General features: G+C 35.8%; 1 protein-coding gene across 4 annotated transcripts; it reads left to right on the forward strand.

The window, feature by feature from the left end:
- The first annotated feature begins 54,374 nt into the window (after window positions 1-54,374).
- CASD1 (CAS1 domain sialic acid O acetyltransferase 1) lies at window positions 54,375-110,862 on the forward strand. Of its 4 annotated transcripts, XM_087421576.1 has the most exons (19): window positions 54,375-54,963; window positions 62,092-62,188; window positions 62,741-62,861; window positions 72,139-72,183; window positions 73,218-73,280; window positions 77,676-77,720; window positions 78,163-78,286; window positions 79,488-79,702; window positions 81,325-81,747; window positions 82,791-82,880; window positions 88,133-88,252; window positions 89,267-89,423; window positions 90,852-90,931; window positions 92,593-92,673; window positions 93,264-93,365; window positions 95,291-95,431; window positions 96,503-96,580; window positions 100,281-100,373; window positions 102,158-103,630. In XM_087421576.1, exons 1-19 carry the CDS (start codon window positions 54,390-54,392, stop codon window positions 102,422-102,424), a joined length of 2,916 nt encoding a protein of 971 aa, XP_087277702.1. In that variant the 5' UTR covers window positions 54,375-54,389; the 3' UTR covers window positions 102,425-103,630. The 4 variants fall into 4 exon arrangements, with proteins under 4 accessions (XP_087277702.1, XP_087277586.1, XP_004431415.2 ...); XM_087421460.1 differs by lacking the exons at window positions 92,593-92,673; window positions 102,158-103,630 and adding an exon at window positions 109,888-110,862; XM_004431358.3 differs by lacking the exon at window positions 92,593-92,673.
- Window positions 110,863-121,896: the final 11,034 nt, after the last annotated feature.

The raw sequence follows: 121,896 nt of genomic DNA on the forward strand, positions 1-121,896 counted from the left end.
CATTTTACAAGTGAGGAAACTGAGGCTTAGAGATGCTAAATAATTTATCCAAAAGTACATGTTAGGAATTGGGAAGATCTGGTTCTTGAACTAGACAGCTTGACTCTATTTTGCTACGCATTCTCCCTACACAGCTGTGGCGCCATCAGTTCTCAGTCATGCCCAAAGAATCAGAGGTGTCTCATTTAGCTTAGTTCATGGTGGCTGCTTTCTGATCTCCAGGGACTGACACTTCTAGGCTCCCTTTTTCTATGTGACACCAGGTAGACTGGCCGTAATGAAACATTCTGAAGCTTTGTCACATCTGAGTCCACTGCATTCATGAGGATCCAGCCCACGTTGGCAGGTTAGGGCTCTGTGAAAATGAGCAGCACAAACATTAAAATAACCCATAATAGAAGATTTATGAAAGTTGATATTTCGATCCATTTTTAATTTGGGGATAGTAACATAGATAATTCAAAACTGTTTACATCTATTTCACTCAAATAATCAGCTAGACAGAATGCATATTGTGCGCAAGGAGCTGCAATAGATACTGTGGGTATTTACTGCAGGGCTTTGGGAGATGTTTATGGATCTTTAGAAGGAGATATACTGCTTAAGATTTTTCATTGTGACTTAAGTTTTTTATTCTAAGCACACAAGGCTGTAGTGAGAGAGGTGAGTATGCAAAGTACTATATAATGCCAAAAGGAAATACACTAGAAGGAAAAACCCTCTCCTCAAAATTAGTTGAGAATATTTACATTAATTGAAAGTCAATAACTCTAGACCTATTATGATCATATTCACAGCCTCAAGAGGACAGTGCTATGAATAATGATAAAGTAGAAAGAATTCCTTCTACAGTAATAAAATATTTGGTCTTTTCATACTGTTCTGGGGGAAGCAAAACAAAAAATATGTCAACAAACATATGAATAATCCCTATTAGACTAATGAAAAGTGAAAAAAACTACCAAGAAAAAGTGATTTTTATGTCCTTTGTTAAACAACTTAAACATTTATCTAGACAAGTACGCACTATATTTAAGGAGGCAAATTCTGCCTCATAGGGAACCAGCTGGCCATGAAATATAATCTCTTTAGCTGGATGGAGGATAAACAAAGTTTAGTCCTTCATGCAGAACATGCAATGAAGATAGAAAGCACATTGCCCCGGGATTTGTCCGGAGCAGGTGTCAGCAGCCTCTGTGAGACCGCTGCCAAGTCTTTATTTATTCACTCTCTCACGAACTGGAAGAGGGAAGTGTTCTAGTGGTGTCTTTAGGTCACTCACACACACACGCCCCGAAGTGGATGCACTTTGAGGCAGCTAGGCTAAATCTATAAGCAGAAACACTGTGGAAAACGCCTGGTTTGTGTTAGCCACTCCACCGAAAATGAGGAGGTAGGCCCTCCCCGCCAAAGGGCCTCTCTTCCCACAATTCCAATTACTGCTCTTAGGGCTGCTTTAGAGTCCTCAAGAATTTCCTTTTATAATGCACATACTCTGAAGACAAACCACACTTTACATTTAATTTATTACTGCAAAAGCCTTAGTGAAGCGGAAAGACAGATAACACTCAGCATAGTTACGATCTTATGATCCGAGGGAAGAACAATTCAGTTCTGCGAGTTTATCTGGTCCCATGCGTGTGGCTGTGGGGGCAGAGGGAAAGGCGAAGAGTATTGTTGGTTAAAAAAGGAAGTAGCTGCTGATTTTCTTGCTGTTCCATTTTTATCTGTGTTAAGATCTCAGAGGAAGATGTAATAGATCAGCTTTGAGGCTAGAATACTGTACCTCAATCATATTTTACACATATTTATGCTACTGGGTGGGTAGGTAAATAAGAATAATTGAGTTCTGACCAGCGGCAGCACACTGTATCCAGGATTTATGGGAATAACAAACAATACAGTTTGGTTTATCCTTAGTTTTCTAGCAAACAGAATTTTTTTTACTACTGTTTCCCTACTCACCAGAGCTAAGTCAAACAATGTAATTAAAGCTTTCCAGGTAATCATAATAAATAAACTTAGTCTTAGGTGCACTTGGATCAATTAAGGAAACATTTACTTTTTCTATTTTACTCCTATATATTTCTTTCCTTTCTTTTTCTTTTTTTAGTTTAAGCCTAGAAAAATTTTCTTTAGTCTATATATAAGAACAGAATTATTATGTAAGATTGATGACAGAACACTAATTGGAGACCTTTAAAACTTTTTATAGATTGATAAATTCTGTAATCAAATAGAAACTCACAGCCACCTTCAGACTCTCTACAACTGGGAGGTTTTAGCCTGCTCTTTCTGTGTCTTCCATATCCAACCATATCTTTAAGACATTATATTGTTGTTCTTGGCTACCCAATATCCATCTCCTGATTCTTTAAGTTAAATTGCACAGTTTTCCTTAGCAAACTATTTATCCACCCTCCAGCTCTCAATCTGTGCATTCTGAGTGGCACACCATCTAGGTCCCTGGCTGGTCAGAGCAACAGATCCCCCAGAGATTGAGTCAAGGACCACATGACCCAAGATGGTGACATTACAATGGCTCCCAGGATTTGTGTGGAAACTGCCAGAGAAGACACTTTCTCTCTTTTCCTCTGGACTTGAACCTTGGAGAAGTTAGGCCCAGAGCTGGCTTGAGTATGAAGCCAACATAGGGGATAGCAGAATGGAGAGATATGACAAAACTAGGTCCCAATGATATTATTTGAGTCCTGTATTAAACCCCTAGATTTTCTGTTACGTGAGCCAATATATTATTTTTCTTAAGCTATTTGGAGTTAACGTTCTTTTCCCATGCAATCAGAGGAGACCTATCTGATATAGAGACCAATTTGGTTGCCTCTTCTTACCTTATGACTATTATATCCTTTTTGTTTCTATTCTCTAATATGGTATATTAGATATTTAACAAAAATACCATATTCCATTGACTAAAGCATACTTTTTTTCACACTTTGTGTCCAAAGAAACTTTGAGGAGTAAGTTGTCATATAGCTGGCATTGCCTGCCCATAGACAAACTTACCCAAGTGAAGGAAGATTTTTTTTTTTTTTTTTTGCAAGGAAAGATCCACCCTGAGCTAACATCTGGTACCAATCTTCCTCTTCTTTTTCTTTACCCTCCTAAAGCCCCAGTGCATGGTTGTATATCCTAGTTGCAAGTCCTTCTTGATCTTCTATGTGAGCCGCCACCACAACATGGCGACTGACAGACAGGTGGTCTGGTTCCACAACCGGGAAATGAACCCAGCTGCCTAAGCAGTGAGAGCACCGAACTTTAACCACTAGATCATAAGGGCTGGCTCATAAAGGAGGAATCTTATCATCGAGTTGTGATCCTGTTTTTTGCATTGGTGTCACACACTAGACAGTTGCATGTTGACTTGAATTCAGGTTCCAATTTTTCACTTAAAATGCTTTCCAAACAACTGCATTATGAAACAGCACTGAAATGAAACAATATTGTGATGGTAGAACATAAAGATTACGTGGCAGAGGGCCGGCCCCGTGGCTTAGCGGTTAAGTGCGTGCGCTCTGCCGCCGGCAGCCTGGGTTCGGATCCCAGGCGCACACCGACGCACCGCTTCTCCGGCCATGCTGAGGCCGCGTCCCACATACAGCAACTAGAAGGATGTGCAGCTATGACATACAACTATCTACTGGGGCTTTGGGGAAAAAGAAATAAATAAATAAAATTTAAAAAAAAAAAAAAAAGATTACCTGGCAGAAGTCAGGCAATGCAATTAAAGGCAATAGAAATTGCCAGATCTTTTTAATAGATCATCAAATTTTCAAAGCTAGGAGAGATCAGTGCAAACGATACATGCTTATAAAGAACCATAGTCAGGCCCCCAAATAGCTATCTGTCAAATCTTTGGCTAACTTTCAAGAGAAGCTATTTAACTTCCAGAAATACTTAATTCAATTAAAGATGAAAGAAAGTATGAGTTTAATAAAATAGGAAATGCAGACAAAATCTTAGTGCTCTCCCATGTTACAGTATTAGTGTATCAATCCTGAACATGTTAAAGAAGTTAGTCTTCTAGGAAGTATTTTCCATACGGTGCTATATATGACTGCCCATTGGATGAGCATGATTCAGAGGAGCCTTTAGAATCCACATATGAAGAAGAGTTAGATTCAATCTTTATGAAACTTAAGCTAAAATGTCATTGTTTACATAAATTTATTAACATACAGGTACTAAATTTTATTTATAGATTCTGGTTCTAAGATGCAGATTAACATATGCCAATATCTCTTCTTCACACACAAAACCAGAGAATAAGAGAAACAAAGAAGGAAGGAAGAAGGAAGGAAGGAAGGAAGGAAGGAGGGAAGGAAGGAAGGAAGGGAGAGTCTTAATAAGGAAGGAAACTCTTGGTGGGCATGAAACCGTGAAGTGTCATTGAAAGAAAGACTGGCAGTGATAGCAGTGAGCCAAAATCACAGCCATAAGTTTAAGAGGCATCCACTGTGTGGGAAGCCATCATAATTAAAAGTCATTATAGGAAGGAAACCTTTGGGGCCTTTACATCCGGAGCATGTCACAGCTGCTGTGCTAAGAAGTCAAGATAGCCATCCTGAAAGAAAATACTGCCCTTGCAATAGACACATCATGCTGTATCAGGAGAACTACATTATCCCCACTGGGAGTTAATTTGAATACCATATAGGAGACTGCCACAGCTCATCATATATGCAGGAGAATTCTGTCACAGAAGATAAATGTCCAAATAAGATTTACTAATCCCATGGCAACACCATAAAAGATTGTCAACAAACTCAGTCCCTCAATTCAAAAGAAACAGCTTACACTTGAGGAGTTAACAGAAAGGTCTTCAAAGAATATTTAATACTTTAGGAGAGATAAAGCAGGGAATTTAATCAAATACGTAAAAAACAAGAACAAGTGGTTATGAAACAGGAATAAAGAGTAATAAAAATAATCAGTTAAAGGTTTTAAAAATGAAAAATATACTCATTAAAATATACAACTTAATAAATAGACTGAATAACATATTGGATCTACCGCAGAGTAAATTGGGCTGGAATATATCACTGAGGAATTTTTCCAGAACATAAAACAAGAGGTGTAAACTCTGGAGAAAATTTTAAGAGACATAGCAAATAGATTCAGCAGTTCTAATATCTGACTTAAAGAATTTCCATAAGAGGAGAAGAAAGACAAAAAAGAATAGCTATGGTCGGAGAAACAGAGGCAAAAAATTTCTAAGAATGAAGTAACAAGATTCCTTTGTCAAAAGAGTTCACCAAGTGCTACCAAAAAAATAATTAAATGAGAAAAAAAATCCAATTCTAGAAACATCGGAGTAAAATTTCAGACCGTGAAGGATAAGAAGAAAATCCTTCTATTTCTCCTCTTCTTCCTATACCTAATTGGTTTCCTTTCTTCCACTTCTCTTTCTTTGGAGGTGGTAGTATGGCCAAAGGCACAGGAGGCAGTAGTGAGCCTGGAGCTGAAGAGGTGGTTGGGCCGTGAGGCCAGCAGTGGATTCAAGGAGGTGGTAGTGGAGACAGGAGCCAAGTGGGCACGAGGGCAGGGGAAAAAGAGTGATGAGGAGACGATGGTGGAGCTAAAGGCCAAAGATGTGGCTCCTGTGGTCAGGAGATTAGTAACATACAGAGAATTGAGGAAAGAAGTAACCATACTAAGGATAATTGGAGCAGATTTCTTAGTGTTGGAGAAGTGAGTTACAAACATGAAAAGGAGGAAGGCTAGAAAGAGGTCTCAGCTGTTAAATTGGAATTGGAGGTATCAATGTGAACTCGTGTTTGTTTTAAATATTTATATGGTTAGATATATAAATAGGCAGTTATGTATATATCATTATATGGTGTATGTATATTTATATACACATATATGTTTTCTATCTTCTTCTATTGAGAGGGTCTAGAAGCAATGACACTGTAGTAACTAACAATGAACATAAGTGAGTGCCCAGATTTTAGTTTCAAAATTCCATCTTCCTCTAAAAGGAACTTAAGGGGCCGGCCCGGTGGCATAGAGGTTAAGTTCGCATGCTCCACTTTGGCGGCCATCCTGGGCACGGACCAACGCATCACTTGTCAAGCCATGCTGTGGCAGTGTCCCATATAAAGTAGAGGAAGATGGGCATGGATGTTAGCCCAGGGCCAATCATCCTTAGCACAAAGCCCAGGGCCAATCTTCTTTTCTCCTCTTTTTTTGCAAGAGCAAGGAGGAGCTCTTGCTCCTCCTCTGAGCAACTGATGTTAGCTCAGAGCTAATCTTCCTCACCCCAAAAAATAAATACATAAATAGGTAAAAGGACCTTAAGATCTTTGAGGAAATAACTGATTCCAGGATGGGGGAAGGAAAAAGTACAAGATGACCGTGGAATATCTTGGTGTGCCAGAATGTAAGAAGGTATTTAAAGAATAACTGGGCATGTCAAAAGGTGACAGAAGCCAGCTTTGAAGGGGCTCATACTGGCCAAATCTTGAACAATTTAAACATTAAAATAATGACAGAAACTGATTACAACCCAGTGAATAAAATAGAAATCCCTGAGTTGATACATACATACATAAAAGGGGCAATAAAAGAAAGCTCTTTCTTGGTAGAAATCCTGTTAACAAATGTTAAAAGATAGAAATAGAAAATTACCATATGGCAACCATTATAGTGGTAATTGATCTACATGGGCATAGTCAATGGCTGCTAAATCTTCTGAGTTTGATGAAGAACAGGATATTGGTGTAATCTAATATCTTCCTCTAAAATACCTAACAATTATAAAAGGGAAAATGATGACTTTATAATGGAGAAATCTTGTGGAAACCAACACGATCAAGGTCAACATCATCAGTAGTGGGTCAGGTGGACACCACGTACCTCCAGATACCACGTACTGAGAAGAGCACAACATCACTTCTGTGATATTCCTACCCAGTGTGCCAGGGGTAAGTCTGAACATAAAGAAACATCATTTGGATCAAGAAGAGGAACATCCTACAAAACAAATGGCCTATATTCTTTAAAACTCTCAAGATCATAAAAGACAGAGAAAGACTGAGGAACTGCTTCAGACTGAAGAAGACTAAAGTCACATGACTAAATACATCTGGACATGATCCTGGACAAGAATGGGAAAAAAATGCACATACATATACACATTATTGGGATATGTGACAAAATTTGAATGGAGTCTGTGGATTGGATTATAATCTTGCCTCAGTGTCAATTTGAATTAACATTATGAATTAACATAATGACTTAACATTATCTGAATGTGAAAGGAGTATAACTTTGAAAATAGAAACCTATATTCAGCCAAATTTACACCAAAAAGTAAGATAAGACACTTTTATATACATAGAACTCAGTTTAACATCCATCGACCTTCCTTGAAATAATTGCTAATAGCAAAATACCAAAAAAACCCAAAGAGATTAGAAGGAATTAGTGGTATGCAAGAAGCAATAGAGGGCTAGTAAATCATCATGGTTCTATCCGTATAAATAATGATTCTTTTTAAAACTTGACTTAATGAAAAACTGGAACTACAATCCCAGATGATAGAAAAATTAGATTTAGTGAAGTCGTAGTTAGGGACTACAGGTGAGTAGGAAAGAAAAAAAAAAAGGACACAACAACTCTAGATTCTTGTATTTTAGGAGGTAAGGGGGACTTAGAGATACTAATTAACTACATAAAATATAAGTTTAAGTATATGCTAAAAATGTGAAGATAGAGAAAAATGGAAGCACCAAACTATAATTTTTAAGAAGTTAAAAACATGGGTCATAGAAATACAGAAAGAACATGTGTTAAAGATTTATAAACTGTTTATCTGTAAACATTTTTAAAATGTTAGAATAAAATTGATAGGTTAGATACTATTAATAAAAATTATCCAAAACTTGGAAATAAGGCAGCACATCTTTTCAATATCATTAAAGAGCAAAGATCTACCCAAGGATTATTTAAGGCAGGACTCTGCAATCTTTTTCTGTAAAGGACCACAGAGTATACATTCTTGATGTTACAGGCCACCAGGTCTCTGTCACAACTACTCAACCCGGTTGTTGTCACACAGAAGCAGCCATAGACAATACATAAACTAATGGGAATGGTTGAATTTGCCCCATAGTGGGCCAGATTTGTCCTATAGGCTGTAGTTTATCAAGCCTTGATCTAGAGAAATATACTTATTTTGACTCACTGTTTATTATTGATTAAAGGTCCAGATTTAGTGAATTTACGTATTAACTTGCACATTTTTTTTTCCAGTGGAAATGTAAATAATTTTTTTAGAAAACATAACCTCAAAGGTTATGGTTTGTTGCCCTATAGAACATTAACCAGTTTTATATTTAACCCAGAAAGTTTATTCTAACAACATTTAATTAAACACATATAAATACATAGCTCCTTAAATATTCTTTGAACCTATCTTAATATCTTTCTGGTTCCCTCATTAATAAATAAGTTGAATAAAATCTTTGACAAATAACCATTTTTGATGAGAGTCATGATTTTACCTTTTTGAAAAGTATACTTTAGCAATACAAAGTGTCCTATAGGGGGAAAAAAATGGGTAGGGTTATCATTTCTAATGGACAAAAATCTACAAATTAATATGTAACTTCAAAGTATCCAGACTCTAATCAAATAGTAAAGAGCAAAGTTAAACACTGGTACATTTCCCTAGATCATTAAATAATCTATGGGTGGTCCTTAGTATCCCCTAGTATGACATGAAAGAATATACTTTATTCTCATCTGCCTTATTTCCCAGTTTTGGGGATAAATTTAACAGGAAGAAAAAATGGGACAACCCCTTATTTAATGTAACATAAGAGAAAATGAGGGAAAAAAAGAAATAAGAATCATAATAAATTGAAAATTCAAGATAAGAGAGCAGAAATAATTCTAAACATATCAGTAATTACAATAATATGAATGGATTAAATTATCACAATAGATTTAAACTAAGGTTTTATTTAAAAATCCAGTCTTGTAAACATAAGACACACCTTAAACAAAATGACCTGGGGGCAGGTTTTTACAAGTAGGGAAAAACATACCAGGCAAATTCTGATAAAAAAGAAACCTGATAGTCTTAGGTAAAAAAAGAATTTAAGGCAAAAGTCATTAAGAAATGAGGGAATGACTTCATTCACATAAAAGCCATAAAACGTTAATCACCAATCAATATAACATTTATCAGAAAGACAAAAATATTCAGAACTCCAAGAAGAAACTATAACTTCACAATTATAGTAGGTATCTTTAAGATGCCTGTCTCAGATAACAACAGATCAATCAGATTCAAAATAAGTATGGACAATGTCTAAATAACATAACAACATTTGCTAACACATATAAATATATACATGTGTATCTATGTATATACATACACATACATATATAAACATCAGTGTGTGTGTATTTATGTATACATATACATGAATACATATACACACATGCTCAGAGAATAAACATTCTTTTCTAATAGAAATAAGAAATTTAGGGCCGGCCCCGTGGCCTAGCGGTTAAGTGCGCGCGCTCTGCTGCTGGTGGCCCAGGTTCAGATCCCAGGCGCGCACCGACGCACCGCTTCTCCGGCCATGCTGAGGCCGCGTCCCACATACAGCAACTAGAAGGATGTGCAGCTATGACATACAACTGGGCCGGCCCCATGGCTTAGTGGTTAAGTGCTCGCACTCCGATGCTGGCGGCCGGGTTCGGATCCCGGGTATGCACCGACGCACTGCTTCTCTGGCCATGCTGAGGCCGCGTACCACATGCAGCAACTAGAAGGATGTGCAGCTATGACATACAACTATCTACTGGGGCTTTGGGGGAAAAATAAATAAATAAATAAAATTTTAAAAAAAAAGAAATTTATAATAAATAACCATGTGCTGCCCACAAAGGGAGTTTCAACAAAAAAACAATGTTATGCACACCATGTGCACTGCCCACAATGAAATGAAATTAGATATATACAACTAAGACAACAAAAAACAAAGAAAAAAATAAAAACACATGAAATATTAGTAAATAGAACATTTATTTTTTTTGGCTCTCAAAACTATCATTACATAGATAGTACATTTATAATTGGTAGCACTTAAAATTGAGGAATACATATAAGTCCAAATCTCTTATTAGAAATTGCAAAATCCAGAAAGCTCTGAAAATCTAAAGTAATTTTTAAATTCATTTAGCAACAAAATATAATCTGATCTGAAATTACTCAGTAGCAAACAAAAGCTGTTCTGAATTGACACAAGGCCTTTGAAAGACTTTATTTATTCTACAGAGTGTGAATATTCATTTGTTGGTGGCCAAAAAAATTAACATTTTTAAGTAAGCAGTGCTACCCCAGGCCCCTCTGGAAGAAGTTACATGATAAATTCATATATGGTATGAATTTATGTTACCACTCTAAAATCTAAAAATTTCTGAACTCTGAAACACACATGAGACCTCAAGTAGTTTCTACAGGGAGTGTAAACTGGTACAGTATTTTTTCTGCATTCTGAACCTAAGAATAAAGGGCAATGAGGTGAGCTTTTCAGCTCCAATGTCTTTTTTCCACCTCCTAAAGCTTCCCAATCAAGTATTTTTCCGTGGCAAAACTCCAATTTCATGACTACCATAAAATGCAAACTGAAACTATTTAATTTTTTCTTTCTTTTCCTTCATGCAGAGAATGATGGAATGCAAATATTTTCCCTCGCCTACAGGTAGGGTTTGAATATTAAGAAAAAGAGCTAATAATTTGGTTGTGAATGATTCAGCCTCTAAGGGTAATGAGCCATCAAAGTTTATTACGGAAAAAAAAACAACAGAACTAAATTTGAGGGAAGAGAAAATGCCTGTGAGGAAGTCTGAATAGAAAGGAATGGATTTCCCACCACCTTCCCCCATCCCTGGCTAGAAGGAAGTTGGAAAGAGGTGAGTAAATGAAAGGTGGGACCAGAAGGAGCCCCAGAAGCTTTGGAGACCAAGAAGAGAAGAAGAAGAAGCTGGGAAGAAACAAGTGGGTAGACCTAATTAAGAACCACTGCCAAGAGCACTATTCCAGGGCCCAGATAGTGAATGGAAGATGAGTAAGTAGGGGCCTTCACTTGAGTGAGAATGTCACTACTCCAGTTGACTCGTTCTTTAGGAACAAGAAAGGACTTAGTTAGAAACCAGTGCTTCACCATTGATTTTGAGCAGGGATGATGCCTTCTGGGTTATAAGATTTTCCTAAGCCCTATCTGAATAACCCATGGAGGAAATCTCCCTCCTGATTATGATACTTTTGGACCTCTCTAAAGCCAAGATAAAAGAGAGGAAATCCTGGACAATTAGTGTAGTAGTCACAATGGAGAAATCACTCCTTGCATTTCTACTGCGGAGGAAGGGGTAGACAACTGAAAAAGATTTTATTTTATAAGTGGCCTAAGAGACTGTCCTATGTCTGAATGATTTGCGAACATATAATTCATGCTCCCAGTATTCCAACACCTCTTTATTGATGGTTGTTATCAGAAGTGTGGGCAGTTTTAGCTTATGAACCAATCTACAGACTTTGAAATAAAGAATGCCCAATGTATCATATTAAAAATAATTACAGTATATGCAACAGATTTAATGCAAAAACAGATTTTGTATAGGCACTACTAGAACAAACTACAACAACAACAAACCCCTGAGCAATTTCTGTAATCTTCTAGACCTATTTCCTACATTGGGGGGGGTCTATATCTTAAACTTGGCGAAGGAAACAAGCTCTTATCTTTCACACTTGCATGGACCATCATTCCACCCATTCAAATCTGCCTGAATTCATCTCTTCCTAAAGCTTTTCCATAAATGACTGAGCCCAAGGAAGCATTACGTTAGATGATAACTTTCGAAAGAAGATATGTTGCAGTAAAACATAGGGATTTCCTCATATATTTTTCCAAAGAAAGCTGGGGAAACTGCTTCCAGATATTACAGAAAAACATATTTCAGAATAATCCTTTTGCCAAAATCAACTATAAAATGCACGAAACATTTTGACAATATGAGAGGGTCCTGACGGCAGGCAGGACCTGAGAAGCAGCAGTCCTGGAGAGAAGGTAAGCAGCCTGAGGGGGGGCCTCTGCACTGTGTTTTCCCTTAAGGCACCTGCAGATTTGCAGCAGAGAGAAACAGAGGCTAAACAGAAAGACACACCTGGCTGGCAACACTCTCACTGGTCTGAAGAAACAGAATTTGGAGTTGAGGGCAGCCAATGGGGTTAAGACTTGAAGAAGGGAAAACACATAAAAGTCAGCCTGAAATTCTGCATGCAATTTCCCTGCAAAGAGTTTGCTATCACCAAAACTGCGCATACACAATGCAACACTCCTGGAAACCTAGCCAAAAGTAGTGGTATAATAAAGAGATAGGCAAAGATTTGGCAGTATGATACTGAGGATGTGTAGACTATAATTCAGGGCTCACAAAAGTAGAGGTGATGTAGGGAATACCTCATGATTGCACTTGAGACCATAGAAAGGCTATACCCTAGAAATAAGAGCTATGACCTAGGAATGAAGGCAAATTAGAACTAGACCAGCCCTGGGCCGGCCCCGTGGCTTAGCAGTTAAGTGCACGCGCTCCGCTGCTGGCGGCCCGGGTTCGGATCCAGGCGCACACCGACGCACTGCTTCTCTGGCCATGCTGAGGCCGCGTCCCACATACAGCAACTAGAAGGAAGTGCAACTATGACATACAACTATCTACTGGGGCTTTGGGGAAAAAAAATAAAAGGAGGAGGATTGGCAATGGATGTTAGCTCAGAGCTGGTCTTCCTCAGCACAAAAAGAGGAGGATTAGCGTGGATGTTAGCTCAGGGCTGATCTTCCCCACACAAAAAAAAAAAAACAAAAAGAACTAGACCAGTCCCATCACAGCAGAGAATCCACTCTCAGCTAGATCAAGGTAATCTGCCATATCTCTATCTTCCTGTCAAAGTAAAATTAAATTATCTTTGGGGAAAGACATCATCATCTAGGACCTCTATGATTTTTCATTCAGGATGTCCAATATTCCACCAAATATTACTACAGAAAACAAGAAATGGGAACATATAACAAAAAATTAGGAAAAGCTTGAGAATAGAAATAGAAATAAAGATGACCCAGATATTGGAATTACAATTAGAGACTTTAAAATAACAATGTTTAATATATTCATGAAAATAGAGAAAATAATGGAGCATTTGTAAGAAAATAAGAATATACTAAAAAGAATAAAATAGGAATTGTATAACTGAAAAAGACAATAATTGAAATTAATAATCCAATGCATGAGTTTAATAGATAAGACAAAAGTAAAGATCAGTAAACTGGAAGAGAGAAACTAGAAAACATCCACATCGAAAGTCAGAAAGAAAATTCAATGGGGGCAATTCAATGGGAAAAGAACAGTCACTTTAAATGTGGCACTGGGACAACCTTCACACGGACATTCAAAAGAATAAAGTTGAATTTCTAACTCAAAATTAACTCAAAATGGATTGTAGCCCTAAATGTAAAGCTAAAGCCATAAAACTTCTAGAAGAAAACGTAGGTGTAAATCTTCCAGACCTTAGATTTGGTGATAATTTTTTAGATATCTTACCAAAAGTATGAGACAAAAGGAAAAAAAAATAGGTAAATTGGATTTTATCAAATCATAATGTTTGCACTTCAAAGGACATCATCAAGAAAACGAAAAAAACAACTCACAGAATGACAGAAAAATTTAGCATCATATATTTCATAAGGGACGCATCCAGAATCTGTATAAAGAACTCTTAGAAGCTAATGATAAAAAGACAAATAACCCAATTTAAAAATGGGGCAAACAATTTCAATAGATATTTCTCCAAAGGAAATATACAAATGACCAATAAGCACCTGAGGCTCAAAATCATTAATCAAATGCCAATCAAAACTACAATGAGAAACCATCTCCTAGCCATCAATATCGCTAAAACAAAAAAACAGACTCTGTAACAAGTGTTGGTGAGTATGTGGAGAAATTGGAACCCTCACACATTTCTGGTGGGATTATAAAATGTTGCAACCACTTTGGGAAAAAAGTTTGGCAGTTCCTCAAAAAGTTAAACATAGTATTAATATATGACCCAGCAATTCCACTTCTAGGTATACATATCCAAGAGAACTGAAAACATCTGTCCACACCAAAATGTGTACATGAATGATCATAGCAGCATTATTCATAATAGTCAAAAAGTAGAAACTCCAAATGTCCACCAACTGATGAATCAATGTAAAATATGGTATAGCCATACAATAGGATAGCATTTGGCCATAAAAAGGAATGAAGTACTTAATAAATTTTACACATGGATAAATCTTGAAAATACCATGTTAAATGAAAGAAGCCACACAAAGGTCACATTTTATCTGATTCCATTTATATTAAATGTTGAAAATAGGCAGGGCCGGCCCCGTGGCTTAGCAGTTAAGCACGCGCGCCCCGCTGCTGGCGGCCCGGGTTTGGATCCCAGGCACACACCGACGCACCACTTGCCAGGTCAGCTGAGGCCGCGTCCCACATACAGCAACTAGAAGGATGTGCAACTATGACATACAACTATCCACTGGGGCTTTGGGGGAAAAATAAATAAATAAATTAAATTATGAAAATAGGCAAATTTATAGTGACAGAAAGTAGATTATCAGTTGCCAAGGGCTAGAGAGAAAATGAAATATAGACCAACTGATAATGGGTACAGGGTTTCTTTCAGAGGTGATGAAAATATTCTAAAATTAGATAATATTTACAAGTCTGTAAATAGAATAAAATTAGACAGTATTATTTATGATTCTGTAAATATAATAAAAACTACTGAATTGTCATACTTTAAAAGGGTGAATTTTATGGTACATGAATTATATCTCAATAAGGCTGCTGTAAACTTAATTAAACTAAAATTCCAAAATAAAAACAAAACTGAGAGAATTCAATGTAGATATATGCTAAAAGAAATACTAGCAAGTGTTCTTCAGTTAGAAAAGAAATGACCCAGCTAGAAGTTTTGTGATATAGGAATTAAGGAAAAGCACCAAAAGTTCAGAACATAGGTAAATCTAAATTAATATTAGTTGATTTTTTTTCAATTTTATAAATAATTTACAAGTTACTTATTAGAGTTTAAGGAATTTTTCATTTTGTGTAATTATGTGTAATTGTTGTCCTAAATTACAACTACACACTTCTGTTTATGGTACAACTTCTTTTTTTTTTTTTTGATCATTTTATTTATTTTTTTTATTAAGGTAAAATTGGTTTATAACATTGCATAAATTTCAAGTGTACATCATTCTATTTCGATTTCTGTGTAGACTACATCATGTTCACCACCCAAAGACTAATTACCATCCATCAAGGTACACACGTGCCTATTACCCCTTTCACACTCCTCCCTCCTCCATTCCCCTCTAGTAACCACCAATCTAATCTCTATATCTATGTGTTTGTTGTTGTTGTTTTTATCTTCCACTGATGGGTGAAATCATATGGCATTTGACTTTCTGCATCTGACTTATGTCACTTAGCATGATACCCTCAAGGTCCATCCACGTTGTTGCAAATGGCAATATTTCATCTTTTTTATGGCTGAGTAGTATTCCATTGTGTGTTTATATACCACATCTTCTTTATCCATTCATCCATTGATGGGCATTTAGGTTGTTTCCAAGTCTTGGCTATTGTGAATAATGCTGCAATGAACATAGGGGTGCAAATATCTTTTCGACTCAGTGTTTTCATGGTCCTTGGATAAATACCAAGAAGTGGAATAGCTGGATCATATGGTGCTTCTATTCTTAACTTTTTGATGAATCTCCATACTGTTTTCCATAGTGTCTGCCCCAGCTTACATCCCCACCAGCAGTGTTTGAGGGTTCCCTATTCTCCATATCCTCTCCAACACTTGTTATTTCTTATCTTTTTAATAATAGCCATTCTGATAGGTGTGAGGTGCTATCTCATTGTAGTTTTGATTTGCATTTCCCCAATAATTAGTGATGTTGAACATCTTTTCATGTGCCTGTTGGCCATCTGTATACCTTCTTTGGAAAAATGTTCGTTCAGATTGTTTGCTTATTTTTTAATTGGGTTGTTTGTTTTTTTGTTGTTGAGTTGTATAAGTTTTTTATATATTTTGGATATTAACCCCTCATCAGATATAGGATTTGAAAAAAGTATTTTGTGTAGTTTAAAATATATGGAAACTAATAAGTATTACAACAACAGCACAAAATGTAAGAGTTAATGGAGTCAGAATGTTTGTAAGATCCTTGCATTGTCCAGAAAGTAGTAAAAGTACTAATTTAAGGCAAATTCTAACTTAATGTAGACAGTAATAATTCAAGGGTGCATGTTATAATCTCTACAATAACCACAGAAGAATACTTTTAAATGCATTACTACCAAGCTAATAGAAGTAAAAAGACAATAATAAAATATACTTATTAATTCAAATAAAGTTAGGAAAGGAGGAAAAGAAGGAGACAAAGGCAAGAAGAAGTAAATTAAAATCAAGCCAAAAATAGTCAATTTAAACACAAATATAATAGTAATTATATTAACTATAAGTGGACTATATCCTCCAATTAAAGGACAAAATAATTCAAAATGCGTTTTTTAAAAATCTGTATACTGCCTACAAGACACTCACCTTAAATGTAAAGAAACAAAATTTGAAAGAAATATATGGAAAAAGAGGTGATATGCAAACACTAACCAAAAGAGACGTCTTGTAGCTATACTAAGATCAGATAAAGTAAACCTCAAGGAAAAAATAAGAAGAAGAAACAAAGAGAGACATCGAAATATAATTTTTAATAACAGTCAATTCCAAAGTGCACTATGATAATCTATATTTGCATGCACCTAGTAACAGAGTGTCAAAGTATGTAAAGCAATAACTGACAGAGATAAAAGGAGAAATAGATAATCCATAATCATGGTTGGAGATGTTAAGAAAATTTAGTAATGATCAAAGCAAAGATTATAAGGATATAGAAGAATTGAATATCGCAGTTTACCACACTTGATCTAATTGAACTATATAGAAAACTCCATCCAACACAACAGAATTCACATTCTTTTCAGGTGTGTATGAATCAGTTATTAAAATAGAGCATGTGATCTCAAATAAATTTGAAAGGATTGAATCAAACAGAATAAACTATTTGGCCAGTATGTCATTAAGCTAGAAATCAATATATAGAAAGATAGCTAGAAAACCCTCCAACCGTTTATAAATTAAACAATACAATTCTCTTGAGTCAAAGAATAGTAACTCGTGATTTAAAGAAAAACTGATTGAAAATAGAAAATATTTTTAACTGAATGATGATAAAAATATATTAAAACTTGCATGGAAAGGTAAAGGCTTAAACGCATACACTAGAAAAGAAGAAAAGTTAAAAATCAATTACTTATGTTTCTATCTCAAAAGTAGGAAGTAAAAGAAAGAAAATAATAAGGATAAGAACAGAATCAATAAAATATAAACAAACACACAAAGAAAATTTTAAAAGCCAATATTTGAGAAGAAATGATAAAATGGATTAACTCCTAGAAAGGCTGAATAGGAAAAAAATGAAGGAAAACACAAATTGCCATTATGAGAAATTTAAGAAGTGAACATCATTAAAGAGTTTACAGTCATTCAAAATATAATGAGAGGATATTATGAGCAATTTTATGTCACAGAATTTGAGAATCGTGATGAAATGGAAAAATTTGTTGAAAAACACACCTTCCTATAACTTACATAAAAAAATATATAGAAAATTAAAATAGTTCCATACCTGTTAAAGAAATTTAATCTGTAATGAAAAACCTTTCCACAGAGAAAAATCCCAGTCCAGATGGATCCATTGGTGAACTGTTGCAAGCAATAAAAAACAAAAACAAAAACAAAAAAAACACTAACTTTTCCAAGAAAAAGAAAAAGAGGGAACACTTTCACCTTCTTTTATGTAGCCACCATAACTTGATACCAAATCTGTCAAGGATATTGCAAGGAAGGAAAACTGTAAGCCAATATATCTTAGAAAAGTAGGTACAAAGACCCTAAATAAAATATGAATAAATTTAATCCATCAAAATATAAAATAATAAAGACCAAAAAATCAGAAAGTATAACCAAACTTGACCTAATTGACCTATACAGAACACTACTTCCAACACAACAGAATACATATTCTTTTCAAGGACATATGAACTATTTAGCAAAATAGATAATATGATGGTCAACAAACCAAGTGGGATATATTCAAGGTATGTAAAGTTGGTTTAATATACAAAATTCAATCAGTGGGAGATCTTGTGACGTAAACTCCTACCAGATCAATCCACCTAGAGATCAACAACTGTAAATACTGGAGAAGATACAATAACCAGAGGCAGTGGAAAATGAACAAAAAGTAAGCCAATTGTGGAGGTAATTTAAACTTAGAAGAGGGAGAGCACGGGGTGAATGTCCCATTTTTATTACTTGTAGAGTAAGAAGAGGCTGCATTCATGCCACATGTAGGTTAGTTAAAACTCCAATAGAAAACTGCAGAATTTTTAGGCTATGGAACCAGAGGACATTTCAAAGTGACCATAGCTGTTGGTAAGTGCAGGAGAATCCGAGAAAGAAGAAAAGAGAAACAGGAAGCCCTAAATTTTCTGTATAAACTCTGCTCAAATCTCTAGTCAAATTTGACAAAATCCAATATCCATTTATGATGTCAAAAACTAGCAATAGAAAAGAATTTCTTCATGTTCACACCCAAAGACTAATTACTAAGATGTAGTCTGCACAGAAGTCTAAATATAATGACGTACACCTGAAATTTATATAATGTTATAAACCAGTGCTAAAATTTTTTTAAAAATTTTAAAAAAAGAAAGGAATTTCTTCATCACAATAAAGGGTATCTACAAAAAACCCCATACTTAACTTCATACATAATGGTGACAGTCAGAAGTGTTTTCTTCTAAGATCAACAACATTGCAAGGATGTCCACTCTTATTACTCCTATTCAACGTCCAACTAGCTATGATCTCCAATACAATAAGGCACGAAAAAGAAACTATAGGCATACAAGTTGAAAAGTAAGAAGTAAGTCTTTATTGGCAGACAATATAATCCTTTATGTAGAAAAGCCTAAGGAATATATTTTAGAAATTACTAAAACTAATAAGCAAGTTTAGCAAAGTCACAAGATATAAGATTAATATTAAAAATCAGTTTTATTTCTCTATACTAGCAAAACAATCCAAAAATAAAATTAAGAAAATAATTCCAATCACAATAACATTAAAAATTTTAGGATACTCAGGAATAAATTTAATAAAAGAAGTTTGAACAATTTTGAAAACTATAGTTTTGAAAACTATAAAACACTGCTGAAAGAAATTAAAGAAGACTTAAATAAAAGGAAAATATACCATGTTTGTTCATTGGAAAACTCAATATTTTTGAAACAGCAGTGATCCATAAATTGAGCTACAAATTCAAGTTTGAGATATATACTCAAGTTTTAATTATAGATTCAACACAATAACTATAAAAATCCCAGTAGTTTTATTTTGTAAAAATTAACAAGTAGATTCTAAAATTTATACAGAGATTCATCAACCTAGAATAACTAAAACAATTCTGAAAAAGAAGAAAAAAGTTAGGAGTTACACTACCTGATCTCAAAACATACATAAAGCTACAATAATCTGGACAACGTGGTTTTGGCATAAGCGTAAATATATAGATCAATAGAACAGAGTACACAGTCCAGAAATAAATTCACATTATGGCCAATTGATTTTTGACAAAGATATCAAGATAATTTGATGGGAAAAGAATAATCTTTTCAAAAAATAGAAAAAATATCCAAAGCTGAAAATAGACATATCTCACATCATACACAAAAATTAACACAAAATGGATCATAACCCTACATATACGATATAAAACTATAAAAATTTTAGAAGACTATGTAGGAGAAAATGTTTGCGACCTGTGGTTAGGTAAACGTTTTTCAGATGTGATACCAAAGAATGATCAATAAGAAAAAAAACGATAAATTGGACTTGATCAAAATCTCTTAAACTTTGTTTTTCAAAAGACACCATTAAGGAAATGAAAACACAAAGCACAGACTAGGAGAAAATATTTACAAAACATATATCTGATAAAAGAGTCACCAAAACTTATAAATAACAATTAAAACTTTATAATAAGACATATGATTCAGTTTTTTAAATGAATGAAAGATTTCATAGCCCATGAAAAGATGTTCAACATTATTAGTCATCAGGGAAAGGTAGATTAAACTACAATGAGATAACACTACACACCCACTAGGATGGTTGAAATCAGAAAGACTAACAATAGCAAGTATCAATGAAGGTGTGGAGCCACTAAAACCCATATATGCTGCTGGAGGGAAGCGAAAAGATATGAGGACCTTTTAAAATAGTCTGGCAGTTTCTTGAATGGTTAAAATTATAATATGACCCAGAAATTCCACACTTAAGTATCTACTCATAAGTAATAAAATCATATGTCCACACAAAGAATTATATGCAAATGTTCGTAGCAGTAATATTCAAAATAGCCAAAAATTGGAAATAGTTCAAATATCCAGTAACCAGTGAATGGATGAACACGATATGGTATATCTATACAATGAAATACTATTCAGCAATAAAAAGAAACAAACTATTGAGGCCAGCGTGATGGTATAGTGGTTGGGTTCTCACGCTCCACTTTGATGGCCTGGGGTTCGCGGGTTTGGACCCCAGGCACGGACCTTCCCAGTGCTCACCAAGCCATGCTGTGGCAGCATCCCATATACAAAATAGAGGAATATCGGCACAGATGTTAGCTCAGTGACAATCTTCCTCAAGCAAAAAGAGGAAGATTGGCAACAGATGTTAGCTTAGGGCCAATCTTCATCACCAAAAAACAAAAGGAAACAAACAAACTATTGATACCCACAACAACATAGATGAACCTCAAAAATATTATTCTAAGTGAAAAAAGACAGAGACAAATGTTTATATAATATATTATTCCATTTATATGAAATTTCTAGAAAAGGGAAAGCTATAGAGACAAAAAACAGATTAGTGGTTGCCTGGGGCAAGGGGTCAGAATGGGGATTGACTACAAATGGTCAGGAATAAACTTTTGGGAGTGATGGAAATGTTCTAAAACAGGATTGTGATGATGTTGTACATATGCATAAGTTTACTAAAATTTATCAAGCTGTACACTTATGTTGGGTTAATTTATGCTACGTAAAATTATAAATTGTATCTCTCTCTCTCTCTCTATATATATATATGTATTTTTCTTTTTTGTGAGGAACATTAGCCCTGAGCTAACATCTGTTGCAAATCTCTCTCTCCTTTTTTTTTTTAATTTTTTGTTTATTGGAGTAACATTGGTTTATAACATTGTAAAAATTTCAGGTGTACATCATTATACTTCTATTTCTGCATAGATTACATCATGTTCACCACCAAAATACTAATTACAACCCATCGCCACACACATGTACTGAATTATCCCTTTCCCCCTCTTTTTGCTGTGGAAGATTGGCCCTGGGCTAGCATCCGTGCCCGTCCTCCTCTACTTTATATGTGGGATGCCTGCCACAGCATGGCTTAATAAGCAGTTCATATGTCCACACCCGGGATCAGAACCTGCGAACCCCAGGCCGCTGAAGTAGAGCGCACAAACTTAACCACTACGCCAGTGGGCCAGCCCCCTATATTTTTAATCTCTGACTCCCAAGTTGTGCATGTGTCAGAAAAACTCAGATAAAGATGAAAGAACTTAACTATGATTTTAGCTGCCACACAAGAGACAGAATTTAAAGTCTGAATTCTAAGCAAGTTTATTTCCTACTAAAATAAACACAAAACTCAGAACTTTTGGAAGACTATAACAGAATCTACAACATAACACTGACAACGTCCAGGATACAGTCCAAAATTTCTGAACACATTAAAAAAAAAAAAAACAGGAAAATGTTACCCATTCTCAAGAGAAAAAACAACTGATATATATATATATATATATACCAACCCTGGATGATCCAGAAGTTGGAATCAGTAGGTGTCAAAAATTTAGAAATAGCAAAATTAAAACCACCAAACCAAAAAATTGTATTTAGTAAGAGTTTATTGTGCATACAAGAACTGTTCACAAACTGGGAGCTTTCAAATTTAAAATTGATATGCAGCTCAGGGGCATGGTGTTACAGGATGGCTTATAAAGTGAAAATGAGAAAATTGTTTAACTTTTAAAATGATTGGTTATTACAATGGGGTTTCCAGACAGCAGGGGATTGGTTAAAAGTAATTATCAGGTGCCAGCCTGGTGGCATAGTGGTTAAGTTCACACACTCTACTTCAGCGGCCCAGAGTTCACAGTTTAGGATCCTGGGCGCAGACCTACTCACTGCTTATCAAGCCATCCTGTGGCGGCATCCCATATACAAAACAGAGGAAGATGGGCACAGATGTTAGCTCAGGGCTAATCTTCCTCAGCGAAAAGAGGAAGATTGGCAATGGATGTTAGCTCAGGGCCGATCTTCCTCACCAAAAAAAAAAAAAGTAATTAATTTATACCATTTTTAGGATGACGACTTAAGTTCCTTTTATGATTGTCAGAGGCATTTACAAGAAGTGGCCCAAGTTAAGTTTCATTTGTTTTGTAGGATAAGCTAAATTAAGTTTCACTTATATGACTTAAAGGATTTTCTCTGCTCAGGGAATTTTCAAGGCCGGTCTCTACTTTGTATTTAATTTTAGCACAGGCAAGGATTTTAAAGCACTTATTTTAACTATACTCAGTGAAGTAAAGAAAAATATTCTGGTAATGAATGAAACGTTAGGAAATCTCAGTAAAGATATAGAAACTATGCAAAAGAAACTAATGAATTCTAAAACTGATAAATCTCTGCAATATTAAAAAAAAATTCTTGGATAGGCTTAGCAACAAAATAGAGATGACAGAGGAAATAGTGAAATTGATGATACAACAATAGAAATTATACAACTGAAAAACAGAGCAAAAGAAATTAGAAGAAAATGAACAGAATCTCAGAGAACTCTGAGACAACATCAAAAGATCTAACACATGTAATTGGGGTCCCAGAATGAGAGGAAAGAATGTGGCAGAAAAAGTATTTGAAGAAATAACAGCCAAAATTTTCCCAAATTTGGTGAAAGGCATAAACAAAAACTGAAGAAGTTTGGTAACTCCTAAACATGATAAATATGAAGAAGCTATGTGTAGACACCTCAGAGTCTAACTGCTGAAGATCAAAGAAAAAGAGAAAATCTTAAGAGCAGTCAGAAAAAAATAACATACACAGGGGAACAATGGTTCAAATGATCAAAGACTTTTTATCTGAAACTATGGAGGCCAGAATTTCATGAAACAATATCTTCAAGATGTTGAAAGAAAAAGAGTGTCAACCCAGAATTCCATATGCTGCAAATCTATCTTGCAAGAATGAAGGTGAAATAATAATGTTTTCAAATAAAAGAAAACTAAGAAAAATTTTCACCTAGTAGATCTGTCAAAATGCTAAATAAAATTCTTCAGGCTGAAGGGAAATGATATCAGATGAAACCTCAGATCTTCAGGAAGGAATGAAAATACCTGGACATGTCAATATCTGGGATAATATAAAATATTTATTTTCGCACTTAGTCTCTTTAAAATACATTTAGGCATTTAGGTCAAAAATTACAAAATTTTCTTATGGGATTTATAATGTATGTAGATGTAACAAATGTGAAAATTATTGCATAAAGGATTGGTTGGGGAATAATAGACCTATTTGGTTGAAAAGTTTCTACATTTTATGTAAACTAGTACATTCCTTACTCTAAATTGAAGTGAAAAGTTAAGAATATATATTGACCCCCAGAGCAACCACTTTCCCAGGGATTATGTTCTCCTAAAAAGCTTTTATTCATCTTTCGTCCTGAATCATTAACCACAGAGTAATGAATCTAATGAAACTGAATAAATATAATGAAACAATGTTTGTTGAGATATTTTAATTAACTCTTTTTAGCTGGCACTTGCTCACAGCTGAGTTATGATTCTACTCTTGGCACAACGACATATAGTAAAGACATACTAAATGCTGACTATTATTACTGTTCTTGATGTCTTTGGAACACAATAACGTCATGGGTCACAGTTTTTGAATCATCAAAGAGTAATCAATTCACACACAAGGGCACAGGTTTTACGAGTGCCTAGACTTAGGTTTGAGTTTCACTGACTACCTAAGTGACCTCTCAATTTACTTATGTGTAAAGTGAAATGATGATAAAACTCACTTTATTGGGATATTGTGAAAATTAAATGGAAATTCATGTAAATTACTCAGTACAGTATTTGGTGCAAAGAAAGTGCTCAAAAAATATAGGCTATACTTATTAAAGGAAGTCTTTGGGTTGACAATACTTAATACAAACTCTAAACATTTATAATCCATGGATAATCACATATATCAACTCTGTACTAATATCTGATTAACCAGAATATCCACTCCCCAACCTTGGTGAATCACAATGTTATATAATCCCACTGTGCTGTGAAAGCTTCCACATTTTCAAACCATTTGTTTCATGTCCACAAATAAAAAACAAGATAGGCTCTACTATCGTATCAGATGAAATAATAGCAACACAGATCAACAATTCCTTTGTAAAACCCTTGGGACCTGACGTCTGTTAGAATTCAGAATGTCTTGGATTCAAGAATGTTGTAGATATCTTATATAACAACAGAGGGCTCTGGTAGTAGCTCTTAATCAAACACATTAATAATTCTTCAATCATGCCTATGAATATCCACACAAAGTGGAATAAATAAAGTCTATAAATTGCCACAGATCAGTTCGTGTCAGATCTTACCCCTTAATGAGTTTGCTATAATACACGCCATTTTTTTTTCCAGCTTTTAAATTTTAGAATTGCAAATAAGGGATTGTGGACCTGTGATAGCAAACACTTAAATTGCATTTATCATGCACCAGGCATGTTTCAAATGCTTTACATATCAACATATTTGATCCACAATAAGCCTAGCAAGTAGACCCTATGATTAGCCTCATTTTACAAATGAGGAAACTGAGGCACAAAGCGGTTAAATAATTTACCCAAAGTTACACACCTAATAAGATGTAGGTCAAGATTCTGTTCCAGAGCTTATTCCTTAACTCCCTTGCTATGCTGGCCCTCTGAAATTTAATTCAAGTCCTAATTATCTGTAAAGCAACACATTTAAAGGTCATCCTAAGTAACAGTTTCTAAATTCAGCTGAATATCAGTCAGTTTCTGGCCAAAGGGACCTTTAGGACTGTACAAAAACTCCCCTGCTCTGTCTAATTTCTTGCACTGTGAACAGAAATAGAAAACCTTACTCAAATTACCAATATGTACAATATCCACCAATATGTACCAATAACCACATTTTTTTTCTCTGCCATGCTGGCAGTGAAAGAAATAGCTGGGAGTGAGAAATTGGTGGGGGAGGCAAGCAGAAGAGAAAATAACATGTGAAAATCAATAGACCCCCAAGTGGGTAGCCTTTTGTCATTCCCATGTGTTCATCCTGTCTCTTGAGATAACAAGATGGCAAGTTGTCTGCGCTTGACTAGAAGTCACATTGCATTGAGTCTCCTAGATCTCCTCTTGAGGAATTATGTAAAAGTCGCATTAGAATGCCGGTTATTGATTTAGAACATTTCTCACCTCTGATTCACTCAGTGTATTAAATACAACTTGAAAAGCTTTACCAGAATTTTCTATAACTTAAATTCAACTACAAACATACAATGGCTTCTGTGAGGTCTCTATAGTAACTGCCTCAAATTACTACCTTTTCTTTGAAAATCAAGTGATCAGCTTTTTCCAAATTAGATTTCTTTATAGGTGTACAGTAACTATGCTCTGTCCAAATATCTTCTGTGTGGGTGATTGACTTTGCAGTCCAGGACATTACTATTGAAAGTTTTTTTTAAATAAGATGTTTTCATTGTTAGTCAAAGAAACAAAGTATTCATCGTGTCCCTTGCCATCCCAGATATAGTCAAATGTAGGCTGTGTCTGTAATGTTGAAAATCATTTTAATTATATGTCTATATTCCTGTTGGAAAACAATCTGCCTTATTTTATACTCTTGTTTTCCTGTTCTCATTTCATGCCCCGGAGCCCCCAGGTAATCACAGCATTGGCTCTTACATTTGAAAAACAAGTTTAGTGAGATTAGATTTGATTCTCCTTGGCGGAAATGTTGGTTCGCTGTAATATTGTATTTGTGTTATTCAGAGCACGTAAAGAAAGTAAGGAAGTCTAAAATCAAAGTGTCCAAGAAGTTACTTAATTCTAAAAAAATGAAAAAGCTAAGTTAGCAGGCGCATCTTGAAAGATCTGAAAAACAAATGAGAATATAACAATAAATAAACCACCTCTAAACCCCAGCCTTGGTTGCCACCAAGTATTAAAAGAAAAAAAAAAAGCTTAAGATCAAATGGGCAAAAGCGGAAAAGGACAAAACTACATAGATGAAACTTTCATAACTCAGTGGCCCCTATTATCTCTCTCTCCAAGGGCAGAAGGGCCATTACTGCAGTTGTGGGACAGTGAAATATTCTCCCGCTGCCGAATTGAACCAATCTCTCTCACGGGTGATCACAGCAAGGGTAAGTTCACTAAGTGAATCAAGGAAGGAGATTGCCAGCGGCGATGTCTGCAGACAAGGCGTGAAAGAGCTCGTCTCTGGGTTTTACCGGGGCAATCACATTAAGGGGAGAGAAACTTTCAATCAACTAGGAAGAAAAGGTTATTATCCCAAAAGTCTTCTTTTTTCACTTGGTTACAATTAAACATCATGAGTTAAGAAGAAGAAGGAAACTAGCATTTGAACACCACCATGGTCTAGGCACCTTGATGGGTACTTGGTCCGTGTGATCTCATTTGATGGTATAATAAATGCCGCGACTTAGATGTCTTCTTCCCTCATTATACTGGTGAGACTAAAGCAGAGAAGCTGGGTAGCCTGGCCACCATCACTCTATTAGTAAGTGATAAGATGGGATTCAAATACAAGTGTGTGTGACTTCAAAGATTGTGCTTTTCCTACTGCGTTTGGAAAACTTTGCCTCCCAACAAACAGGTGCCCTCCTTTTCACCTCTGAGAAATATAAGCTCATTCCCCTCTCCCTCACCTGAGGCAGGACTTCTCCTTCAAACTGGACTGTCCTTGCTTCCCCTCAAACAGATACTCCTCTTTAATCAACTGTTTTCCCTTAAACATCTTCAGGGAATCCCATCTGCAGAAACACTGGACTGGGAACCAGCAAAGTCAGGCCAAAAGGACAAAATCCTTTTAAAGTCTGCTTTTTGAAATGGAGGGAATGGACACTGTTTTTATTTGTAATACAAATAAATCCAGGCAGTTTGGATTTAGGTCTATTCTAGATCACCCCTCAAAATGGTACCTGTGTACCCAAGTGTCAATGATGGCCTAGAACACCTAGACTGCAGGCCTTCTCTATAGATGCTGCTCCAAAGGATCTCTGCATCTGGGGATAGCAGTGTGGAAATGGACATTGAGCAGTCCTCACTCTTTTCCTTTACTTTCTCATTTGCCTTCATGCCAGACTTTACTGAACAGGTGAGGGAAAATTAAAGTGAGTGTGGGGAAAGTAATTTGAAACTGCATATTAAATATGACTTTCCTAACAGTCCAGAGGCCAACCAGACACACTCCACAGCAGAACTTAAGTTTACCTACATAGTAGTTCCACCATAGTTTGCACAATTCGGGATACATCCTACTTCCTTCGCTGCTACTAAGGTATGTGAGGGGCTGGACTCCAAAGAGAATTACATGGACAGTGTTTGTGGACATTTCATCCAGGTTGTAAAGAGGCATGATGAAGTATTCTCTCCATAGAACATGTCTTTAGAGACCAGAATTTCTCTGCCCTTCAGATCTGCTATCTCTCTCTTGGTCCACAATTGGACAATCCTTTCTAGCTTTCTTTAGTAGAGGATAACAGTCAATTTATTTTTTCAGAAATTCAGTATTACTCAACTTTGTTAAACTCTCAGCCTTCTGGGAATACTTGTAACTTCTATGTGCTTCCTACATACACATTTTTAAAACTGCGCTTGGAATCTTAATTTATACTTTACTTTATAAACAGTACCTTGTTAGAGTAAAAGTTAAAAGTAAAATTCTCCTGAAGTCAGTACGTGAAGGGTTTCAGTTTTCCCTAAGACTGGGAAATGAGGGAAGATGGACCGTAAACAATTAAGCCTAGTGTGCAGTGACTAATAACAAGAGATACAAAAGAGAGAAGAAAAACTCTCAGGCCAGTCCGGTTGACTATGTCCTGAATGCATTAACAGTTAAAGAATGTTTATTTAACCAATTCCCTTTGTTCTGATTTCACGTTCATCAAGTAAGTTTCAGGTTATAATTTGATCTCTCACGTTTATGTATCTACAGAAAGAAAATGGACTGGTCATAGACTATAGTTCTCTGGCTAGTGTGACAACTATATTCTGTTAAAAATTAATAAGTTGGCACTTAATTTTGGATATCAACATTGTGAGCTCAGTTTACATGAAACTGTCACTGAAAAATGCATTGATTCTCATGAGTCGACTAAAACATCAAGACTTCAAGCCTAGACAAGCTCAGGGCTAGATCATTTACTGTGATAAATTCACCAAAATAAAGTCCCCTCACCAGGTTCTGTGAGGTGTCTAGAAAGCCAGCTGCTAGCTTGGCCCTGACAACATACCTCTCACAGACTGGGTCTGTCTTCACATCTCTATTTCTTCCGTGAACCAGTGTTAACCATAGCAGCCCATTAATTTTTGGCATCCTAATAAGGCGTATGCGTAGGAATTCACCACAAACAGAATATATTCTTCACATCTAATTGGGAAAAAAATGCACTTTTCTTGCTTTCTCATCGCATTTACGTCAACCATCAATTGTCACTTGTAGCAAGAAAAACAAAATTAAAGAAGAGAAAGTCAATAATCACTGCCCTCCCCCTCACCACCAAAAACACAAAGCTAACACATAAAAGACATCACTTTAAAAAAGTATTCCAGACATACAGCCTTTTTCCAATTTATTATACATGTTTACTTTCACTGGTTTCGATAAGAAAATACAAGATTTTTTTCCTGTGCAATTTTTCTCTGTCTTAAACCACTGAAGGCAGACAGATTTGCAAATCCATCATCAAGGTAGGATACTGTAAATATATTTTATTCATGTTTACTTATGTTATCTAGAGAGTTGTTTGCTTTTCCTACTGTTTCTGGGGAAAAGTGAGAGCTCTACTTTACAGGACTACCACAAACAATAGAAATGTAATTTCATGACAGCCAACAGGAAGAAGCACTTCTCTATCAGTTTCCAGATGTATTTTGAATTAAATCAACTGAAATTTATTGCGTCCCTAATATGCGTGCTCAGCACAGAGGAATCCCCAAGTTTATATTCATGAAAATGTTATATTTGAAGTAGGTTTTACATGTTTATTTGAAATTGTGTTGAGACAGAGACAGGTGGAGCTCTTCATTTGTTCTCATGTTCCTACCATAAAAATTTTTTTCTGTGAAAAATGAAATAAGATCTATAAGCCTCAGTTCTAACTATATTATGGGCAAAAGAGAATTAAAATTTAACTTGAATATCTCAGCCATAGAAGTCTTAGGTGTGGTCCTACTGATCATTACTAGCCTTTGAAACTGGTTAATCAAGGGATCGCTGCTGCCATGCACAGACATACAGTCCAGTAGAAAGAGAATATGCTTCTGTTGCTCGAAACTCTCAGCAATATCACCATATAAACCACCCTATTCCAATCCATCAATAAAATCATGGTGGAAAGGGAGAAAAAAAATGTTACTCAAATAATAAATGATGTCCGTAACAAAAGCGTACGATTTCTTACCTCTCATGTTAGCTCTTTTTAAAATTATTTTTGTGCTTATTTTTTTTATAATGTAGGGGATAACGTATGATGTATCTTCTGAATGGGTAAGGAGACTGAGGAAGAATTCCTCATTATCCTGAAAAATGTGACCACACATTTTCCGGATGCCTTTGGCAAAAGAGTGAGAGTCATCTCTGATGAGAAGATACAATTTTGCAAGTATAGAGAATAGTCTATGCCACAAGTTACACGTTCTCTTTCCCACCAATGACCATATATCCCCTCTGAGAACTAAAGGATGCATTGTAGCTGACTAGAAACAATATTGAAAGTCCCACAGACTGAATTTTGGTGGCTTAGATATATTTTTCTTGGTGTCTTTCTTTCTTTCCTTCTTTGTTGTAGCATTTGTGTGTGTGTGTGTGTGTGTGTGTGTGTGTGTGTGAGGAAGATCAGCCCTGAGCTAACATCCACGCCAATCCTCCTCTTTTTGCTGAGGAAGACCAGACCTGAGCTAACATCTATTGCCAATCCTCCTCCTTTTTTTTTTCCCTTTTTCTCTCCAAAGCCCCAGTAGATAGTTGTATGTTATAGTTGCACATCCTGCTAGTTGCTGTATGTGGGACACCGCCTCAGCATAGCCTGACAAGCAGTGGGTTGGTGCGCGCCCCGGATCCAAACCTGGGCCGCCAGTAGCGGAGCGTGCGAACTTAATCGCTAAGCCACGGGGCTGGCCCCCTCTTGTAGCATTTTTAATCTCCTCTCATCAACCTCATCTCAACTTCTATTTATCCAACATCTTTCGTAAAGTCTCTCAATAATTCCAGTGTAAACTGAACTAGCTTCTCTAGTCTCTGCAATTTAATATTTAGAGGACATTTGTCATTAGCCATTCTACTTCTTAAGAGCACTCTAACGTCCTTTTGGGGAATGATTTCCCCTCTTTGTGGATGGTTGTAGTCAGAGAGTAATTATAGGTGTCTGCCTTGTCAGGATCCCATCTCTAAGTCCAGCCAGAGGGTGGGCAGGTGACCTACCATCAGCCTATTGAATGCCTTCCTCTACACTACGAATCTGAGCAAGTGAGGCAAGAACAAAATGAATGGTTGATGGTCATATACAGCAGTGTCAACATAACAGCAGAACCCTGACCACCCTCTTCCAGCCACGATGTGGTGGCTGTACTTCCTGCTTCTCTGCTCTTCAGAGCTCCTGGGATCCTCTCCATTCCCAAGCCGGGTCCCCTACCTAACCTCCAACTGATTCTGAGAGCCCCTGATATCTTTTGAAACAACTTCAGTTTTTGCTTAATTTAGTCAGCGGACTTCTGTTGCTTGCAACCAATATCCCTTACTAACATACTATATAAGTCAGTACTTGATTATGTATTTTTCCATAATTTTTCTGCTTCAATTTTGTCTCCCTGACAGGATTTTAAGTTACTGAGTTAACATTTACTAAACGCTGAAAATCTTAGGATAATAGAAAACATAAACTGAAGGAGACTTTAAAAATAAGTTATTGATGAAGAAACAGACACTATAACTAAAGTAACTTGCTACAGGTCACTTACTTAGCAGTGGAATCAGGATCAGAACAAGAATTACATGCTCTGATGTTTATTAGTCTTTCCACCAAAACAAGCTTCCTTCTTGTTCATTAAGTGATTTTTTAGAAAACATTAAGATTAAACTATGAATCATGTTCTCAGACAATATTCAAAGAGAATATAATATGCATTCAAACAAGGAGCCCTAAGAGCAGTTATAGAGCATTCTAACAAAACAACAGAACTGCATCCGTCATTTTAGGATGTCATCCCACAGAGCTAATGGAACACAGGAAATAATTCCCAAGAATGTGCAAAGAAAGTAATTTCCCATAAGAACCCAAGGAAATATACTGCTATAATGATGACTGCAATAACTGATAATACTATTCATAAGCCTTCTTTTATCATGAGCTTTATAGAGTTATTTCCATACTGAACAGAAATTTTTCTCTCGGTTTTTTCCATGAGACAGCTGCAATACTTAATGTTCCACGATTAACTAAAAGGTATCATGTTGGATTCAGAGCGACTATTTGCATAAGTGTAGCAGGGAGAAGTTTGAGGACTGTGCTGAGAGGTCTGTAATTCATATTAGAGAAGAACCGGGCATATTGCTGCAAGACATTTGAGCACACGTCCCTCTCAGGCTGTGCATTCTTTAACGTGGTTGTGGAAGAACTGGGCTCTAATGAGAGACAATGCCTACTGCTCCTGCAAGAGATTTCCAGCTCTGGAGCCTAAAGCTAAGTCCAGGAGGAAAGGTTTCCTGTTCTGGAGTTTAAATCATAAATATCAAAGAACACAGCTTTTCACTGCCATGCTTTCAGTATTTTCCACACATTTTAGAGATGCTAGCAAATTAATACTTTGTTCTTTTTTTTGGCATGATTAACATGAACTGTTTACAACAACACTGGAACTCATCGTTTCAATCTTATAGCAAACAGATATATCATCTAGGATCTAGATGTCAATTATAACTACTTAAGTATGTGCACCCCCATAATGGGCAAGGATTTAACCCTCAGGTTTGAAGAGTTGAGTGAGATGAAAAATGGAATACCATAAATGAATTTTTTATAACTATCTTGATATAGTAGTAACATTGATGTCATAAGAAAACCAATATGTCTTAGTAGTTTCTTACCCCTGAGACCAGAATTATTTAGAATTATATGCTACATGTGATCTATTAAATGAAACTAGGATAACAAATCCAGAGTCTTCTACAAGGAGGCTAGGGCCAAGAAAATGCTTGAAAAATTTTTGAAGACAGCAAAGTTGCCATCAAAATATTTTACCATGGCCTACAAGGCCTTCTGTTACTTGACCTCTGCCACTTTGCCAGAAGCATCTTCTATCACCACCTGCCTCACTAATCAAACTCCATCCACACTGACCTTCTTTCTCAATCTTACCTTGGGGCACTTTTGCCCCAAAGTTTGGAATGAGAGAGTGGCTCGCTCTCATCATGGAAGTTCTCAACCCAAAGAGGTTTCCTAGACCACCATAGTTAAAATAGCCTCCTACCCACTCCCATCTTCATGGTTACTTTCTGCTTATTACTCCATTTGCTTCATAGAATTAAGACCAAAAAAAAAAAATTTCCTACTTCTTTGTAATCAGGTTACTTACAGTTTGAACTCTACAGAGGAGCCAACGTGAAACAGTTTTATTTTTTTCTGATCACTTCCAGCCTTGCTCTGTTCAGTTTTCCTTTCCTGCGTCTCCGTTGGGTCACTTTCAGTTATTAAAAATCCAGTCTAGTTCATTTTTAACCTCAGTCTCCTTCTCTTTCTCAGGGTGTTTCCTCCCAGTGTCCTCCTTCACACCTCCTCTCCATTCCTTCCGATATTAGGGCTTCTGGAATTGGGGATTAAAAAGAAAAAAATAGGAAATGATAGCTACGATCGTGTGTACCTGGCTGCCTGCTGGTTGTTCTCTCTTGGTCATCGAGGCTTCTCTAGGTCACACTGCCTGGCGTTGGATGCTCGCTTTGCAGCAAGCCTGCAACTGCTGGTCCTTCAGAAACCCTTGAGGGATCCCTGACATAGGCAATCTCCCTCTGGCTTGCTTCTTCCAAATTTCCCACAGCAGCTGCCCTGACAGTACACTACCAAAGCTCTTGGTGTAAGACCTACTCACCAGCTGAGGTACCAGGAGGTCAGCTCAAGCCCACCTAGAGTGTATAGTGTCTATTTGAACTGCGGCACTCTCATGTCTTTGCCGTGCTAATGTTCAAGCACAAGCCACTTCCTCTCTCCCTTCTGCCATTTGTTTCCAATTTTTCCCTCTATGTTAAAATAGCGTGGAGACAGATCAGCAAGTACACGCATCAGCAGAAGATCCAATAGAAAACAAGATGCAGTCTCGCTTTCTGGCAGATACTCCCAATCTCTACGGGTAGCTCTCCTGCAGCTCCCCTATCTTGGGGTTAACAAACACTCACTTGACTTTTAGGGGATACCTCCCCAGCTCCACCAAGTAGAAGAGAAGCAAATACCAAGCACTCCCACTTTAGACAGCTGATTCTCTCTCTCTCCGTCCCCTCTCTGATCCCCTCTAAGAGAAACTGCACGGGAAGGAAGAAAGGGGAGCTGGCCTGACATTTGGGGACATTTGGGAGAATAGGTCAAGCAGCCACAAGCCTTAGGGGATGTCTGTCTCCAACTCTTTGCGGTTGACTTTAGAATCCAGAGCACTCAACACCTTTTTTAACCTCAGATTTGGCTTCTAGCCATCAATTTAAGAGTAACAGGAAAAATTCTCTTTTACTTACTGTCCTGTATTACATTTTATTTTACTTATATGTGTTTGTTTCTTAACACCCTCCCAGCAGAGCAAAAGTTTAAAGAGAGTAAGGATGCCTTAATTCACTACCATATCCCCAGCCTCCAGTTTAGGGCTTGGCACATGAGGCGCTGAATAATATTTATTGATTGATGGTATAAATGAAAGAATAATAGAGTTTAAGGAAAGTTGTAGTTTGAGGGTTTTACTACCACCCAGTGCTCAGAACAAGAGAAAGAGGATCCCAGGTCTACAGCAGTGACCAGACTAACTCTTCTGTAATAAGCGAGTGACCAAACCAGAGCTAGAATCAAGGATTTTCCTTGATTCAAGTTGACTAGGTTAGAGCAGATCTTTGGTATAAAACTGAGTTTCAAAGGACCTGAGGCTAAGCAAACAAAAATATAGCTATAAACAAAGAACCTAGTGTTCTTCATATGTTTAACACGAAAAAGATCCCTGGTCTTTTTTGCCTTAATTGCCTTTTCACCCTAACTTTTAGAAGAGAGGATAATATTTCTTCAGTTCCTCCTCCTACATTTTTTTTTTAACTCAATATTGTCTTATCAAATTCACACTGGGGAAAAAGAAAAGTACTGAGCAATGTCTCTCTCGGTTCATTTCAGGACTTTCCTAAATTCTCTTCTGAATTTTTTCTGTAGGTCCACAAACAATTCCTGATCAAATGCATCAAAAAAGGTGATATATTCTAAGTCTATTCAAAAAGGGAAAGCCAGGAGCTGCCAGGCAGAGCAAGCTTACTATTTTCACTTAGATTGCATGATTATTTATTTGAGGTGGCCTTAAAAAGGAGGGTCTAATGATAATGGAGTGGATGGCAATGCCCCCCCCCCCCAAAAGAGCTCTTTCAACTGTCACAGAACTTGAGTTTCTAAAATGATCCCTTCTTAAAATATTTCCTTGCTTTTCCCTTTATTGCCCCCAACACCATACAGGTCACTATCCTAGCCCATGTGAAGCAACCACTAAACACTTTGGCGACTGCCACACTTCTAATGAATGATCTTTGAATCCTCCTTACCACTTACTACATCTCAGCAACTACCACACTGTGTAGTTTCTACCCCTAAAGCAGTTCTCAAATCTGTCCTACCACTTGCCCATCATCAAGCCAGTCAAGCTCGCTACAGGGAAAAAATTATGCTTCAGTGTAAAAAAATATGCGTTATTTAAATCACACCCTTCCAGGTATCTGATTCTAGTCTTTCATTGAACTTGAGTTATTTCACAATACTGTAAGTTGCAGATAACTGATAATAATGCACAAAAATTATTGTCTATAATTGTGTCAGTTTTGTCTGGTGGAGAGTCAATTAACTTTCCTCCCTTCTCACCCGCCCCCATGAGGCCAGTTTTACCTCCATTTGTACACTAATTTCAATATTGCTGATTTATAAATGTAAATTTGTCTTTTTTTTTAATTCTCCCTTGAACTTGTTGTAATACCTCAACAGTTTCCTCATTAATGAGTTAAATAAAATCTTTAACATCTATTCATTTTTAAATCTGTATGAAAGTATGATTTTATCTTTTTTTAAAAAGTATCTTTTTTAACATATTCAACAATAACACACTGTGACATCTTAACATTCAAGGTCATCAGTATACGGCCCCATGACCATACAGGGGAGTTTACTCCCCACGTAAACTCTTTGATACTAAAACAGCCTAAATCCTGTTCTCTGAGTACACTGTTGGGAGCTTTTGTTTCTGTTTTCTGATTCTCCGCCAAGACTAGTCATCTGTTCATGTCTTGTCTAACTGCACAGCTGGACCCATGGATCAGTGGGTACATCGGACCACCAGGACAGTCTTGATGTCATAGTCAAGAAAACACCCTGTGTATATGTAAGTCTGGCTGTGCACAGCCAACAAGCTTTTCCTCATTGGTGACAGCAGTATTTGGGAATCTGGTTCTACGATCCAATCATTAGGTGATCTCTGTCAGGATATAACGGGTATCTGTTAGGTGTGAGATGGTAAAGAATCTGGTCTGTTAGCCATTTTTTTGTTTGTCTGTTTGGCTGTATGTGAACTCAACTCAATCAAGAAAATGTTTTATGATCACTGAAGGTACAACATCCCTTTGAGATCTACTATAGTGAGTTTTTATGATTCTGCATTACTGCTAACCTCTGATTGATGTTATAGAACTAAAGTTGCAAGCTCTCAGCAAGTCTGTGTATCTGTAACTAAGAAAAACCTTTGCCTCTCGTTGCATGTTTGATGTTTTCCTACCTCTGGAGTATATAAATAAATTAAATTATAAAGTCTCTCAAATCCAAATAGCTCCATTCTGATTGGTTTATAAAGAAAAATAAGCAATTATATAACGCTAATATTCCCAAATTTCTCAGGAAATGAAGAAATTGGACATGTAAAACTAGGCTTAAAAAGCTCTTATAGAAACCTCAAGATCAGAAACAGGTTGGTATAGAAACACAAGTTCACTTAATAAATTTGAATCTTTTACAAACTAGGCTGGTTTGATACCTTTTGGGTTGAAAACAGCTATATGATTCTTCCCTGGTTTTATCAGTGTGGTTGTATTAGCTTGCTATTGCTCTGTAACAATATTACCACAAACTTCTCAGCTTAAAGCAACACACATTTATTTTTTTATTTTTATTTATTTATATTTTTTGTGAGGAAGATCAGCCCGAGCTAACATCCATGCCAATCCTCCTCTTTTTGCTGAGGGAGACTGGCCCCAGGCTAACATCTGTGCCCATCTTCCTCCACTTTATATGGGATGCTGCCACAGCATGGCCTGACAAGCAGTGCATCGGTGTGCGCCCAGGATCCAAACCTGGGCCACTAGCAGCAGAGTACGCGCACTTAACCGCTACACCATGGGGCCAGCCGCCAACACACATTTATTAATTCACAGTTTCTGTTGGTCAATCAAAGTTAAGTCTATTAGGCCTAATGCAGTAAAGGAGAACACCACCTTGAAAGATCTTAGTAATGTCTCAAAATGGGGAGATTAGGGGAGGATAATTATAAGGCTTGGGGATCTGGGCGTTAATTGGTTGAAGGTACATTTTCAAGACAGAAAACTAATTGAGATGGGGAACAGTCTTTGACATAATACTTTAGGATTGAGGAACATAGCAAGGCCAGCTTCTTGACATGAGTCTTGATAAGTAAACATGTTTTTTTTTTGAGCTACCTATCTGGCCAAGTGAGCGATCTATTATCCTGATAGGAGATAGAGCTGTTTGGCCAAATGAACAAACTATATGCATAAATTGCTTCTCAGGAGTTTCCTGAAGCAAGTAGTGAAGTTGTTCATTGGTTCATAGCTTTATATTCCTGGGCAAGAGTTTCCTGGAACAAGTATTAAGTCATGATACAGGAGATCTCGGTTCTCAGTCTTGATCATTAAGCTATGTGAATACAAATGGTCTAAATTCTTAAATTATAATTCTGATAAATGATTTTCTAAGTTGTAGTAGGTCAACCTAACTTCATCAAGATCCTTATTTAACTTTAAAACCTTGGACTACTCTTAAATCAAGTTATTTAATGCATGACCTTGGACATCTAGGTAATTTCTAAGCAAAACATAATATTGAAATGTGGTAACCCAACATATTTTTAATATATACGCTTTTGTTTCTTATAGTAGATACACTTGTTAGTCATGTTAATGATTGTGTTCATTTTGCTAATTTAAAAAGGTGAAAAATGGATGTGTGTGACCCTAGTGGATTTTACATGTGTATTGATGAGTTTTGATAATTTGCTAAACTGTGTATGATAGATACCTCCACACTTCCTTCCAGTTTTCTCTACGAAATAGAAATTAGTTAATTTGACTGAAAGTTATAATTCATATAGGTCATCAAAGACTATACTAAATCAACAGCAGGAGAAAAGTACAACTGTGAATGCAAAGTAATGGAACGTGTTTTTGTTTTCAAGAAAAGGAGAGTAGTTTTGTCTTAAAGTAAAAAATGTGGTTCTTCCAGAATGTGAAAAAGGATTGTATAAGACAAATCTTCTTTTTTAATTGAAGTATAATTGACATACAATATTATATTAGTTTCAGGTGTACAACATAGTGACTCAACATTTATATACATTATGAAATGATCATCATGGCAAGTCTAGTTACCATCTGTCACCATACAAAGCTATTACAATATTATTGACTATATTCACTGTGCTGTACATTACATGCTGTGATTTACTTATTTTATAACTGGAATTTTGTATCTCCTAATCCCCTTCATCTATTTCATCCATCCCCAAACACCCCTCTCCTCTTGCAACCACCAGTTTGTTCTCTGTATCTATAAGTTTGTTTCTGTTTTGTTTTGTTTGTTTGTTTTGTTTTTTAGAGTCCACATATAAGTGAAATCATATGGTATTTGTCTTTCTCTATCTGACTTATTTCACTTAGCATAATACCCTCTAGGTCCATCCACATTGTTACAAATGGCAATATTTCATTCTTTTATATGGCTGAGTAATATTCCATTGTATATATGTAAGACAAATCTTGACTAGATATAGAAAGTTATAGAATGGCAAAAAAAAATTGTATATGCCTCATGCTGCAAATAATGAGTCTGAAAACCAGCAATGAAATGTATTCAAATTTCAACAAAGGTCACTTAGTTTTGATGGGTTTATTTGCAAGATAATTTAAAAAGTAGGGCAGGGAACTCATGAATCTTTTACTACTAAATATAATACTAACGGAAAACTGGAATCTGGTTTTCTATATATTAAAATGACAGTTTATCTTGAACTATTTGGTCTTTTCTTAACAAGGGATAGTAAATAGTTATTCTTTTCCATTCTGTGTGATCTGTCTGCATGTCAGAAATTCCATATCCCATCAGAATAGTTTTCTGTGTTTTCTGCTGACTTTGTCAGGCCCTTGATTATTAAGCAACAAAAACATAAAGTTCCTCATTTCTGAAAAAGCTAAGATTCCTTTCAATTGTATTACCTTCTTGTTGTTATTTAGAATATTGTATTATCACTTTCATTAATAGGTAACCAATTTAGGGGCCGGCCTGGTGGCGCAAGTGCTTAAGTGCACATGCTCTGCTGCGGTGGCCCAGGGTTCACCGGTTCGAATCCCAGGCGTGCACTGACGCACCGCTTGGCAAGCCATGCTGTGGTGGCATCCCATATAAAGTGGAGGAAGATGGGCATGGATGTTAGCCCAGGGCCAGTCTTCCTCAGCAAAAAAAAAAAAAAAAGAGGAGGATTGGCAGATGTTAGCTCAGGGCCGATCTCCTCAAAAAAAAAAAAAAATAGGTAACCAATTTATTGTTTCTCAGGCACACCTGACCCTGTCTTCATAAGTGATCTAAAGTAAAGTACTCTGATAATTCTTTTGATTTTGTTTTCCCACGATCATATCCTAGGTTCAGAAAAATTAAATTTTCAGGATTTTCTTTACACATAAAACTTCCTTGAAATTTCCCATTGGGCCCCTGGAAATTCATGAAGATTTATACTTTTGCCTTATAAAAGAAGTGACTCTCAAAATAATTGTTTTCTTGACATGTTCTATATTTCTTGATTAGCTCAACACTGTCATAAGAACTGATCAAAAGAGTGGTGAAATTAAAGGGTAAATTTTATAGATAAAATATTAATCATATCTATTTTTCTGAGATTGTACACATTACAGAATGAATTGGAAGACCCTGGAGATTTGTCAGTGCTCTCACTGTCCATAATACATTCTTACTCCCAAGAAAACATGGATCCAATTTTCACCAAAAAAATTATGTACTGCACTCAATAGAGAATATTACTGCTTTTGGTTTTGACATTGTTGGTTACCACAATAAATTAATTGCAATCATTTAGTTTCATTGACAGGTGATTTCTGTTATCTTCTGATGCTTGCCAAAAGGCTCACAGGTTAAAATTTTTATCTTCACCAAAAAAGGACAATTTCAGAATTACATGGAGAGGACTATACCACATACTTTTAGTTGTTGATATTTCAATGAATACGCTCATGAGTAACAACTTTGGAGCATAAAGATAACATTGCTTGCACAATTGTCAGATACACGTGGGAACAGGTTGAGATTTCCAGGACTTTATAGTTCAGAAAGCAGCCTGATCACCCAAGATGCAGTAGAGTAAGAAATAAACACATAAAACTAAATGAACTGACAAAGGAAACTTAATTATAGTTATTTGGTTTGGAATACTGATGGCATTTATTTGTTGTCTATTTTCTGATGCTTGTATGAAGAAGTCCTTTCTTTTACTTGGTAATTTATCTCTCGCTTTCTAACTCAATATCAAATGTAACTCACAACATCAAATGAAACATTTTAAAAATGGCTTCTAACTCTCAGTGCCTCCTTTAGAATTTAGAACCAAATACCTTTACTAAGTCTCCACACCTTACATGAAAATAAAGTTACCTGTATAGGGTCAATAAGAAGCTTTCTTCCTTTCACCACGTATCGAATCTTATTAAAAAATTATGTATTGCACCCCAACAAAGAATTTTACTGTCTTCGATTTTGACATTGTCATACAAGGTCATACCCGAGAGTCATATTTGAAAATAAATGACATTTTATCAGATATGGAAATCCCATCATTAAGGAGCAAGTGTTGTATTTTATGTGTGAAAGCAATGCCTACAAATCCCACCCAAAAAAACTGACCTGGGACCTGTTTTACGGTTAAAGCCTCGTAGGTCATAAGCAGCATCACTTACCGGCTGGCCAGGAATCTCAGCGTATTTGGGACTTCAGGTAGAAAGGAATTCAGCAGAATCTATAAGCAATGAAGATGAAATCTTGGTGGATAGATTTTCTTGGGCTTGGTTTCCTAATCTTGGGTTATGAAAAAAAAATAATAGATGATTTTAAGTTATTGAATCCTGTATTTAATGAAATTACTCAGTGGAATTTAATTCTTTGGCCTCTACAGTTGCTCAATACCACCGAATGCTCAAGGAGGCATATATGGATAGTTAATACCTCTTGCTGAACTACGTAAACAATCAGGCCAAAACATAATGAAACTAGCCTTTTGTGTGCATGATCAAAAGTAATCTCTAGAGGTTGTTTATGATCAAAAGAGTGAACTGTTAAGCAAAATTATTTAAAACTTGGAAATATGGCAAAAATGTGGGTGGCAGGACCTTTCAATATCATACTGGGATATTGTTTAACAGACCAAACCAAGGATTATTTAATTATCTAAAAGAATGTATCTGTGCTTGCCTTGGCTATTTTCTATCAATTAAACACCTGGTCTCTGTGATATATGTTAACTTGTAGATATTGACTGGTAGAGAGCAAATTTAAGAACAGTTGCTGGTGAATTTACCAGTGACAATGAACTTTGAAAGAAGAAAGAAAGAATCCTTTATAGAGCATCACCTAAGTGTCAAAAACTATACATTAGTCATAAAAACAACCTTGAGTGATAGGTGTTATTATCTTCATTTTACAAGTAAGAAAGTTGAAGTTCAACAGGTAAAATGGTTTGCCACATTATTTAGCTAGTAAATTGTGGAGCCAGATGTCAAACCTGAATGTTCTTCTTTCAAAACCTACGCTCTTTTTACTACATTATTCTACCCCCGTAGTAAAAACTTCTTTTCTAACAACCACAAAGTTATACCTGCCACTTCTGCAAACCAAAAATGATATCTAAATGTCACCGAAAAAAATATGCTAGTTAGAAAGGCAGAATTTCATGATGGGAAATGTAAGTACATGTTCTGTGTGCGTAGAGTAAAAGATCTATGAGTCATCTCCTGCAACCCACTAAGCGTTTAGTTGAAGATTGCTTTTTGTCATCTAGCTAGATGGCAATTAGAAGTGTGTGAGACAAAGTATCCCTTAGGAAAAACTGGCTAAAGAATAAATCATTTAAAATGCTTTACTGACATCATCTAATACATTTTCACACATCCCTATGAGCTACACAGCCCTACACAAAGAGCGATCTTAATTTGTTTACAGGCGTTCAAGGGTGATATAGTATCAAGTGGAAGGCCAAGATGCTACTAACAACATTAGACTTACCTAGGACCTAGGGCAGTTTCAGCCATTCCAGCTGAAACACCACTAAGTTAATTAACTCCTATTATTTTCCTTAACCTGCTTAATGAAAATGTCAGTACCATTTGGGCCAGAAGGCTGTGAAACCAGGCAGGTCATTTAGAATTTTTCCCCCCTTCAAGTTGCCCCACTCTGATCTGATCAATGGTTAACATCCTTTACCTTGGAAACAATGGGAGATAGTCATATTCGCCTTCCCTGAGGGATACCGTGCCTTTTAAAAGCAGTGAACTGTGAATTTCCAGCTAATTTAAAGCAACTATTCTACAGAAAGGAGGCTAAGCCCTTTGAGGAAGATCCAGGGCAAAATAATTGTTACAATACCATACCTCTCCCCCTTTATTTTTTTACTGTTGATAGGAAATGTTGAAAAAAAATTGTTACAATACCATCCCTCTCCCCCTTTATTTTTTTTACTGTTGATAGGAAATGTTGATTTCACCTGAAAAAAAGTGTGCGACTTGGGAATGGAGTGGGAGATGCATTTTTCTGTCCTAGAGAAAGGGTATTGAAGGTGGTTTGGTGGGGCAGTATTTCACATATGAAAATTTAATATGTATTATATTTTCTGGGTTTTAATTTTTAAACATACTACTTCAATGTGAACAAGAAGAAACTGAAGAAATGTTGTAATAATCTTGCTCAAGCTTGTCCCCACTCCAGTCTTTCCCATGTCAGTAAGTCTTTCCCTGAAGCCACCAGGTGCTCAAGCCAGAAACAGAAGTCACCTCTGATTGTCCTTCTCCCTTATCTCGCACATGCAATCCATCAGCAAGTTTTGTCGATTTTACTTCTAAAATCTGTCTCCAACTTGTCTACTTTTTCTCATCTCCTCTGCTTTCACCTTTGTCCAAACTAGTAAAGTGAATGAGGCTACTAGGGTAGGGAGTGAAGAGCTTTCTCAGAAGTATGGATATTTGAGAAACACTACAAATATTGGCAGCAGAAGGAAGGGAGATAGAAGAGAAGCCAAAAAGGAGGGAGAAATAAAATACAATTGGGATAAGCAGAGAATTTAGACAGAAAGGTCCAGAGACCTAGGTTGACTTTCAAGCATTTTCCAATCAGGAGAAAAGAAGGAAAGGTGTGAACATAAGGTAAATTCAGGAGGTGTTTCTTATACTGAAGACTATTATATCATGTATGCAACTTTTACCTTATACAACTTCATTAAACAAATGATTACTGAGAAGATTTCTGTATAATTTTTTTCAAGACGGAATCTTCCAGGTTAAAAAAAACTAAGACACAATAAAATAATTGAGTAATCCTTTAGAATTTCTTATTCTTTTGTATCAGTTTTTGAATATTTGAGTAAATACAAATGAGATATTTGGTTTTTGTTTTGTTTGTTTTGGGTATACTTAACCTGATCAAAGAATCCAAACGCCAATGTTCAAATTCATTGTGATAAAAACAAGTTTTCAATCTTCTATAGGAAATTATTCACTTGTTCAGACAAGCCAAAATTCAGTTTGGGAAATATTTCTCTACCCTGTAATCCAAAAAATTCTAAGAAGAAAAGGGTCTCAATTTTCTCCAGTGTTCTTCATTAAATGATCTATAATCTGAATTTAAGAAATATTAATACTTATTAAGTTCAAGGCATATTCATGTATTAAAAGATGATTTTTAGAAAAGGATATAGCACGACTTTCATACAAATATAAAATGAACATGTGTCAAAGCTTTTACTTAATTTATTAATTAATGAAGGAACAAGTAAGATATTATAGTTGGTTCAAAGGAGAATTCAAAGAACCACACATATATGGACATTAATAATGGTGAAATAAATTTGCTTAACACATGTAAAACTTCAAACTGCTCAATATCCAGGCAATAATCAACTGAATCCCAATGAGATACAATTTCTATGGACAAGAATCATTTGCATTACTATAAGTATTATATAACTTACAGCAATGTAAAATAACTTAAAGACAATAAAAGATTCAGAGACCCAATAGAATCAGATAATCTGGACAATGCCCAGTTTTCCATTGAAGACAACCATAATATCTTAGTCCATTTCCAAGTCTTTCACAAGTTTTCCCTACAAATAATACAAAAAGTACCAACTCCTTGTGCCCCAATGCATAAAACCTGGAGGGAAGGGAATGAAAAAGAGGAAGATAAACACAATAACTGAATAGATTATAAAGCACAGTGGGATATATCTCAAAAGACAGAACTGATAATTTCCCAATACACACACTATGCACAAGTAAGGAAGATATCTGTTCTGACTGGATGGTGCCTATGTTGAATGCATACTTAAGCATAGACAGAAACAAAGTACCATGAGAAATCAGAGAAGCGAAAGAGTCATATTCCCATAAGGAGCCATGGGGCTTACTTCATGGAAGAGGCAAAATGAAGCAGGTCTTTAAAGGAGAAAGTTCTTCTGATTGTGGTACTCACTTCACAAAGTATGCATATATCAAATCATCACATTGTACACTATAAATACAATTTTGTTTGTCAATTATACCTCAATAAAGCTGGATGGGGAAAAAAATGAACAAAGATTTTAAATAAGTAGAATGTGAGGTATAGGGGAAAAATACACATCAAGCTAAGGGAATAGTCAGAGAAGAGTGACAGATGTATAATGTTCCTGGCTTGTAGTTTATCATGGTTGGATGAAATGAGAGCTGAAGAAAAGAAACTGAGATTTAGGCTGAATCACAGACAACTGTAAACATGTTAAGAGGCTGGGGATTCATTTTGTTCCCATAGGGAACCATCAAAGTTTTTAAGCAGGGAAATGACGAGATCAAATATGTCTTAGACAAATAATTTTAGCAGCAATTGGGAAAAAAGAGATTGAAAAAGTAAGAAATTAGAGGCAAGGAGGCCGGTAGAAACCTGTTTGCAATGGTCAGATTGGAGCCTAAACCAGAGCATTCTGGGGAGAAGGAAAGAGTGTTGAGGAAGGCAGAATAAACAGGATACGGTAATTCACTAAGTAAATGATTCTAGGTTTTTGACTGTGTACTGAAATCAGTTGAAAATTTGACCATGTACCCCTCCAACTTATGCATATTTAATTATAAAATATGTGCTGCTCTACTAATGAACTAATATAATACATGTAATTTGAAACATTCATACATGCTCACAAACTTTTTTTTGCTCTCAGAGAGAGGTTTAATTCACGTTTGGATGCTTAATTTATAAATGTCTTATTAATTTTGATGACTTCATATCAGTAGTAAGTCTCAAATCAAAGCACCATATACTTACAACAAGATCCATGGTTTGTAAGGAGTGGGTGTAAATTCTTATTTCAAACAATCTTGATAATTTCAAAATTTTTTCTCATTTCTTGCATATTTAAGTTTTCCATATATGTGTATGTTATGAACGATACAGATAATCTGTGTATATTGATATATACACATACTTTTTTTTTAACCATGTAATGTTGCTGATGAAGAGCTTATATTAGGAATAGAAGATTCCATTCTGTATACTCTTCTTGTTTGCTAGTGCTTCTATGATTAGAATTATCTTCAATTCACATTCCCCATAGGGATTTTTAAACTCACTTTCCATTTTGTGAGTTTAAGTGAAAGTAGATAATACAATCTGTGAATCCATTTGATAGGCTTATAGGGACAATAAGCTGAAAGTCAACAAATAAGTGAGCCATTGTCAATCTCGCTGCAAGTGTGAATTCCCACTTTCCCCTGAGGATCCTCTCCAAGTGCATTTGACATGACTCCACATATAGACCAAGTCAGAGTACCAGGGGAAGTCCTTATATTAAATATTAATGAAGTCTTATTTTATTAAAATTAGGAATGTCGAAATAACTTTCTAGGTCCAAGATGACAGCATTCCTGCCCTGGGGTGCCACATCAGCAAACCAAAACTTAGATAACTTTTGTGTCCCTGTAAATGCTCCACTTGACAGGAAATGCAGTGTATCCAGTCAGCCAATCCCCACATGGCAAGCCAACCCTGGGATCTATACTTACTTCCTTGTTTCTTCTCATGCCAAATGAGGTTGACTATGTGGCTCCAGCCAATCCAATATTCTCTCTTTTTCTCTTTATTATTTATCCTAGAAAAAACTCATTTTTCGTTCTCCAAAGGAGATTATCCACTTCATGAAGTGCTAAATAAATTTTGTTTGTATCACCTTAACTGTCTTCTTCAATCATTTTTAACAAGAATTAACTATAAACAGAAGTTTTAGTACTTTGTCCTGACTATCCAATAGCTCATCATATGAACACACCGCCCCCCACTGAAAACCTGTACTTTAGATAAGGTAGAGGAGAAAGAAGATAAGTCAAAGATTAGCAAGCATAATACCAAGAATCCTTTCTGAGCACAACAGTATGAAATTAGAAATCAGCTACAAGAAGAAAACTGGAAAAGCCACAAATATGTGGAGATTAAACAAAATGCTACTGAACAACTATTAGGTCAATGAAGAAATCAAAAAATACCTCGAGACAAATGAAAATGAATATACGACATACCAAAATTTATAAGATACAGCAAAAGTGGTTCTAAGAGGGGAGGTTATAGCAATACAGGCCTACCTGAAGAAACAAGAAAAATATCAAATGAACAATCTAACAATGCATCTAAAGGAACTAGAAAAAGAAGAACAAAGCCCAAAAGCAGTAGAAGGAAGGAAATAATAAAAATCACAGTGGAAATAAATGAAATAGAGACTAAAAGAAAAAAGAAAAAAATCAATGAAACTAAGAGCTGAAAAAAAAAAGAGCTGTTTATCTCTGAAAAGATAAACAAAACTGACAAACCTTTAGCTAGACTCACGAAGAAAAAAAGAGAGAAGGCTCAAATCAGTAAAATCAGAAATGAAAGAGGAGAAATTACAACAGACACCACAGAAATATAAAAGATTATAAGACAATACTGCAAAAAGCTATACTTCAACAAATTGGATACTCTAGAAGAAATGGATAAACTCTTAGAATCATACAACCTTCCTAAACTGAATCAAGAAGAAATAGAAAATCTGAATAGACCGATCACTAGTAGGGAGATCAAAATAGTAATCAAAAACCTCCCAAAAAACAAAAGTCCAGGATCAGAAGGCTTCCCTGGTGAATTATACCAAACATTCAAAGAAGACTTAACACTTTTCCTTCTCACACTCTTCCAAAAAATTGAAGAGGAGGAGACAGTTCCTAACTCATTCTATGAGACCACATTACCCTGATACTAAAACCAGACAAGGACAACACACAAAAAAAATAAAATTACAGGCCAATAACACTGATGTACACAGATGCAAAAATCCTCAACAATACTAGCAAATCAAATACAATACATTGAAAGGATCATACACCATGATCAAGTGGGATTTATTCCAGGGATGCAGGGATGGTTCAACATCCACAAATGAATCAACATGATACACCACCTTAACAAAATGAAGAATAAAAATCATATGATCATCTCAATTGATGCAAAGAAAGCATTTGACAAGATAAAGCACTCATTTATGATAAAATATGAATTTTATCTGAATAAAATGATTATAGAAGGAAAGTCCCTCAACATAATAAAAGCCATATACGACAAACCCACAGCTAACATCATACTCAACAGTGAAAAACTGAAAGCTATCCCTCTAAGAACAGGAACAAGACAAGGATGCCCACTCTTGCTACTCTTATTTAACATAGTATTGGAAATCCTAGCCAGAGCAATCAGGCAAGAAAAAGAAACAAAAGGGATCCAAATCTGGAAAGGAACAAATAAAACTCATTATTTGCAGATGACATGATTTTATATATAGAAAACCCTAAAGAATCCACCAGAAAACTATTAGAGATAATAAATGAATACAGTAAAGTTGCAGGGTACAAAATCAACATACAAAAATAAATCAACATGCATTTCTATATACTAACAACAAAATAGCAGAAAGATAAATTAAGAATATAATCCCATTTACAATTGCAACAAAAAGAATAAAATACCTAGGAATAAATTTAACCAAAGAGGTGAAAGACCTGTAAACTAAAAACTATAAAACACTGTTGAAAGAAATTGAAGAAGACACAAAGAAATAGAAAGATATTCCATGCTCATGGATTGGAAGAATTAACATAGTTAAAATGTCCATATTTCCTAAAGCAATCTACAGATTCAATGCAATCCCTATCAAAGTCCCAATAACATTTTTCATGGAAATAGAACAAAGAATCCTAAAATTTACATGGAAAAACAAAAGACCCCAAATAGCCAAAGGAATCCTGAGAAAAAAGAACAAAGCTGGAGGTATCACACTCCCTGATTTCAAAATACACTACAAAGCCATAATAATCAAAATAGCATGGTACTGGCACAAAAACAGACATACAAATCAATGGAACAGAATCGAGAGCCCAGAAATAAACCCACACATCTATGGACAGCTAATTTTCGACAAGGGAGCCAAGAACATACAATACAGAAAGGAAAGTCTCTTCAATAAACTGTACTGGGAAACTTGGACAACCACATGCAAAGAATGAAAATAGACCATTATCTTACACCATACACAAAAATTAACTCAAAATGGATTAAAGACTTGAATGTAAGACCTAAAACCATAAAACTCTTACAAGAAAATATAGGCAGTACACTTTTCGACTTTGATCTTAACAGTATCTTTTTGAATACCATGTCTCACCAGGCAAGGGAAACAAAACAAAAAGTAAACAAATGGGACTACATTAAACTAAAAATTTTCTGTACAGCAAAGGAAACCATCAATAAAATGAAAAGACAACTTAACAATTGGGAGAAGATATTTCAAATCACATATCTGATAAGCAGTTAATATCGAAAATATATAAAGAACTCATACAACTCAATAAGAAAAAAACAAACAACTTGTTTAAAAAATAGGCAAAGGGGGCCAGCCCCAGTGGCCTAGTGGTTGAGTTTGGGGCACTCTGCTTCGTCAGCCCAAGTTCAGTTCCTGGGTACAGACCCACACGGCTGGTTGGTGGCCATGCTGTGGTGGCAGCCCACATGCAAAATAGAGGAAGATTTGCAACAGATGTTAGCTCAGGGTGAACCTCCCTCAGCAAAAAATAAAATTAAAAAAAGAATGGGCAAAGGAGCTGAACAGACATTTTTCCAAAGAAGACACAAGATGGCAAACAGGCACATGAGAAGATGTTCATCATCATTAATTATTAGGGAAATGCAAATCAAAACTACAAAGAGATATCATCTCATGCCCATCAAAATGGCTGTTATTAAGAAGACAAGAAATAACAACTGTTGGAGAGGATGTGGAGAAAAGGGAACCCTCATATACTGCTGGTGGGAATGTAAACTGATGCAGACACTATGGAAAACAGTACAGAGATTCCTCAAAAAATTAAGAATAGACCTGCCATATGATCCAGTTATTCCACTTCTGGGTATTTATCCGAAGAACAGGAAAACACTAAGTCGAAAAGATATTTGCACCTCTATGTTCATTGCAGCATTATTCACAATAGCCAAGACTTGGAAACAACCTAAATGTCCACCAGTGGATGAACAGATACAGAAGATGTGGTATATATACACAACAGAATACTACTCAGCCATAAAAAAGATAAAATCTTGCCATTTGTGACAACATGGATGGACCTTGAGGGTATTATGCTAAGCACAATAAGTCAGATGGAGAAAGTCAAATACTGTATGATTTCACTCATAAGTGGAAGATAAAAACAACAAACACATAGATATAGAGATTAGATTGGTGGTTACCAGACGGGAAAGGGGGAAAGGTGAAATGAATAAAAGGGCACATGTGTACAGAGATGGATAGTAATTAGTCTTTGGGTGGTGAACATGATGTAGTCTACATGGAAATTGAAATATAATGTTGTATACCTGAAATTTATATAATGTTATAAACCAATACTACCTCAATAAAAAAAAATGTTTAGCAGGAATGACTTGAAGGATAGTGGTGTCAATGAACTAAATGGTAAACAACAAAATGAATGGGTTTAGAAGGAAAATAAAACCAGTTTCCAGACATTGAGTCTGAGGTACCACGACTTATTAGTGAAGTTGAGTATGTGAAAGAGATCTGGAGCACTCGAGAGGAATCAGGTTACATGCGTGGATCCAGTGTGATAGTTGAGGTCAACTTGTAATGCAGATTTCCCAAAAAATGTAGGCAAAGGAGACAACTCTGAAAAGCATTTTTATATAAGGGGTTTGAAAAAGCAAGAGGACTCTTCTTGGAGACGCATGGGAAAGGAAAGAAGAGAGAAAGAAGGCTATAGTGGCACGGACGTCAAAAAGAGAGGATTTTAAGAAAGCAAATATTTCAACAATGCTGCACAATCAAGAAGGATAAAGCTCAGATAAAGACATGGGATTTGGTAATCTAGGATGTGGTTGACATATGAAAAAGCGGTTTAAGTAAAGTAAGAGAAGCAGAAGTCAGTTTTCAAGTGTTTAAAGAATGAATAAGTAGTCAAAAAAAAAATGGGAACAGTAATCATAGACTATTCCTTCAAGAAATTTGATGGTTAGAGGAGAAGAGAGATTGTGTGGTTGTCACCAACTAGTGCCCTGAGGAACTCAAGGGTGGGTTTGGAAGCATTTAACTGTTTTTATGCTAAGGAGACACAACCAGCAACCACCCTGAAGCTAACCAACCCTCCCTACAAGAGCTACGCCCACGACCTTGCCTTAATTTTAATACGAAGGTCTCTTCAGGAGGAGATTAAGTCTCATTATCATAATCTGCAGTGTATGTGGAAGCATGTTTTCCAACTGAGCCTGCGCAAGTGAATACCCGCCTCTCCCTTTTGAATATTCATTCCCCAGCTGAAACAAAAGTTCCTGCTTCCCTTTGTTGCGGGATGCCATGACTTTACAAATGATTCCTCATGGCCTCCTATTTGCTGCAAATACACTTTACTTTGTGAGACAACTTCCACTGGTATAGAGTCTTAGTTAACCCACCAGGAGGCAAGCCCACTTGGTTCGGTATCATAGTGAGTTAAGGATGGTGCTTTAAATAGGAAGCATTTGAGCTTATATGTAGGGCAAACAGTGAAGAGGGATAAAAGGAATGTAGAAATAAAGAAGGGAACATATGAGATCGGGTTCTCAAATGAAATATATCAGGTTCTCAAATGTCCCTATAATCAAGCACACAGACAAAGGAGACAGCTTTGGGAAGGGGGAGGAGAGATTTTTCAAGTCAGAAGGGAACTATAGTTAATAACACTGTATTGCATATTTTAAAGTTTTAAGAGCAGGTCTTAAAATTCTCATCACAAGAAAAAAAATTTTGTAACTACGTATGGTGATGGATGTTAACTAGACTTATTGTGATGATCATTTCACAATATGTACAAATATTGAATCATTATTTGTACACCTGAAACTAATATAATATGTCAATTATACCTCAAAAAAACAAATGAGATCAGTATAAACAGTAATGAATAGACACAGTAGAGTAGGAACAGTTTATACCAAAAGACTTTCATCTCAAAACTATGCCCCTATTGCGCTGGCTGCTCCATTTTAGTCTCCTTTTCCTGTCCTCTTTATCCTCATGCCCCATGACCTCCCGTGGTACAATGGGAAATAGATATTTGGTAAAAAAAAAAAAGGGAAGGGATAAAGTGGTAGGTTTTTTTTTGTTTTTCTGTGGTTTTTTTTGCGAGGAAGATTAGCCCTGAGCTAACATCTGATGCCAATCCTCCTCTTTTTCCTGAGGAAGATTGGCCTGGGCTAACATCCGTGCCCATTTCCCTCTATTTTATATGGGATGCCGCCACGCATGTCAAGCCACCAAGCATGTCTTGACAAGCGGTGCAGCAGTGCGCGCACCCAGGATCTGGGCCTGCGATCCCCAGGCCACCGAAGCGGAGCGCACAAACTTAACCGATACGCCACTGAGCTGGCCCCAGAGGGGCAGTTTTTTTGTAGTTGTGTTTTGGTTTTCTGTAAGTAATCCATGGTTGAAACAGTTCCTATCAGATGGTTTCTCTTCTTATCTGATTATTACGGGATGAGGTAACCTGCTGAGCATTAGTAAACATTCTGGATGGGGTAGGGGTAGGCAAATAAAGTTGGAGCCACTAACTGGCTTTCAGTATTATCAGATTTGAGGTTAAGAAAGATCAGTCTGGTTAGAGGTATGGCAGAGAGGCAGTAAGATTGGATTTTTGAGCCAGACCTGAGGAAGGGGAGTTAAAAGGATAAGAAATTCAGGCAAGAGATCATGTCTTAACCAAAGCAATAGCAAGAGGATGGAGAGGAGGTAACATAATTGAGAGTTATTTACAATGGAGAATGAGAGTGGAGCAAGTGGAGACCACAAAGTCAGCACTACTCTTTCCACATACCTGTTGGAGAAGGAGAGAGAGATGGAGAGGTAACTGCACAGAAACACAGAGTCCAAGGATGTGTTTCACTGAAAAGAGAAACTTACCAGTGGAAGGGAAACAGCCAGTAGAGAGGGAGAATTTAATGAAGACACAGAGAGACAATGATTGACATGGGGATAACTAATGGAGGTGTTAACACCCCCAAAAAAGGGAGACAGGAAGAGATTCAGAGCAGAGGAGAGAGATTAGAGTTAAACTAGAGGAAAGGAAGAAAGAAGTCCACAAGCTACTTACAATACTTCAGAAAGCCTTCTGGAAATTGCAATTAAATAAAATGTCAAGTTTCTTTACTTTTGGCAGGCATTAAATCAACCCTGTGGGCTAATACTGGTTATCGCACGCTGATCAGAAATTCTAATTTGCTGTTGATGACATCACAGAAATTTCTAGGTTGTGACTGGTGGACCACATACTGGTAGCAGAGTTATTTATCTGGTTTTTACAATATCCGATTTAATTCTTCCAGCATGTGATCAACCCTGGATCAGAAGAGTGACAGCCAAAATTAAGCGACCATTTCCAGGGAACAGTGCCTAGTGTTTGTCCACTTATTTAACTTTATTGCTTATTAGCATTACATCCATGACAGTGATGCATGTGATTTCATTTAAGTGACAAAATCTTTCAAGATATGGGGTCTATGGATGAAAACATAATAAAAAGAGTCCTTGGATGAAACGCATTGGGATGACAAGATCTCTATAGACCCTTCATATCTAACATTCTATAATTTTAAGAGGGGCCTATAAACACAGGGCAGCAACAACTAAATGGGAAAGTTGTAAAGAATACTTGAAAACACCCCAAATAACCAATGACTCACTCTAAACAGGGCAAGTAGAAAGAGAAGCAATGTAAATAACTTTCTCATCTAGAAGGCAGCACAGGAAAGACAGGGAAAAAAAGAGGGCGACGGATAACAGGAGCTTAACAAAGGTGGAGTGCTGGCTTTACTGACAACCACAAAACATTAACCAACTTTATGAGTAGGAATGATTGTCATGAGCACACTTTATGGTTGGTGCATCCACCTACCCAACCCTTGTGTAAATACAAATGAAGAGTGAGGTTCTATTCTCGCCAACATTTACACTAAGCTAGGCTCATTCTGTACCTTCAACTCTGTACTTTGGTGTACCTTCGCCCACCGGAACTGGGCAAACTGAGGACTTTTTTTTTTTTAAGTTTCAAGAGAAATGGGCCAAGGCAGTGAGTTAACACTGATCTTACCGGTGGGTTGGGTGCTAGGGCTACCAGCAGTTTCAACACTTGGCAAGCATCTGGAGACAGCCAGACTGACTTAGCCTGACAATAAACCCCGGGGAAGTTGGGGGTGGCCTTCGTTGGGCAGGTTCTGAGAGTAGAAAACTCAGCCAAGGGTGTGTTAAGAAAGGAGGGAGTGGAACGATGTGTACTTTTCTTCCGGATCTGTAGTTCTATTGCCCCAACCTGGGCTCAGGTAGCGGCCAGTAAGCCAGGTGAAAGACCCAGGGCTCGCGTTCAGGCCAGGTTGGACTCGTAGTCCCCATGTCTCTGCCGCAGCCGCCGCCGCCGCCCGACGGCGCCCGTGACCCGGTGACCCCGGAGGGCCGCCTGGGGCCCGTGACCCCCGAGCACCGGGCATCTGGACCGCCCCCGCAGGCGCAGCCGCTTTTAAGGCAGGAGGCTAAAGGAGAGGAGGAGGAAGGGGAGGAGACAGGCGTCCTGGGCGCCTGGGGAACCGGCACGGCGGAGCAGCGGCGGCGGGGCTGCGGGGAGGCCGCCGAGGCGGTGGCGGTCGAGGAGGGGCAGGTGGAGGCCGGGGACGCCGCGGCGGCGGGGTCAGGCTCCCCGGCGGGCGGCGCGGGTGGCGGCCGCGGGGGCTGGCGGCGGCTCCTCGCCTGGCTGCGGCGGCGGCAGCCCCAGTGCTGCCCCTGTGCGGCGCCCCTTCCCCGCTCCGCCGCGCACTGTTGTCATGGAGGAACCAAGATGGCGGCTCTGGCCTACAACCTGGGCAAGCGGGAGATCAACCACTACTTCAGCGTGAGGAGCGCCAAGGTGCTGGCGCTGGTGGCCGTGCTGCTACTCGCAGCAGGCCACCTCGCCTCCCGCCGCTACCGAGGTGAGCGGGCCCTCCCCCTGCCCCGGCCGGCCGGGGGGAGGAGGCGACGCGGCGGCTGGAGGCCGCCCCCTCGCCCAACACACGCCCACGCTCACGCGGCCGCCCGCGCGCCCGGCCCTTTGGGGAGGCGGTGCCCCCACGTGCCCCCAGATGTCCCGGGCTTCGGGCCAGGCGCCCCTGGCCGACAGAGCGGACCCCAGCGCCGGCCGCCACAGGACGAGGGCCCGTGGTGCTGGGCCCCCCGAACCGCCTGCGCGGGGGTCGGGGGCGCCAACTCGGGCCTGGCCCGAGGGGCTGCCGGGGTCCCGGCTCCTGCGCGGGCTGGGCCGGAGGAGACGCGCCAGGCCCGGGGGTTCGCGGGCAGGAGGTCGGACAGGCGGCCCTCGGGGTCCAGCCCGCGGCGCAGGAAGGCAAAGGCCGCCCTGCAAGGGTGCACCTCTGCCGGGAGTGGGGTCGCGGATTCTGCGCCCTGGGGTGCGGCTCTTTAGCCTTTGTTTCGTCCGACCCCTGCCCTGGAACAGCAGGGCCGAGCTGTTGTTGGACAGCGACAAGGGCCGCCCCGTTTTCCTCTGCCACTGGGGCGACAGCTCGCAAAAGATGCCCTTGGCCAAATGGAGGAGGTGTCACCCAGCCTTTGTGATTCAGAAACGTGTAGAGGGTTCTGGTTGCACACTTTTTACAAAGTAAAGTCATTGGGGCAGAGTTGAAAAGAAGTTACGGGTTGATAGGAATCGAGGTGGGCAATGAAAACAAGTTGGAAGCAGTTTGAAAGGAGGCCTTCGTTGTGGGTTTTGAAACTGATGTAAAGGGGAAAAGGAAATATGACCTTATTTCAGAACGAATTATCTTTCAGTAATCAAGGGATATTTACTTGTCCTTGTTGATTTATTTATTTATTTTAATTTTCTCTGTAAAAATGCCACTGAGAGAGAGACTGACAGGCTGAGGGAAATTAATAATGATAGGATCTTTTATTTTTGGCACTTAGTATTATCGAAGCCGTTATCTGGACAGCTCTTGGTGACTGTCAGATTAATTGGTCAAGCTGTAATGTGTAATGGACAGGTGCTCATTTAACATTGTTCCCGTTTAACTTCACACCCACTTTGGCAAAATAACCAGTAAACAGTGTACTGAAATCTGAGCTCACTTCTCATCTCAGGGAACCTTTCAAAGTGTAGGACATTTTGGTCAATTTTGCTGCTTTGTTTTCTCCAATGCTTGAGAATTAAAAATCTTGTATTCTAGTACCATACTGGATGGATAGCTCTTTATATAAATAGTAAATCGAATTAAAAACATAAATTCTTTGTGCCCTTTGTCCTTTCTCCTCCAGCCTCTGATAGATCACTGCCATAGGACCTGGCAGGGCTTTGGTTCATTTGCAGTGGATAAACCAAAGTCCAACACTTGGATCAGCAAAATAAAACTAGCAATGTTGATGCATTAATTTGTGGTAATTTTGAAGAAAATTTTCTAGCTACCATTAATAATTTTATGCTAGTTTGGTATAAGAGGACAATAATCTAACTCAGTTTTGTGAATACGATGGTAGTGGAGATAAATTTTATAACTGCTCTGCTGTAGTCCTAAAGGTAAGATCTAGTCCCCCCTCCCTTTTTTAAATTGTGCTTTTATCTTTGATAAGCTTGGATATTAGTTATTATATTTAGATTGTATATTTCATCCTTTCAAGATCTGTCATCAGCAGGGAAAATAGAATGTCAGATGGAACCTTATGAGTCAGTGTAGCAATCTGGGGTTGTTTATAAAACCTCCTCCAGAAGCTAGTCATCAGCTTCCGTAGGTGCTTCAGTGCCTTGAGTGTGAAGCAGTACACCTGGTGTGTGTACTTGCCCAGACTGAATGTCAAGAACTTGAGCCAGAGACTCTTTGGGAAAAATAATGATCTTACCAGGAACTTTTTAGCCATCCTCATGCTTTGGCAGTGTCAAAGAGTCAGATGCAATGCACTTCACACAAAGATATCCATACACTTGAATCACAATATCATAAATCTTTAGACTAAGAAAGGACCTTACATTAGATATGGAGGTTTAGACTGTATGTTAAAATCTCCAGTGTGTGGATATGAGTATGCCTCAGGCAAGGTAGAGTAAATACAATTTGAATACACGTATTCAGGATCTCTTGCTTTACAAACTACAGAAGGTAAAAGAAAGAATTACACACTACAGAAAGTAAAGCTTGGCAAACACTACATGCTAACATTGAGCACTTATTATATGCCAGGTGCTGTTCGACTAGGGGTTTTGCACGTTTTAACTCATTTGGTCTGTACAGCCATTCTATGAGGTAGATACAATTACCATATTTCATCCTCCCCACCCCCCTATTTTTAACATCTCTGTGATCAGGATGAGTTTTTAAAACTTTGATTGCATGTCAAAATTTAATTGATAACATTTTTTACTACTGTTCCATAAAATAATGATTGTCTTTTAATCAATTAGATTGGGTGAATTACAGTATTATTTACATTTTAAAGATGAGGCATGAGAGGTTAAGTTGCCTAAGGATACACACTTAGTCAGTGACTGAGCTAGGATTTAGAACCCACTTAGTCTGCTTCATGCCATTATGTTACAGTCGGCCTTTCTTAGATCTTCTTAGGCCGTGGTGATGTATAGAAGATGAAGTAGGAAAGCATCTTCCAGAGAGACAAGGGTTAAACCATTTAGAAACACTAATTCTACCTCACAGTGCCAGCCAAGAGTTTTCCTGTTCTTTTTCCAGTAAAGTGGTGATTTTCTAAAAGTTGCACGTGTAAAACTTCAAAATCTGACCAACTTACTTTTTATTACCTATGTTTATTTTTCTTTCTTTTTACTAAATTTCAGTCTCACAGTCTAAATATGCTTTGCCCTTTTGCATATCTCACAGATATCTGATTTTTCTCTGCCTGCAATGACCTTTCTGTACTTGAAAGAAAGTACAGATTTTTCCTTCAAAACCTGGTTCAGATGTCACCACCACAGAAGTAGGTATTAGGAATTCAGTGTTCCTACAGCAGTTAGTACATACTTATCATGTTGTATTATAATAATTTGTATCTGTCTCCCTCACACAAACTGTGAGCTTCCAAGGGTATTTTATTCATCTTTGAGTCATCAGAGCTTAATACACAGTAGGAACTCCATAAACAATTATTGGATAAATAGCTTTTCAAAGTCCTTATTTCCTTCTGTTTTGCTCCTTGCATTTGGTTCTTTTGGTTTTAATTGAGTTTCATGTTCTAATAGCATGTTCTGATCTCAACTTTAGAAAGTAGGGTGGCTTTTTTTTTTTTTCATTATTAATATTATTTTCACATAATACAGTAGAATGACATTTTAAAAAATAATTATTCTCTTAACTGTATTTTTTCTAAATTTTATCAATCTCTAACATTACTGAATCACTAAATGTCCATTAATAATGTGATTACAGATTAAAAACGTTATATCTGTGACAAGAGGCCAGTATCTATAACCTTAAGGGTAGTTCCAATCTGGATACATTTTAATTTTTAATTGGTAAATTTAGCTTGCTTCAAATGCCTTAAATTTGTTAAAATCTAATTCCTGTCTATCACTAGGCATATTAAATGCAAATGTTAAATATTATTACATGTTTTGGAGAAAAGTGAGTTTGAAGCTTCACATATTAAAGCAAGAAAGAAGCAGCTCTAGGTCTCTTAGCCTTTTCTTTCTTTGACAGCTAGAAACATCCTGATCTATATGACACTTGTAATGAGGCGCTCCTAGCTTATCTAAAGAAAATGTAAGTGGTGATTTTTTCAGCACAAAGTATAACTTGCTGAATTTTAGGCAAACAAAATACTCTAGAGATCACATTGTAAACTTTATGATCTGGTATTTTCATGGTTGGTAGTAAGAAACACACAGCTTTGGTAGGATGATTGTCTAAAGGTGCAGTGTGCCAGAGGTATTCTACTCAAAGGAAAATATAAGCGACAGTTTATTTAGCGCATCAGATATTTTCTTTAGTTGTTACATTTTGTTTTTCGCTTTTTTTTACTTGTTTATCTTTTTACTTATTTTGTTTGCTTTTAGTATCTTGTATTATAGGAAAATCACACATAAAAACCTGAGACTTTAGATTGACAAACCAGAATGCTTGTGCTTAAGATAACAGAATGAAGAGGAAGACAGCCATTCATCTAGATAATCTTAGTATTGGAGATAGCTGAAGTAGATAATTCTGTCTCTTTAGTTGCTTTTTTTTTAAAATTGTGTTCCTAGCTTGATCTACCTGAGCATTTGGCAACTTTCATCTCACACTGGTTATATTAAAGTAGCTATCAAAATTATATAAGGCGATTAAAAATAATGACTGAGGTTTTTTTTTTTCTTTTGTGTGGCGTTTTTCTGGGTAAATTTTGAAAGGAAAATATATACCAGCATATATTTACATATAGTTAGTATACATAATAAAAATGTGGTACATTAACTTATTTTAACATCTAGATTTTACATTTAGTGATTTGATCCCAAAAATATTTTCTTCCCAGGAAAAGAGAACTTGTTTTAGAGTATGGAATTTTGTGGAGTTTTCTTTTGTAGATCAGGTTAATCTATTTTTAATCAGATTATAATAGTATTTATTATTACTACTATTTTTATTATTTTGCTGACAAATATAAAAAAGCCAGTCTCTTCTTGTATTTTCAGTTGTCTTGTTAGCAGTTCTTTTACTTTTCTGACAATTCTTTTTATTAGATTCTCTCTATTAAAATAGCTGGTATAGTTACTGTTTTTTGACTGGACATTAACTGCTATAATACAGAGACTATTAATTTCAGAAATAAGCATTATAAAAAAGGCTTTATATCATAAAATATATTAAGAAAGTCATCATCAACTAGCATTCATTAGCAAATTAAGAATTTCTTCCCCGGAAAGACCAGTAGTCTCTAACATACTGTGTTTATAGTGCCTTTTGGTTAGTGACAACTTCAGATCTGTTTTGCTATGGGGTTTTTCTAATATAGATTCATCAGATTAAAGCTGTTGTTTTCCACTAGCTGAACTAGTGAAAAACAATGTGCGAATAGTAGTATTGAGAAGGGAAAGAAAAACTTTGCATTTTTAAACACCTTTTCTGGTAGAGAAAAGACTGGTTATTTTAAGATATTAGTATGGCACTTCTGTCTCCACAAAATGATGTTGATAACCCATATAGAAGGTTAAGAAATAACATCATCCTACACACTGAAGATTGATCAAGGTGTGTTTCTGTTTAGGCTTCTATTAAAAAATAAAAATAAAATAACAACAAAAAAAGAGGAAGAGAGAAAGAAGACAGAAAAGGAAGAAAAACTATAGAAGTAGTATGTAGTTATTTGCAACTTTTTATAACTTTTTTAGAAAATAAATGTTACTGACTTTTCACTTGGCTTAATAGATGTATTTAAAGAGAGAGAAATGCTATAAATATGGAATTTTCATCCTAATTTTAAACATTTACTAGATTTCTAATAGGATTTTACTCTATAGCCATTATAAAAGAATGTAACAGGAGTGCTGTTTTTATGAAAATAACTTAATTGTGTGTTCCTGTAGTCCTTTCTGTACTTCTTGATTATTTATGTAGCTTAATTTTGTTTTTTAGAACTAGAATTAGTTTTTAGTAATTGGAAAGAATTAAGAACTGATTATTTATAGTTTTCTTAGAGAGATGTTATTAAAAAAATCTTTGAAATACAAAAAACCTGCACGGGCTACATACATAATTGTAAAAATTTAATAATTGATATTCTGCTTTCGTTATCCAGTTTTCAACCAACACAATAATACAGTATTTTCACTTTTCCTTCTTGTTCTATTTTAGAATTTATGACACTGAAGTAACAACAGTTTTATTATTTATGCCTACCTCTCTTGCCTTTGTATCATCTTTTATCTGTATGTTGGCCAGATACGTGGATAACTGGATTGAGAAGAGATATGTTCTTCTACTTTAAATATCTTTGGGTCTTCCCTTCCCCACCCTAAATGGTTCAGTACCATTTTTGTTCTGTAGTATTCCTCTTACCAGACTCCCTATCCTGACCTTAACTATTTGTAAAACAAATAGAGCTTGCTGTTGACTGTTAACAGAGAACTAGGGATTAGATTAAATCATACATATATTTTATTATAACCTCATGGTTAATCTATAAACATCCTATTTTTCCTTCATCATTTGACATATTTGAACTTTTTTAATACCTCCAACCCCCTTTTTAACTCCTTCGGTCATTTAAGCTAATGTACAATAAAATGGCCAAAGGAAGTAGGGTGACCACCTGTCCCAGTTACACAGACTGAGGGCTTTCCCAGATGTGGAACTTTCTCTGTAAAACTGTTAGGAGGAGTTGGTTGGTTATCCTAAAGGAAGGCAAGAGATATCAAGAGTTGGAGGGGCTGAATATTAATAACTGTGAAATCAGCATTTATTACTGATACTCATCATGTGTATCTTCAGCCACCTTGTGGATAACATAATTTTAAGTCTTATTTTTGTAAGATTGTAAAAGGATGAAATTTTATTAAGCTTTTAAAGAGGTTCTTGAATAAGTCTTTTACTCTGTTTGCATGTTTACAGGATAGGAGTAGCATACTTCTTCACAGGGACGTTGTGAAAATCAGGGAGTAGGTTTATAAAATATTTCAACATTTTGCTAGTTTCCAGATATGCTGATGCACGGTGTATTAAAATAGTTGAATAGGAAGTCATTTCCAAAGTCTTCTCTTTTATCCTTTAAATTTTTCTAACTACAAGTAGAAGTGATAGACAGATATAAAGGCTAGTTCGAGATTGAGATGATGTCCCTAGAAAGAAAACCTGAAGCAGAAGGAACTGCCGAAGCAGTGAATGTAGCATTTAGGACTCAGGAGTCTCTTCTAAGATGAAGTATCTGTCATTAGTGGCTCTTAACCTCTTACATATTAATATGTTGATATTTACTGTGCTTCTCATGGATGAGTAATATGTACCTAGAAGGTATAGTGAAGCATGGAAAATTTTGTACTCTCTTATCTCAAAGAGCTTACATGGGGTCAGACAACCAACATGTAAAAATTTAACTATTGTTTACAACACAGTTGTGTTTGACTGTTACAGGCAATGATTCGTGTGAGTACCTTCTCTCAAGTGGCAGATTTCTTGGAGAGAAAGTTTGGCAACCTCACAGTTGTATGATGCATAAATACAAAATCAGGTGAGGTTTCTTCATTTTGTTGTTTGTTTTCTTTTCTAAGATGGGTCTTAATATCTAGAGAAGAAGGGTTGGTAAAGCAAAGAATGTACTGTATGGTACTTCTCTAGATGATGGTAGAGAATTGCTGATAGAGGGTAGGGGTTGGAATGAGTCCAAATGAAGATTCCTGCGCAAAAGCATTAGGGAAAGAACTTTGGCCAAGCTACTTTATTTCTGGTGAGAGAGAACTAGGCCCAAGGCAGTAGCCCTTGAGTGAGGGGCTTTTGGTTGGAGCTTGGATAGCTACCTCATGGAGTTATTCTGAGATAATGGATATAAAGCACTTAATATGGTTAGATTATATCTTAAACACTTAATAAATGAGGGCTATTATTATTGTGAGTTAGTTGATCATACACAGACTGGTAGGTTAAACAAACCTGACCACCTATTTCTAAAGCAACATAACTGTATGTATAACAATCCTGTACTACTTTGTTCACAAACTGTGTACTTTGAAATGCCAATATGCTGATTTTACTTATTTAATTAATGTTTCTTTTTTGATTTCAGTGAAGCAAAGAACTGCCTTGTAGATAAACATATTGCATTTATTGGAGATTCCAGAATTCGTCAATTGTTTTATTCTTTTGTAAAAATAATTAATCCCCAATTCAAAGAAGAAGGGAATAAGGTAAAATTTGTCTATTCTCTTCATTAGGGTATTGTTTTAGAAGTTAACCAACTGAATAGTTATAGGAGGAAGGTGCCTCTTCACATTAACAAAAGGAACTATGAAAGTTTTACTTTGATTTTGGGAAAGGTAGAGGGAAAAAAGGAATGATTTGCCGTAATGAGGAACATAGGAAAAAGAAGTGGCGGGTAAAGTATTGGCAAACTTTTTATTAACTTAAACTTTTAGTTTTCAAAGCTAATAAATTCTTTCCATGGAAAAACTTTTTAAAATTCCTTAGAAAGAAAACAAAGATAAAATATCCCTTATCCTCCTTTTAATATTTTGTCGTCTGTCTTTTCAGTCTCTTTTTTTAAAACATACTTGTAATCTTTTAACCTGTACAATTTTATGTCTTCTTTCCCCACCGCTTATCATAATTCACCATATTATCATATAATCAATGTTAAGTGTCTTCCTAATGGCAGTATATTATTGAGTGGATATAATGTAATGTTGTATAATCCTCTGTTTTCTTAACTTTTTGTAGTTTTCTAATTTTTTTATTTTGCAATTTAAAAAGGACATTTCCAATTACATCTTTGTGTGAAAACTTTGCTTCTTTAATTATTTCCTTCAGATGGAATCTCTACAATGCAAATATTAAGTTAAAGAATAGAAACACTTCAAAAATTATTGATTATATTGCTAAACTGTTTCAATTTATGCTGTAATTAGCAATATACATTGGGGCCTAATTTTTTTTTGCAACCTTGCTGACACTGGGAAATCATGCTATATAATTAAAACAACAATGCAACAAATTTCTGCTCTCTTTTAGAAAATTTCTCCTTTTTTTTTGTGAGGAAGATGGGCCCAGAGCTAACATCTGCCAATCCTCCTCTTTTTGCTGAGGAAGACTGGCCCTGGGCTAACATCCATGCCCATCTTGTTCTACTTTATATAGGATGCCGCCACAGCATGGCTTGACAAGCGGTGCGTTGGTGCGCACCCAGGATGCGAACTGGCGAACCCTGGGCTGCTGCAGCAGAGCGTGCACACTTAACCGTTTGCGGCACCTGGCCGGCCCCAAAATTTCTCATTTTAAAAAATATCTTTCTGGGGCTGGCCTGGTGGCATAGTGGTTAAGTTCACGCACTCCGCTTCGGCAGCCTTGGGTTCGCAGTTTCAGATCCCAGACATGGACCTACGCACCACTCAGTAAGCCATGCTGTGGCGGCGTCCCACACACAAAATAGAGGAAGATGGGCACAGGTGTTAGCTCAGGGCTGATCTTCCTCAGCAAAAAGAGGAAGATAGGCAACAGATGTTAGCTCAGGGCCAATATACATATATATATATTTTTTTGGAAGCTAACAAGAATGAACATCTCTCTGTATGTTTATTAATTATTTATTAGTTAATTTTTTGTGAATTATCTCATCATATCCTTCTGTTTACACATTTTTAAGTGATCCAAGGTTCTAATCTCTGTCTTCAACTGTGTATGATTGGGAGTGGGGAATGGCAAGGAGAGAAAAGTGAAGTACAGGAAAGTTCGGAATTGTAGGGGGAGTAGCACATGAATTTATGATGAAAATCTGCCTATACACAACATCTTGCCCTGTGGTAAGGAGTTGAAAAATTAGGGACTTCACAGCTAAGTAGCTAGTCACATAGTGATGGTGGTAGTGGATACTAAATTCTTAGGAACTATTCCTTGTGAGAAGAGTCCATAGGCTATTAGAGATTTTGTCCACCGGGAAAGGCTAGTATAGATTTTAAAGCTGAACAATGGAAAATAATAAAGTCAACGTTTCATTTTACTTGATATCTGTAAATGTATCTTCCATTTGTGTTTATACACACAAAATTATACAGAACAGTTGGAACTATTTGATGACTTGAGATTATCACAGTTTAAAGTAAAAAACTTTAGTAAACTTTTAAAAAGTAGAGAGATTTCTGATTTCAGAGAAATAGTTTAATATTTCTAGGCTTAGAAGAGTGTGACTTTCTGAAAATTGGAATAATGGAATTGACAACAGTTAGTTGAAAAGAACTATAATGGTTTAGCCTACAGCCAAAAGTAGGTACAATATGGTGCATTGTTTTTGAGCCCTAGTTATAACACCTAAATTTCCAATTTTTGTTTTCTAGAGGTATCCTGTTATCCCACAATTAAGAAAAAACATGCATTTAAATTTATATACATTTAAAAAAGAAACAAAGACAGTTTGTCACAGTCTTAAAGAGACAGTTATTGAGAAACTGTTTAGTTCAAATTGCTAGTGGAATGTTTGCCAAATTCTATTTTACTTATTTCTCTTGTCTCTAAACACCTTGAGGATAGAGATTGTGTATTATCGTTATTATTATTTTTATTTTTTCTAACATCCATGCCAATCCTCCTCTTTTTGCTGAGGAGTACGGCCCTGGGCTAACATCTGCGCCTATCTTCCTCCGCTTTACGTGGGACGCCGTCACAGCATGGCCTGGCAAGCGGTGCATCGGTGCACGCCCAGGATCTGAACCCGGGCCGCCAGCAGCAGAGCATGCACGCTTAACCGCTACACCACGGGGCTGGCCCCTCGTTATTATTTTTTAAATACATGTCTTATGCCTGGCATGGTCTGGCATATTTTAAAAACTGATTTTTTTTTTTTTTTCAGCTTTGGTATGGGTTTGTTTGGGTGGAATAGAAGTATTGAAGGTAATTCTTTGAATTTGTTTCTTTTCTGTGTTGAGGCAAATTTTTTAAAAAGAAGCTTTAGAACAGGACTTTTTTCAGATTATATTTTGTAGATGACTAGTTCTGTGAGAAGCTCTGGTCAAATAAGTTTGGCAGAGCTGAATATCATATCCCCCTCTTAGATGGTTTTAATTCAGGCTAGGATATTAAAAACTTGAGAAGTCTTTCAGTAAAGAAACCTGTTTGTGTTGCTTCCAGCCAGAGGGCAAGCTAGATACTCTAGGGGCCCCTTCTACTTCAAACCAGGTAGATCCTAGATTAAAAAAAAAAAAATACTTGTTGATGTATTTCTAGACTGAGGAAATGGGAGACACTCCCCAAAGAAGGAACAAACTAGGAAGCAAAACCAGAGATGGGAACAATAACAGTAGGCACACAGTAGATATTTGGATTGCCCCAAAGACAGATGCCAATAGCTGCGGTGCCCTATATGTAAAAAACTAAGCTTTGGGCCAGCATATTTCTCAATAGTAGTATAGAAGTCAGAGGACAGTAGAGTAATAGCTTTAAAGTTCTGAGAGAAAGTAAGTTTCAACCTAGAATTGGATACCCAGCATACAGATTTCTCTATTCTTGAAATATAGGACATTTTCAGATAAATACCAACTATAAGGGTTTACTGCCACATAGACTTATACTAAGGATTTTCTAAAGGGCAAACTTGAGGAAGGAGGGAAATAATTGAGAAGAAAATGATCTGAAATATAAAAAGTAATGGTTAAAGAAACTAGTGAAGATGTATGTAAATCTAAACAGTGTCTGTATAAAATAATAATGTCTTTTTGCATTTTATAAAAAGACAGTACTAAAGAACTGACCAATATGATCACAAAATATTCTGATATCCTCTTTACTCTTTAAGGTATTATCTTACTTTAGAACTTAAGTTAAAGATACATAGTAAAACTTCCCAGGCAAAAACTAAAAGGATAGCGTTAGGATGTGTAAATTTCAAACCAGAAGAAGAAAATAATTAAAACCAAACTCATCTAATGTCAAATATATCTTTTATGCACACACACATATGTACCCATACAGACATGTACATACATATATATGTGTGTGTGTGTGTGTATACATATATATACAAAAACATTTATATGTACACATAAAAATCAGTTTTTACATATATGTATATGAAAAAAAATCTATGTATATGTGAGGGAGCTAGAAATCAAAAAGTAAAATGATAAAAACATTTATAATCAAAATAAGTGCAAGTAGTCTAAGTTTGTCAGCTAAACACATATTTTCAGTTTGATTTTAAAAAGAACTTTCTGCTACTTAAACAGACATATCTAAAACAAAAGGACGTGGGAAAGTTTTAATTAAAAATGAGAAAAGAGGGCCGGCTCCGTGGCTTAGCGGTTAAGTGCGCGCGCTCTGATGCTGGCGGCCGGGGTTCGGATCCCGGGCACGCCCCAAGGCACCACTTCTCCGTCCAACCCGAGGCCGAGTCCCACGTACAGCAACTAGAAGGATGTGAACCTATGACATACAACTATCTACTGGGGCTTTGGGGGGAAAAAATGAATAAATAAAATCTTTAGAAAAAAAAAAAAAAAAAATGAGAAAAGATTTACCAGACAAATACTTATTAAAGAAAGATAAGTCATATTAATACAAGACAAAGTAGATTATTAGGGATACAGATATTTTTTAATGATAAAAGGTTCAAATCACTAAGAAGATTTTAAACTTGTAGGCATTTAATAAATTAGACTCAAAAATGTATAAAGCAAAAATTATGATTACAGTGAGCAGTTGACAAATTCTCATTCATATGAGAGAATTGCACACTGCTTAAGCAACTAATGATAGGACAAGCAAATAAAATTAGTAAACATATAGTTTACTATAATAGACTACATATAGAGTATTAATATGCTGATTTTATGAACTTATAGCTCAGTACTTAAAGAATACACTGGAAAATCAGAGAACGTATTTTTTCAAAGCATGCATGGAACCTTTTTTTGACCATATATTGGGCCATTAAGCAAGTCCTAACAATATCAGAGAATTGGTATCATTCTTTCTCTATTAGGTGAGTTTCTTTATATTCTAACGTAACCTGTTAAAAATTCTAGAAACTTACAGTAAATGGTCTCAATGGTGAAATGTTTAGACACATTTCCATTAACCTCAGGAAGAAGATAAGGATGTCATTATTGCTGCTTCTATTCAACATTGTGTTAGAGGTTCTTAGCAAAAGAAAGATAATTTAAAGATGTAAGGATTGGAAAGAGATAAACTCAAGATTTCATATGATATGGTTATCTACGTAGAAAACCCCAATGAATTCTTAGAAAATTTACTAGATATAATAAAAATTTTAACACAATAGCCAGTTGTAAGATGAACATAGAAAAATTAATTATAACTCAATAAAACTGTTAAAAATTAATTGCATATCTACATGCTAGGAATATAGAGTTCAAAAACATTATTTAAAATATACTGTGTGCAATAGTAACAAAAACCATATACAGGCATAGCTTGTTTTATTGCACTTCACTTTATTGCGCTTCATAGATACTGCATTTTTTCCAAGACCTTCCACCAGCAAAAAGATTATGACTCGCTGAAGGCTCAGATGGTAGTTAGCATTCTTCAGCAATAAAGTATTTTTTTTGTGTGTGTGTGTGAGGAAGATCAGCCCTGAGCTAGCATCCATGCTAATCCTCCTCTTTTTGCTGAGGAAGACGGGCTCAGAGCTAACATCTATTGCCAATCCTCCTCCTTTTTTTTTTTTTTTTTTTTTTACCCCCAAAGCCCCAGTAGATAGTTGTATGTCATAGTTGCACATCCTTCTAGTTGCTGTATGTGGGACACGGCCTCAGCATGGCCAGAGAAGCGGTGCGTCGGTGTGTGCCCGGGATCTGAACCCGGGCCGCCAGTAGCAGAGCACGCGCACCCGACTGCTAAGCCACAGGGCTGGTCCAGCAATAAAGTATTTTTAAGTTAAGGTATGTATATATTTTTTTACACATAATGTTATTGCACACTTAATAGACTATAGTGTAAACATAACTTTTATATGCACTGGGAAACCAAAAAATTGATATCACTCACTTTATTGCCATATTAGCTTTATTGCAGTGGTCTGGAACCAAACCTGCAATATCTCTGGGGTATGCCTGTATTACATAGGAATAAACCTAGCAAATGTGAAACATCTGTATGCAGAAAAATCATAAAATTTTATTCAAAGACAATTTAAAATGATATAATTAAATGGAAGATATTTACTATGTTCTGGAATGGGAAGACTCAATATTATAAAGATGTCAGTTATTCTCAAATTGATCTATAGGTTCAGTGTAATTCAAATAAAATCCTAACAGGATTTGTTGTGGAACTTTACCAATTGATTCTAAATTTTATATTGAAGAGCGGTAGACTAAGCATAACTGTGACAGATTTGAAGAACAAGATGGAAAGGACTTGTTCTCTAATATCAAGACTTAACTTTACCTCTGTAGTAATTAAGACAGTGTGGTATTAGTAGAGTCGAACAAACCAATGGAACAGAATAGAAGGCTCTAAAATAGACACATGCATGTAGAAAGACTTAATGAGTAACAGATATATCATTGAAGATCTCTGGGGAAAGGAAGGTCTGTGCAGTTAATCATGGTGAGGCAATTGGTTAGGTATATGGAAAAAAGTGAAATTGGACCCCTACCTCACACCATCAAGTAAAATCATTTCTAGATGAATTTAGACTTAAGTGTGAAGCCAAACCTTTGAAACCTTTAGGGAAAAAAATGTAGGAGAATATCTTCATTACCTCAAGTAGGGAAGAGTCTCTTCCATAAGAAACAATAAGTGCTAACCATAAAATAAAAGATGGATAAATTCATATAACTTAAGATTAAGAGTACCTGTTCGTCAAAAGATACCTTAAAGAAAAAAGACAAGCTATAAAGCAGAGAATATAAGTCTGTTACATCCAAGAGAGATAAGGAATCGCAAATTAATAAGAAAGACAACCCAATAGAAAAAGGGAAAGGCATGACCAGGTATTTCACAGAAGAGGAAACATAAATCCCGGTGTAAATCTGAAAGATATTTAACCTCATTAGTAATCAGGAAAATGCAAATTAAGATCATAGCGAGATACCATTTTATACCTACTTTAGTGACAGAAACTAAATTTGACAACAGCAAAAAATATGAAGTCTGAAAGATATATTAGAGAGACTGTCTCATAACCTGTTGGTGAGAGTAAATTGTTACAAACACTTCAGAAAATAACTTGCATTATCGTGTGAGGGTGAACGTTTGTTTAGGCTATGAACTTTTAGAACTATTATTAGGGAAACTCTTACTCATGTATTTAGAGACATGTATAAGAAGGTAAATATTAGTGCTGTTTATAATCTATATTTGGTGTATTGTATCAACTGACCTAGATGCCACAAAAATAATAAATATAATACTTGATATATATTGATGTAATAAATTGATGGATATAAAAAGGTTTTAAAATGCTAAAGAATGTTCTAGATTAAATGAGACTAAAGAGACATGACAACTAAATGCAATACCTGATTTTAATTGAGTTCTAGATTAAAATATAAGAACTAGAGAGGACATTATTGGGAAATTAGGGCATTAAGTCCATTTGAACATGGACTGTATGTTAGATTAGATAATATTTTATCAAGTTTCAAATTTATCAGGTGGGTTATCATAGTGCAGTTATGTAAGAGAATGTCTATGTTCTTAGAAGATACACATTTAAGTATTTAAGGGTGAAATATTAGGATGTCTGCAATTTACTTTCATGTGGTTCAGCAAAAGAGAAAAACTATGTATATGTGTGTACAGAGAAACATGAAGCTAGTGTAGAAAATGTTAACAAGTGAGAAAGAGTGTTTGGGTGTTCGTTCTAGTTTTGTCAACTTTGCTGTAAGTTTGAAATTTTTCAAAATTAAAAGTTGGAGAGAAAGCCGACAACACTAAACAATATATCATTTAAGGATGCATATACATGTGACAAAACTATATAATAAAAAAGAAAGCAAAATATAAACAAAATTTAAGACAGTGGTTTCCTTTGGGTGAAGCAAGGAATTAAGAGAGTGAGGGGTCCACATAGGTCATTCAGTGTGTTGGTAATCCTCTGATTTGTGCTATGGATTCATGAGTGCTTATTTATTTTTACTATACTTGTGACTTACATATGTGTGGCATATTCTCTTGTATATATCAAATGTTACATTAAAATAAAGGAAAAGAAGAAAGAGATTGAGTTGAATTAACTGAGTTATGCAGAAGAAGGAAAAAGAAAGTTCATGACATTATTTCTCTGAGGAAGAATTTTAACAAGGTTGGGATGGTGTAGGAGGAGGAAATCACCTGTGTGATTTTGTCTGACCCAGTGTTTCCCAGACTTATTTGACCAAGGAAAGTCTTTTCATATAACATACCTTAAAGTTCCATTGAATTAATGGTCTCAAGAGTCCTTTCAGGAAATGATGCTTGAGCAGGACTAACAAGAATTTTAAAAGTTAGCCTGTTCATAAAAGCAAACTTTATTTCATAGAGATATAAAAATAAATACTGTCTGTCTGATTACATTAATGAAAACATTTCAACCTGGGTTTTAGGAAGAGAATTAGCTTCTTATTGACTACCTCTATCCCCCATTCCACCTTGGATTTTTTTTCCCCCACCCTGGATTTTTAACTCTGAAGGGATTTCTATTCTTTACATGGAACGCTTGGTTACAAGAAGTTGTCTTCAAATTTTAATTTTTTCTACAACTGAACTATTTATCTACTGTCTTCAAACTGAAACCTATAATAACCTAGAGTGATATATGTCTGCTCCATTCAGACGGGACCTATACTAGTATATTGGTGAGAATGGACTAGATGTTGCTATAGCAACAAACCACCCTACAATCTTAACAAAACAGTTCTTTTCTCACTTAGTGCTGCATGTCCTAGGTGGGTTGGCAAGAGGCTTTGCTCCACGCAGTCATTCAGGGATTCCTGCTGTTGGTATTTTTACCATCTTGTAGTTGTACTGTTTGGAACATTCAGCCTCTCAGTCTCTGCATCAAGTTAAGCCAGAGGCTAGAGAATTGCCCTGAGAAATTCAGCCTGGCATCATATCTAACCACATTAAATTGGCCAGAATTATCCATGTGGTCCTGTCTAACTGGAAGGGACTCAGCAAATGTAGGGGAGCAATCCGTCTCTGCTATATATAAATAATACTAGGACTAAAGTGGAATTGTGGTAAGCTTGGCAAAAAGATAATTTATTTAGGCATATTCACATATCTACTTGTTTGTAGTTGAGGTTTTATCTTTGAATTACATCTTAGATGTTGAAAATCACATATAAACAATTTAACTAGTGTCACTTACTTTTTGGTATTCTATGCAGGTCTTTTTCCCTTCAGGTTGAATATGGATAATTGAGATATGGTGTGTAAATAAATTTAAAAAGCAGCTAAAGGGAGAATTATTTACATAAAATTAATCTGTACGTTAATATTTCTCTGTTGTCTCTCCTTTTTTTATGGCAGCACGAAAACATTCCTTTTGAAGATAAGATTGCGTCAGTTAAAGTAGTAAGTCCATGTAATAGTAAGCTAAATGTTATAATGTTGAAACTATATTCATTGGTTAATTTATCTGCAGATCAGTCAATCCTTTGTACATACTAAATATATTTCAATGTATTGAGAGTAGATCAGAATAATAAAATAATTGAATAAATGTTTGTGTTCACCGTTTTGTGTATTAAAATAGAAAATTTGGTCTCAGATTTTTATCAAGGAAAAAATAATCTTGTAAGCTAATTTGAAACTAGTATGTGTTCAGGATTAATGTCCATGAAAGAATATATGTGAATTTTCTGAATTTCTAGTCACAGTGACTTCTAGAGACTGAGAATACAGTGGGGATCAAGACAAAAATATCCTATACCTGATGGAGCTTGCAAGTCATTATAGTTTCCTACATTCAGTTAAATGTGGGATAAGGATGGCAAAAAAGGAAAAGTGGGGCATTAGGAACGTACAGAGCAAGGAATTAAAGGTAGTTTTCCTCCTTGAGGAAGTAATGTTTTAACCAAGGCCTCAAGGATAAGTAGGAGCTCTTCAGGCTCAGTGGAAGAGTTTACGAACATTATAGGCAGAAGAAACAGTATGTGCAAAGTACAGGAGAAAAAGGAGCACATAGTGCATTCTAGAAGCTGAACGAGAATCAAGAGGGTACTTAGAGCAGGGGGGAAAGTGGCAGGAGAAGAGGCAGAATGTCTAGGCAGAGGCCAGATCCTTCACCTTCTTAGCAATTTTAAGGACTTTGGAATTTATTCTGAGGGCAATTGAAAGGCCTTGAATATTTAAGCAAGGATGTGGCAAGATCAGATTTAAATTTTTAAAAGATTACTCTGGCTAAAATGTGGAAAGTAGTTTAGAGGGAAGCAAAAGTGGATACAAGGAGCACTATTGTGAGACTCTTGCAAATTGAGAAGGGAGATGAAGATATCGTAGACAAGGTGGTGTTTTAAGTACTCTATAAGAGATATGTTAATGTTTATTTTGAATGGTGGATATAACAGTTTCTTTGACTTTTTCTTCTCTTAACATTTCTCTTTTAGGATTTTCTGTGGCATCCAGAAGTTAATGGTTCTATGAAACAGTGTATCAAAGTGTGGACTGAGGTCTGTATTTGAAAATACAGCCTTTCTGGTTTTGAGCAACCAGATTTTTAAAGCTCATGAGCATCCATTGTTTTTCTCCCCCTTACTCACTGTGCCACTTGCCCGTACTTCGTACCAACCTTCCTGATAGCAACTAAGCTGTGCTGGATTGACTCTATCACTTTACTCAGAAGAGCAGTTTTGATCTAGTATCTCTGCTATCACCATTCTAACCCTAAGGCCATTATACTTATACCATACTTTCCAGACTTAAAATTTTCTGTTACTGCTGTAACTCAGTTAATTCAAACCCAGGTAATCTTTCTAGCATAATACGCATTCACTTGAGCGTTTTTCCACTTCATCCTTCAAACTCATGCCCAGATACTTCAGGAAACTTTTTTCTTAATAGCCTGTTTTCTTCCCTTTTGTCATTATATTTGTGACCAAAAGTCCATCCTAGTATGTTTTGGCTCATAATATTTGAAGATAAATTAGGTATAAGGGCAAGCGTGCTATTAACCTCAGAAAAGCCCTAAATTCTCGCAAGTCCTCTTGAGAATCGCCACAGTAGACTCCATATAGCTCCTTGTCAGTCCTTTAATTAAACCTATATTCTTTCCCGGAAGTATTTGCATTTGGGATGGATACAGCAATATTCAATTTTGTTGACCTTGTTTTGTTTAATTACTTGTGCTGCAATGGTATTTTTCTTTGCTTCTTTTCACAGTAAATGTTTAGTACTGCAACTACATCATACATCAAATAGGCTTCTGTAGGACCTGGTGAGAACTTAGTCAACATTTCTAACTTTGTTTCTTTGAGAAAGTATTTTCAGGTTTTGAAAAACCAAACATGCAGACAACTTCTAGAATTCAACTTTGTGGTAAATTGGGTCTCACATAATTAATTGTGTTTTGTTTTTATTGATAAGTTTTTAAATATCCAGAAGCGTAGAATAATATTATATGTATATTTCAAATGATTTAAACATACGTTTCATATTTGTGCTGGACCCAAAAGTATATCCATTAAAGTAGTAGAAATTCAGTTAAACAAACATTAATACAATATAATTTATAAGTCCTGCAAGATCACAGAAAACCCTTGTTATTTACTAACCTGGGATATATTGCATATCCAGATTTTCAGTTCTTATAATTTGCTAAAACTAGTTTTTGGAGCTTTAGATTCTATTGTCGACCTCCTTATGATTTTTTGTCTAAAGAAAAGATTCAACTTTTTAAGGTAGATGGCCATGTAATTACGTAAAAATGATTAGTTGATTGGTTTCATTCATTCAAAGAGTATGTATGTTTGCATGTATTTATGTATTTATGTTTGACTATTTCCATAGTAAGCTGCTGGATCCTAAGAATACAAAGATCCATATTTTAATTTTTTATGTACTGTTGCTAGCTTTGTGCTGAGTTATCAGGAATGTGGCTGGGAATTAGCCCCAGTCTCAGCCCTCAGGGAATTTACAGTCTAGTAGATAGTGACTGTTTGATGAATAATGATATGATAAGATGAAGAGTAACAACAGGATTGAGCACAAAGGACTATGAAAGCACTATGGATAGAAGCACTAAGGGTCGGGGTTGGTTAGAGTATAGGTGATGATCTAAAAAAGCTTTACCAAGGAGATAATATTTCCAGAAGAACTGTGGGTTAGAAAGATATGCTTGTTAACTGAAGTAGCCTTATAGAAATCTACAGGCATAAAAACAAAGTTGAATTTAGATGAATCTACTGTTATTCAACAGATATTTATGAATCACTTGCTGTATTCCAGGCACTAGGCTACAGACTGTTGATACCCTGGTTAACATAATAGAGTTCCTTTCCTCAAAGAGCTTCTAGATGAGTGGCACATATAATTAAGGAAGCAATGTGACAAGTGCCAAAATAGGGAAAGTACAATAGGATTACAGAGGATAGGCACTAAATGTAATTTTTAAAGTTTTCAGATAAATTGACCTTAAAGTTGGATCTGGAGTGAGAAAGGAGGGTTATTCCATGCAAAGGAAATATAGCATATGCAAGGATGCTGAAGATAGAGTATAGCCTATTCAGGGACTCACTAGCAGTTTTAGTGTGGGTAGAGCTAGAATTCAAAGTGCTCCTTTATATATGTTTGATTTGGTTGTTAATTTCATATGCTTCATTTTGGGAGAGAGTGGATAAGAGATGAGGTAAGCAGATACCAGATTATGAATAATATCCTAAGCTGTATTTGGTAGAGTGTAGATTTACTTTATCCATTTTTTGATTACTTCTAAACACTTCAGTCTATATTCCCTAAAAATAAGGATATTGGGTTTAATTTATTTTGAGGGTAGCGGAGAACCACTGAAAGTTTTAATGAGGAGAAAGATGAGATATAGTGTGGCAGTAGTAGGAAACTAGGCTAAATTGTGAAAAAACCGGCAATTTAGATTTAATTCTATAGGTGAATGGTGTTCATTAAGAAGTCTGAGCTACTTAGTGGAGTTTGGGAGTCTTGCTATGGAGTGAGGTGATATTTGACGTTACTTGAATGGAAGGAATTGAATAGGCAGAGAGTTTAGGGATTAAAGAAGAGAGTTTAGGAATGGAACTATCAAAAAGATTCTGAGAAGAGGCAGTAAAAGGGGTGAAAGGAAAAGCAGGAGAAGAATAACTGTAATCTAACACACAGGGAAGGAGAGAGGTTTAAAAAGTGGATAGTCGGTAGGTCACTTTAGGAACTAGATAGGGTAGAATGAAGCGACAGGATTTCGCCATCCAGAGTTCCTTAGTGGACTCTGAGGGCAGTTTTACTGGATGGCGAAGCCCAAAATCAAAACGTGGTAAGTTGAGACATAAATGAGAGAGAAAGAAATTGGCACAGTGAGGGCAGAATGCTCTTCCAAGTAATCTGTTGGTTAAGGGTGTGAGGGGGAAGAATTTGAGAGTGAGACAAGGTCGAAGGAACATTTTTTGAGGATAAAGATGATTTAACACTTTGTAGATTGAGGGAAGGAAGAAGAATGGAGAAGGAGGATGAAACTGATGATACCGAGAGTTAAAGGAGATAGTCCATGGGTATAGTCCCAGAAGTAAAAAGGGAGGGGGTATACACCCAGAGTAAAGGATTAGCCATTAAGAAGAATAGGGACATACTTCCTTTACTCTCTTGTCAGAGGAAAAGAGGCTGGGTGAGTATATGGGTAGGGTTGTAAGACTGGAAGAAGAAAGGCAAGAGCACACAAGCCGGATGAATTCTGTTTTTTCTATGAAGTTTGAGAATTAGACTTGATGCCGAAAGTGAGGAGGAGGAGGACAAGAAGGACGTGTCTAAGGGAAAATAAGATTTGGGATAACCACTGTGAAGAATGAGAAAGGGAGCCACCTAGGGATGAAGGAAAAGTTTCACTAAAATAGCAATGTAAAATGAAGCATGCTACACTGGAAATGGGAATATCTCTGAAGGGAGATCTTTTGATTTTGTTATTCTTCTTCTCTGCTTTCATAGCTTTCTACACTGAGTATGTATTACCCTTATAATGAGACAGTAACTCATTTTATATATGTATTTATGGGGCAGATTTTTTTTCTAATTTTTTAATTTTTAATTGTGTCTCGTGCACATGATTGTAATATCAGGTCTTCTATGTTGTGGAAAGTGCATTGAACTCAGGAGTCAGAAGACTTAAGTTCTGGCTCTGTTCCTGCCAGGCCTCAGCAATACCCTTTAAACATTTAAAATCTGTATCCTTGTTTTATAAGATATGTATAGTATCTTCCTGCCTCACAGGTGGCAAGAATCTATGTTAAAATGAGCTTATTTAAGAGAAACTACTTAGTAAATTACTAAGTTCTATATAACTGGTAATATTATTAATAGTGCAGTTTGCATTTGGTGAGGATTTCTACCAAATTTCTCCTGTTTTTTCCACATTGTGGTCTATAATAATTGTCAGTTTATTTTGTTAAATATGTACTGGATTTAGCTTTCCCAAAAGATTATGTTTCTTTAGAGCACTGACCTTGTATTTTATTTAACACTTAACTGTGTACCCTGTGTGCTTTCAAGAACACTTTTTGATTGGCTGACATAATATCCTAGAGCTTTAAGCAATTTACTCAGAATTTAGAATAATAATAGGCCATTTAGATGTCAGTTGTATTTTTTGGTTTTTCTTTTTTTTGAAGAACACCAGAGAATTACCCATACAAGCCTCATGGCATCCTGTATAACCATGTAACCATGTGAGGTTTTAGGCACTGGTTGTCCATCTTGTTATGACAAGAATTCAATAAGTAACTCTAGAAAATTAAAATTCGTTTAGAAAGTAGAAGAACTTAAATTTAAGGAAAAAAATCAAGTGATGTTACTTGTATTAATTCCCTGAACTGGATATAACACTATTATAAAGATTTTTCTTTCTTTAGGACTCTGTTGCAAAGCCCCATGTAATTGTCGCGGGAGCTGCCACAGTAAGTTATTATCTGTATTCTTACAGGATGATTTTTGTTTCGTACTTAAGAACATGCTAAGAAAAAGTTAACTTATGTTAAATGGAAACCTTGATTGTACTTATATTTTAATTCCTATTTCTATTATAATTAATGAGACTGATGAATTTTAATAAAAAGATCTGAATGAACTTAGGAAATTTGGTGTTAAATGTCAATATTATTTTATATCTAAAATTACATTCTTCTTGAATGTTATACATTGAAAGCCTAATTTTATATCAGCTTTTTCTAACTGCCTTCATCTATTTCATGAAATAACTTTACCATATTTTATTCTAAATTGAATAAAAATGGGACTTATCTTAAAATAATAACCTTTGTTACGATAGAGTAAATTATATACTTTAATTTTTTTGTGTGGTAAATACTGAATTACCTCCCAATTTTTACTTCCTCTTAGTGGTCTATCAAGATTCACAATGGCAGCAATGAAGCCCTTTCCCAATATAAGATGAACATTACCTCCATAGCACCACTTCTAGAAAAATTGGCAAAGACTAGTGATGTTTATTGGGTCTTACAAGGTAAGGGATGAATAATGAAAAAATGTCATTTTGTATATATTTTAAATCATAGATTTTTATTATCTCTTATTTCATGATGCAAAATTACTGTTTTATCTGAATAAATTTTGAAAGAAGATTTGCAAAGTTAGAATAAATTTGAGCAATTTGCTTTCCTTTTTTGAACTTAAGCAACAGACTAATAAATATGTCAAAAATGCATAATAAATAAATAAAAATACCCTCCAAAGAGGCTTAGCAGCAGAATGGCTGCAGAATACAACAGAGAGAATACATTCTAAAAGCAAATGAGGTGTCTATCTCTGATTTTTATTTCTTACAAAGTATAATTACTGTGATTGGGAAATATAGGAGAAAAATTATTGTCTGTTTCATAATATTAGACTCATTAGAAGCAAATACTCTTTGGAATTGACAGAATGTATTTAAATTCATACCATCTAGTTTATACTTGGTAATGAAATTCTTTAAGAGAAAGTTAACATTAGATCAACTCATTTCAGGAGTTTATTGAATGTCCATTATTTAATGCTTAGTACAATATGAAATGCCATAGGTATTTTAGCAGTTCAAGTTGTCAGAAACTCTGTGGTTATTTCCAAGTTGAATGTGAAGCTGAGAGAAATAACAAGGGTAGGGATAATCTGTTAGACAATCCCTTATTTTATTTCAAGATACATTGTTAACCTTTTACTAAAATTTGAAAAAGTTAAATTTAAATTATTTATGGTAAGTGATAAGAGACTTCAATCCTCAATAATATTTCCTCCTAATTGTGTGAACAAAGTTTGCAAAATTAAACAATGACAGGAGGGAAAAAAGATTGGCAGCTATTCTTCATTAGGCAGTCTTCCATAATTCAGTTTTTAATTCCCATTACCCAGTATAACCCAGTATCCAAAAATTGTAAACTCTTAAGACATACATAAAAATGTTTCCTGAAAGCTGTGTACCTAAGAGAGAAGAGGGACAAAAGTTCTTTAAATTTGAGGGAGATATTGGTTGATTAAAAGATTAAATGTAAGATAGGAAATCTATTGCAAACCTTGGCCAACTTTATTTTAAAGTGAATTATTAGGTGCCTGGAATTCTCTGAACTTTAACAACAAAATATGAAATGCAGTCAACTAACTTGTATGATCACAATTTCCACCAATAGGGATGTTTTAATTGTGGTTTTAAAAATGTATTTCATATGCAGATCCTGTTTATGAAGATCTGTTAAGTGAAAATAGGAAAATGATCACTAATGAGAAGATAGACGCATACAATGAAGCTGCAGTCAGTATCTTGAATAGTAGCACCAGAAATTCTAAATCAAATGTTAAGATGTTCAGTGTTTCCAAATTAATTGCTCAAGAAACCATCATGGAATCTTTGGATGGCTTACATCTTCCTGAATCAAGCAGAGAAACTGTAAGAATTCTTGTATCTGTCAGTAAATAGAGACTATAATATCTAATTGGTTGTAGCTTTAAGTCACTATAACATGGTAATAATTTATTTTATTGCAATCTTAACTACTTGTAGTTATTCTATCTAAACATACATCTAGAAATAATTTTGCTTTCTATCACCTAGCTGAATATATAAGTGAGAGTTTTAGTACACTCTAAGAGAGAAAGAAGTTATGGAAGGGAGAAAATGAAACTTCATTTATTGAGTGCTAGTCATTCTTAATATACCTTCTCTCATAAGAAGCTTATAAGTTCGCAGCACACTCTTGTTTGAAAACTGCTGCTTTATGTTTTCCTTGCCTTAAACCTGAAACTTACAAGATTAACTTCTGTGAAGAGCACATTTTTTAATATGTAGAATAATTTTTATTGTTTCTTTATAGTTCTTGACACTAAGCATTATTCAAGGTACATGGTAGATACTGAGCAAATCCAGACTGACAGATGGGAAGAGATTTTAGATTAAGTATAAAAGAGAACTGCATAATTATAAATTTTCACACAAGTACAACAGATATTATTTAGAGTTAATGTTTTCTTATAAAGCAGTGATTCTTAACCTTTTTGAGGATCACATAACCCCTTTAAGTGTCTAATAAAAAGCAACGGTTCTGTTGTTTGGCAGAAAAATGCGTATGTTTGCATATACACACACGTGGTTCTCCATATACTTTACGGGGCTTTATGGACCCCCTGGAACTGGTTAAGAACCTTGGGATGGAGTTTGCAGGCTAGCATCTGCAGGAGTGCCAGGCACAGAACTTCCTGAAGTCTCAGGGCTAAAAGGATGAGATTTTCTAAATAGTTGAGTACTCTGAATGCTTAGGCTTAAATAATATAATCATCTTGGAGTTTCAAAGATGCGTAAACTAAAGTTTGTATAAAACTAGATTTAACTGAACCTTCAACTAGACAGAATCTTGACAACTTGCCTAGAATATTTTTATTATAATGAAACCATGTCAAAGATTCCACATTTAATTTAACATTAGAAATCTTAAAACTAGAATCCTGAGTGGTCTATAAACTGTAAACCAAATGAAAGACATATTACAAATATTGTTAGCTAAGAGTTAATTATTTTTTGGTGGCAGTTATTTTACTTTTGTTTTTCACATGTAACGCCTGGGACTCTATCTTAAGTATCCTGATATCCTCTGTATTGAAAGTCTGCTAATGAAAATTCTTGGTCTTTGACATCTGTCTGTTTTTTTGCGTGAAGGTCACAGCCTGTTAGCAGCCATGAAATCAGTTTTTTTTTTTAAAAGACTAGAATAGAAAATATCAGAGTGCATTCCAAGTAATAAGGATAGCTATTGTTTCCTGTATGTGTGTTCTGGGTCACATTGTAAAATGAATTTTTCATTATGGATCGTAGCCCAAGAAGTTTAAAAAACCCTGAACTAGCTATTACAGGTTGAAGGAACACCATTATTTGCATGAGTGTTTGGGAAATGGTAGCAAAAAGTACAAGAGCATTTTGGTTTCAGTGCTGAAAAGTCAGTAGTATTCACAGGAGAAAATCTAATGTGAAATATATTACTGGCAAGATAATAACCAAATAACTTGATTTGTTCACAGAGTGCAATGATTCTTATGAACGTGTATTGCAATAAGATTTTGAAGCCTGTAGATGGTTCCTGTTGTCAACCTCGGCCTCCTCTTACTCTCATACAGAAGCTAGCTGCTTGTTTTTTCACTTTATCTATTATTGGATATTTAATTTTTTATATAATTCATCATAATGCTCATCGGAAGAATAAGCCATGTACTGATTTGGAAAGTGGAGAGGAAAAGAAAAATATTATCAATACCCCTGTGTCTCCATTAGAAATACTTTTACAGTCTTTCTGCAAACTTGGCTTGATTATGGCTTATTTCTATATGTGTGACCGTGCAAATCTGTTTATGAAGGAAAACAAATTCTATACACATTCAACTTTCTTTATTCCAATTATCTACATCTTGGTTTTGGGAGTATTTTACAATGAAAATACTAAAGAGGTAAGAGTCATTTTCTTTTTAGCTCATGTTATTCTTCTTATCTCATTACTCTCTAGATTAAAGAAATTATATCATTTATCATGCCAGAATACAAACATGTATATAGAAGAAGAATATTGCAGTTGTAATTCACTTAGTAGACTCTTAACTGTTCCTTTTTTGAAACAGTTTGGAGGAAGTTCAGAGTCTCATGCCGGTTGTTGGAAAGTTGGAAAATAATGACCTGTGAAAAAGATGTCATGGCTTAGTGTTATTTTGCCTGCATGGGATGGAGAAAGTGAAGGCACTCCCAATTTTGTAATGGTCTTCAAACATGAGATACTTTTATGTTCTATAAAGTAAAAAAATATAATTATATTAATAAATGCCTATATGCACATATATTTATATATTTGTACAGTCAGATGTGTATATACACAAATTAGAACTTACATAAAAATGTGGGCACTATTCGCAATATTCTGAATTTCTTGTTTTTGCATTGCTGTAATTTCTCAGAATATTAGTGTAACTCCTTTATAAGGCATGACTTATTTGAATTAATAAATTCTATTGTAAGAAATAACTCTCATATGAGGATGATTAATCAGTTTTTCATCTCCAGTGAGAAAACTCTAGGGAAAATAAACTATAATAATAGAGCTTTTCTTTCACAATAAAGTGTAAGAGAACTATAAAATTTTTTCTAACTGAAATTCTAAGATTTTCTTAAAGAAAGTTATAGAATGCTATCTTTTAGATTTACAAACACATCTGTCATGGTTTAAATGTAATCCAATATAAAACTATAAGTATCAACTTAAATATTTAAAATATCTTTTAGTTTATATTAGTTTTCAAATTCATATTATATTTGAAATAGTTTTATTATATCTTTATCAAGAAATGAAATGACAATCTTTAATAACTGTTTTCCCCCCAAGGCTCTTTTGACAGAAACATTAGCTTTATATTCTGTAAGAAAAATTTTCACGTGCTTAATATATACTGTTCAAATAATAGCTTCATGATGAATTTTAAAAGATTTTGGTTCTTTTACACAGACTAAAGTATTAAATAGAGAACAAACAGATGAATGGAAAGGCTGGATGCAACTTGTGATTTTAATTTATCATATATCTGGAGCAAGTACAGTAAGTATTTTACATATAATTTCAGAAAATATAGTAAATAATGTCACTTTAATGTTTCTTTAAGGACACCAACTCTTTTGTGTTTGGTATTCTCACCATTTAGAGACCCTTCTTATTTCCCACCCAATCTTTCTGCTTTTCCATTCTTCTCCTACTACCTACCTGACTCTTTGAGAATGTATAGTTTTAAAAGCAAAAAATATATATATTTTAAAAGATATGGCAATAATTTATTTGTATTTACTTGGCCTTAATTTTAAAATAGTAGAAACAGCTGATAATCTAACAGTGGGTATTATTTCGTGTCATCCTGTTAAACAACTAAATTAAAGTTAGCAAGAAACTTTGTAGGTGACAATTGCAAAGGATTTAGAATAGGCAAGTTACTATCAAAAAAAATCAAATTAGATGATTGTATTTTATAGTCTGGCCTTTACTGTATTTTAGGAAGTTTGACCCAATATTTTTACACTTTCAAAGTTTAAAAAACTTAAAACTCTCTGTCTCCAGTGTTCAGAGAACTCAGATACTGATGGACTACCATTGTAGACCATGCAAGATGTGCCATACTTTCTAAGTGTTACCTCCTCCATGAGATGGAGGACCTTTTCTTTGCTCCCCAGTGCCTTCCATACCTGGACAAAATCATTTTTTCCTTCTCCCTAGGTGTCTTAAAAGATAAGATTCTTGTGGTCTGGGGACACCTTGGATTTGACAGAGATAGAAAAAAATATATTCAGAGTTGTAACATTCCAGCTACATTACAGTTAAAACAAGCTTTTGAGAGTGAACCTAGTATCTAATAACCACTTTCACATAAGTTTTTCTAGTGAAGATACAAACTAATTTCTATAAGATATGTTTTAAAAATATAAGAAACTCATTCATAATTTGGGAACTCCTGAACTGTTCTTTATTGCTTTATTTGCTTATATAAAGCACATGTCTGTAAACAGTATTTGAATCAATGGTAAATTGACATAAGAGGGGAGTTTTGCCCAGAAAGGAACATTTTGAAATTTCTATAGCAGCAGTTAAGAAGGTAAATAATATTGAGGTTTTTCAGATATCTCTAACAATTTGAAAATAATGTTATTCTTCAAGTCTCTTTATTTTCAAAAATAGTTGGTGATTTTATTGATGGTTTATTTGAAGGGCAAAAAGCGGAGGAATGAAGTATAATTTTTTACTGAAATTGTACGGCTGTGAAACCTATGTGGCAGCAGTGAAATTCCTGTGACACTGCAGCTAAACGCGACCTAGTAAATTTCGAGAAGTTATGGATGAGCCAAGACAGTAAAAGAGATCCAAAGCAAGGAGAGATGAAGATAGTAAGACTTAGTTTATAAGCCCAGTTAAGAATTTTTAGGATAAATTTGGCATATTTTCTAAAAAGTAAGTAGAGATGAATATATTGAAACCTAGAAATATCTCTGACATATGAATAAAGATTAGATTAATTTTGAGGGAGAAAAGGGGGTTTTGTTTTAAGAAAATGCCACATAGAGACATAATTAATTGCTGACATATTAAAGGGTGATACCACTGTTAAAAAAAAAAAGTCAGAAAGAATTAATGGCAGATTAAGTTCCTCAATTCAGTGATTCCAGAAAAGATTTGGTTATAAAAGGATAAAGGCAATTTGACATTCTATTACAATCATTTGCCAAGCTAGCCTTCTAATATATTTTAGACTACATCCCAGTACATCCTAAATTACAATTCAAAAAAATCCCTCCTCTGGAAGGATGTACTTTTCATTACCAGATCATTTGTTATGATTAATTAACATATCCCTTTTCTTTTTTATAGGATTTTGTGGTTAAAAATTACCTGTATCTACATCGGCAGAGCATTATTAGCATGGGTTATAACATATTTGGAACTTGATTCTTGGATATTTGAGGGGTTACCTTCATTAAAAACTTTTTTTAACTGCCATGATTATTTTAATTACCTAATCGTAGTGTTTTTTATTTTGAATAAAATATGTCAAACTTTAGTTGTGCCATGTTTTTATACTAAAATAGAAAATATATCAAAAATACAGAGAATTATTAAAATAATCCAGATGGTCTGGCAGATTGCAATTGTCAGTATGAACATTCTTTTAAACATAATTTATATCAAATATGCATAAAATACTGTGAATTTAATCTGGAGAGTACAGCAAGTTAGGTATATAGAGTAGATGATTTTGTGTTCCATTGTGGATTTTTTTTCTTTGAGAGTTTGTAAATAACTTTTATGAAGGGACCTGAATAAAAGGTCTTGAGGGAAAATTTGTGGGACTAGAAAAAGAACAGAACCAGAAGTCAGCCTAGCTATTAATTCTAATGAAGCTGGAATTCCAAATATATTTTTAATACTAGAATTTTGTTATAAGTAATACTTGGCTCATGAAAGGCAAAAAGAAAAACAGTTTGGATTAAAGGAGACTAAAGAGGAATGACAACTAAATGTAATGTGTGATCCTTGATTCAAGGTTCCTAAATCAAAAAAAAATTTTTTTAAACCGTAAAGGATATTACTGGGACAATCAGGGCAATTTGTATATGGATTATACATTAGATACTGTTATATTCATATTAAATTTCGTGGGTATGGTACTGATAATATGGTCATGTAAGAAACTATTCTTTCTTCTTAGGAAATACTTGCTAAAATCTTTAAAGATGATGAAATGAGGTTTTCAACATACTTTTAAATGGTTCAGCATGGTATATAGGTGTCCACTGTACTATTCTTACAACTTTTCTGTTGGTTTAAAATATCTTAAAAAGTTGGGAGAAATATTACATGAAATTCGTAATAATCCAACATTGGCAGGAACTTGGCAAATTGTTGTGATAGCGTTTAATTCAATTTAAATGAATTGTATTTACTGTTTAAATATGATAATCAAGTCCCAACTTTGTAGGCCCAGCCTAGAAAGCGTGTTTTATGGAGAGTGGTTAAAGTAATTGCGAATGGTTAGCCTAGGTTTGACATCTGTTTTCAAATGCTTATAGAACTGTCAGATGTAAGAGTGATTTAAGCACATACATATGGCTCCAGAACTAGACTTTCCATTATGGTAGCCAGTAGCCACATGTAGGTATTGAGCACTTGAAATGTAGCTAGTCAGAATTGAGATGTGCTGTAAATGTGAAATACATACCAGATTAAGTATGATTAATTAGGATAAATGCATACTAAGTTCAAAAACTTAGTATAAAAAATATCAAATATCTCATTACGTATTGGAATGATAATATTTTGGATATATTGAGTTAAATATATTTATTAAAATTAATTTCACTTGTTGCTTTTAACTTTTCAAATGTTCTGGTAGCAACATTAAAAATTTACTGTGTGGCTGGTATTTTATTTCTATTGCACAGTGCTGCCCTAGAGGTCTGAAATTGGTAGCTTTTATATAAAGTTAGATTTCAACTTTTCATGAAAAGGAACTTTATAGCAGTTAATGACCATCTGAAAATGGAATGGATTGCCTTGGGAATTTGTATGTTTTCTGCTATTTAAAAGTGCTCAGATACTTGAAGGGAATATTTTAGAGTGCATTGAAGAATGAGGTAAGGATGCAGGTTTAGATTAGATAAATCCTGAGGTTATTTCAATACTACATTTCTCACCTTCATCCCTGTGATTCTAATATGTTACACCTTCATTCAAAATTTCTGATCTAATGATGAGATAAGACATTTAAAAATAACTAATGACAGAGTAATAAATAAAAACTTTGGTACATAGATTGTTGGTGCTATAGGATCTCAGAGGAAGGGGAAATGACTTTCATCTGAGAGTAAAGATTGGACATTTTGAACAGGGCTCTAAATAAGAATAGGATTTAAATAAGCAAAATGTGGGTAGGAGAAGAGCATTCCAGGGTAGAATAAACAGTTAAAAAAAAGAGAGGTGACAGGGAAGCACAAGAAGGACCAGTTTAGGAGACAGATCATCTAAGTTTGGCCAGAGTGGAGGCTATGTTGAAGAATTTATGCTCTATTGTAAATTAGGAATTTTTTCCTTCCAGAAAACATATGATCCCTCAAAAAAGAAAAAATGTGTTCAAGGATGAATTCAAGGATATATACAAAAGATGCATAGGCCTTGTAAATTCTGTTTAAGGTGGCTGCTTAATTATTTTATTTTATCCTACAAAGTATCACTTGGGGAAGACACATTAATCTAACGTGACCATAAGCAGTGTTACTGCTGGGTAATTACAGAGGTGATCAGATGAATCTATAAAATAGAAGCCAAAAAAATTTTACAAAGATTTAGTAATTTTCCTTAAACGAATGGTCCTATAATTGCAAGGGTTAGATGTCACTGAACAAGCCTTTTAGACATCATTTTAAAAAACAGTGCACTAGTTATGTTGTGGACATCATGAATATACACCTAAAGGACCAATGGGTGGTGGATAGGTGGAATGACAGTGTTGTAAGGTTATGAGAGCAAGGCTTGTAAATGATATAATATTTCCAGTGACTCCTATAAAATATAGATTCGAAATTTGCAGTATTTCATTCAGCTTAGAGGTGAAGAGGTAATCCTCTGAAAAACCATGGTAAGTGATTCTAAGGGTCTTGGTCATGATGAAACATTGTTCTAGGAGTATAAAATAAAATTGTTTCATAAAATGAGTGGAAGGGAAATAATATTTCTAAATTATGTGTATGTTTTTTAAGTATGTATTTTTTGGTAAATAATTAAATATTATAAGTAGTCATTTGACAATTGTATTTACAAGTCTAAAGTCTATATATTTAAGGGGGCCAGAAATGTAAGATTTTTATTTTGTTTTTTATCTTCTCATTGGAATATGTGAAATCCAGAATGACCTTGTATGCAGCATATGTGGTGATTAATAATTTCCATATATGGTATCATATATTTAATTCTAACTGGATGAAATGTACAAAGTGCTTCACATTTGTTAACTCATTTATTTCTCACAAAAACCCTTTGGGAAAGGAGGTGATAGTCTCATTTTGCAGTTTAGAAAATTCAAAGTCACGTAGCTAGTAAGTGTCACAGCCAGAATTTGAATCTAGGTATATCTGATTCCAAGGTATATTTTCTTAACCCCTGCTATAATGCCTAACTTTTGAGAATAGATTTTCTCATTGAGCTAATACCAAATGATAGCAATGATCCATTATCTTGGTTAAGTGTACTGGCTATGATAATTCAAGGTAGAGTTAGTGCCAACATATATGTATCCTATTTATTTTTGTCGACAGTTTTTGCCTGTATACATGCACATTCGGGTTCTGGTTGCTGCGTATCTATTTCAGACAGGCTATGGGCATTTCTCATACTTTTGGATCAAAGGAGACTTTGGAATCCATAGAGTATGTCAGGTAGGAATGCATTCAGTTACTTGCTTTTTCTTTCATTTCGACATGCTTTTGTGCCTAACTGTTGAGAAAATATAAATATGGTCATTATAAGGCCATGAATAATTTGAATTTATGAAATGACACTTTCAAATTGTGTTATTTAATTTGAGATGAATAATTTTGAGGTAAATAATTTGATATAAATAATTTATTCCTGAGGGAAGGGAAAATATAATTTAGATGAATGTATAATTAAAGCACTGGTACTCAAGGGACAACATTGCTGATTCACTTTAGTTTTGTAGAAATGCAGTTACCTGGGATTATTAGAATATGCTATATTTTCTCTCTCTAAGAATAGGATTAATATTAAGTTTCTACCTTGTGCTAGGCAGTTTTGAACGTTATTTTATTTACCCATCATTACAACCATGAGTTGTGATCTTCGTTTGACAGACAAGGACACTGAGGCTCAAAGAGGTTAAATAATTTGCCTACAGTTACATAGTAAGTGGTGCAGCTCTAATATCAATCTGCTCAAATTCTGTGTTCTTTGAGTGACATCACACTGTCTGAAATGACTGTTACACAAGTCCCAAAGACACTTTTTAATTTGAGTAACAGTATTTTGTATCTATGACAACTCTCAATTTAATCCCAAATGGGATAAAATCAACATCAAACAGAGATGAAATGGATACTCTTTTGTTGAGGTAATCTAATCTCTGTTTATAAACTATAGCCCTAGGAAGGAGGTTTATGATTCTTTTTCTATACCTAACAACATGGTAATTGTAGCCAGAGGACAGCTCAGGCTGGTGCTTTGCTGGGATTTAGTTAATATGATGCATAAATATTTTATATTCAACTCTTTACAGTGATTGTAGAACAAATGTAATTTTAGGGATTAGTAAAATATGCTTGTACAGTTATTATTTTAGCCTTAAATAAACATTTATACTCTGTCAGAGAGAATCTGTCATCACTCTTCATACATACCTGGAATGAAAACGATTTTCTTTTCCTTTTTAATAGGTGTTATTTCGTCTCAATTTCCTGGTGGTGGTGTTATGTATAGTAATGGATCAGCCTTATCAATTCTATTACTTTGTCCCTTTGGTCACTGTATGGTTCATGGTCATATATGTTACTTTAGCACTATGGCCACAAATAATCCAAAAAAAAGCAAACGGTAAATATACTCTCTTATTAATGTTAATAAATATGTTCTTTCGATGTACTAAATTTCTTTTTAGTTGCTAAAGGCTATTATTTTTATTGAGACATGTAGACAGTTTAAATTTATGTGTAGTATTGACATTTTGAAATTTTGTTCTTAAACTGTTTTTCTAAAATGTTACAGCTAAGTAGTTCAAGTAATTTATCAGTGCAGAATAATAGTGTGTATTTATGTTGTGTTGTGTTTTCTCTTTTTTAAATTTAAATTTTTCAAAGCCATTTTATACACTAACTAATGCAACAGTTTTCAAACTGTCTTGCACAGAGCCAGAATGGAGAGAGCTGGGAGAGAGATGGGAAGGCCACATAGGGCTTCAGGCCGCTACATCCTGCTTCAATCTTGGCAGCTCTGCTGTATTTGATTTCTTATATATATTGAGATTTTGAGTAAACATTCTTTTAAGGATTTTGTGTCAAACAAGTTTGAAAGGCACTAATATAATTTATCTTTTAGACAACTCTTTAAGCAGTTATTATCAACTTGTTTTACATATAAGAAAACCTAAGTTCCCAAAAGGTTGTCATCTTCAGATTTTACATAGCCATTTACTGATAATGTTCAAAGTGAGGCCACAGTCATTTATCTTAATGCTTTTTCCCCTCAAGATCATATCATTAAAATAAAAGCTTCCCTTTTTTGGAAAAATAGAAGTTTTTATTTTTAATAATATATTCAACTTAACTCTTTCAACCAAATGTTCTATATCAAAAAATATTTTCTGTTGACTTCCATTATAATACCAAACAATTTTTCAAGAAAGAGTTGGGTTCCAGCCTTTAATAAAGTCCATTAGTGTCCTCGGACAGCCTCTGTAGTTTAATTCCTCAACACAAACCCAGCATATTAATCAAATGAATAATCAATATGTATAAACTGTGAACATATAACTTAAAATATGCATATGTTAAAATAAATCATGGTTAAATCCTAGTCCATTAGGGAGTTCTTAAGCCCTCTCCCTAGAGCTTTAATATTTAAGCAGTATTACCTAAGCTATATTCAACATGAGTGTTTGTTAGAATTACACTGAACATATTGTTATAAATTTTGTTGTAACTTTCAATAATGAATAGGTAATTGAATCTAGGAGGTATTTTCAAATATATTTATAGTCAGTGAACAGCAGGTATATAGGGTATCAGGTGTATCTTGTAGCCTCCTTCCTAGCAAGCATCCTCTACCTTTTTCTCCTTTTTGTCTTACTTTTAATTTATACTACTTAGATCTATTTTGTGTGTCCTGTAAGCAGCCTTAAATTATTTTAAGAATAAGCAGATTATAAATACATTAGAGAGTATTAATTCATTAAATAGAGAGTATTTAATATGTTTTCTAATGTAAATTTACATTTCTTAGTAAATTAAGTATTTTCCCTCGTAGGAAATTGTCTCTGGCATTTTGGCTTACTGGTGAAACTAGCCTTCTTGCTGTTATGTATATGTTTTTTGGCATATTCTCAGGTTTGTACAGTCTTTTCCGTTTATATTTTGTTCTATTTTATTTTAAAGTTCTAGTGTATTAAAGTATGTGAGAAGAGTCAGAGCTTTTTTCAGCTTCATTTTTTAATGACTGTAATAAAAGTGTCACTCTGTAGTTGACTACTCAGTGTAGTTCTTCTGAGACCTATCCACTTTTGTTACCACTGTTTTTGTTGGTAAGAGCAATTTAAAGCTCTTCCTCTAGCAATTGTTCAGAATCCATTTTACTTGACTTTGATCAATCAAACGTTTATTGACTGCCTCTTATAAGACACTACTCTAAGTGGAGATCAAAATTCTCTTGACAGAATTTGCGACTTGGTTTGTGCATTATTCATTGCTTCAAAGTGTTACTTGATTTTTCCATAACTGCATAGAGTAAAATTTTGGCAGTTAGTAAAACCAACTTAGGAGCAAAGGGGTTTGTATATATGTAGTATGTTTAATTTAATAAAATTTTTGATCATTTTCTTATCTCTAACCTTTTATCCCCTGTTATGATGGTTGAGATTTTCTCAGCTACTGTAGCAGGATTGCAAACTGCTACCTGCTGGTCAGTCCATCAGGCAGATGTATTATTTGGGCAGCATGATATTTACAACAAAATATTTTAATGTAAATGCCTATAGTTGTGTCATATTCTGCAGTTTACTTCCATCTCTAACACTCTCTGTCTCATACCTGGCTGCATCAGGTGCAAAGGCCATATAAGCATTGTGTGTGTGTGTGTGTATGTGTGTATGTAATCCTATAAAGCTGTTTTTTTGTTTGTTTTGTAGGCTTTTCATACTTATTTTCATACTTAGAAATAAAGCATTTATATAATTCTGCCTGACCCCCAATGTTTTTTGCAGGAGATATGTAAAATAGTAAGGAAACAATAGGCAAATGTAAAAAGAAATAGCCAGGCAACTGCAGCAATTGCTTGACAATTATTCTTTAAAATTCCTAACACTGTGGTGCATCTGAGGGAGAGAAAGGAAGGCAGACCAGAGGTTCAATAGAGAGACTTAAGAAGGTTTCCCAGCTTTGGATCAGTGTCGGCCACTGAACAAGGAAAAAAAGTACATGGCCCAGTATAGCCCAGTGTCTTTCACAAATGGCTGCTCAATAAATACTTTTGTTTATTGATCACATAAGAAATAAATTTTTAATCAGAAATAAAATTTTAAATTATAAGTACATCGTATGTGTGACATGTTACATATATATGATCTATAAGACCATATATCTCTAATATATACCTATTTTATCATGTTTTTATATTTCATATTGATGTATATATATAATCTACAAGTACTTTATATTGCAACTCTTGATAAGACCTCATCCTTAATTTTCTGAGGCATAGATTTTTATAGAATCTATTTTTAATAAGCTATAAGCGTTTTAAATTCTGTGGTTAAATGGAGAATATTACATTTTATTAAAATAATAAAGTTATTCTGACCTAAGGATTCAGCATTACCTAAAACATAATACTGTTTTTATATTTTTTCTTTAGTTTTTAATAGCCTTTTTAAAAATTGTAATGTTACATTTTTTATGCTGTGGCATTAGATCTAATAATGGAACTTTCCTTAATAGAGTTTGTCGTCATTCTTTAGTCTGGAAATTGAGATTTTTGTTCTCTTCTTTGAAAGACTTCATTAATTTGCAGGAATGTACCCAAGACTTCTGCCCCTTCAGTCCCAGATTTTCCAGGCTGTCAGATTTATAAGAGGGTACCATTCACTTACCTTGACCAGAGTAAAATTGTAAACTTTGTTTCAAAGGCTAGTAATGGCATTTGGGTATGGTTGATTAAGTAAGACGAGCTAATTCAGAGGATTCTTTTAACTCAAATGGTTAATTATAGATTATTAAGGACATTTAGAGAAAGAAAAACTATATTTTAACCTTAACCATCATTCTTTAGGGTATTGATATCATATTGGCTGAAGTCTTTTATATTTTTGTGTTTTAATCAGTAAATATTAGCTGTTTTGTGTACTAGATTAAAAACCTTAAATGGAATAATTTTCTAATTACCAGCTTTTTTTTTTTAATTTTGCAGTCTCAGTAGCCTTTCATGGGCATTGAAAGTAAGTTAACAAAAAAGTTTTAAGTCATCTTTATTAGCCATTAGTAAAATTAATTTATTTTCAAATGAATTTCAAATGAAGTGATATTTTCAAATGAAATAAATAGAATTTTAAAATTGTGAATGACTCTTACATAATACTAACTTTAGAAATCTACAGTTTATAATAGAACTGCAAAGCAAGTATTGACTTGTAAAATCTTAGTTTATTTTCTGGATTCCTTTTCTCAGGGTGCATTTGAGAAGATCTTTTCTCTTTGGCCATTGTCCAAGTGTTTTGAACTGAAAGGGAATGTATATGAATGGTGGTTCAGATGGAGGTTAGACCGTTACGTATGTATTTACCTTGTGATCTTTTGCCATTTCAAATTATACTCTAAAAATATTATTTAGAAAATTTTAATCTATTTTTATTTAGTTTTAGAATAAGGAAACATGTTGATTTGGTAAATCAAAGCAATCCTGCCCTCCCTTTTTATAACAGAGAAAGGGTATTCATGGGTATGTATATCAGCAGGAAAATACTGTAAAAATGTTGTCTATAAAGTGGCCTTTGGGTCATAATTTTGACTTATAGCTGGTCTCTCATATGTATATGCCTCAGCCGTTCAACACAATATTTATTAAGCCCCAATATATGCTGTACGTGTTGGTGTTGGGAGGGATTTATTACAGAAAGAAGATATACCACTAGGCTTCTAAGCCTTACAGTGTGGTTTAAAACCCAAGATTACTACTTACAATTGAGTGCTAAACTATGCAGTGTGGATTTTATGGTAAAAATGTATAAAGAAGGGAAAGCAGTGTCATGGATGATTCCATAAATTTAATCTTAAAGGATGGTTAAGATTCAGTGAGCCAAGAAAATGTAAAACATCTAGCACTGCATTTGGGAAATAATAGACACTGAATAAATATTAATTACCATCGTCACTCTTTCCCCTTTTCCTTCAATCATTTATTTCGTCTCTTTTTTCATTCAACAAACGTTTTCTTGGTGCCTATTCTGTGCCATTCCTGATTTCCAATACTTGTGCACTGTCCAATGTACTACATTGTATTTCAAAACCATGTATGAATATGTGGAAGACAAACAAACACACACATAGATACAGAGAACAGATTGGTGGTTACCAGAGGGGAAGAGGAGTTGGGGGAGGGTGAAAGAGGTTAAGGGGCACGTTTGTACGGTGATGGATGGCAACTAGACTTTTGGTGGTGAACATGATGTAGTTTATACAGAAGTTGAAATATAAGGATATACACCTGAAATGTGTATAATGTTATAAACCAATGTGACCTCAATAAAAGAAAATAAAAATAATAAAATTGAAAAACTTATATGAATAAAAAGCTTTGCTCAAGTCTTGACATAAAATAATTTTAAATTCTCAACATTCTAATTCGAGCAGTCTACTATGATGTGATACCTTACGTTAAGTCTTGGTTTAAAAAAGAAAGCTTGTGTGCTTTCTGGTCCACCATATTTTTTTTCATTCTTATGTGCATATACTCCTTTTTTAAAAAAAGTATGATCTTGGTGGTGTTATTTTTGTTTGTTTTATTTGATTGAAAGTACCAATATAAAATGTGTTCTATCCTGGTTGAGTACATTTAAATTTTATCGTGTGTCTTCAAAATAGTTTTTATCGGGCTGGCCCCATGGCTTAGCGGTTAAGTGTGTGCGCTCCACTACTGGCAGCCCGGGCTCGGATCCCGGGCGCGCACCAACGCACCGCTTCTCCAGCCATGCTGAGGCTGCATCCTACGTACAGCAACTAGAAGGATGTGCAGCTATACATACAACTATCTACTGGGGCTTTGAGGAAAAAAAAGGAGGAATATTGGCAATAGATGTTAGCTCAGAGCCGGTCTTCCTCAGCAAAAAGAGGAGGATTAGCATGGATGTTAGCTCAGGGCTGATCTTCCTCACAAAAAAAAAAAAAAAATAGTTTTTATCCTTATTTTTAAATTGTCTTTATTTCTTTACTTACTGTTGAAACTGCTCACAGTGAACCAGCTCATCTCATGTCATTGCGAGAGATGTTTGCTTGTCTATTGCTGATTAATTTCTAACAATCGTTGACTTTATTTTATTGCTTGAAGTTTAAGTCCTGTATAGAAACTTTGAACCTTTAAGCTTTTAACCTACTTACTTTTATACGTTTTCGTCATTTACCAAATATTTTTACCATTTGAAATATTTTTACTATTGAAAAGTGGCTATTTAAAACAAATTTTCTCTCTTTATTTTCCAGGTAGTCTTTCATGGAATGTTGTTTGCTTTCATTTATCTGGGTTTACAGAAGCGTCAAATACTTTCTGAAGGAAAGGGTGAACCTCTTTTTTCAAACAAAATTTCAAATTTTCTGTTGTTTATTTCAGTAGTTTCTTTCTTGGTAAGTTTCAACATGTAATATCCTAGTTTTCCAAAATCCTAAATGGTATAGAAAATTAACTTGAAGAGATAAGAGTTTAGGGGCCGGCCCAGTGGCATAGTGGTTAAGTTCATGCGCTCCGCTTCTGCAGCCCGGAGTTCGCAGGTTTGGATCCAGGGCGCGGACCGTCGTACCACTTGTCAAGCCACATTGTGGCGGCGTCCCATATAAAGTAGAGGAAGACGGGCACAGATGTTAGCCCAGGGCTGATCTTCCTCAGCAAAAAGAGGAAGATTGGCAACGGATGTTAGCTCAGGGCTAATCTTTCTCACACAAAAAAAACAGAGATAGGAATTTAATCAATTATTATTTTTTGTGTGTGTGTGAGGAAGATCAGCACTGAGCTAATAACATCTGATGCCAATCCTCTTTTTTTTTTTTTTTTTTTTTTTGCTGAGGAAGATTGGCCCTGAGCTAACATCCATGCCCATCTTCCTCTACTTTATATGGGATGCCGCCACAGCGTGGCTCTACAAGCAGTGCGTCGGTGCACGCCTGGGATCCAAATCTGCGAACCCCGGGCCACCAAAGTGGAGCACATGAACTTAACCACTGCGCCACCAGGCCGGCCTCTTAATCAATTATTTTTAATAAATAAAATCTTTACTTTTAAAATTCTTTTTCTCTTTGTTTTTTAATTGAACATAAATTTTAAAGAGAATACGTTTGTAAGATAAACATTAAGAATAGCTGAGAGCTCAGTGAAATAGGAATTTTAAAAGCTGTAATAAATTTGGGAGAAAATATAACGTAACCTGTTTGACAGGAAGAGCCATCACTGCCTTATGATCACTATTTCCAGAAAAGTGCAGACCTATGCCCCTCTCTCTCTCTGCTTTCCAATATTTGGGCAGTTGAGCACACCAAAACAAGTGATGAGCAAATCTGTGGGCGTTTTTACTGAAGCTTTTTGAATAACACAGTGAAGGATAATGTTACAAATAAAGAAAACTGTTCAAGAAACTTCTGAGAATGCTGCCTCTTTCAGGTATAACTATTTTTGTGCGCTGATCCATATATTTTTTGTTTTAGACCTATTCTATCTGGGCTAGCAGTTGTAAAAACAAAGCAGAATGCAATGAACTCCACCCATCTGTTTCTGTGGTACAGGTAATTATCTTGATTTAGAGAAATTATTTTCTTCTTACTTCTTGATAAGAACACAGTCTTTAGAGGCAGAGAAATTTGAGATCAAACTCTATAAAATTTGGGTATATTATTTAATCTTTCTAAGCTCTACCCTCCTTTGTTGTAACAGGGATATTAAAATCTCTTTTAAAGGGTTGTTATTTTAAATGTATGGAAATGATCAGTATTTGTCACTTAGTAGGCATTTAGAAAATGTTAATTCTCCACCTCATATTTGCTTTTTCTTCATTTATTTATTCAAATTTTTTCATTTATTTATTTACTTAATCATAGTTATTAATGATCTACTATGTGTTAAGTACCATGCTACATGTAAGAGGTTCAGTATTAAACAAGATACAGCTTTTGCCCTCACAGAACTTAGTCTAATAGAGATGTGCATCAATAAACGTTCATTCATTCATTTAACAATTTTGTTTATTCATTTAACAAATATTTGATACCTACTATATGCTAGATGTTATTCTAGGGGATACATGGTCACCAAATCAAACATAATTCCTACCCTCACAGACCCTGCATTCTTCTATTACAGATAATAATCATATAATCACCACATAATTATAAATAGAGGCACGTGATGTTGCAAGAGACTATAATAAAATATGACTTAGTTGGAGTTGGAGCGAGGGTGGTCAGGAGTCAGAGATGATTTCCCTGAGAAAATTAAGCTGAGAATGGAGGGATGAAGGCAGGCAGCGAGAACTTAGGCCCTGTGGTGGAAAGGAGCATATTCACATTCAGGGAACTTACAGAAGGCCACTGGGGCTGCAGCCCAGAGAACCAGGTCTGGGAAGTGTGTGGCAGTGGCTGGCAGGTGGGCAGAGGCTAGGAGCAACTCAGATCAGATTTACGTTTTGCAGAGATACCTCTGGTTGCGGGTCATCATAGGGCATTGTGATTAGTGTGGTGATGGTTAAATACAGGGCACTTTGGAAACACATGGGACTTTTCTTCCTAACCCATCATATCAGAGCAGGGTTCTTGGAGAAAGTAGTGTCTAAGCTGAGGCCTAAAAAATGGGTAGTCCAGCAAAGAGGAGCAGGAAGAATTTCTGGAGGATCTTCTCTTAGTTCTTAAGTTCTCTTCATTGCAAGAATTATTTTATTTCTCTTAAACCTCTGTATAGTCAGTAGAACCCAGCATGTGATAGACTCTCCAAACACAATTGATAATGAAATTTTAAACATTATACTGTATTCATATAGCATTTTCATGACTTCTGCAGAGAACGGTAGCGCTGACCAGTAACTCTTTGTATATCATATCTGATATCGTTCTGTAACTCATATGGCAGAAGAGAGTGTTACCACTCACAGTGCACCAGTACAGAACAATATAAGGGAGCTAAGGGAGAGAGTGACAGCACATAAAATGACACTAACATAAGCACTCCTGGGCCTTATCTCCTTCTCTTCCAGTCACTACCCTCCATATACTTATATTTCCTTAGTTACTTTTTTGTGAAGGCCTCAGCTTCTCCATTGCGCAGTAAATGAATGGACTGAGAGCAAAAATTGAAGCAAGTATGTACAAATTTTATTGGCTGCTACTTCTTTTCGAGGGCACTTGTCCCCCATTTAAAAATCAGAGAGCTTCCAGGTATCCCCATATGTTACAGGTTACATCCTTATCCTTACCACATTTCACTCTTACTCTCAGATGCCAACAGATGATGTAGGTATGGGAGTGGGGGTGGGTATGGGTGGGTGTGTGTAAAGAAGATTGTGATTATGTAAATGTACTTACGTATCGTTATATTATATATGATTGTATATCCTTAGAATACTTGTCTGAGAGGGCTTCTTTAAGATTTAAACATGTACAAGATTCCTAGTATCCTGTTAGAAAGTATTTTCGCAGCCTGACCCAGCAAAAGGCTTATGCATCAATCCTTGAATCCTGACCTTTTGGTTTTCTCCATCAGTCGGGGTAGAAATTTCTAGAAGGGCTTGCTATAGAACAGCATACAGATGATTAACCATAAATAATGTATATTAACTGCTTAGCACAGTACCCAGCAAGTTAAAATTTTGAACAAATTTTTAGTATTATTATTTCTATATCAAGCTAATAAGAATGTCTCCCCACACCCCAGTTGTCTTCTCCATGGTTTTTATTTCTTTGATTTTCTGCTCCCCCAATTACATTGTTTACTAAGTGTATTACAAACACAAGACTTGAACATGCTAAAGAAATAAATACACACTGGGAAATAGTAGATTAAAGGCAGAAAGAAGGAAAGTGATTTGCCTAAGACTATTCCTGGATTTTCTGATGCTCAGGCTAGTGATTTATATGTATATGTTTCATTCTTTCTAGCAGTTTACAGTTTATGCAATACTTTAATTATAATAACTCACTAAATGGTTTTACGTTTAAGGACTTTATTTAGGTCTCATCTTTATGATTTTTACCATTTATGTATACCACCTGTACTGTTAATTACCTAATGTGTTTCTTTAAATGACTCACAATGTATGCTATAATAAGTACCTCATATGGTTTTCTCATTTACTGTTCATATCAACCTTTCAAAGTAAATCTTATCCCCATTTGTGTGGATGAGGAAACAGACCTAAAGGAGTAAAGTACCTTGCCAAAAGTCCCAGAACTAATACAAGGCAAAGTCCAGATTCAGACTTGAGTCTCTTTGATGCTATTTCCTGTGAAGATCACTCCACTTAATTTACCTGAGTAGTTCACTTTGGTTCCTTTTTCCCAATGATAGAGTTATCCCTATGCACAATTCCTATTTCCTCATCTGTTTATGCATCCCAGAGACCTCTTCCTAGAGCCTTTGACAAAATGCCCAGAGCAATCAACACTGAATATGGGATTTTTCTCTGAAGCATAAATAGATTTTTCAATCCTTGAAAGTTTTTGAAAGGGATTTGTGAAAGTGGAAACACTTCTTTCTTTACAATTTCTTGCTTCATTATAAGGAGAGTGGATTCTAAGAGTTCTTTGCTTTATAAACTGGTTACTGGATGTGACACTGAATTGGAGGTTTAGAAAATTCAAGATTGTTCTACCTGGTGCAAAAGGATAGGGGAGAGAGGTGGAGGCCAGGAGCCCAAAAGCTGGAGATTCTTTTGGGAGAGAAAAGATCCAGAGGGAAAAATATATCACATGTGAATGCAGTTCAAGACGTTATTTGCCTGCCCATGCAGAGCAAGCATGAGGACATCTTAAAAGTCATGCCATTTCCCATATTTACATGGCTGTCAGTGGAAGGAGGCTTTTGAAGAGGACAAAAAGAGGAGGAGTGGCTGCCAACCAGGCAGATGCCTTACGGAAGAAGCAAAATTGTGTTATCATGGGATTTTTATGAATTTTACCACATAAATGTGGTATCATTTTTTTCTACACAAAGGGCCTCAGGGTGGGTTTACATTTTTTCCAGTATACATAAAATAAAACTGTTCAGTCATGTACTACCTAAAATCTGCACTGGTATGCAGTATATGGACCACAAGTTGAGAAATCCAGTGTGCATAGACTCAAGAACAAAAATAACTTGCTAATACTTTATCTATTGAGAAAACTATTGTGTATGTATCAAGTTCAAGAATATGAAGAATGAGGTTATCACTTGAAGGAAAGCAAAATGTTTTTAATAAACAGATTATTAATATTTGCCTTTGTGGGTTTTTTTTAGATTTTAGCCTTCATCCTAATAAGGAATATACCTGGATGTGCCCGTTCAGTTTACAGTTCATTTTTTGCTTGGTTTGGAAAAATTTCATTAGAGGTTGGTACATTAATATTTTGCTGTATCTTACACAGTCAAGTGTTATGTGCGTGTGTGTGTTTGTATGTAACTATATATATATGTGTGTGTAAATCTGACATTTTTTTAAACCAAAGCTATGTTATTTATGGAATTATAGGGAAAATAACTCAGAACTTTGAACAGCAGTAAAGTATTGTAGAATGTTTTTAAAGCCTTATTTAAATGACTAGACAGATGACTTTCAAATATTCTTTATATTATCTTAAGCTTTCAAGCACAACCAAGATGCTGAGGTCAAGAAAGAAAAAGATGAAATAGATGTAAATAAAATTTATAAATAGATATAAGTGAAATCAAGTTGAGGGGATTTTGATTTTTTGTTCATCTCTATAATTAAATATTATATTACTGCTATTTATGTGTTTCATAATAAAATTCAGCCTCATGATTGGAAATTTGGGGAAAATTTTTAAATTCCTTACTTTATACATGCAATACCTAATATGAAATTATTTACAAAATCAGCTTAAAAGTAGGTTTTGAGATACATTCTGAGTATTCTGAGATTCATTACTTGAAATAGAACATTTTAAAACAGTAGAATTCATATTGTAATCATAAAAGATGCATTTTAGAGTATAATATTTATTGTCTTTAAAATAGGGACAATAGGGCCAGCCCAGTGGCATAGCGGTTAAGCTTGTGCATTCTGCTTTGGCAGCCCGGGGTTCGCAGGTTCGGATCCCAGGCATGGACCAATGCACTACTTATCAAGCCATGCTGTGATGGCGTCCCATATAAAGTAGAGGAAGATGGGCATGGATGTTAGCCCAGGGCCAATCTTCCTCAGCAAAAAGAGGAGGATTGGCAATGGATGTTAGCTCAGGGTTAATCTTCCTCACCAAAAAAAAAAAAAAAAAAAAAAATTAGGGAAAATAATTAAATAATTTCTCTTCAAGTTCTTGAATAAATATTCTATTATTTTTTTAAGTCTTATTTATAAGACAGATTGTATAGAATTTAGAATTCTTGATCATGAATGACTTACCAAAAGAATATTTATTTTGCCAGCCTCTTAATGTTTGGAGAATGAGAAGTTTTATTAACTTTAATTGAGTGAATTTACAATTTGATGTTTCTATTAAAAATATAGAAATTTCATAGTTCTCATATTTGTTGAAGTAGCTTAAGCATTGTCCTACTTTTTAATATTTTGAATTAATGTGATGAAAGAACCACATTTGTAATCACAATAAAAAAAAGTAGTGGTGTCATCTAATATGTATACCACTGGAAGTTGAAATACTCTTTAGAAACATGCGAATGCAGTTCAAGACATTGGTCTGGCCGTGCAGAGCAAACCTGAGGAGGTCTTAAAAACTATGCCATCTCCCACTCACATATACACATACATAAGTATATTCACAAATATGTACAGTACACACATATGTATACATACATGTATATAGACACTCACACCCATAGTAATTCTTTATTTGGGGTCTGAATACCAGAGTCCAGATATCATTGTCAGCCATCCTCTATGTCATGCAAAGAAATGTTTTTAAAGTTAGAAGGTTCGTGTGGTTCATTTCATGGGGACTTGGAAGCAGTGCTTCAGCATGTAGAGTTCTGGAGAGTAGACTGCAGTAGACTTTTTAGGGCCAATAGTGAAACAGAATTAAATGGTTTTGGAAAAGCCTTCTAACATAATTATGCTATCAAATGTTTAAATTAGGAAAAACTGTGATGTATTCATGGACCTTCTGTACACATCTAACTTGAAATATTTTGCTTTCCAGCTATTTATTTGCCAATATCACATATGGCTGGCAGCAGACACAAGGGGTATCTTGGTACTCATACCTGGAAACCCTATGCTCAACATCATTGTCAGCACTTTCATATTTGTCTGTGTGGCACACGAAATTTCTCAGATCACTAATGATCTTGCACAGATTATTATTCCTAAAGATAACTCATCTCTGTTGAAAAGGTTGGCATGTGTAGCTGCATTTTTTTGTGGACTCCTCATCTTATCATCCATTCAAGATAAATCAAGACATTAGGTTCCTAAAATCCTAAAAAACTTCAACTCTTCAGGCTAAATTTGTGTCTACCCAGAGGACAAAAGCATCTATCTGGAGATATAAATATATATGTAAATAAGAACTCGTGTGGCAAGAGGACAGCTCAGTGACAGCTTTTGAACATATGTGGTTGTATATATTGGAAATGTACATATCCAATGTGAAATACTGAAAAAAATTGGTGAAGCAGAGTGCATTGTATAGGACTGCATGTGAAAAGTCTTTTCTACTGGATCTATATTTCCGTTTATAAATGATCTTGAGTTAACATATGAAGGCAGGGAGATAATTACCCTTCCAGTAAAAAATATAGGTAATTTAATTAGCTTAGTGATACCACTGAGTGTTTTGATATTGACTAAATTTGTGGTAATAAGATTCTCTACACCTGTATTCATCATGGAACTTCCTACTTCAATGAAAACTTTCTTACTCAAGAATGACTGCAGTATTGTTTTCTTATCATATGTGCAATGATGTGGAGTGATAGACAGTATGCCTTTAATTTATACGTGTTCATGTTCTGATGTTTTATGTTTCCTGACATGATTCTTCTTCCTAACTGTGGTTTTCAGGTATACAAGCCTAAATCTTTGTACACTTTGTCTCACAGAGTTGTTGTAGGCTCCATGACAGGATTTGGTCATTGTTGATGCTTTTTATAAAAAGGCCAAATTTTCTTTCCAGTCCAAACATTGACTGGTTTTCTTTCCTTAAGCTGTACCAGTGTAACACTAGTTACCCTGTGGATCCATTTAATACGTTTTCCCCCAACTAATTAATTTTTGTATATTATTTCCAATGTTTGGAAAACGCTTTATAACCATTTTCGTATTTCCTATTATTCCTTTCTATTTTTAAAAAAATATTTACCAATCTAAATTTGTGCGGTGTAGTAAAGATTCAAGTTGTTATAATTGAGATGTATAACCATAAGTACAATTTTAAGTAAAGCAGTGACTTGGGGCAATATATGTTTTTGGTTTTGTTTTGTTTTGTTACAAGCTAACTGTTAGAGGTATAAGTTTATTTATCTGTTGTATATATTTGATTATGAATTTTAACATTTGAAAGATTGCACTTGTTTTGCTCTTACTATGTGTGGGGTAACGTATTTTCTGTTCATGGTATGTGAAAATATGATGGAGTAATTTAAACAGTAAATAAACGTTCTGTGGATGCTTATTTTTGTATTGGCAAAGTATCAATTAAATTATATGTGTTCTTTTTTTAAAAAGCTGGATCCATTAATGATTGGTTCAGATTTCTAATTCATTTTCTCAGCTTAAATTTACTTTTTCAAACTCTTAGTCTATAGGGGTAGGTCACTGTGATAGTTGAATAAGGAATAGTTTAGGTATCAGAGCTTTGGAGGATAATCTGCCTTTTCTTCCTAGGAAGTTTAAGCATTGTGGTTTATTACTAGTCTTACTTGAAGATTTTAAAATTTTAATTATTATTTCTTTAGTACTGGATTTATGTTTTAGTGATATCTTCCCATTAATTGAGGAATATTTTTTAGACAGAAATGTGTGTTCTTTCTTTTTCTCTCTTCTTCTGTCCTTACTTAATCTTTTGACATTTCCCGGATAGTCAATTGTAATGATTCATTGCTCTGCCTCCTAGACTGCAGCCTTATAAGTAGAGAATAGTATAGTTATAAATCAAAAACTTCCAAGTTCTGTGATCACATTATTCTTGCTGGTGTGGCTTGCCAGTGAAGAGTAGAGTGCATTTTAATTTAGCTTGTGAGTTTTATCACCTGAAAAAGATTGTTCCCAATGAAACAGTTGAAAAAGAAAGATGACCAATATTTTTCTCTGTTTTTTGGAAGCATTTATGTCCTCCAATAGTGATACCCAAGTGAATATAAATTTTCTCTGCTATTTGAACTCAAGCCAAAAACTTAATTAGTAAGCCCTGTTTCTTTATCACATGTTCTTATTTAATATGCCCCTGTTTTATTTTATATATAGTTGTATATAATAATTAAAATATCATGCATTTGTAGTTAAAATACATTCTGTTTATATTTGATTTTCTTAACGAGTCTTTATGGATAAGAGGTTATTGTGGTAGAAGTTGCCACAATGATAGCATCTATGTATGGTATACGTTTTAATTTTTTTTCTACATTGACTCAGATACTGACTAGTTGCATTACTCAATTATACCATTCTTCAGAAAAAGATGTTTAACAGAATATTTAGATATGTTAAAATTGAGGTAAAATCAGAGAGGTTCTTCAGATTTTCTGTAGTCTAAATCACATTGAGAAGTCTACCATCTGGCCCCAAAAGGTACTTGCTTGACTCCAATCTGCCGCAATCTTTCCCTATTTCCTTTGCCAAACCTTTCCATTTTTATGGATAGCCAACATAGCATTAGAAATGCAGAACCTTCACCTAAAACCATGCACTGTACCTAGGAGCTAGATCCTATTATTTGCTTTAGGTGCTGGTATAAAATAACATTTACACTCTACCGTTTCATTGCAAGATAAGTTAACCAGTTAGAATTTTAAAGACGGGTGAATTTTTTTCTCCACAAATGCTTTATTATTTCAAACGTTAGCATAGGAAGCTTTCAAGCTTGGTAAAATTAACTTTAATGATAATCATATCTGTGTTTGTTTATATTTAATTTTTTAAACTAAATTGTAAACCATTAAGGCTAAATAAATAAACAAACCATAGGACCTAGGGCAGAACCTTCATATAATAGACACTCAATGAAAGCCAGTTTGTCAAAGAATGTGCTTCTAGGAGAATACCTCTCTCCCTTTAGATTGTCCCTCCCCCTTTAGATTTGGACTTTTGCCAGTCTAGCAGACCTTGGGAGAGCCAAGTTGGCATTTTTATGTTGAACAGTATTAAATTGCTAATATGCTATCATTTTTTTTTCTGAGGAAGATTTGCTCTGAGCTAACATCTGTTGCCAATCTTCCTCTTTTTTAGCTTGGGGAAGATTAGCCCTGAGCTAACATCTGTGCCAGTCTTCCTCTATTTTGTATGTGGGTCACCGCCACAGCGTGGCTGACGAGTGGTGCAGGTCCACGCCCAGGATCCGAACCCATGAACCCGGGCCGCCTAAGTGGAGCACACCAAACTTAACCACTATGCCACAGGGCCAGCCCCTCCTATCATTTTTGACCTACGAAAATTGCAGTTTCATATGGCTCAACCTAACAGCTTCACTTGTTGAAAAAAAAAGTAACTTGGGTAGTTATCTGTAGAATTGATTACAACTATTTAAAAAATTCTAAATATTAAGTTTGGTTATATTTAGGGCGATGTTGAGGATTGGTGAAAACTTCTTAAGATACTCATATTTGAAAAGCACCTTAGAGTCACCCTTGTCTTCCTTTTAATGAAATCTCTTCTAGTGTCTTGTATAATATGAATTAGAAATATTATAAAACTTCCTTAAAAGTTAGAGCCATAAATTAGTATAAACTAGAGACTATTTTCCAAAAGTAGAGTTGAGGATGTTATGAGCTACGAAATATCTAACAGATTAATTAGAAATAATTTACTTAAATCTTATTTCTCATTAATAAAATACTTTTTAAAATGCCATTCCGGAGCATAAAAATGTGATAGATCAACATTTTACAAGGAAATTTGTGGTTATCTAGAAGTGTTTCTATCATGTGTAGGGCAAAATCTTCACACTTAAAAGTAATTATTACAATATTTTAAAATTCAGCTACATTAGTTGTATTAGCATTTACTTCATTAATATCTATTGGTCCTTATTTAGAAGACATTTGAGAGAATTTTCTAATAATGAAAATCACTAAAAAGAATTACAAAACTATTAACCAGATTTTATTTTTTAGTTCTAGAGCTACCACAGATGGATTATTTAACTTTTTAAATCTCCATTGCCAAAATTAATAAAGTCAGAATTTAGCTGATGGTAAAAGTTCTCCACGTTTATCACCTGTCTCTTCTTGATATGAATTCCAGCCAGGCCAGTCTTACTGTTCCCCAAATATCATGCTATTCTTTTTCTTTATTCCCACTCTTTTCATCTCCCTAAATCCAACTTATTTTTTAAAGTAGAATTTAAACTCCACCTTCTCTGTGAAACCAATACTTTAATTACCTTCTTCTTTTAAACTATTCTAGCATTGATTACCTGGTCTCATTGTTCTGCTGTTTCTTCGATTCCTTCTGTAAGATTGCAACTCCAGGGCCAGCCCCGTGGCTTAGTGGTTAAGTGCGTGCGCTCCGCTGCTGGTGGCCTGGGTTCGGATCCCGGGCGCGCACCGACGTACTGCTTCTTGGGCCACGCTGAGGCCACGTCCCACATACAGCAACTAGAAGGATGTGCAGCGATGACATACAACTATCTACTGGGGCTTTGGGGGGGGGGGGGGGAAAAAAAAGATTGCAACTCCAGGGTCAAGATGGTATTTCTTATGGATCTAGTAAGTAGGTATAGAGAGGCTTGACCATCAGCCTAGGGATTCTGGCTTGATTTCTCACATCTTAAAAAACAAAATTCGTCTTTATCTCTTGTGTTCCCAAAGCTACTGCCTGATTTATCCGCTACAGACCTGAACTGCTCTTGTCGAGATCAACAAGAACCTCCATATTACTAAATCCAGTGATCAATTCTCAGTCTTTACCCTACTTGACCCATGAGCAGTATTTGATTTACACAGCTGATTTACTGCCTCCCTTTTCAACCATCCCCTTTACTGTGCTTCCAGGTCATCACCGTTTCCTGTGTTCTCCCTACCTCAGTAGCCATGCCTCCACAGTCTTGTTTCTTGGATCCTCTTCACACTCTCAACCTCTACTCTAATCCCCAAAGTTCAGTCCTCAGACCTTTACGTACATTCAATCCTTAAGTGATATCACCTAGTCACATGACTTTAAATATTATCTATATTCTGATGACTACCAAATTTATATCTTCAGTCTGAACCTCTTCCCAAAATTCAGACTCAGGTATCCACCTGCCTACTTTTGTGTGTGTGTGTGTGTGAGGAAGATCAGCCCTGAGCTAACATCCGTGCTAATCCTCCTCTTTTTGCTGAGGAAGACCGGCTCTGAGCTAACATCTATTGCCAATCCTCCTCCTTTATTTTTCCCCAAAGCCCCAGTAGATAGTTGCATGTCATAGTTGCATATCCTTCTAGTTGCTGTATGTGGGATGCAGCCTCAGCATGGCCGGAGAAGCGGTGTGTTAGTGCGCGCCCGGGATCGAACCCTGGCCGCCAGTAGCGGAGCATGTGCACTTAACCGCTAAGCCACGGGGCCGGCCCTATCCACTTGCCTACTTAACATCTCCATTTGAGTATGTAAAAGACATCTCAAACTTAACAAGTCTAAAACAAAACTATCCTTCCCCACTACTGGCCACAAAAACACCCACAGTCTTTCTCTTTTCAGTAATGGCAACTACATCCATCCAGTTGCTCAGATAAAAAATTTTGATTCCTCTTTTCTTACACCTTATTATGTCTTATATTTTCGCACATCTTATCAGCTTTGTCATCAAAATATATCCATAATTCAATAATTCAATCACTTTTCGTCACCTCTGATGTGATCACCCTGTTCCAAAACCCCACCAGCTCTTTCCTGGATTATTGTAATAGCTTCACTTTTCTCCATGGTTCTGACATACTTTTTTACTTATGTATTTTCTTATTTTCCATATCCCCCCATTAGAACATAATCTTTCTGAGGACAGGGATTTTCCTGTTTTATTTACTGTGGTGTCTCCAACTCCTAGAACAATGACTCTCTCAGTTATTTGCTGAATGAATGAATTAATGAATGCTGCAAAAACAATGTCAAGTACTAACCCCACTCGAGGTGAGCGGGCAGCCCTGCAAATGATAAGGCAGTTAGGAAAATACTTCTCCTTTTCCTTAGCGATTTGGACAAAAGGCTAAAGATATACTTTATTTGGATTTTAGGATATTGATTTGCATAATGTTATAAAAAAATTTAATCCACTTTTGCAGCCAGGCAAATAGTGACTGCAGCAGGGTGAGGGTCTTTCTGTCCTGGATGGCAGCTACTTGCAGAGCTGGGCACCAGCCGTACCAGATAGAGCATAAGTCTCTTATTTATTATGGGTCCTACCATACCTTATTTTCTTGCTTTATGCTGAGGCCAAATGTCAATTGCCATTTGTCATTGCACTTACACTATTATTTTTCTTATAGTAGAGAATTGTTTCTTTGGACTCATGTCTCTATCAAAAGTAGGAAAATGAAAAGATAAATCAAGAAAGCTATGCATTTTAAAAAGAAAAAGAGATTGTGCTTTTTGTGGAAATCAAAAATGTCCCACTATGGGAGCTGGCCCGGTGGCATAGCGGTTAAGTTCGCACTATTCACTTCGGCAGCCCCGGGTTCGCAGGTTCGGATCCCAGGTGTGGACAGATGCACTGCTTGTCAAGCCATGCTGTGGCAGTGTCCCATATAAAGTAGAGGAAGATGGGCACAGATGTTAGCCCAGGGCCAATCTTCCTCAGCAAAAAGAGGAGGATTGGCAATGGATGTTAGCTCAGAGCTAATCTTTCTCACACACACAGAAAAAATTCCACTGTGTTCAACAGGCAAAATGTGACTGTGTCAAAGAGTACTACTTAAAAAACCATTATGAAATAAGCTATACTAAAAACTATTGCCAGTACACAGAAATGTATATGTCAGTGCCAGTGTAAGTAAAATCAGATTAATGAATTAAATGAAAACCTGAAATTTCAAGAGGATTTGATTTTAAATGAAAATTTTTAAAATGATGCCATGAAATTCACATATAAATTAAGTGAAGAAAAATTGCATCAAAACATTTAACAGATGGTAAGTTTTAAAAGCATATCCATTGAATGTAGCAGAAATTACATGCCAAAAGGAAATAAGCAGAAATTACATGCCAAAAAGAAATAAGCTTTTGAAAATAGAAGGCTAGCTGGGAAAACTATTATCTCCTTCAGTATATCGAGATAAGGCTGAGAACTCCTAGAAAAAGTTAATGAAAAGTGCAATTTGTGAAATTTTCTATTGCAGTTGAGAGCCCAGATATCAACAATACCACCTAATTATATTTATTTGTGCTTTCAGTGAGAATTCTAAAGTAACCAAGTAACTCAAAACATGCCTATGTCAGATTCATTATAAGGAAATGGTTTATTGATGGATTGGGTTGAGAAAATCTTAAAGTTTGATATAGGCTAATATTAATATTAACGAAATTAGTAATTCGTATGAAACAGAAAGTGCTATTGTGATGATCCAGGGACTTACAAAATGAAACTGAAATTAGTGATGTTTTGCAAGGACGTGGAACTAAAGCCCACTCATTATTTTATTCCCTGGGAATGATTTTATGATAAAACCTTAAAAATAGAATGCATTCTGGATACAGTCATTGATTTCATAAACTGGTTGTGTTCCGTGGCTTGTATTACAGACAGTTCAGTGTTTTGCTCAATGAATTGGATGTACCATATGGGAGGCTGCTGTATAACAGATTAGGTGGCATTGTACCCAGAGATTTTCAGAACTATTGAAAGAGATTGAATTCTTCACATCGTTCAAGAGAAAATAACACCATTAGCTTATTGGCAAAGACTGAAATAAAGATGGCCGATTTTGACTGGCAATTCAACACATCTTACCAGTTTGAATATTTCTCTGCGAAGACATTCAAAAATGATTGTGTAAATATATGACTTAATTTGTTTATTCTTAGGAGAATTGTGATTTGGGGAAACTTATTTGGCAAGGTGTATTCTGGTTCATTTTCTTATGCTAAAAATGGTTTCCAGAGAAGGAAGTGGTAGCAACTACATTCCCAAAATTGTGGAGTTGAAGATTGAATTCTAGAAAAGTTTTTCTGGTTTTAAATCTTACAAAAATTTAATAACACTATTTGTTTTACCTTTTCATATTAATAATGATAGTAAAAATGAAGGAACACAAGTGGAAGTTACATAACTGCCATTCAATATGGTACCAGAACCTAAATATGACAAAATTGGAATACCTGAATTCTATGTAGACATTAGTAACAGTTGCCTTAAAACATAAAAACTATTATGGAGGGATTTTATCCATGTTCAAAAGTAACAATTATGAAGATTTTTGGGGACTATGAAACTGAGTAAAATCAAATACCCCTTGTCTTTAAAGGATTCAAAGGTAAAATTGTACTGAACATCGCAATGAGAAATCTGACATTTTACATCTTAGTTAAAAAACAATATCAAGATTCTTATTCCAAATTCAAGGTAAACCAAGAAAGAAAAATGTCATAGTTAAATGTATTTTCCCTTTATGTTTTCATTTTCAAATTTAAAGTATTTCCAACATTATAAATATTTATGTTATATTAAAGGCTTATACCATTATACAGTGAAAATAAAGTTGGATTGTATATCTGGCAGTTTGTTTTTTTCTTTAATTCTTAGCCCTCTTCATTCGACTTTCTATCTAGTTGCAGTAAGTACTTGATTTTTGACTATAGCTTTTTCATAACTAGGCCAGTATGTTTTTTAGTTTAGTTTAGTTTAGTTTGACAAGTCATAGGGTCAAAGTCCTGCTAATAAAAGAAATACACTCTCAAATCAAAACAACACTAACATATCACCTCACGCCCGTTAGAATGGCTATAATCACCAAGAAAAAAACAACAAATGTTGGAGAGGATGTGGAGAAATCCACAGCTGGGGGAATGCAAACTGGTGCAGCCTCTATGGAAAACAGTATGGAGATTCCTCAAAAAATTAAAAATAGAGATGCCTCATGATCCAGCTATCCCACTACTGGGAATCTATCCAACGAATCTGAAATCACCAATCCAAAGAGGCTTATGCACCCCTATGCTATGTTCATAGCAGCATTATTCACTATAGCCAAGAAGTGGAAGCAACCTCAGTGTCCCTCAACTGATTATTGGATCAAGAAGATGTGGTATATATATACAATGGAATACTACTCAGCCATAAAGAAAGACAAAATCGTCCCGTTTGCAACAACATGGATGGGCCTGGAGGGTATTATGTTAAGTGAAACAGGCCAGAAAGAGAAAGACAAACACTGTATGATCTCACTCATATGTGGAATATAAACCAACACATGGACAGAGAAAACTGTATTGTGGTTACCAGGGGCAGTGGGGGTGGGGGGTGGGCACAAGGGGTGAAGGGAGACATATATATGGTGATGGACAAACAAAAATATACAACCCAAAATTTCACAATGTTATAAACTATTAAAACATCAATAAAAGTAAATAATTAAAAAAAAAAAAAAGAAATAGACTCTCTTCTGTGAACCTAGACTACATAAGTTTTGGAAGATAATGTTTAGAATGGCGAGATGTGTTTTTCCTGGATAGTTCAGGAGAAAAATAGTGACAACCATCTCTGGTATAGAGAGCAAACTAGAGCTAAGAATGCACCTTTTCCTTTCCTTGCCTCCTTCCATCTTATCTCCACTTCAGGACCCTATCACTGGGGGAGAAAAAGTGAAGGAGAAACATTCAGTTGGAGTCTGAGAGCTCCAGCACTTTCAAAACACATACACAAGGGACACGGAGCTGGAGTGCTTTCTCAGAGACTAGAAGATTGAAAATGGAAACTAGAGAAGTAATACGTAGGCAGAATATCCAAGAAAAAATTTAAATTTTTTCATGGAAGGGGTAAGACGTGTACAATTGGATATTTAGACACAGTATTAAGTTACGTTATATCAGTGTAGAAGAATAGATGCAAGAATATATAGATTAATGGACAAAATAGGAAGCATAGAAACAGATTTTAATTCAGAAGATGTTAGAATAAGGTAGTAGTTTGATTTCATATTACTAGGGAAAAGTAGAAATAGTCTTTAAATAGTCCCGAGACAATTGTTTACTTAAGGGGGTGAGGGTAGTAAATTCCCATTCTTACTCTATATACCAAAAGAGATTTAAGATGATTAATGGGTTTAAAGACGTATAAAGTAAGAAGTAGAAAATGTAAATGAATATCTCAAGATGAGAAAAGACCCATTAAGGATAAAGCCAAAGGTAAACCCAGAATTGCTACATTCCATTACATAAAAATTTAAAACCAACATGCCAAAAGATAAACAGAAAAAGTACAAGCCAGAAAACTTTAGAACATGAGTATTTGACAAAAATTTAATATCCTGAGTAAATACAGAGCTCTTAAAGTTTTGAAAAACCAATATATTTTCCAAATTTCAGTTGGTTCCTGATTAATTCTATACAGAAGGTCACTTCATTCAGATACCTTGATGTGCATTATGCAAATAATTGAACTTGGAAGAACATCAGGAAATCGCAGTACTTGAAGCCAGGCTTTCTAAGGATGCTTTTCAGGAGTTGGGGGGATTTTTTAACGGCCACTATGTTTAGTTATGTCTTACTTACACATTTTCCAGACTAATATTAGTTAAGATTATGTTGTATTGAGCAGAAATCTGGAAACTAAATGGCCCATCTGTCTGTGTGATAGCACATATTCAATTTTTTTTCCCCCTAAAGAGAATCTTGGCCAACCTCTAGAATATTCCCTTGAAAACTACTGATGATTAGACTCTTAATTTTCCCCAAAAGATGTCGCTCCTACACTAGCTCAATGTCCTGTTAAGACCACTTTTTTCCTAGATGCCTGGAACAGCTGAACTCCAGGTGTAGGCTGTCCAGTATGAACTCCCAGCTAACTGATATCTATCAGCTATGGATTTGGCTGTGGCAAAGAGTATTATAAAGGAACATTAGGGATTTGCTTTTTATCACTTCCTCAGATCCTTTAAAAGTTACCCCAGAATTAAGTCAGGTGAGCACCTAGCAAAGACCACTTGTACAATATCTTATGTACTCCTAGAATTTCTCTTTGGTTTGAGGCCATTGGTCAACATTGCAGGACACTGTACGAAACAGTTATATGAAATTCATCATTGTGTCAACTGTAAGAATGTTGTTGATACGTTACACAATGGCCTCTTTATGTAGACTCTCACGAGTTACTTTAGTCTGGCCTTAGTATTGGAATATTTGTGCTTCTCCTGAACAGTTCATTTGCTACTATCTTATGGACACTGTGAGCTGGCTTTTCACATTTGCTGGTAAAAAGCTAGAGCTAAATTTGTGCTCCATCCCAGAGAACAGAGTACTTTGGTCTGCATTGTTTATATTAACCTCATTCTTGGCCCTTTTCCGTCTCATCTAATTCAAATAATGTTATCTGGCTATATTTGGCTTAGCCCTGTCAGCCATCTTACATCCTTTTTTGGAACAAGGCAATGTGGTGGTCATAAGTGTTTCTTCAGACCACACCAGCCAAGATGAGTGGCTTATAAAATGTCCCCATAGCAAGTGTTCGCAGTTCTCTGCAACTCTTCATAAAAACAAGGCTGAGTTGGGGCTGGCCCGGTGGCGTAGCAGTCAGGTGCACGTGCTCTGCTTCAGTGGCCCGGGGTTCGCAGGTTCGGATCCTGGGCACGCACTGATGCACCGCTTGTCCAGCCATGCTGTGGTGGTATCCCACATAAGGTAGAGGAAGATGGGCCTGGATGTTAGCCCAGGGCCAGTCTTCCTCAGCAAAAAGAGAAGAGGATTGGCATGGGATGTTGGCTCAGAGCTAATCTTCCTTAGAAAAAAAATAAAATAAAAATAATAAACAAAAACAAGGCTGAGTTCTCCTCTTCCTGTTCCCTCCACGTTGTTTCTTCCTTCACAGCCAACACTGTTTTCTCTTTTTTTTTTTTTTTTTTAAGATTACCAAAAATTCAGGTTGTTCTGTTCTGGTTCCTTCTCTGTCAATTCTTTTTCCCTTTTGGAGGTTACTGCTCTGAGGACCAGAGGCCAGGCCGCAGCCTCAGGATGTTGGTACCCGTTTGCCCTCGGGACAGGGCAGCGACCTCCTCTGTGGATGCTTGCTTCTCACTGCCACATCCTCATGCTACTGCTCTGAGAGCATCTGGCCCTGGCCGGTGGCTTCATCTTAGACCATGAATGAGACGCTCTCTCCCCACTAGAATGTAGTCTCAACTGCCCCCTTTTTCCTGTATCCTGGAGGATGCTGGAGGATTCAGGAAAATTCCTCTGTTTCTTGTGGCTTTAGTTTTCCTGACCCTTCAGAAAAATTTGAGACACCTTAAACAACCTGATATGGTGGTGCTAGGAAGGAAAGCAAGGTCTGCCCCATGTTCGAACTCCACCCCACACGCAGAGGCCTCAGGAGAAACAGCAGTATTACCTTCACGGGGGCTCTAGCCCGTGAATTCCCAACCTGTGGTCTATGGCAAAGTGAGCAGTGACCCTTGGCGGAGAAGAGAGTGGCAAGAAGCAACATGGAACTTGGACGGGGTGTTGAGTAGACTCTCAATACAGGAGGTTATACTACTTCCCTCCGTACCCCCTTTTCCACATATCCTAAAAGGAACCAATGTTAAAGTGGCGTCTTCTGTGCAGAGGTCAGAAAAGGCCTGAGGAGGTAATATTTAAGCTCTGGGAAACTTTCATACATAGCTAAGGAATTCTTTGAGGATGGTAATTTTTTGGTGGTTGGGCAAATAAGAGAATCAAGCCGTAATTAGCTGTTTTCTGTTTGCAATTTTTTTTCTTAATAAAATGCCTATTCATTCCCTTTATCCATATGTAACTTAAAGGCTTGTCTTTTTCTTGGTAATCTGTATAATTCTTTGTGTAATAAGAATGATGATCCTTTGTCTAGTTTTGCAAATACTTTCTGCAGTTGCCACTTGTCTTCTATTTTGACTGCTTATAATTTTTTTACATAAAAATGTTCAAGATCAAAATTTATTAGTCGTTTTGATTACTCTCTTTCCCTCAAACCATGGAGTATTTGTGAAACCTTGAAAGGAGAGAGAAAAGGATGGAATTTGGGTAAGAGGAGCTGTAGAGTGCATGAATCTGAGGAAGTCTCAGCCAGGCTGTTGAGGAGCCCCAGGACAAAGATGACCCATTCAGGGGAGTCATGCATCCAAGAGGAATAGCTTGGTTGATGGACCCCCACCACGCTCATTGTTGGTTGGGAGCAGCCTGAGGAGATTGAGACATCAGCCTGAACAATGAGGTAGATGCAAAGTGCAGTATCTGTCCACTGTTAGCTTCTTCACATTAAGTTCTCGTGAAGGGAGATGTGAACAGGGCACCTCCACAGCCATCACAGTGCACCCCCAGTGTTGTACACAAATCCGCATCCACACTATTTCAAGAAATTTTTTCCTACATGATCTCTGTGGGCCACTTTTTCTGAAGATAAATTTTGAAAAGAGAAGTTAACAGGACAAATTACAGTCCTCGTGTCTGCAGTTAGCCTTTGGGCCAAAAGTGATGCTCATATCTCCTTCCTCCACTAACAATTCTAAATCCTCTTTGCCCTGAGCTATGCAGCTTTCTGTGGCTTATCTGAAGTTGTGATCCAAACTCTTCTTCTGGAAGGGTCTGAGCTCTTGGTAATCCTACTCTTGTTAGGCTGGGGTTGATGCACTTGTTCATTCACAGTTACAGTAGGGCAAGGGAGTACGGAATAGAACCCAAGTGGATCACCTGAGTTCCTCACACGTTCTTTCCATCTGCCATTGTGTCAAGCAGCCCTACCTCCTATTGCTGATTAGGATCACTTGCCCCTTCCAAAATGGTGACTCCTCTTCTTGCATGCTGCTCCTCCCATTGGTTTTTTGTTGTTGTTGTTGTTTCTTGATGAGGAAGATTGGCTCTGAGCTAACATCTGTGCCAATCTTCCTCTTTTTTTTTGTATATGGGATGCTGCCAGAGCATGACTCGACTAGCAGTATGTAGGTCCGCTCCTGGGATCCAAACCCACAAACCCTGGGCCGCAGAAGCAGAGCATGCAAACCCAACCACTATGCCACCAGTCCAGCCCCTAGTGGGTTTTTTGAAGGGAGATCTGAGCAGCACACCTCCATGGCCACCACAAAGAATAACGAGGGAGGTATTTGTACTCAATAATAATAATAAAGAAACTCAGAATTTTACAATTAAATTCATGGACCAAAGGACCAACAAAGGATCAAAGGAAAAACTAGGAATAGAGTTTTATATACAGTCATGCACCACATAACAATGTTTCAGTCAATGACAGACTGCAAATATGATGGTAGTCCGATATGATTATAATGGAGCTGAAAAATTCCTATCGCCTAGTGACGTGGTAGCCGTCATAACGTCATAACGCAATGCGTTACATTTGTGATGATGCTGCTGTAAACAAACCTACTGCGCTGCCAGTTGTATAAAAGTCTAGCACATACAATTATGTACAGTACATAATACTTGATAACAATAAATGACTATGTATTTACTATACTATACTTTTCATCGTTATTTTAGTGTACTTTTTCTACCTATAAGAAAAAGTTTACTGTGAAACAGTATGCCATGATACACCAGCAGCAGCTTCAGACATCTCGTGTTTACCACTTATCTTGATTGTATCACTTTCTCTTGTGCTCGATTTAATCTCATGTTTTGTTCATCATGGCCCCTAAGCGTACAAAATCCACTGCAAATGTTGCCAATAAGAGTGATTAACCTGGAAACAAAGTTAAAAGTGATTAAGGACTGAGAAAGTGGAAAATCAGTGATGGTTATTGGTGGCCAGTCAGGCATGTGCCATCCCACCATAGCTACAATCTTGAAGAACAAGAACAAAATGACAGAAGCTATTAAAGGATCTGCTTCATTGAAGACAATGAGACTAACAAAAATTTGAGAAGGGCATATATCAGACATGGAGAAACTTCTAATGACCTGGATTAAAGACCAGACACAGAATTGTATCTCTCTCAGCACCATGATAATCACAACCAAAGCAAAATTTTGTTTGCAATGTTGAAAGAAAAGGTTGGACCAGACGACCATGTTGAATGTACTGCTAGCTCTGGGTGGTTTAAATGATTCAGGAATCATTATTCATTACATAATGTGAAAGTGAGTGGTGAGTCTGCAAGTGCTGATGTGAAGGCAGCTGAAGAATTTTTGGAAACTCTAGATAAGCTGATTGTGGAGGAAAATTACTTACCAGAGCGAATATTTGATATGGATGAAAGCTCCTTATTCTGGAGGTGGATGCCTGAAAGGGCTTTCATTCATAAGGAGGCCAAGTCAATGTTGGGTTTCAAGGCATTTAAGGACAGGATAACAGTCTTGTTTGACGGCAATGTTGCAGGCTGCAAATTGAAACCCATTGTGATCTGGTACAGTGAGAGCCTCAGGGCCTTCAAGCATATCAATAAGCACACACTGTCAGTGGACCACAGGAGCAATAAGAAGTCATGGATGACGCAGCTCCGTTTCCAAGATGCCCACCTGAATTGCTATGCCAGCAAAATGGAGAAGCACTCTTTGGAGAATAACATACCTTTCAAGATTTTGCTTATTCTTGATAATGCTCCCAGTCATCCTCCATTTATTGGTGGTCTTCATCCCAATATCAAAGCTGTATTTCTTCCTCCAAACATCACCTCTTTGATCCAACCAATGGATCAAGGAGTTATGGCAGCCTTTAAGGGATACTAGCTGAAGAGGACCTTTGCCCAGGCTGTTGCTGCAACTGAGGAAGACATTGAGAAGACAACCATGCAATTCTGGAAGGATTACAACATCCATGACTGCATCAAGAAACTTGCTTGGGCTTGGGGTGATGTTACTAAGTGTATGAATGGCATCTGGAAGAAGGCATTCAAGAGATTCGTCCTTGACATCAAAGGATTTGCCAAGGATGAGGAGGTTGCAAAAATTAACAAGGCTGTGGTTGAGATGGCAAACAACTTTAACCTGGGTGTGAATGAGGATGACATTGAGGAGCTCCTAGAGGTGGTTCCTGAGGAATTGACTAAAGAAGAGTTGTTGGAACTGGAACAGGAAGGCATAGCTGAAGAAGAGGCAAGAGAAAAGGAAACTGCTGGAGAAGAAAAAGAGGAACTCCCAAGAAAATTCATAGTGAAGGGTTGAGGAGAAGATTTTGTTGACCTCAACAAGCTTCTTTTTAAGTGTGAAAACATGGACCCTATCATCGCAAGTTTTCCATTAATAGAGAGGAATGTTTGTGGTGCACTATCTGCTTACAAGCAAATCTATGATTAAAAAAAAGAAGCAAACCAAGCAAACCACCATGGATACATTTCTGAAAAGAGTGGCACCTCCTCAAGAAGAGCCTCAGGAAGGTCCTTCAGGAGGTGTTCCAGAAGAAGACATTGTTATCACAGGACATGACAGATCTATGTATGTTATTGCCCCTGAAGAACTTCCAGTAGGATGAGAGGTGGAGGCAGAAGACAGTGACATCGATGATTCTGACCCTGTGCGGCCCTAGGCTAATGTGTGTGTTTGTGTCTTAGTTTTTAACAAAAAAGTTTAAAAAGAAAAAAAATTTTTTAAATAGAAGAAAGCTCATAGAATAAGGGTATAAAGAAAGAGAATATTTTTGTATAGCTACACAGCGTTTGTGTTTTAAGCTAAGTTTTACTACAAAAGAGTCAAAAAGCTAAAAAAATTTAAAAGTGTATAAAATAAAAAAGCTACAGTAAGCTAAGGTTAATTTATTATTAAAGAAAGAAAAAAATATTTTTTATAAATTTAGTGTAGCCTAAGTGTACAGTGTTTATAAAGTCTACAGTCGTGTACAGTGATGTCCTAGGCCTTCACATTCACTCACCACTCACTCACTGACTCACCCAGAGCAACTTCTAGTCCTGCAAGCTCCATTCATTGTAAGTGCCCTATACGGGTGTACCATTTTTTATCTTTCATACCACATGTTTACTGTACCTTTTCTATGTTTAGATATATTTTAGATACACAAATACTTACCATTGTGTTACAATTGCCTATGGTATTCAGTAGAGTAACATAGTGTACAGGTTTGTAGCCAGAGAGCAATAGGCTATACCACATAGCATAGGTGTGTAGTAGACTATACCATCTAGGTTTGTGTAAGTACACTCTGATGTTTGCACAATGATGAAATCACCTAACAATGCATTTCTCAGAATGTAACCTTATCATTAAGTGACACATGACTGTATATGAGAATTCATAATATAATGAACATAGAATTTTAAATAAGCAAGGAAAGGAGGGAAAAAATACAATTTAATTTTTATCTGATCTCTGATACAGAAAAAAATAGCTTAAGATACGTAAGCAAAAGAAGAAAGCAAAATGCATACTGTTGTAATACTCATTTATAAAAAAGAAGTATTTCTCTTGGTCAAAATAAATGCCATAAATAAATTAAAAGGAAAATTGAAAAAATATTTTAAAAACTAATAGACCTACTTTCAGTATCCTTATATAAAGAACTCTTACAATTTTTTTTTAAAAGAAGATTTTCTCCAACTTATGGCTGGTCTATAGTTCACGATTCCGTATGGTACATCACTTCATTCCATTACTTTGGGCTACATGACATAAATAGTTTAATTTGGAGGGTACATCAGGAAGCAATACTCTCAAAGCTGTTCATTCTAAGGGAGCTTTTGAGTTTTTTCTTTTTTTTTTTTAATGTGCCACAGTGGGCTTTTGGTTATGCCTTCCTTAAACATTTTACGGAATGAAATTATTGAGTCTGTGCTAAATGGAGCAAAAATTTGGGCCCTCAATGGTCCATCTGTCTGTGGTTAAGAGCAAATTCCAAGTTTTCCTGAGGAGCATCTTGGCCAGGTCTTTAGTACCCCCCAGGTCTTCACGGTGTGCAGTATCCCTGTTCTTCTGGTTTTCAATGTGCAGAGACAATGTTTCCCCTAACCCTGGATCCCCTGCCAGCTAACGTTTACACCTGCACTCTCAATCGGCCAAGCAGAATAGCCATACTCCCGGTATTGCCAGAGGCGTTTTACACTTTCATGTTTATTATGCTAACTGTAATTTTTACTCATACTCTTCCATCCTATTTTGTATTATTTTGTTTATCCCTCTTTATTGTTGTAATTTATTTTTTTGTTTTAATATGTTGCTCTCGTCCAGTTTTTATTTATTTTCTACTGATTTAAACGTTTTATACCCTGCTACTACCATACCAGTGGTTATCTTTAATTCTTTCCTCAGAGTTCTAATATTATCTGAGTGGGGACATGTAAAAGGCACAGGCATATTGCTGGAACAAAAATTAAAATTGTCCATCACTTCCCATGTGTAACATTTGTACACTTCATTTTTGGCAAGGTGCTAGCCGTGAAAATACCAATGGAGTTATAAGGGGAGATCAGAAAGAAGACACCAGAGGGTTGGTAAGCCTCTCTCTCAGCATTCTGGTCATCTTCAAAATACCAGGGGAGATATGTGGAGATAACAGAAATAGGAATGTATCCTGGCGCCAGCTCGTGTCCTCTAGCTTCACTTTCAAGGTCAACTTTCCTCATTATTTCTTTTTGTGAATTTATTTTAGAATAGAGAATACACTTAGATGGTTCAAAAATCAGAAAATATTAAAGACAGATAGTGAAAACTTTTATTTTTCCTCCCCAGTCCCTCATCTGCCTAATTCTCATGACTACTCCTCCCCCACTACACATAGCCACTTCTACTACCTTTTTATGTATTCTTACAAAGTTCCTTTATATAGTACAAGGAAATAGGACTATATATTCCTATTTCTCCTCTCTTTAGCATAAAATATACCATACTATTCAGGTTTTTATACTTGTTTTTTTTCCACCTACCGATATTCCTTGGAGATCTTTCCCTATCAACGTATAGTTTTCCTATTCTTACAGTTGCAGAGTATCATATGGGGTGAATGTCACATCATCAAACCACCATTTCCTTATTGATTCCTGTATTGATCCACCATTCTCTTATGAATTAGTTCCAACCAATTACTATTACAAATAATACTGCAGTGAATAGCCTTATTTATATGTCACTTTCTACCAATATGAGCATATGTGTAAGACAATCTCCCAGATGTGGGATTACTGGGTCATAGGGTATATGCATTTTTTATTTTGATATTTACAGCAAGATTGCCCTCCTTAGGGACCCTAGCAATTTATACCCCCAACCAGCAATGCATCCATCAGCGCTTGTCTCCTGCAGCCCCACACTCCCAACACAGTGTGTTATCAACCTGCATCTTGTTGTATATTTAAAAGCAATTAATATTTCCATTTCTGTGAACAGTTTCCTTATACCGTTTGCCCATTTATCTATTGTTGGTCATTTTCTTATCAACTTCAAGGAATTATTTACGTGTTTGGGAGATTAGCACTTTGTCTATGATGTAAGACAAATACTTTTACTCAGTCTGTCTTTTGCTTTGCTTACGGTGTTTTTGCTTTGCAGAAGTTTTATATATGTGTATATATATATGTAATTTTGTCGTTTCTTTCCATTTATGATTTCTGAATTTTGAATAAAGAAGATTTCCCCACTCCAAATTGATAAAGGAAATCACTTGTATTTTTTTCTATACCTTATGGT

This window comes from Ceratotherium simum, chromosome 1, assembly GCF_057802395.1.
Source record: "Ceratotherium simum simum isolate JZ-2026a chromosome 1, ASM5780239v1, whole genome shotgun sequence".
Lineage (NCBI taxonomy): Eukaryota > Metazoa > Chordata > Mammalia > Perissodactyla > Rhinocerotidae > Ceratotherium > Ceratotherium simum.

Excerpts from the sequence above, each read along its gene's own strand:
- CASD1 (XM_087421576.1), top strand. The coding sequence starts at position 54,390 with ATGTCTCTGCCGCAGCCGCCGCCGCCGCCCGACGGCGCCCGTGACCCG. Across the intron at positions 78,287-79,487 it reads TGTTTATTGGGTCTTACAAG|ATCCTGTTTATGAAGATCTG; the intron begins GTAAGGGATGAA and ends TTTCATATGCAG. Across the intron at positions 82,881-88,132 it reads ATATATCTGGAGCAAGTACA|TTTTTGCCTGTATACATGCA; the intron begins GTAAGTATTTTA and ends TTTTGTCGACAG.